Source organism: Dermacentor variabilis, chromosome 3, assembly GCF_050947875.1.
Source record: "Dermacentor variabilis isolate Ectoservices chromosome 3, ASM5094787v1, whole genome shotgun sequence".
Lineage (NCBI taxonomy): Eukaryota > Metazoa > Arthropoda > Arachnida > Ixodida > Ixodidae > Dermacentor > Dermacentor variabilis.
Window position 1 is genome coordinate 85,193,171 of NC_134570.1, and position 144,179 is coordinate 85,337,349.

A 144,179-nucleotide genomic window follows, 5' to 3' on the forward strand; every position below is an offset into this window, starting at 1 on the left:
AGCTGCAAACATGATGCTCAGTAGGGATGAAAATGTTGTCCTTTAGTTCAATGGATATATGGATGTGCCTACAAAAAAGGGCAACAAGGCTTGTTATGGCAAGCTTGCCCACATTTCAATACTAACACGAAAGTTCACTGCGGCCTGCATCTAAGCTTACTAAAAGGCATGAACTTATTTTCGTGTATAAGGTGCGCAATGGAGTTCATTTTTGACAGACCCGACTACTGCTGCAGTTTGAAATCTAGCATTTTAGATTCTTGAAGGCATGTAAAGTTGAAGTTAAACCGCAGTTATTAGTTTATTACACCAACCTATTGTTCTGTGTACGACAGACTGGTAACACGGAATTAAAGCAACATTTTATTTTGATATTTTATTTCTCTACTAAAAATATTCAAGCGATAAACACATTTTGATGTGCCATGCAATAGCAAAATGCACACATTACGCTTGTAACCCTCAGAGGAAGGCTGATTTAGCTGTTCATATGACATAACTCTGACACGCCAACTCATATTAGCAAATGCACAGGCATGTCCAAAACAATAAGCGCATGCAAAACGCCCCTGCAATTGTAATTCCACACAGCAGCCGTTATATTCGATGCCGATGCATAACTAGCTGCTCGACAATTCACCGAGTTCGTAGACATAAGCATCCTTTCAGTTTCGCACCGTGCACGAAAACCGCAACAGGAGACAAAACCAGACCTATAATCACACCATTTTAATACTTGAGCAAAAACAGTTCAGTCTGAGGGATAAACACTGTGAGAGCGATTTAGTGCGCGACGGCGACGAGCGACAAAACGGGCCGTCGCTTGAACAGATGGCTCGGCTCTGGAAATCTAGAAATCGTCGCTCGTCGCCCGGAAGTGCTATGAGCGACTAGCCAATAGCGCGAAGCCGGAACTGGATGTACGTACATCGCTCAAATACTACCGATTGTCGCGCGGAACGAGAAAATGATTCAATTTCTATACGTGCAAGGATAAGAACCTACTGCAAGACCTCCGGAAATATTTTATGCTACTTTTCATAGTAAAATACATTAACGTAAATTACTAAGTCACGGGTGATTGCAGCCCTCATGCCGGCAACACCGGGGAGGCGCCGCTCAAAATCGTCGCTTGCACGGAGTACGACTTGTAGGCGACGAGCGAACGCGACAGCCATCTCCATAGCGTCGCTTGTAGCTGCCGCGCGCAAGATCGCTTATATGAGGTTTATACTTTTTTCAGCATAAAACATGGATTCCTCATGCGTTTCCAGTAAGTTCAAGATAACGCGCCCAATTGACCTCTTGCAGCATGCGGGCGAATGCCTGCGGCAAAGTTTCTAACTAGCACTGGTGCTGCACGTAACTTCAGTGGTCGCAGAATCCCCCTGCGTGAGACACCGTCAAGCGCGCGGTTTATTTATAACAAAAGCATGCTGCCAGCAAAATGACGCCTTCTGTTATGTGATTCCTTAGTTCAACAGCGTTCTGTACACAGTAGACTGCCAAACTGAATAAATTCAAACACACAAAACGCACGCTAATCACGCTCCGCAAAGGCTGGGAATCACGGGCTGCTCAACAAACCATTTTAGGCGTCCTCTCGCCTGGCGTCTTATTGAACATACCATAGTTCCGGCAGCGTTTGCGATTTTCAAAGCTCTTACGGACAACGGCAAAGTGATAAAATCACATGCAGTTATCGCGACGACTGGTTTTTCGATTGACATCGAGAGACACAGCGCGTATGCCTAGTCCTTTGTCAATCGCGTCGGCTAAGCGCAGCGACGACTTCCTGGCGATAACATGACATATACGGAGAATGTGCACCTAAGTTAGAATTCACTTACCGTGGAGGATTTGCTGTTGTATCCTAGGCATGACGAACGACTGTCGTGTTTTCGTGGCGATGCGGGATGGCTGACACACGAACTCCCTTGGCTGGCCTTCGTGGCTGCTCACTGGGCGGATCACCTTTCTCCGGTGCTTTGTTGTTCCGCGATCTTGAGCGCGCGGGCGCGCGGGGGGGCGAGCAACTCCGAGTGAACAAGTAGAGCGCTCGCTACGCGTTCCTTTGAATTGCGGCGATGCAAAACGATGTGTTCTTTGCTCAGCGTACATGAATGATACATTACCATGTTCGGGGCCAGCCACCTACAGTTGAAGCAGAAGATTACGCTACGTTTTGTTCTCTATTGCCGCAAGAGTAGAACGGGCATTCTACTCTCTCTCTCTGAAGGGGAGAGTGAAAAGCACCTTTCACTCTCTCCTTGGTGGCAGAGTGAACAATGCATTTCACTCTCCTCGACATTTTGCGAGAGTAAAACGACGCTTTGAAGAGTGAACCGGCCGCTCCACTCCTGCGATACCCTTCCTAGTTGGACCATAGTGTGGACCATAACGGCCTGCGCCTTGTTTTTCAAGTGACTTCAAGGATGAAGACGGCTGTTGATTCAAAATGTAAGTAACATTACTTTATTGGGCTGTCATTAAACAATCTTGTCATCCCGACATCTACCTTCGGCATAGCACGAAGAAAAACAAGCCTGGCACATCGAGTTCGTTACATTCCTGAATCTACGGAAACTCAAGTTCCGTTCAGTACATAGTATGGCAAACCACCACAGTGCGTTTCCACACGACAGCGTGTTTCTCAATGTCGCGACTGTACGGGGTGTCCCACGTACCGCGGTCAGCCTGCGTAGGAACACAAGGCCCGAAAAAATCTGACATACCGCACGCAAAAAGGAACATAAAAACAAATTCATTGATTGCATCGTGGGTGGGGTGTACCACATTGCTCTCATGTGTAAAGGATCCTACATGGGTCAAACAGGCAGATGTATAAATGACAGGTTACGAGAACGCAATAACAAAGTAAATAACTTGGCCACCGACGGCTTTCTTGTCATCGATTGCCAGAGATGCAAGTGCAAATCTAAATTCAAAGAAACAGTCATCATGAGTAGAAGCACGTTTGAGATGACGCGCTAGATAATAGAAGCTAGACACATATCAACATTCGGCGACGCATGCGTGAGTAATCCTTCCATTTCATTATCCTCAAAGAGCTCAATTATCTTTGTTCGCTCTGAACATGTACATGTATGTAAATATGTGAGTCAAAAAACTGCTTACATGTGGTTCCCAGTTTATATTTTGCTGATTTACACCGAAATTTTACACGTGCTGTATAACGTTGCAAGGTATACATAGCGACGAGATCGGGAAATAAATCTGTTGTTGAAAGTTAGCGCTGTGTGTGTCAGATGTGCCTTTCTAGGCAAATCTGTAGATATGCTGTACCAACAAGCCCCTATAGCTACTCTCATCCACAGTAACTTCAGCGAAACATTAAAAATGTGGATTTCCCAGGTAGGTGGACAAAACGAATGTAATGTTGCTTGCCGTTGTTGGAGGTGCTCATATTATTTGTTTTGTTTCAGCATAATTAAACCTTTTTTCCTAATAAATAATAAACTTATGAATTATGCTATTTCGCTTAAAAGTCACAATGAGAATATTGTAGATCTAAATGAAAAACTCCCGATACAGCTTGCTGTTTTTGTGAGCGTGAAATGAGCCGGCGAATGCATTAAAATTGCCTCGAGCAGCCAGTCGCATGCCAATTTTGCGTGTATTTGCGTACATCTTTCACATCCGCAAAAACACTTTCTATATGCATGTATTGAGCAATAGAATGTTCTTTCCGCAGTTTTTCATGTTGCTCTACAATTTTTTCGTTGACACTTTTTATGTAATACTATTATGTGAGAAGATGTAAACATAGTTATGATTAATTTTCTAATTAGGCGGAATGAAAACAATATTCGGAGCGATGGCAAACCACATTACTTGGTTCCTCTCCAGCTACGTGGCATTTGCATATATTAATTTAGGCTTAAGTTACGTGGGGCACCCTGTATAGTCAGCGCGTGGATACAGCATAAGGACATAGGCATGCTAATAAAACAGAACATGATATTGTACCGTCTTATTACACATCTTAATTAAAATCAAATACCAATACAAGTTGCTGACATTACTGCAAAGTTCTTTTTAGCATGACTAATTATTTTCCTGACAATTTCTTCACTTGTGTGCTTCCGTGCTGCGGTTGATGTTATTGCTGATTTATTATTCGCGTATTTTATTCACTTTATATATATGGTTAGCAGCTGTATATTTACTCAGTCATTTAGGCGAATTTCTGAAGCCTTGATATTTAACCGCCCTTTCTCTGCAATCTTGTTTTCGCGAAAGCAACTTGTTGACATTTCAAAACAAGTGGAGACTTCGGCAGCTGGCTTTTGATGTTAAATGTAATAATCGAAGTCCTAACCAGTTCACGCACCTTATTACCACAGGGCCGCCATTTATGCTCGATGAGCCAAAGCTCTGGCGCTTGAATGATTGCACCTGTAAACAAAGGACGCTCAAGCCGAGCGATAGGGAATTCGCGAACCCCGACAATCACGTTGGCATTCCGTGTGCATCTTTAATGTCGCGACTGTTTGTCGCCAGTTGTTTAATGTCGCACGATCGAGGTAATAACACGATACGCGATATCAAAACGTATTAACCTTGCGGCCGCGAGAGCATTTATTTGCCAGTGGAGCAAGAAATTTTCACAGCTGTAAACTTTGTATATTTGTAGCCGTTTTAGCAAAAATAACTGCAATGATTAGCAAGATGACTACGGGAATGACAATGCGGTTAAAATGCACATTGCTAGCTAGCATAAATCTGACATAGTAAAAAAATGTTTTAACATGGTCGCCTTTGTCCAAACTTTGTTGGACTAAACAGAAAGGGAAACTGTTTGTTCCTTTTCGTACTCGACAAGAGAGAGAGAGGAAAGGGAAAAGGCAGGGAGATTAACCAGAGGGGAAGATCCGGTTTGCTACCTTACGCTGGGGAGAGAGGGGAGGGGAAGTAAAGTGATAACAAAGTAGAGATAAAGAAAGAAAAGAGCATAGACACACAATCAAAGTCGCTCACTGTCGCCGCATATTGTCACAGCACAGCACAGTATTACTTGCAGCATTATAAGCAACTGTTCAGGCCACAACGGCCTGTTCAATTATGTTGCCTTTAAAAGATGCAACAGTGCCCTCGTCACCCTCTGCTCCGATGGCTTGTAATGGCGACATTTTAAAATAAGTTCCTCTGTTAGATGTCCTCGGTCAAAGCGCGCTATCGCGAATGCGAGCGATCGTCTCTGTAAATTATAGCGAGGACAATCACAGAGAAGGTGTTGAAGAGCCTCCTCGTTACCACAGTCATCACACGAGGCGCTGTTGGCCCATCCGATTCGGACAGCAAAAGACTTGGTGAAGGCCACCCCTAGCCATATTCGACAAAGCAGGGTAGCTTCGCCACGACAGAGTCCAGCTGGAATGCAAAGGCGTAGGGAGGAGTCTAGGTTGTGCAGACGGTTCCTTTGAAAGCTCCCTGCGTTGCACAAGGAGAACTTGATATCACGACTGAGCATTCAGAGTTTACTATCGGCGTCTGGCCTTGATAATGACATCGGCTCCTCTTAGTCGCCTTGAAGAGCCGACAGAGCAGCATTATCGGCGTGTTCGTTCCCTACGACGCCGCAGTGACGTGGAAGCCACTGAAATGTCATGTGGTGTCCTTTCTCAGTGAAGGTATCGATTTCTTCTGTATTCTAAAATACCAGTTGTTCGTGTGGTCCACGACGCAGGGCTGACAGCAAAGGCTACTGTGCTGCCTTCGACTCACTGAATATTTATCATCTTCGAGCTTGTTCTTGGCTGACGAGACGAAGTGCAGCGCGAAGAGCTGCAAGTTCCGAAGTCATAGGTGTCGTTGGGTGACATGACTGATAGTGGTGGCTTTCGCTGGGGAAACAACGGCTCCAGAGGAACACTGGAGAGTTGCTGATCCATCAGTATAAATATGTGCGTTGTGTGTTACCTCTCGTGCAAGAGGAGCAGAGTTAGTTGTTTAAGAGCTGGTGATGGCAACTCAGATTTTTTTCCTGGTACGATGAGGTGTACTGGAGGTCAAGCCAAGCACCATGGAGGAATCGATGGCTTAGTTGCTGAGATTTCAAGATCTTGGTTGCGGATCTTGGATTTGTCTTACAAGATTTCAAGATCTTGGTTGCGGAGGTATATAGATATTATCAGAGTAGCAGCTTTTTGAAGTCTTGCGCGTATCTGAAGACGTGTCTCAGCTGATGTCCATATACATATGTCGTATGCGCACATTGATATCTTGATCGCTGCTGGCAGATGATCAACGAGACCTGTGACTGCGAGGTTGAATAGGGTAGCGCTTAATACACCACCTTGAGGAACACCTCGATAGGTGTAGTGTCGTGCGGTTTTACCATCGCCTGTACACACAAAGAACGATCTCATAAAAAGGTAATGACAAATCCATTGTAAAACTCGACTACCTTGGCCAACCATCTCAGGAGCATCGAGGACAGCCTCCTGAGATATGTTATCGTATGCCCCATTGACATCCAAGAACAAAGCTACAGATAATCTTTTGCGTTACGTTTGATGCTGGGCATACGTACCGAGATCAACAACGCTGACTATTGATGAGCGATCTCGACGAAAACCAGCCAGGCAATTTGGTAACATGTTGTTGTGTTTCAGGTACCACTCCAGGTGGTCAAGGATCACATTTCCCATTATCTTTCCCACACAGCTTGACAGCACTATTGGGTGGTATGAGGTGTGTTCAAGTGGAGACTTGCGTTGCTTCACGAGAGGGACCAAGCAGCTTGTCTTCCATTCTTCGGGAACCACGCAATCTTGCTAAGATAGGTTGTATAGATGTAAGTTCTCTCGGTGCACCATCACTAAGGTTGATCAAAGCGAGGTAAGATAGTTCATCTGGTCCTGGGGATGAAGAATGCCTCCCTAGAGCAAGAGCCGCTTCTAGTTCCTCCATTGTGAAAGGAAGATCCATGCGGCAGTCACGTGAAACAGGGATGCGGCTGATGGTTGGGGAGGCTGGTCCGGTTGCTTCACCAGCGTTACTTGCACAAAAGTCTTCAGCAACATGAGCAGCCAGTCGGCTCTGGAAGAACGCCATTGCTTTGAATGGGAAGGCTTGTTCAGGGAGCGAACGCAGACGACGTATGGTTTTCCAGATGTGGGAATGTGGCTTTCGGGGGTCTAGCGACTGGCAAAGCATTTTCCAAGGTTGAGATGCCAATCTATTCATGCGACGTAGTATTTTCTTTTGTAGTCTTCTGGCTGTGTGAGGTCTTCGATGCATATTGAACGGTGGTAACGGCGCTTCCCAATACGGTGGAGTGCACGAAGTCACTCCAGCTCTATATCGAATTCCGTGTGCTTCGACGAAACCCTGACCGTTCGCGTGGCCTTTTGCATTGCAGACATGATTCTTTCCTCTAATTCAGATAGAAAGCCCTTTCGACAAGCATCTTCCATGGTGGCAGTAAAATTAGTCCAGTCAATTAATCGAAAGGTGTTCCGTGGGAAGGACCTGGGCATCCCTATGACGACAAGGTACGTGGTAAAGCGATCACCCCCGTGTGTCTCGATATCTAAAAACCATTTAACAGATCTTTTGATAGAACTGTTGATGAAGGCTAGGTCAAGACACCTGCCATAATTCACGCCTCGTATGAACGTGGGGCTGCCGGGATTCAGTAGTGAAAGGCTGTGATTGCAGACAAAGTTTGCAAGTCTTTGCCGTCTTGCATTTGTCCGTGTGCTTCCCCATGCCTTATGGTGCGCAGTTAAATCTCCGATGATGAAATATGGAGCAGGGCACTCCGACAACATGTTCGTTAGTTTTATTGTGAAAGCAATAGTACGTCAGGTCTAACCACTCGTCGCGGTTAGAAAATAAACTGGTGCGTTAAGAAATGTGGCCCATGAGCACATGTAGTTCCGGGCAGAGAGCTTTATGATACGCGCGGCGACTTCAGAAAAAGTATGGTGCTGTACTTCGGAAAAAACACGTAGTTATTTCTAAAGCGGTACACGTGCAATACTCGCGGTATGGCAATGATGCGCTCAGTAATTGCCATACAGCAGTATGGCAATAATGGCAATAATATACGAAAGCCATTAACCCTACAGCTAGAGTAGAACTGGCAGAACTTTTCAAGTTAATCAACAAGCGTAAGACAGCTGACGTAAGGAAGTATAGTATGCATAAAATTGAACATTTTCTCAGGAACGGAGGAAGCCTAAAAGCAGTGAAGAAGAAACTACGAATTGGCAAGAATCAGATCTCTGCGTTAAGAGACAAAGCCGGCAATATCATTACTAATTTGGATGATATAGTTCAAGTGGCTGAGGAGTTCTATAGAGATTAACACAGTGGCAGTGGCACCCACGAAGATAATGGAAGAGAGAATAGACTAAAGGAATTCGAAATCTCACAAGTAACGCCGGCAGAAGTAAAGAAAGCCTTGGAAGATATGCAAAGGTGGCAGTCAGCTGGGGAGGATCAGGTAACAGCAGATTTGTTGACGGATGGTGGGCAGATTGTTCTAGAGAAACTGGCCACCCTGTATACGCATTGCCTCATGACTTCGAGCTTACCGGAATCTTGTAAAAACGCTAACATAATCCTAATCAATAAGACAGGGGACGCCAAAGACCTGAAAAATTATAGACCGATCAGCTTACTGTCAGTGGCCTACGAAGTATTTACTAAGGTAATCGCAAATAGAATCAGGAACACCTTAGACTTCTGGCAAAGAAAGGACCAGGCCGGATTCTGTAAAGGCTACTCAACTATAGACCATATTCACACTATCAATCAGGTGATAGAGAAATGTGCGGAAAATAACCAGCCCTTATATATAGCTTTCGCTGATTTCGAGAAAGCGTTTGAGTCAGTCGAAACCTCAGCAGTCATGGATGCATTACGGAATCAGGGTGTAGACGAACCGTATGTAAAAATACTGAAAGATATCTATAGCGGCTCCACAGCCACCGTTGTCCTCCATAAACAAAGCAACAAAATCCCAATAAAGAAAGGCGTATGCAGGGAGATACGATCTCTCCAATGCTATTCACAGCGTGTTTACAGGAGGTATTTAGAGACCTGGAGTGTGATGAATTGGGGATAAGAGTTAATGGAGAATACTTTAGTAACTTGAGATTCGCTGATGATATTGCCTTGCTTAGTAATTCAGGGCACCAACTGCAATGCATGCTCACTGACCTGGAGAGGCAAAGCAGAAGGGTGGGTCTAAAAATTACTCTGCAGAAAACTGAAGTAATGTTTAACAGTCTCGGAAGTGAACAGCAGTTTACGATAGGTTGCGAGGCACTCGAAGTGGTAAGGGAATAGATCTACTTGGGACAGGTAGTGACCGCGAATCCGGATCATGAGACTGAAATAATCAGGAGAATAAGGGTGGGCTGGTGTGTGTTTGGCCGGCATTCTCAGATCATGAACAGCAGGTTGCCATTATCCCTCACGAGAAAAGTGTATAGCAGATGTGTCTTACCAGTACTCACCTACGGGGCAGATGCCTGGAGGCTTACGAAAACGGTTCTACTTAAATTGAGGACGACGCAACGAACTATGGAAAGAAAGATATTTTAGCACAATGCGTTGGCGGGCTATTTGGGGCGAATCCATGGATACTTTGTTTAGCGCAAGAATGAAAGAATGAAAGAGTGGAAAGAAGAATGATAGGTGTAACGTTAAGGGATAATTAAAGAGCAGATTGGTTGAGGGAACAAACGTGAGTTACTGACATCTTAGTTGAAATCAAGAAAAAGAAATGGGCATAGGCAGGACATGTATGAGGCGGGAAGATAACCGATGGTCATAAAGGGTGACGGACTGGATACCAAGGAAAGGGAAGCGTATTAGGGGGTGGAAGAAAGTTAGGTGGGCGGATGAGATTGAGAAGTTTGCAGGGACAACTTGGCCACAATTGGTACACGACCGGGGTAGTTGGAGAAATATGGGAGAATGCGCTCTCTTCCAACCTCTGTAGCAGGCAATGTGCGCTCGAGCGTTGTCAGCTGTTCTGCATTGGGCTGAAAATACGTGTTTCCATGTGTTAATTGTGCAATGAGTCGTTACCCTAGAAAGTTCCTTGTTTCTTAGCCTCTATAAAAGCGCTTCCTTAACGAAAAATACAATAAAATAAGGATTGCATGAAGGAACACAGCATATCCATTATAAAGCTTTGGAGGCTCCAACATTGCTTATGCGAAGGAACCTAGCGTTTACATTCAATAGCTTTGAAGGCTCCAGTATTGCTTGCCTTCTATTTGTCATTCCACGTATTGCAGGAATCTGCACCATTTCCTCAAAATTCGATGCACAGCCAAAAGACATCACGCATACTCAAGGGCGAAATTCCAAGTATCAGAAGACGAGTGCAAGTCTTCGAAGAGAGCAGGTGAAGACCCCCAACACAAAGTGCTTAATTGCAGTTGTTTAATGACGGACATACTAGCTTACACATTCGAGATGAAGATGTTGGTGCATGCTCAATTATTTTTGCAGCCATTTTATTTCGGCACGCTAACATTAACATAATTTCGCTGCCCTAATTCACCTTCCTTCGCAGAAATTCAAGAAATACGGTCATATTTTTTTCCTTCTAAATCCCATTTTGAGCGAATTAATGGCTGTCGTGTATTTGCAGCTTTCGTTTCCTTATCTGGATAGTTGCAACACGTATTCTATGTGTTTTGATTGTGCAAAGTTATTGCCATCACGCCATTCATTTCCGACAATCCTCCATTATACCGGTGTCACACGACCACTTTCGAGCGCTAACAAGCCCAATCGGGATTGAAATTCGCGACCGATATTGCCGCCATCACGCAGCTTGCGCAAAACAATCAATCGTGAGTGAGAAAAATCGGATTGGGCTTGATCGCGTTTAAAAGTGCGCCGTGTGACACCCGTATTGTCATTTCGCTGTTTCTTCCCGTTTTCATGTATCTGCCTCTTACAATCTTGCTGGAATAAATTGTTGCCTACTATTTTCGTGTTCTTGACTGTGCAGCAAGTTATTCATATTTAAGGAACATGGCACATTTATTTACGATAAACCTTTTGGCTTGAGTTACTAGACGTGCAATATGCTAAGCAATAAAGTTCTAATTCAATAGTTGGCATAATTGTTGCGCTAAGTTACAGCTTGAAACAGCAAATATGAATTTAAAGGAAACTAACATGAGTAAAACACTTTTGCGCGCTCATCGTCACAACATATGAACAGCGGCACAAGCGCCTGCATGAAATCACGCGATTTAAGAGGAAGCTTTAGCTCGGGCCCAACTCCGACGCGGCCTATTCAAATACATGTAAAACGCAAAAACGTTTTTATGAGATAACTCCTGGACCGATTTTGATGAAATTTGTTGCATTTGAAAGAGAAAGTTAAATTCTAGTGACTGTTGGAAGCGGAATTTCAATTTAGGGCTTGAATTTTCCTAAAACGATTTTCAAATATTTGACCGTTTGAAAAAAATAGAAGCACGAAGTTTAAAAATTGATAGCTATGCATCAAGATCTGATATCGCGGTTCTGTAAACGGCATCGATTAGATCATCCAAAGCGGACAAATTCAATATGTCATTTTATATCTTACATGAATTTGTTACGTTGGTTACAATGGTTTTACAAAAGTTGTATTTCCCTATGAATAATTTTTTTTATATTCATGTGTAACATATCAATTTTCTCCGCTATGGATGTACTTTTAGAGGAAATTCACAGAATTGTATTATAATCTTTAGTGGTTGAGTTACAGAGTTGTAAACTTGATAGTTTCGTTTTTAGAAAATTTTTGATTTTCGCCAATTTTTAATAAAAGATTGACGACCTAACTCAAAAATTCGAAACCAACAGTCACTAGATTTTAAGTTTTTCTTTTAAATGCAACAAACCTCGTCAAATTTGGTGCAGTGGTTGCCGAGAAAAACGAATTCTCCTTTTACATGTATTTAGATAGGAGCACTCGAGCTAAAGCTTCCTCTTAAGCAAAAGTATGGGTCACAAAAAAAGATACAAGAAACGAAACTGAAATTGGAGCCTCAAAGATTCCGCAGCGTGCGCAACCATATTGGAGGCTGGTGCGTTTCGCCGATTCCGCTAGGTGCGCTGAGAGCAAAATTCGTCCGTAGGCGCCTATGGGAGTGTCCGCTCTTTACGTTTACTATGCTACTCTATGGATTCACTGGGCTTATATTTATTTATTTAGTTATTTATTTATTTATTTATACATACTGCAGCCCCTTTATGGGGCTATTGCAGGAGTGGGTTAGACAAAAATAAGTCAAACAAAAAACAAGTAAACAATAACATATTAAAAATTCACAAGTATAAGGCAGATGACAAAAATGAAACTCAATATAACAGCAACACTAAGAGTCAGTACAAAAACGAGAATGAGTCAATACACTAACAACAAAAAATACATAAAATCAGGTGTGGTTAACTTTTAACAGGAAATCGTTTAATGACAGTGGCCTAAAAGTTCCAGAATTCAATAGAACGTGGGAAAAAGCTGTATTTATATTTATTAGATCGAGCAAAGTAAGGCTTAATATTAAGGTTATCGTGACTCCTACATGAATGAGGTATGTCTGAAGGAATATATATGGGATGTGAAACACGATAAGAAAAATTGACGATGCCATGCAGAAACTTCAATGACTCAGTGTGACGGCGCAATGATAAAGGGGTTACGTTCAAAGAAGATAAGGCGCGAGAGGGTGAAAAATAGTGATCATAGCGACGATATATGAACCGAATAGATTTTCTTTGTATGCTCTCAATGGAGTTAATGTCGCACTGCTCATGAGGGTTCCAGACAGGAGAAGGATAATCTAGGATTGGGCGAATTAAAGTTTTATGCATTAGTAACTTAAGTTCCTTTGGAGAATTGTTAAAATTGCGCCTCAGATACCCGAGCTTCCGGAGTGCTCTAGTGCAAATGAAATCAATGTGTTTTGACCAGAACATGTTAGTGGTAAATATGACGCCAAGATACTTGTATTCTGAGACCCTGTGCAAGGATAAGTCGTTGAAAGTGTAATTGGTCAATGACGGAGAGGCACTATTAGAAAACGACAGTATCACAGTATTAGTAAAATTTATTTTCATTTGCCAAGTGTCGCACCAGGTACAGAAGCTTACAAATGAGGAATTTAGTGCAAGATAATCTTCTGGTGTGTTAAGCACGCGATACAACACACACTCGTCCTCATAAAGGCGTATGTGGGAAGTGACGTTTCGAGGTAAGTCATTATTGTATAGTAGAAATAGTAAAGGACCAGTAACCGACCCTTGGGGTACACCAGATGACGCGTCAACAGAATTAGTTGAATTATAACATACGAATTGTGACCGATGAGAAAGGAAACTGGCAATCCAATTAACCAAGTCAGAATTTTTCAAGATGATGTTAAGTTTTATTAAGAGATTAGAATACAGTACAGTATCGAAAGCTTTGGAAAAATCTATAAATATAGTGTGGACCTGGGGAGTGCCGATATCAAGGGCGCAGAGGATGTCGTGTGCGAATTCTACTAGTTGTGCTGAGGTGCTGAAACCTTTCCTAAAACCATGCTAAAAGTTAGAAAGCATGTTAGTAGATTCCAGAAATTCCACTATATGTTTGTGAATTATGTGCTCCAACATCTTACATTAATATGATGTTAATGAGATAGGTCGATAATTACATAAGACCTGCTTATTACCAGAATTTAATAATGGATGGACTTTGGCCAGCTTCCATGAGGATGGAACAATGCCGCTATTGAGGGACTTTTGAAAGATGATGGTTTGGTAGCGAGCAGACCACAATGAATAACGAACGAGAAATTTATTGGGTACACCATCAGGACCGGTTGATTATTTAGTGTCTAACTGTAGTATTAGGTTTAGTACACCATGCTCATTAATCATGATATCAGTAATCGGAGTTGTCAACTTAGGAGGGTCAAAGGATGGAACTTCGTGGGTATCTGATGAAAACACAGATTTAAAGTAGGCATTAGAAGCATCAGCTATTATTAACAGATCTTTAGTTGTTTCTCCATTGAAGATTATAGATTCCGATGTAGACTCTGTTGGCAAGACAGAGCGCCAAAATTTGCGAGGATTAGTTTTTAGATTTCCTAACTGGACATTGAAAAATCAATTTTTTGCCGATTTTGTAATTACTCGCAGTTCTTCCTTTGCCCTATGAAACCTGATGGCACTATCAGGGTCTGATAAACGCTTTATGCGCCTGAGGGGTCCAACGCGGCGTGATACGTGAAGGATAACACGTGTCATCGAGGGTACATTGAGGTTCTTTTTCTTTGTTTTTAGCGGAACAAAACGTTGCATGCAGTCACTGAAAAGAGTTTCAAATTTGCTGACTAGTTCGTTGGTGTCACCCATGTGACTAATCGTGTGAAATGCATCGAAAGAAGAAGCAAGAAAATCGGTGATAGCAATATCGTCAGCGCGAGCGAAATCAGGAAATGTGGTGAAAGCCGACAGCGGCGCGAAAACAGGACAGTTAATAGTAACTACCACAGGCTTGTGGTCCGAAATTCTATCACCAATATCACATTCAAAACCACACTGATAAATATTCGAACCGAGAAAGACCAAGTGAAGCAGTGAGTCACCTCTTGTTGCTTCGTTAACAATTTGCTTTAAATCGAAGAACATGGAAATGTTCAGCGATTCTTCAAAGATAGATGTATCCCGACCAGAAAACGTAAATGATGGCCAATGGATACCTGGTGCGTTGAAATCGCCCATCAAAATAAGATTAGACAGTTTGAATGTTTGTATATTCAAATAATCATTAAGGATGCGCAATACATCGACAGATGTACCTGGCGGTCGATAAAGAAAGCCGATTACAATGGACTGTTCATTAAGAAAAAATTTGCACCAGACAGATTCAATTTCTGCTGGCGCCTTCATAACGGAGAACTTAATGTCAGATCGAACGATAAGAGCGACCCCTCCGCCTTTGCTATCCTGTCGATGCGCTCGTATAGGCACATAGCCTGGGGGAGTGAATTCAGAATCATGGATGCCATTGTGCAGCCACTTTTCCGTAATGCCCACAATATGTGGGGAGTCAGCAATACACAAGAGACAAGAAGTCAGGAAATTTGGTTATAATGCTTCTAGCTTTAATATTCATAATCGAGAGCTTTTCATGACTGTGCTTAGGACGTCAAACAGAAGGCATAGTAGAATGTCGGGCTGTGCGTTTGAGGGACTGCCTGTGTCCTTTCTAGCAGGGCGTTACGCGTTGGTTGATCAGTCTTGCCATTGAAGTTGCCGACGAAGAGTCTATGTCTGAATCTAGTTGTTATACTGCTTCGGAACGGTTAAATTCTAAGGGGAAAGCAAAGCAGGCTAGGAAGAATGACAGAAAGATGTTGCAACATTGCTTTCGCAATTAAACCAGGTTTAACCAGAACTAAACAACAATCAATTTCTTTTTTTGGGATCAAAATTACTTGAAGGCGACATATAAACGCCTTCAATTGTAAAAATGAGTTTGGCCTTTTTAATTTTTAGGCAAACATTTCGAATGTTATCATGGGGCGGAATCGGCTTGCGGACACAGGTCAGTTCTCGACAAATAAAAACAATGACTTCGCTGCATGCATCAGTTGTCGCGGATATAACCGCTTCGTATCCCGATCATCTGACTGGTTTTGACACGTTAGGCTCACATATGACAATGATTGGGAAGAAATAAATTTATATTTCATCATCATCTTGAGCCTGGTTATGCCCACTGCAGGGCAAAGGCCTCTCCCATACTTCTGCAACAACCCCGGTCATGTACTAACTATGGCCATGTTGTCCCTGCAACCTTCTTAATCTCATCCGCCCACCTAACTTTCTGCCACCCCCTGCTACGCTTCCCTTCCCTTGGAATCAAGAGCAAGCTTCAACTCTTTTCTCATGAACAGCTCGACGACCAGAAACCGTGGCAACTACTTCACAGAATGTGTCATCTGAGAGGTCAGCAAGCATCAGAAGAGCGTCAACAGCCATTGCATCGAGAGTAGTTTCTTCCGAGAGTGACAGTCAACTCGATTGATACTCACTGGCCCGGACGACGTGGCTCTCAAGCATCTGGCTCAACTCGCTGTCCCCATCGCGACTGCTCCCCGCGATCACAAATGGCTATTGCTGTAGCAAAAGTGCCCGAACATGCACACTTGTTAGTTCGTTTGGAGGACAGAGCTGACTGACTCACTGCAGCCGTCGAAAACCTCACCCTGTCCTACAACAACAACAAACAGCACTCTGCACGACATTGTTTGTCGTCCCATACTCGAGGCCCGAAGCTCCGCATCCACTTACGCGAGACAGTTCAGAGCGTCCACTGGTACCACCACCGCTTCCTAGAGGAAACCGCTTGTGGCGCTCAACCACGCTTGTGGACGGGAAACGCACCAGCCAGTCCCTAGCAGTGGAGTGTGACACCTGCGTTCGCTCAAGCCGCCTGTTGATTATCGACCGCATCACTGACCCACGCCTCATCTTCGATACCGGAGCCAAACTTCCCATCCCACGAGCAACAGCAGCGCATTGTCGGATCGGCAAGTTCATTTATAGCCTAATTGCAGATCCTGTGGCCGTCAAAGGCGCGATGAAAAATGTTCTGCATTTGTCGCTTGAACACATTAGTTTATGTTTCTACTTCCATGTTTTTAAGCCCTGCACTATGTGCTTTCTTCACGTGTGTGCTATGTTTTTCTTTGTTTTTATCTTTATTTAGGCCACAACCTAAGTTTCTTTTATTGTTAAGCCATTTACCCACCCCCTCTGTAACGCCCAAAACGCCCTGAGAGTAAATAAAGAAATAAAAAATAGAAGAATATCAAATATATATACCTAGATAAATAAATCAACAACACTGCAATTCCATTTATGAAGTGCATTTGATGACGACAGACATCGAACTCAGGCTCACATTCCACTGGTTCTTCGTTGTGGCCGACGTCAGTTTTGCCGTCCTTGGAGCAGACGTTCTGAGCCACTTCAATCTCGACGTCAGCTTTCACAATCGCCGTCTCAAGGACATCACTTCCCTCGCTGCTCTCGGATTAAAGTGCGCCCCGTCCTCCTTCGGGATTTCCACTTTTAACAACCAGAGTCAAAGTAGCAAGAACTCTGGCTGAATTTCTTGCGATCACCAAACCTAAGAACACCCAACTGCCAATCAAGCACAACGTGACGCATGATATCGTCACCACCGACCACTTGTCGCCTCTAGACAATGGAGGCTCACTGGACAAAGGCACACAGTCGCCCACCTTGAGCGCGACCATTTGCTCCAGCTGAGCACTTTTCGACTTTCCTGCCGCAATAGGCCGTCCGCGCTGCACATGGTGCCAGACCAAGAACCTCGTGACTGGCGTCCTTGTGGTGATTCGGCTGCACTGAGTGATGCGACCACGGCTGACCAATATGCCCTCCCTCACATCTCTGATTTGAGCACTCGGCCTGCAGGATCGACCATCTTCCCTAAGCTGGTTCTGATGGTCACTTTTCACCAGATTCCAATAGAGTCAAGCCACATCTCAAAGAAAGTCATAACAACGCCCTTTGGCACCTTTGAATTTGCTCACATGCTGTATGGCCTGAAGAACGCCGTACAACTTTCCAGCGGTTCATGAATGAGGTGACCTGCAGAGTGATCTTTGTGTTCGTCTACTTAGGCAACATTTTTGTTGCCAGAAAAGTGTTGATGAGCACGGTCTCGTTTTGAAGCCGCAAAACAGCATCTTTATTGTCGAGCGACTGAATTTCCTTGGACACCACATCACTCCGCAAGGCTTCTTGCCTCTGGAATCACGGGTACAGGCCGTTAAGAATTTTCCACGCCTACATTTGTGGAAGTTGTGCCACTTTCTCAGGCTCATCGACTTCCATAGGTGCTTTCTCCCATCCTGTGAACACGTTCTACAGCCGCTAACTGACTTGGTGTGCCGGGCCTCCAAAAAAACAACCGAGTTTCACTGGTCAGCGGCGCACGAAAAAGCCTTCAAGGACGCCAAAATTCAGCTTCTCTCTTGAATCTTTCTAATGCACCCGCTTTGGAACTTCACGGCGCACCGAAGGTTAGTGTTTCAATGACGCCAGTTGGAGCAGTGCTGTAACAATAAGACGGCAAACATTGAAACCAACAGGTGTCTTTCGATATGCCTACAACTAGCGGCAGTGCGCTACAGCACCTTTGGACGAGCGATGCTGGCTATCTATTGCTCTTTCAAGCATTTCCGTTTCTACCTCGAAGGCTGCACTTTTCGCATTTTAACCGACCACAAGCCTCTGACATCTCTGTTCACGAACAACCACTGTTCATATTCGAAAAGGGAACTCTGCCAACTTTCTTTCATTTACAAATTTTCCACTGACACACGCCAATATCGGGGACCGAAAATTAAGCAGCCAACGAACTTTTCCGTACCGTCACCTTTTCCGCGTCCGTCGGCTTTGACGTATTTGTCGCTGCACAGCGGGAAGACCCAGAGCTAACTGAGATTTGACAGCATCTGTTTTCACTCGTGCTCGTAGATATCCCACTGCCATACGCAACGGCTATGGTGACATGCGACACATTTCAGAAAGCTCCAAGGCCCTTAGTCCCTATCCAGCTTCAGCGTACTGTGCTTGTCACCCTTCACAGCCTCAGCCACGCAGAAGTCCGCACGACGCAACGACTCATCACCGACCGCCTTGTGTGGCCAGGAATTAACGCTTGCATTCGATGCTGGGCGAAAATGTGCCGAACATGTCAAGTAGTCAAGCTGACTCGACACACGCGCAGAGCACCGCAGCCATTGCAACCACCAGAGAGTCGCTTCAACCATGTTCCCTTCGACTTAGCAGGACCACGGATACAAACAGCGCCTCACGTGCGTCGATCGCTACTCACGGTGGCTTGTGGCGACGGCGATTTTAGAGGTCTCCTCCGGAACCATCGCAGAGGCGTTTGTGGCCGCATCGATCTCATGCTACTGATGTGCACTGCGGATAGCGAATGACCGCGGCTGAAAATTCCAGAGCAACTTGTTCTGTGCACTGGCCAGGCTTCTGGGCATGCGGATCCAACACACCATGGCCTACCACCAAGGGGAGCAAAGGAATGGTGGCGCGTCTACACCGCAAACTGAAGGCATCTTTTGCGGCCGCGTTGGGCAGAACGAACTGGGTGGAAAAGCTCGCTACCGTTCTTCTAGCCCTACGTATCGCGGTAAAAGAGGACATTGGATTAAGTGCAGCGGAAACTGCATACGGCTCAACCATCCACAAACCAGGAGAATTCTTTGGTGAGCAACCAAGCCTTAAGTCGACACCATCACAACATATGAAGACGCTATATTCCTGGCTGGATCACCTGCAATTCAACGCACCATGCGTCAGGTGCAACCAAAGTTTATTTCCTTCCCACACATGAATGCAGCAACCCATATGTTCTTGTCGTGGGACACGCTGAAAGTGCCGTTGTCTCCTGCGTACGACAGGCCTTGCCGTGTGCCGTCACGGTCGCACAAAACTATGACCATTGATCTTCGCGACAAAAAGGATGCCGTTTCTCTCAACCCCGTGAAACCGGCTCACCTCAAAGACTAGTTTTTGCATTTGTTCAAGTATCTTCCCTTGCTCTGCGGACTAGTGGGGGAGCCCTTGTAGCGCTCGCCTATGCTGCAACCTTGACTTCCAGCCTGCAGTACGCAATGCACTCAGTGACAACCCTCCCCCCCCCCTCGCGCATGTTTTTGTATTTGTGCCCAGCGGCGCGCTTGGGCCGTAGGCTGCGAACATGAGTCCGCATGTTATCTCCCGAGCAACGCGGGAGATACGGAGATAAGACGGCTCCTCTATGTTATCTTTCTTTACCGCCTGATGCTTTCTTTTTGAAATAGAACAGTGTCGTCACAAACCTCACGTAGAGCAGACGTTTTCTTTTTGCTCCCACTGGGGTGAATAACCTGCAGCATTAACGTCGACAGTCACCAAGAGATGGACTTCGCCGAAATATTTGTGTGTGGAATCACTGCACTTACGGCCACCGACCTTTTCCAGGATAAATAAAACGCTGCTTGTCCCATTAGAGGTAAGGAGCCAGTAGCAAAACATACAAGAGAACTATTACATTAAAAACGCCACAGGGCGTTTGTAAAGGCTTCTTGTCCAAAAACCCTCTTCTAAAGACTTCATTAAAGGCACATTTATTGATATTAAGCATACAGCCATATATACTGAAGCTGTAAAGGCAGAGCTATAACGCAAAATATGTGGCTCACAATAGGGGACTGAAATAAGCACTATTGATGGTTACAGAAGATCTAGCATTACTTTGAAATCTTCTAATTGCATTAAAATATCTTTGCGAGAGATATATATAATCAAAGTATGATAGTGGTTAGTGGGTGTAAGCTTATTATGTAAGTTAAGCGGGTGTAGGTTGAAATATGAGCGATAAACTAATTAACAAAAACATATATGCCTAATGAGGTTATTTATTCAAATCGGCGCCTACATAGTATTCGAGGAAATAATGGCTGCCTTATCGGGAAATTTACATGAAGGAGTCGAAATTGTGCTGTCTGCCACAGGCAATTTTTGAAAACATTTCTGGCAGCTAAATAGAATGGTGCACTTTTGGAATCACTAATCTGGAGTTCGGCCACAGCGATGCTTTCTCCGTAGTCCAGGAATTTCTTATGGTGACCAGCCGAATGCTCTGTTGAAATTTTATCTTAACTCTGTGTATGCTTCTCAGTTATTGACTACTACTTTTTTTAATAGGATTCCTTGAATTTCAGCGCTTAATTTCGCCTCTCAGCAGCGCTTAATCCGTATGCCGCCATCTCTGCGCTGAATATGTGCGTCGCGTTCTTATCCTCATCATTTTGTAGTGTTTTTGTTGGTTTTTCTGTAGGTGTAATTCGCTCCCGTTGTATCAGAATGAACTAGCCCACCTGTAAGCCACTACATATTGTAAGCCACTATGTAAATTTGTTCGTTGTTACTAATTGGAATATTTCACGCGATTGTTCACCAATCACCCGTAGTGAGTATGAGCGACGCATTCTATGGGCCATTGAAGGAGTGATGCCCCACCCATCGGCCTCGTTATTTTTTTGCCAGTACTCCTCAGTGAGTACGAGCCGTGAGCGGGATGTTTAACGACAAGTTCTTCGAAATGAGTTCAGTCTGCACGCGGGGGTGAAATATTCGCGCCGTGCTTCACGCATAGCTACGTCTGCTGTGTAGACGTAGCTATGCGGCTATGAAAAGTATATAGGACGCGCGAAAGCATGAAGAATCTGCTGTTGTAACTACTGAAGTAAGCAGCGGCGACTTATTTCGAAGACACATTCAATTTATTCATTTATTTTCACCTTAAAGACCCGGAGGCATTACATAAGGGAGGGCTTTAATCCTTGTAACAATGTTAGAAGAAATGTACAGAACAGTAAAGGAACAACAATAAAAAAACATTTGGTTCGGAATTCAGATTTAACAAGCGAGCTTTCTTAAATTTCACAACTCCATATGTAGGAGCATCTAAACAGATACATCTTCACATTTCGGAGGCACGAGACATCGTATGCTATGAGTTAACATAAAGGCCATTTTACATGAGTGGCCACCTCTGTCCGTAGGTGCCAGTCAAATGGAGGAGTGCTGCAAGCTCCCGCGCCCATTTACATCGCAAGAACAGCCCCGTAACATAAGCCGCGCGGACTCGCTTGCACATCTCGCCTGCGATCCGGGGTCTCTTGCATGGCTGGCAGTTCCTTGTAAAATTCCAACGGCTTTTGTCAAGACTCGTCCCAAAGTCCGATGGCAGTACTATTTTTTACAGTAAATGTCCCCGTTGAATGTTCTCAATGAGCCACTTTCTCCATCTGAGGACATGAGCTGACATGAATGTGACCTCGCCCACGTAGTGGTGGACAATTGTGAAGAAGACACGCCTCCCTCCAGCAGAATCTCCAAGCCTCAGCTCGCAAAGTGCCCCACACTTCCTCGCCGTTCTTGTACCTTCCTTGAAGGAACGTACCGCCAGTATGCCTCTTATAAGTATCAAGGCTGATTTCGGTCTTCCATCTGCAGGTAGCATCTGACAGCTATTGCGTAGGTGGACAAGTTCATATCCCTGTGCACCATTTGAACATAGGTTAAGATAAAGTTCACTGTGCCAAATCGGTTCGCGCACCTATTCAGTCTAGCGAACAATTAGGCGAACCGTTACAATATATATTTTTTGTCAACCACTTCTGACAACAAATTTTAGGTTCAGCACAACCAGTGCATGGTAAACCAAAAACAAAAAGGTTTTTTTTTTTTCGGTTTCAGACTTTGCTTTGAAGCAGCAGCTTCTGACGGTTCTCACTCAGAAATGTTCCTCGGTTCGGTATCTGATTTTTCATTTCCTGCCTAATCAGTTGCGGCGGCGCCACATACTCTGTAGATTCCTTTTTGCTGCGGACAAGGCTTGGAACGAAAATGTCCTGAAATTTGTAGAAGCTCGCAGAAAACACGTATAATTGTTACTCACTGGCTTACTCTGCGTGGGCAGCGTCGCGAAACGTTAAGCTTGCAACATTCTTGTGCTGTCGGTGTAGCCCATCACCCACGTTTTTGCTCATTGATCGAAGAGCAGGAAAGTTAAGTTATTCTTATGCGTGAGAGATGCAGTCGGTGCAAATTTGAGTGTGATTCGTGTGGACGTGTGTAGATGACACGCGAGAAACTGAGTACGTCAGGAAGCGGCAATACTCTCGTTGTGACTATGTACAGAGCAGACCTCTCGGTTTCTAAGTTGACACGTTGAAATATTATCATTGTGGGCTAGCTATAAAATGTTCGTGTATCAATTAATTTTTGTCATCCTTGAGGAAGACGGTCTATCGTCAAGGGCCGGGAACACAGGCAATCTGTGTTAAGCAGCACTTCATTATCTTGGACACAGAGAATAATTACATTACATAATACGCCAGCAAGCATTTTCGCAGCCAAGTACTGTAAACGTATACCCTCTACTATGGTACATTTTGCAGCATAAGTTAAGTACAGTGCGTTAGTGATCAGACAGTTGGGTTTTGACAGCTCATTTCTCAGTAGAAGCGTAGGATCAGCGACGGTTTTCCTTTCATGAACTTTCGCTTGAAGGAACGTGCGGCAGTGCACCAAAAACGCCGTCTTGTTCTGCCATAGAACACGACTCTCCAAAAACCATCAGTGCAACACGGACCTTGGAGTGTTTCTATCGGGAGCAATGCTGTTGTATTGCTGAGTAAAGTTTTAAGCTCTTCATCTTGTGACAAGCGTGCGTTTGGTTTGAAGAATTTGGTTCCTTTACCACTTTATACACTATCACGATTTGATGGTCTAAAATAGGAGCCTTCATAAAGTTCAAAATATAGCGCTGTCGGATATTTGGTCGCTCTTCTGAGACGTAAACGTGAGCATGATATGGTAGCTCTTTCCTGGCCAAAGAACATGCCTGTTTGTGTCTTGTGCTGTTCCTCCAATGTTTCTTTAATGTATGTTATGGTATGAAAAACTTTATTTAGGTCCTGAGGCATCAGTCTGGAACTGATGCGGGCCGTTCCCACGTCGGTAGAGAGAGGCCGAGCCCCTCTGCCATCACATGGGCTCTCTGGACAGCCCTGAGTTGGTCCGCCAACACTTCACTGTGCAGCTACCGCTACCACCACTGTTCACCTCAAGAACCAGGACCGGCCACCGCCAAGCAGCGCCAAAGCACGTGTTCTAAATCGAGCAAACCCCCACACTTACTACAATACACTGAAACCCCGCAGTGAGGATTAATTTTATTCATGACGACCAGGTTAGGGTATGTTCGTGTCTGCAGAAGCCTCAATATAACCGCCTTTGGCCTATTTATTTTGGATGTGGCAAGGGGAATGCCCTGCGCCCTAGGTAATAGTGCTTGGTGATTTCGTTGTAGGTTAACAGTTGGTCCCTGTACTGAGGAGTGGGGAGATCCAGCTCCTTCAGGGAGTACACGGCACACTAATCCTCGTGCCTCCCCATGCGCCACCTCGTTGAGGTTACGCGGGGCTCCCTCCACAGTCCCCATGTGCGCCGGGAACCAAGTAAGTGTACGCGAAGTGATATCCCTAGCCTGCAGCAGTCTGTTAGCCGGTTCCACAAGTCCTCTCGAGAAGGTTTTGATCGCAGATCGCGAGTCACTAAACACCAAAACTATTCTTGAATCAATCAGTGCTAGAGCAATAGCCACCTGTTCGACAACCCCTGGATCGTTGGTATATACGGAAGCGGCTTTTCTAACGCTCCCTTTCCCATCTACCACCACCACCACCGAATAAGCATTTTACCATTAATCCATGCGGCGTTAAAAAACGCAGACTCCTCCTCCTGATCCTTTGCCTCTCGCAACAAAGCCCTAGCTCTCGCGACCCACCTCCCTACATTGTGCACAGGGTGCACATTCCGTGGAAACAGACGAACCATGATATTTGCCCTAAGGTTCATGTTCAACTCGTGTAGGAGCGCCCTATCGTGCGACACAACCACAGATTCTTCAAGTGACTCCAAAATATAGCTACCCGCTGGTGTACCTAGCAACCGCTCCCTCTGTTCAGCACGCTGAGCCTCGGCAATTTCATCTAGAGTATTATGGAAACTCAGTCCTAACAACATATCGTTTGGCCTAGTCATAGGTAGACCAAGCGCAGCCTTGACGGCTTTTCTGAATACTGCTTCCAATTTATTTTTCTCCCCCCTATTCCAGTTTAGCATAGCTGCCACATACGAGAAATGAGACAATAAATGCGTGACCAAAGCGAATCGCACCTTCTCCTAAACCCCTTTGCTTATTAGAGATCCTTCTTAAAAGTCTTATGGCCTCCTCGTCTTCTTGGTAATACGCTGAATGGTTCTTAGGTCCGATCCGTTCGCTTCGAGTACAAAATCCAGGATCCTACTAGCTTCAACTTTGGGTATCACCGACCCTTCCCTAGTATGAATTCTAATGCAAGGCTCAACTTCCGGTACCTAACCCTTCGGCCTACGACCTACTTAGATTTGAAGATCAACAACTCCCACTTTTTAGTGGAACACTTGAGCCCCATGAGACCCAGATGCTCCTCCGTAAGCGTTACCACATTCTGCTGCTTAGCCTCAAGCTCTCCATCACTACCACCGACACTCCATATAGTAATGTCATCCGCGTAGATAGAATAGCCAATATCCTGGACAGTGTACAGTGTATTAGCCAACTTTGACATCGCCAGATTGATTAACATAGGCGAGAGTACAGATCCCTACGGAGTACCCCAGCAACCCAATTTAAAGACTTCCGATTTTATTTCACCAAACCTGAGACATGTCCTTCTGTCCTTAAGGAAAGCCTTGACAAAATGAAAAAGCCGCTGCCCCATATTCAAGCACGATAGCACCCGTAGAATGAAAGAATGTCGGATTTTATCGAAAGCTTTTTCCACATAAAGTCCAATAAGTGCCTTAGTATCCCTTGTCCGCCGGTCAAGGAGTTGATGCTTAATCCTGATCATAACATGCTGAGTAGAGAGGCCGGGCCGAAATCCTATCATCGAGTGTTGAAAGACCCCATTGCTCTCAACATAGCGCGTTAGCCTATTTAGCCTATTTATGGTCAGCGACTTTCCCCAAACACGATGTCAGAGAAATGGGTTTGAGAGTCTCAAGCCCTATGGCTTTCTCCGGTTTTGGTATCAGAAAAGTAGTTGCAAGTTTCCACTCTTCCGGGAAAGAGCCTTCCTTCCATCGGCAATTTATCTCCCGCGTAAGGAACTCAATTGACTCGTCGTCTAAATTTCGTAACATTTTATCCGTAATACCATCCGGCCCCGATGTCGATCGACCATTAAGATTCTGCAGCGCCATCCTTATATCAATTTCAGTAAATCCCTCATCCATAGCTGCATTTTCGTCCCAACTATATTCCAAAATCACATCAGGTGTATCGTGCCAGGTCTTCAACAGAAGGTATCTCTCTGTGAAATTCTTCAGCAACTCCTGCTCCATGGAGTCCCGACATGCCTGATGGACCAGCTTACCTATCACAGACCTCTGGTTAGATTTAGTGTTTATCTCATCTAGTAAACGTCTGAGCAAACTTCAGGCGCCTCACCTCTTGATGCGACCATCAATAGAATTGCATACGTCATGTCATTGCTGCTTGCACAGTACCCGACAATGGTCTTCAATTTCCTGATTAGCCACTGCTATACGCTTTCTAAGCCTTGTATTCAATGTCTGACCCTTCCATCTCGCTAACGTCGACTGCTTCGCTTCCAACAAATGCGCCAGGCAACTATCCATGCGTTCCGTGTCAATATCGGAGTGTTTCTATCGGGAGCAACGGTGTCGTATTCCTAAGCAACGTTTCAAGCTCTTCGGCTCGTGGCAAGGGTTAGTGTGGTTTTAACAACTGGGTTGGCTTACCGCCTGATAAACGATCACGATTTGATGGTGTGAAATAAGAGCCTTCCATACAGTCGAAAATATTGTGCTGTCGAAAATTTGGTCGCTCTTATAAGACATAAATGTGACCATGATATAGTAGCTGTTTGCCTGACACACAGCATGCATATTTGTGTCTTGTGCAGTTTCTCCAATGTTTCTTCAATAAAGTTCAACATCATTTTGCATATTCGTGAAACTTTGCTAGCAGTGCGTCTACTTGCGCAGCACCAGCGGCTTCGACGCTGTGCGGACCGTTCGTTCATACGTAACAGTGTTTAATAAACCATCAACTTCCATGCTGCAGTCACACGTTACAGTAAACATATCTCCTTTTTCCCTCTTAAGAACAACAGCATGACCGCAATGAGCATCGTCACTCTCAAAGAGCGTTTTAACCGACGGCGATAACGTTTCTAGAGTCAACAATGGTATGTCAGGCAAGGGTGGTTGCATAAATGTGACCAGATTATGCCACTTTAGAGTAGGTTGCTCTAAAGTTAGTGGGCACTCCTGCTAAACATGTCCACGCCGGATCACTACCCCAACGCACAATGTGTGCACCATGCCACACGTTATACTTGCTTCTCTCCTTTTTTATAGTTTGCTTGGATGGAATCTAGACGGACGCAAGAAACAGGAAAATATGTAGCTCCCTCTAATAAGTTTACTTCTCATCAGCCCGTTCACTTGGCGGTTGTCAAAGACGTCTTTGCTGAATATGCCGAAACATGCAAAAATCAAGCTGAAGGTCGAGGGCTGTTATATAGAGAATAAATTGCGCGTATTTTGTAACACGACCACGTACTCAAACAGTTTTATAGCCGAGTGCGCACCCCACACTTCCCAACATCTATTTCCTTCAAAACTGTGGCGGCAATCAATGTGCGCAGACAGTTGTGGTACTTGCACGAAAACTCTAATATTTCTTCGTTTCCAGCATCAACCGCATCAACTGCATCTCTGTCTAATGAATTATACTAAGTAGATTTTAGGCATTCATTTTCAATAATGCCAGTTTTTCTATTGAAAGCTGATGCCAAATTAGATACTACTACCTCCTGCATTCCAAGTAAAGATAGTTTCAGTACAAGATTACAGGATACGCTTTCGCTTGAAGCAACATAAGGTGGGGCCCCGGAAGCGCCATCTCATTCATTTAAAGCAAGCTACTATGCTTGTGAAATTACAGTTCCCTGCTTCAATTCCACCACATGTTCTGGCACGCCTTTTGATGTATAGGTGAATTTTCTTTTGTAAACTACGAGTCAATGCACAGCACTAATGTATACATTCCTCGCGATCAGAGGCGCCATCTAAAAATTAATCCACTCTAAAAATATGCACCCCGAATTTCACAAGAAAAGGAGGACCGAACCGTTCAAAACGCTACATAAGGAATTCCATGCCTTCAAAGACATCGTGCATGTTGACGCAACAGAACACATACACAGCGGCTATATGTCACTCGCAGTGGCGGAATACTCAGTTGAAATGCGCGCTGGTGCTTCTATCCGAACCAGAAGCAGTGGAACACTGGAAGAGGCCGGGATCGTTCTGGCATATCATTACATTCTGAGCGATTCCAAAGCTCCGCGTGCTCGGTTGGCGAGTCCGCTGCTCGAGGACTCGCCAACCGAGCACGCGGACAGGTCATGATAGGATCAGAAAGGAATGGCATCGTCAGCTGCCACGAAATAAGTTAGCACTAAAGGTTAGCCAAAGCAGTGCACCTGGCAGCACACAAGTCGCTTAACAAGCGACAAGAAGTAGCTTGGAGGTGACTTCGAACAAACAGCCTTCCGTACCCCGTAGCGTATGACTTATAATACCCGGACCAATACTACATGTAATCACTGTAAGAAAAAATTGAGAGTGGCTTAGCTCGGCTATGCCAGGATATACGTAGCGAAAGCTAAGGCAAAGCATGGTTAGCCTTGGTTAATCTTGATTGCAAGTCCAGGTTAGTCAAGTTGTCTAACTATGATGCGGCATTTAGCCGGTCGTTCCGTGTGCTGTTCGTCTGTTTCCTGGGCGATTTGTTCCCTCTTCATCTCGTTCTGATGTCGATTCCAGGCCTCCTCCTGCTTATCAGAATTGTCGTCGTCCGTACTGCCGCTTCATCTGTGGTTGCGGCGCACGCGAGCTCTCCTTTTCAATCCTCCGACATGCTATCAGGCATGCGACGCTGCTGGCGGAGCGAGCGGAGGCGAATGCAACGACGAGGAACGCGTAGTGATGTCATGCGCTTCCTCGGATCACGGCCACGGGGAAATCGCAAGTTCGCGTCCAGTAAAGCTTTCGCTTTAAAAAGCGGATCTGTTCCACATTATGTGGTGGTGCCCACCGGAAAATCACATGAATCATGATTTAATACTGAGTAATGGGAGGTCGCTTGCTGAGCTCCCACTCTAACCTGCAGGCCAAAGTCATCAACAAAGCTGAAGCAGCCGCCTGGGCCCAGGGGCTCGTGGCTGCCTAATTGAAAGGTCACCCATCAGTACCTTCTTTTCCAATAAAGTCTTTACTCACTCACTCTGTGAAGGTTTCCTCGGATGCACAGGTATATTGAAGATTTGTTGTGATATTTATGAACACCACAGCCTCTATCAAAGTCCGAGGGCCTGGCTCAATATTTTTGATGATATAGAGAGGGGAAGAAGCGTCGCTTAAAATCGTGTTCTTGTTTTAAATTCAATTGATGTCGCTTTAGGCGCCTCCTCAGTGTACAGACTTCATCCGTCATCTCCACTCCTTTCGCATGATAAGTATTGGCTATTTAGTTTTTTAGTGTGCTAAATAAAGAAGAAAGCACATTGGTACATAAAACTTTAGCATTTAATGATCATAGCAGCACGTTATATTTTCACGGTCAAAATGTGAAATGATTTCGTATTAAAACCTTGTGCACCCGTGAGAAAAAGTATACGGACGAGGGATTGCGCGACAAAAGTCAATTTCTCCTCTGTTTGCGAACGCAACTTCAAATTAAAGACTGCAGTCTAAACTTGGCGTTATGAACTTTCTAGTGCACTTGTGAGTTTCCGTTTATGCGTGTTCATTACGATAAAATTCTGCTTTTTCAGCAACGTTGTGGTCCGTATACTTTTGCTCACGGGTTTACTTGGCCAATACGATGCACATTCACTTCAAGAGGGAATGCAGGATGGTGGACTAGATATTGTTGTGTAAGTCAGCAATCAGCGCAAGAAACCATAAACGCTCAAGAACGGAACGATATTCTGTGGAAGAAAGAACACTCGAAGGATTTAACTACATGCCTTTAATCGCATCCTCTGCCAGCGCCCAGGCAGGTATGCTTTTGTCCAATAGTCTATACTTGATATCACGGCATGTAACCTCGTATAGCAACAGGCTTTGCTGTACAATGTAAAACACCTTTCTTTTGAGGTCCAGGAGACTTTACACATTAGTTCGGACAGAGTACAATATTGTGAATAGATATGATCCATTACTGCGCACATGATACGTGTACGTACAAGATAAATGCCGATTAGGAGTAAAAAAAGGCTACTTAGAAATTATTTATAAGGCACGAGCAGCTTAGACGTTCCAATAACTTCCTGTCAATGTAAGTGCAAAATTTACCCGTGTTGTCTATGCTACTTCAATTAGAGCATTAGGTAGCTGTCGCATCTCGCTGCTAGGCATCAGGTTGCGGGATAAAATCCTGACCATGGCGGCTACATATTAACTGGAGCATAAGGAAAAGAACACTTGTGTACAATGCGTTGTGTGGGAGATCACGAGTCCCAGGTAGTCACAAATAAACTGGAGTCGCCCGCTACGGCGAGCCTCGTAATTATATTGTTGGTGGTCTTGAAATCTGTGGCGGTCTTGGAAATCCCTCGATACTTTCGAGAAAAACATTCTTACAAATTCTTCGCATACTTTCCTGACCGTGGTTGCAGTCTTGTCGAAAAAGCACGCGTATCACTTCGCGTAGTACGTGACAACCAGACAACGGTCACCCTAGAGCTTGTGCGTGCACGGCAGTTCCCACTAGGCCATCAACGTAGGAGTGAAAGGGAAAAATAATGGTCTACTTCAGCCCTGTCTTTCACACTCTAGATATCTCAGCATACCTGTCTCTCCACCCTTCTCTCGACAAACATCACCTTCACTCTCCTGGCATAGGTATCTCAGCATACCTGTCTCTTCGCCCTTCTTCTCTCGACAAACATCACCTTCACTCTCCTGACATAGGTGCGTCTGCATCTCATCGGGTGTCTTCGCATGAATAGCTCTTTTCGTCTGAGTTTGCTTTCATTTGGCAGTGGTAACTATGTAGTGCACAATGATCATTGCATAAGAATAAATTTGTAAGGTGTATTATGCATAAACATTGCTTGTAAATAAAAGTTGCATAGGTTACGATTAAAACAATTAGGATAATTGTACACATCGCATTTACTTTTAGTGCACCTATTTAACAGCTTCACGAAATCCTCGTTTCAAAGCAATTGTAAAGATGTCTGTTCAATCGGCATATTTTTTTTTTTTTGCTCCGAAGCAATTTCATTGTTCTATAACCAAATACTTCAAACATACTTCAAGAGCTTCACATTGATACGGACTGGGACCTCTTTTGCAGAATTAGGATTGAAAGAGGGCAAATCACAGAGACAATAACGACTGCTTGTTGCAATTGAAAAGGGACGTCGAGTGCGCCACCAAAACGGTCCGCACGGCCTCAAGACGGAGAGCTGCTCTCCTGGGCAGGTGGACAGGGTCACGGCTCGACCGTAGGCTCCGTAAGAGGACAGCTCAACTTAATCGCACCATTTAGGAACACTGCCGCGCGCTCGCTAAGCAACAGTGGGACGAGATTAGCAATTAGGTCGACGGGCAAGTGCGCACGGGCCGCCCAGAGGGCGCGTGGTGTGGCGGTCAGGCATGACCTTCCCGTCCGGAGGAGGAGCGGCCCGCGGTGGCTACTCCCTCGTAAGGGGGTTTCAGAATCGCTTCCTAGGACCTGTATAAACTTCATTGCCTGCCTGCATGCCAACATACCACCAGATGAATGGGCTGAGGATCAATCTAGATTCCATAGAAATTATTTGAGGCTTGCTTCTATTACTGCATTGTCACGTATGTATAAAACAGAAAGCTGACGAAGTGTCCTCATAGGAGTGCCCGAAAGGGTCGTTGAACTCAGCATTGCTTAAGTCGCCTTCAAAAAAATGTTCTTCCGACCCTATGGCTTGAACAGTAACAAAGTTACTCTCACTCTCTTCTTTTTTGTTTTTTGATTTGCGACAGCAGCTTTGAGCTCGAATCTTTGCTACCCTTGATCGAATCCTGCTACCCTTGGTCTGTGCGTCAATATTTAATGGCGACAAAGATGATGACGGCTCTCATGGTAAATCACCAAGCAATATTCTTTTATTGCGCCGTCATTAGACGGTGTTGTCATCCCGACATTGACATTTGGGTTAGGACGATGAAAAATGAAAGCTTTAAAGCACAAGGCCACGTCATTGCTTAATTTACGGTCACTCTACCTGGAAATATATTTATTCATATAGTCTAATTTATAACGCCTTGCCATTTAGGCACCATTTTTTAGTCTTAAATTCGCGAAAATGGCATACCAAAGTTTCAAAACGCGACGAGACTTCTGCATCTGGTGTTTGTCTTCAAATATACCGAGCGAGCTGCTCACCACTGCTCGTTCAAACTAATGGCTAGAAGGTCGGCATTTAAGCTTGGCCAGTCGAAGCTCTGACGCTTGAGTGACCACACTGGTGAATGAATAACATTCGGGTCTGGTGATAACTGGCAATATGGGCACTCTTTAAGCGACGTCGTCAGTTGTGTGCACCTCCTTAAAGTTATGAAAGCGAATTCTGTCGTGCGCGCCAGAAAAGTACCAACACGATGCGCGATGTCGACACGTCCGAACCTGGCGGCAGCAAGCACAGTCATTTGTTACTAAGGTTTGCATTTGCCATTATAGCCGTTCTGTTAGAACTTACTACAACCGTTAACATGTTAACTGTGGAAATGACCAGGTTCACATGAGCAAGTAATGCATGCCCGTCTTAAATTCACGTAACCGTAGCTATACCGCTGTGCTTAAAATACACATTGCCAGGTCTAATAAATCTGTTGTAGTAAGAAAAAATGTATTCACATGGTTCCGTCAGCACAAATTGCGTCACAACAGCGAGTGAAACACAGTGTTTATATTCATACTCAACAAAGTACATAGTCGATGTAGCTGACACGAAGCCCGAGTTATTAGGAGAAAAATGACGCATCCACCCAATCGTAGCAATTACTACAAAGGAAACTCATACCGGTTTCCTGGTTCCAATGAGAACCATTTTACGAATCAGTGGAAGTTGACAGGTGTGATAGCGCTGTATGAATTAGCACATTAATTAGAAAAAACCTTTTCATTGCGCAATTACCACTGAATGACTAACATGATTACAAAAATCAGCAAGACGACTGCAAAAACTGGGAGAATTGACGGAAAAACTGGGAGAACTGGGAGAATTGGAAGAGCAAAAAAGGATGGAGGTAGGGGTAATCAAAAGGAACGGAAAACAGAGTGAGTGCTAACTTCCAACTGACGATTTATTTCATGACACAAGACTACTTATACACTCGGCAAACCACATGGCATCAGGAGATAACAAAGAAACCAAGCAACAAAACCGATAGTAACCAAGTGGTAACATATTCAGACAGCCTGTGGCTGCAGTCGGAGATACACCAATTCATTGCTTGATACTGGTAATGAAGGTGAGCTTACACATACATGGCCCAGACCAAGGATAGCCTTTGCTTCGATGATTTCTCTTGCGAGCTGATTACGACTGCGACCAAGAATGGCGCATTCCTCTAAGACAGGTTCGCAACCACACGTTTTGCAGTGCTGCTCAAGAAACCCCCCACCTGTAATACAATTCTTGGCATTGTAACCATGTTCGCACAGCCTGTCATTTAGACATCGGCCAGTTTGACCAACGTAACGTTTTCCGCACTTGAGTGGAAAACAAACAACACAATGTGCGCAATTAACAAATTTATTTTTGTGGTTCTTGTCACAGGAAAGAGGAGCTACCTTATTGGGATTAGTGAGTTTGCAAATCCTCGTTAGCTTGTTAGGGGCAGAAAACAATACACGAACATTCGCTCGCTGGGCAATTTTCTTAAGGTTATGTGAGACGGTGTGAATATAAGGGATGACGCTAGTCCTACCCCGAGTAGTTACAGGATTATCTGCGTGCTGGTTGTCTTTTCTACACTCTCTTAGAATTCGTTCTGCTATTGACACTTGTAGGGACACGGGATAACAAGCCTGCGAAAGCCGTTCGCACTGAGAGGCAAAGCTAGACGAAACAGTATGGTGGCACGACTTTTTCAAAGCATTATTAAGGCAAAGGTTAGCAATGACTCTCTTGATCAACTTGGAATGGGCAGAATGAAACGGAAGAAGTGGTTTGTTAGCAGGAGGTTCATAGGACCAACACGTATGAATATCCGAACAAGCTAAGCGCGAATCCAAAAACCGGATCTCATGATCCTGTGGGAGCTCGTAGGTAACGTCAAAGGGCGCAACGCATTCTTGGACTATTGGCACTACCGAGGCAACCTCAGTCTCAAGGTCAGCCGGAGAACCCTGAACACAAAACGAAAAATCGTCCATGTAACGAAATATTCTAAATATTTTATTCTGACAAAGGTTGACTGACATGGCGACGTCTAGGCGAGCTAAATATAAATCACTGAGGAGCGGGGCAATGCACGAACCAATGCATACTCCGGTTTTCTGCAAATAGATGGTGTCATTCCATGTAATGAACGTATATGACATGGAACGTATATGACATCGTGTGGTCGCGAACCTGTCTTAGAGGAATGCGTCATTCTTGGTCGCAGTCGTAATCAGCTCACAACAGAAATCATCGAAGCAAAGGCTATCATTGGTCTGGGCCGTGCATGTGTAAGCTCACCTTCATTAGCATTATCAAGCAATGAATTGGTGTATCTCGGACTGCAACCACAGGCTGTCTGAATATGTTACCACTTGGTTACTATCGGTTTTGTTGCTTGGTTTCTTTGTTATCTCCTGATGTCATATGGTTTGCCGAGTGTATAAGTAGTCTTGTGTCACGAAATAAACCGTCAGTTGGAAGTTAGCGCTCACTCTGTTTTCCTTTCCTTTTGATTACCCCTACCTCCTTCCTTTTTTGCTCTTCCGAGCTGCGCTACAAGCCTAAAACACTCTAATTTAGGATTCAGCCACAGGGATGAGTGCTTTGCAGTTCTGGAATTTCTTATAGAGCCCAGCCGAATGCTTTGTGTCTTTTTGCATGGTTTTCAAGTAATAACTATTGCTTCTTTCTGCAAAGATTGCTTTCATTTCAGCGGGTAATTTCGACTCTCAACAGAATTTGTTCCATGAGCTGCCTTCTTAACAGCGCAGGTGTGTCACTTCGCATAGTTTTTCTTCGTTATTCAGTAGCAGTTATTTGTTGCCCATGAATCGGAACCAACTAGCCCCCCAGCAAGCCTTCATTTGCACTACGCCGACTTGCAAAATTTTCATTAATATTACTAGGACTAATTCATCCACTTCTCGACCAATCACCCATAGTGGGTATGAGTTGCTTCTATCGAAAAACAAAACAACGATGACTCCACCCATTACCCGTTCTTTTTGCCAGTACCTCAGAGTGTGTATGAACCGTGAGTTGGACGGATAACGGCAGGACTCCAGGAATGGTGTTTAATGTTTACGCGGAAGTTAAATATTCGCGCATGCCTCACGTAAAGCTACGTCTGCTGCTAGTGTTGCACCTACTAAGGCAACCGTCGGCGGCCTAATGCGAATATACAATGGATTCTGCATTCCAATCTAACATGCGTTTTGTTAAATTGCGCATCTCCATAAGCAAGAATATCTAAAAAGGTACATCTTCACATTTAGGTGGCATAAGGCATCGTATGCCATGAGAAGTTTCATAAAGATCCTTTTTGAATGTTCTTTGACGAATCATCGCCGTCCCATTTCATTCTAATGACTTCAGAGCTGAAAGCCTTTTATGATAATAGCTATTTCCGATTTTCCAAATGTCTGTTTTTGGTGAAGTTTGTACTCCCCCCCTCCCCTTCAAAGGGATGGTTACTGTAATAATTGTTCTCTGAAGTGATTGTTTTGTACATGAATACGCGGCTGTGGTTGTTCTGACTTCGCTATGCATGTCGCTTATGCACGTATTTTTATATTTCTAATTACCATAGTTTAATGAAAAGCGTCGGTAGCCATGGTTTAGAATATCGGGCTTCTGTACTAGAGGTCCTTTGTTCGAATCGGTACTTGGAACAATTTTCTTTTTACTTATTTCTTTAAATAATATATAATATACTAGTGTAATATCAAGATCATCACAGAGACGACGACGAAGATATCCGATATTTGGCTCCAATGTCTACATAACTGTTATCACAACAAAACGCGCACAAAAGCTTACTCAACAGGTCTTCCTGAATAAAATAAAATGCGCGGCAGGGTGAAGTGCTTTCCTTATATCCTTAAACATTCCCTGTGTTACAGTTACTGCATGAAGTTTATCAATCTACAATATGAGTGAATATAGAAATCTGTCTGATTAGGCACAAATCACGTCAACAGCTATGTTGAGCCCACTTGGAGCAATATTTTTCTTCAGAATCTCCTTTGTTTAGAGTATATGCTTTAGAAGTTTTTACAACGCACATCTAAGAGAAGTCGGTGCGCCGTCTAACAAGGGTTGTTTGTTTCGGGATTCGTGTATAGAGATAACATTAGCAGAGTTTTAAAATCTGTGAAGGAGAGCTGCCGAAATATTTGCGAAAGTAATCGTTATTTATTGGTTCATGGTAGGTATGTTGCGAGAATGCATTGTTCATACAGCAAGAATTACGCTTCCTTATGCGATATAAATTTCAGATGAAATTAAACACACCTGCAGTTCTTCGTGTAAATAAGAAAAAATGCTCGGTTCTCATAATAACAATAAGAAGAGGCCTTGCGATGATAGGAGTTCTTCGTGTGTTTACTGCGTATGTACTACTGACCAAATTTTCTTGGGTCGTTCTCATAAGTTGACGTAGCTGTAGCCCGTCTTTATGGGGTTAAAACATTTACGACAACGCAATAAAGAATACATCGTTTCTCATAGCTGTATGCAGCCCATACACAAAAAGCATTGTTTAGCCAAACTTTCGCCAAATTTCAAAAGTATGCAGATGTCACGCAGCTGGACAGAGCAAAGTTAGTGTTGTTTGCCGCGGCTAGGCGAACATGAACTTTCTTTATTCCACCAAATTGTAGAGTTAGCCTTAATTATTTATTCAACTCCTCAAATATAGTAGTTTGATTGAAAGTTTCAAACAGTAAATTGCAGTGTAACTTTAAAAAATTCGCGATACAGATTTTCGTTGTGGAATACGTGCTACATAAAAGTGTTTTTCTGAGCGTAAAAGCAATCTGAACCTACAAGCGAAGTGCCCCGAGCGGCCATTTTGTGTGTATTTGGCATTGTGCGTGTTTGTATAGCTACATGGTAAGTTCTTCATGTGGCCCTACAATTTTCTCACTGACACTTTTGATCTAGCTATAAAATTGAAAAGTTGTATGAATTATTAAGGATAATTATGTAATAACGTAGAAGTAAATATATAACTTGAGTACTTCTAAGCGACGGCAAACAAAATTACCTTGGTTCTATTCAGCGAAGTGATATTTCTATATTATTAAATTTAAGCTAAGATTACGTGAGACGCCCTGTGTAGCAACGAAATATATATAGTTTCAATGAAGTAGTAAAATGTTTGCAAATGTGAAAAGCATCAATCTACCATGAGAAAAAAACGACTCCACTTTCGCTGATGTAGTATATTAGTCCGCATTATTTTCGGACACTATTTCTTTAAAGGCATGTGGCTGAATGAGTTCGCCTAAAAGTACGCCATTAAGAACCTGCCTGCCCAATTATAATGACTGATAACTTTGAATTCAGACACTCCTAATAGTTTCAATAAAACGAGATGCTGTAGCTGATACTAGATGTAACGCAAAGGCGAAAAACAGCCGAAAGGTATGATCCATTCGCTGTATCAAACCGTTGCTTTAGCGGCGACAACTGAGCTCACAAGACGAAAAGAAAGAACTTTCCGATTCCGTCATTCTTATAATGTACTCTTGGATTCTTAGCAGTGCCTGGGCTGCTAAAAACAGTTGTGGCGACAAAAAAGAATTTATTATAGCTTACTGCAGCACGCAGCTAGTGTTATCAGCTTTGCTTCAGGGGTACAAAAGAAGGGAATATACGTGCAATGTGACATTGAAATAAACCAACAGAAGAATTACACGGAATTATAGACCCTTAAGTTCTATGCCATTGAATTTTTGCAACTAATTTCTAGGCGAGCATCACCTTTTTTTCTTGCTCTGTTGAAAATTTGATGCACTTGTTTTAAGTTTCAAGCTTCATGCGAGTACACTAACGTCAACTATTACAAATGACACTCATTGGCATCCTCGGACTAGTTGGAATTTTATGCATCATCTTCTACGATCTTGTTGTACAGAGGAAGGCGAAAACAATTACATTCTTTAAGGAACTCCGATGTTGAATAAAGTTCACCATCCAGCTGTTTGTAATGCTACCCTGCGTTCAGAGTATAAAAGAATGAAAATTATTTGCTGTCTAATGCTTCGCTGCTCGAAAGAATTCTACGGTCCAAAGCTCTCATGGCTGCAATCAAAGGCATTCCATTAGTTTTGCTGATTGTCGCTGCCCTGTTCATGTGAGTAGAGCGCAAAGTGCGTCTGTGTGGCCAAAGAAAGTGCTGTTGACTTATCCTAATTTCGAGAATTGAGGTCTTGTTCTTGCATTCCCGTCTCACTTCTTTACTTCCATGAATGTCGAACGGTACATAACAACATTTTACGCATTCAAGAATAACAACCAACCACGTTCTACTGTGAATCTGATGCTATTATCAAACTATTATAAATTCTTTGCTCCCCATCTTCCCACGTGAGTGGCTGTGGCTTTCATATCACCAGAAAAAGCAGGATTCTTCCGTAATTCAATATGTATACAAGCATATAAGTAAGTTGAATTCCAGGAATGGTAAAAAAAATGGAGTATAGTGTCAGACGAGAACACCAGTCATCGGACAATTGAGTACTACTGCATTTATTTATAATAGCTCATCTTCCATACAGCATTTTAAAATACTGTGTTACGCTCTCGCTAGACGTCGCCCAACAAAGCAAAGTAGCTTCAAGGAATATTACCACCTTTAGTACTTTATTTCTTGGAACGTCTTGTGAAGAGTGGACACATCGAATGGATATTTACTTATATATTTATTCTACAGAAGATAATACGACAACACCATGGTTACATGTATTTGCAGTAGTGTGAATAGTTAGTTTCCTCACCCCGCCCTAATAAGACATTGGTAATGATACCAATCAACAGCTATACATATTTACAATGGAGCCCTTCAGTGTATTCGCCATTGGCTGCGAGATCGTTCAGAGTCGCCGCCTGGCGGGCGCTCGCTGAGCCACAAATAGTGTGGATTGTGCCGGGCGTCGTCTCCTAGGCACTGCTTGTTTTCCATTGCGTCTATGGCGTGAATAGCGTTAAAGGCTGCTTCTTCCGTGGCTGTAGCACATTCATAAATGCTGGTCTACATTTTCTGACATTGTACAAAAGCACGTAGCATTGCGCTGTCATCTTAGCATTGGGCTATAGTACGACGGCCGTGTCGGAGCGTGGTATGTTTGATTATGGCACCCTGCAGTCACCACAATCACGTAGATTTTTTTATGGCTTCGTGTTTTGAGAACATCACTAAAAAAGCCTTTTTACGCCGCTTTCAATAAATGAAATGTTAACAGCAAGACGTGAGTCCAGCGCCTTAGTGACTCATCAGGGTGTGGCCATCACCCTGAAAAATCTGTGACACCACGAAACGTGAAATGAGTGGTGTGAACATAAGTCGGCAGTAGAAAACCAGTCGTTAGCGTGGGCTCATATTACATCGCATCAGGCACTTTATTTACGACAGCTGTATAACGATAATTGCGCTAATCGCATGACTCTCGATTACTGGTTGCGCGACCAGAAATGTTGCTTTCATATGTTTGAAGTTTGAAGTTTATTGAATACTTAGTGCAGATGCAAAAATATTGATATTTAGTACAGAAAAAGGTCCCATAGTGTAAACAATGTAGGGGGCCTTTTATAATGTTAAAAATACACTAATACTGAATATTTTGTGCTAATTCTGATGCCACTACGGTGAATTCATTAGGCTCACAATTAGGTCGCGCGCTTTTGCAATTTGATAAGCTGCTACAAAACGAAAGCTAAAATGTGACATTATACGAAGATCATGCATGACGCCGCAGTCTCTAGACAAAAGACTTCATAACACTGGGTAGAAAGGTGGTTAATATAGTTTCCTTTCGGTCTTGCACAAGTTAGTGGCCACTATTAGCTGAAATAAAACTACCCAATCATTTCAGTTGCTCAAATCATTACAACTTTGTCATATTGTATTCGTGCGATAAACCGTTAAAGGGCGACAAAAATAATGTAGTCGACCCGATGGTCCTCTAGTAGTGTGCTGTCACAATGGCCTAGCTTGCCTAATTGAACTCATTAACTTTTGGCATTTCACAGCGAATAAAAATAAGGAGCCGATATGAAGCTGTAGAGTGCACATTAACTTCCTGCTTTACCTTTGTTGTAGAGGAATAAAGACATTTTTACAGCAGTGGAAGATTCGCATGGAATGCCCAACTTTTCCAATTTGGGCTTTTGCAACCGACGATGAATATGCAGATGAGCAGCATGCTTACGTAACCTAATTGCATAGGCGTTGTCAATTTGTCGTCTTGGAAAACGAGCTCCACGCATTTCAATCGACCGAACCGAGAATTGTGCATAATGACGAGGGTTGATAAGAACAGCGTCCTAAGGTTATAGTAAGTGATACCCTTGTCGGCATTACATATAACTCAAGTCGTTTTGTTGCTGACATTCTCGATAAATGACATCGATTGCATATTATTTCGTTAGCATTCTTGGGGTACTTACCGCACTTAACTGCGTCTATTTGCCAGATATATATATATATATATATATATATATATATATATAGATATATAGATATTGTAAGCATTTATGCGGACTTCATCTTCATCTGTACAAAGTCATCATCAATCATCGGCTCGTGTTCGTTTTTGCGTCGGCGCCATTTTTCCTTCTTGGAATAAAGCGTCGTCTCAACCGTGGTATTTCAAGTGGTGGAGGCGCTTTAAGATCCCTTCGACCTCAATCCACTTCAAGATCTCTCCTGGAGCTACGTTCGGGACGCCGCTTACGCCAAGAGGCCGCCATGTCGCAAGACCAGACCGCAGCATCCACCATCTCGGTTCAAGTGCCAGCCACCCCCAATCCCAGCCCTGCCAACAACCGCTATCGCGACCCTGAAATCTTCTCTGGCTTGCCTGGTGAGGACGTTGAAGACTGGCTCGACAACTACGATCGTGTCAGTGAATACAACAACTGGAACGAGACGTCGAGGTTAAACAACGTGCCATTTTACGTCTCTCAAGTAGCCAAGACATGGTTTCTGAATCATGAGAGAGACTTCCGTGATTGGTCATCTTTCAGGGAGCAGCTACGGCGGATTTTCGGCACACCCACGGTTCGTTCGGAAGTTGCGAAAAAGAGGCTGTCTGAGCGCGTCCAGCATTATGGCGAATCGTATACCTTGTACAATGAGGGCATCCTCGCGCTTTGCCGCCGTGTCGACAGTGCCATGCCAGAACCTGATCGCGTGCGACACCTTCTTAAGGGTATCGGTTCTACTGCCTTCAACGCACTCGTCGCTCAAAACCCTTCGACGGTGTCGGGCGTTGTCTCCGTCTGTCAGCGCCTCGACGCCCTGCAGTCAATCCGCTTGCAACCGGACTTTTCCGACAACCCCCTGGCAAACAGTATTGAGCTCCGGTCTATCATTCGAGCCATAATTCGTGAGGAATTGCAAGCGCATGGCTCACCCCCTTGCAGCAGCGCTCACGTCCAACCTGCTTCTACTGACCTGCGCGGTATTATTAAGGAGGAATTGGCGTCCCGGCAGAACGCCCAGCATACCAACGCTTCTCCTTGCCCACAACCGGCTTCTTACGCCCAGATTGCTGCAATGCCGGCCGCGCCGTCTCCAATAACACCACCTGCGCCTGTTCACGATCACCTGGCACCTTTAGTCACCCGAGCTCCGAACCCACCTTACTACTCTGCCTGGCGTTCGTCGAGACCTATCTGCTACTACTGCGGCTTTCGAGGACATATCTCCCGGTTTTGCCGACGCCGCCAGCAAGACGAACGTCGGGGTTACGCGGCCTTTGAACGCGCTGAGCCACCTCCTCGCGTTTACCGCACTTCTGACGATAATCCTCCCGTTCGCCGATCTCCATCTCCGGCCGACTTCTCCAACACCGCACTCAACACACGTGCCTCGAGACGCCGCTCCCCATCGCCGCTCCGACGTTCTGTTTCGCCACTTCGACCTGTCTCCCAACTCCATGTCCAGCGACCGGAAAACTAACCAGTGCAGTTTTTGGAGGGAAAACTGCATCGCCGCGAAGTGCTCCAAGTCCTCCTGAACGTCCTTCGAACATGTTATTGGTGTCTGTGGAGGGTGTGCCTTTGTTAGCTCTGATTGACACGGGAGCTACTATATCTGTTATGCGCGCGGACCTGTGCTCTCGTCTGCGGAAAGTGAAGACGCCTTATATTGGATCATCCTTGATTGGGGCTAATGGAGCAATCATTCGACCATCAGCCCAATGTACAGCACGCGTCTTCATTGATGGTATCTGTCATCACATTAAGTTCCCGATTTTATTCCCGTGCGCTCATGAACTAATTTTAGGTTGGGACTTTCTCTCGTCAGCGTCCGCTTTAATCTCTTGCCGTCAACGTGTAGTCCATATGACCGAGACACTTCATTGCAGCGGAACTGCCGATGAGCCACGACTGCGTTTTCTTACTGCTGCCGATTCTGTACTGCCTCCCGGCCACGAGCAAGTCATAAGTCTCTCTTCTACGGACATCACCAATGGCGACGTGTTCATCACTCCTTACCGTCGCTGTCTTGCCCGTGGGATTGTCTTCGCTTCCTGCCTGGTGCGGTTCAAAGAAAGCTCTGCGTTAATCATCGCTTTAAATGCGACCACTGAGACAATCCTCCTACCTCTAGGCTCCGCAGTGACCTGTTATGTGGATACCCAACCCGTCTCCCTGCTTCCTCTTGCCGCCTCGCCAGCTCTTCCTCAACAAGACAAATCTGCTTCATCTGCCCTTACTTCCGTGATAAGCCCTGACCTTACTGCTGCTCAACATGAAGCGTTGCTAAAATTGCTCACGAAGCACCAGGCCTCCTTCGATATGGATACTTCGTCACTCGGACAGACTTCCGTTGCCTTCCATCGTATCGACACCGATGGCCAGACTATTGTACGCCGTCGTCCCTACCGAGCCTCTTTGGCCGAACGCAAAATCATCGAGGAGAACGTCGCCGATATGCTGAAAAGAAACGTCATACGTCCCTCCGCCAGTGCTTGGTCATCATCCGTCGTTTTGGTGCAGAAGAAGGATGGATCGGTACAATTTTGTGTTGACTACCGTGCGCTAAACAAGATCACCCGTAAGGATGTATATCCGATGCCCCGTATCGATGACGCCCTTGATTCGTTGCAAGGCGCGCAATATTTCTCCAGCCTTGATCTTCGCTCCGGATATTGGCAAATCCCAATGCACGAAGCGGACAAAGAAAAGACCGCCTTTTCTACTCCGGATGGTCTTTATGAGTTTAATGTAATGCCTTTCGGTCTATGCAATGCTCCCGCCACATTTGAAAGAATGATCGACACGGTTCTTCGCGGCCTCAAGTGGAAAACTTGTCTATGTTACCTCGACGACATCGTCGTGTTTTCCTCGACTTTCATTGACCATCTCCAACGCTTAGATGAAGTGCTCACATGCCTTTCTAATGCCGGACTTCAACTAAACACGAGGAAGTGCCGTTTCGCTAGCACAACGATTAAAGTCCTGGGTCATCTCGTTAGCAAAGACGGCATCCAGCCCGATCCGGATAAAATTTCCGCGGTGCTCAACTTTCCACGTCCACTTCGTGCAAAAGAACTGCGCAGCTTCATTGGGCTCGCCTGATACTTTCGACGTTTTATCCAAAACTTTGCCAGCATTGCCTCGCCCCTCCACAAGCTCCTTGTTAGTTCCAGTTCCTTCGATTGGAACGATCAGTGTGAAGCCGCGTTCCAAGAACTCAAGCGCGCACTAACATCCCCACCTGTTCTTTGTCATTTTGATGACAAGGCGCCCACATTAGTGCATACTGATGCCAGCGGTCACGGAATTGGTGCCGTACTGCTGCAGCGTGACCACGAATTTTGCGAAAAGGTTGTTGCATATGCAAGCCGCACTCTCACTTCCGCGGAAAAGAAGTACTCGATAACGGAACAAGAGTGTTTGGCTGTTGTCTGGTCCATTCAGAAATTTCGTCCATACCTCCACGGTCGACATTTCACGGCTGTGACCGACCACCATGCCCTAAGTTGGTTGTCGACGATCAAAAACTTGTCGGGGCGCCTTGGCCGCTGGATACTCCGATTACAAGCATATGATTTCAATGTCATATATAAGTCCGGACGGAAGCACCAAGATGCCGATGCTCTTTCACGATGCCCATTACCACCATCATCGGAGCACATCACATCACCTTGTCAAATTGACTGCACGGAGGACGCTTCTTCTATTACACCGATTTCTTCCTTGACTTCATCAAACCGCCTTTCAGTGCTTTCCACTCACCAGCGAGCCGATCCCTATTGCCATAGTATCATCAATCGCCTTCGCGGTGTTTCATCTCCACCCAATGCCAGGCTACGGAAGCAACTCAAACTGTTCAAGTTTGAAGACGACCTGCTCTACCGGTACATTTTTCACCCGGAAGGCCATCGATGGGTTCCCGTTCTACCGCGCTCTCTTCGAACTGCAGTTCTGCAGGCCTCACACGATGACCCTACGTCAGGCCACTTGGGTTACAACAAAACACACGAGCGCATACGCAGCCGATTCTATTGGCCAGGCCTTTCCACGAGCATAGCTAGATATGTTGCCTCGTGCACGCTTTGCCAACACCATAAGCGACCTACTACTGCTCCGGTCGGGACCCTACAACCACTTCCCTGTCCAGCACAACCCTTCTCTGTCGTCGGCATTGACCTTTTCGGGCCACTCCCACCTACTCCAGACGGCAACCGATGGATCCTCACTGCTGTTGACCATTTGACCCGGTACGCTGAAACAGCCTCAATACGCTCAGGAGCTGCCGCAGAAGTAGCGGCCTTCTTGCAGGCTGTCTACTTACGTCATGGGGCGCCTCACGTTCTTTTGAGCGACCGAGGCAAGACATTTCTTTCAAGCAATCTTAATCAAGTTCTGCAAGCTTCCAACACCGTGCACAAGACAACGTCTCTCTACCACCCTCAAACCAACGGCCTAACAGAGCGATTTCATCGCACGCTGTGTGACATGCTATCCATGTATATTCAACCTGATCATCGTAACTGGGATGCGATTCTCCCATTTGTAACATTTGCGTATAATACATCTGTTCAACGGACCACCGGATACTCTCCGTTTTTATTAGTATACGGCCGCCACCCAACCTCATCACTCGACGTTTCTTTCTTCTCTGGCCCCGTCAACGCTTCACCATTCATTTGTGACCAGTTTGTGCCTCGTCTTACCCAATGTCGTCGTCGCGCCCGTATGAACACTGAAGCCAGCCAAGACGATCGCAAACATCGGTACGATGCCTCTCATCGCGTCGTTTCCTACCGCCCTGGTGACGATGTGCTCCTATGGACCCCTGCGCGAACACCCGGTTTATGCGAGAAGCTTGAGTCTCGATATCTTGGCCCCAGAAAGTCATCGAGCAGACCTCGCCGGTGAACTATCGAGTTACACCTGTTGAGACCCCAACCGACCGACGCTGCCGCGGCACAGAGATCGTGCACGTTTCTCGCCTGAAACCCTTTCATCTCCGTGCCACTGTCTAATGTGCGGCCAGGCTGGCCGCTTCCGTCCATGGGGGAAATTAGTGTAAGCATTTATGCGGACTTCATCTGTACAAAGTCATCATCAATCATCGGCTCGTGTTCGTTTTTGCGTCGGCGCCATTTTTCCTTCTTGGAATAAAGCGTCGTCTCAACCGTGGTATTTCAATATATATATATATATATATATCTATATATATATATATATATATATATATATATATATATATATATGTAATGTTTCTGGCCTTTTTGTTAACGTGATACATTTTCTACCTCACCTAAGCGTACATTGCTTGTGGGTAGGCAGATCAGCAATGCCGTGCTTTGCAAATATACGTTACACAAAGGAAACAGAAATTACGATGATGTGCAACAAGACTTGCTTGCAGTTTGAATGAAGCAAAGATAAAGACGAGCATATGTACACGGAAAAATAACTTTTACAACGCTAGGCATCAACACCGGAGGAACATAAATACAAAATATCAAATAGAACTGGGAATACCATTATCAGTGAAAAATCACGGACTAGACAAAATACACAGAAAATATACCTTATGAAAACAGGAGGCATCAATTCTACAACATCTTCATTTCTTTGGTGCTATTACATTGCATGTATTCCTGCTGTAATTTATTAAGAAGATGTGACTCGTAGTAGTTTCTCATTCTTCCATAGTTGGCGTACACTCGTGGAATATAATATCTGTCTGCTTCCCTTAATAGACAGTTTCAGTTTAGCGTTTGCAACCGACCGTAAAAGCATTATGAACGTAAAGAAATAGCGTCGTCCTCACTGTGCATTTCTCGGAGCGTTATTGGGTTTTTTGCGGTTTACGTGCGCTATGATAAACCACGTTATTTGGTGAGTTTAACGTGCCTACGGTTTACGGACGCTAAGAAATAGCGTTGTTCAACATAGCGGCACCCATGGCGCCTGCTTCAGCGTGAATTCTCGTGATGGCTACGCTCTAACTCGCATTGATCGCCAGTGACTATTGTAACGACCTTTCACTTCCTGTAAACTCACCTGAAAGGTTAGTTATGAGTGCATGGCGCGTCCATTTTCTGAGATCATTCGGTAATTCTGGCACCCGTAGGCCTAACGAGGCGCCTCCACATAGCAGCAGCAGGGTGGTTGCTAATGGATTGTCTTGGCTTGGATACGTTTCACACGAGGCATCAGACAGCGCCCTGGTTTATAACGTTTACTTTACGTTTATATTTCCGTAAGCTAAGCTAAAAGACTTGAAAGGACACGCACGGTCACGCCCCGCAAAGGTGCTTACGTTTAAAGTACGTAAGGCGACAAACCCTAAACTAAAACTGTCTAGTGTTCTTTATTTGTTTACCTGTGTTCTGTATTCCTTGTAATACCGAGAGGTCACCACAGTGTAAACATATAGTTCACATTGTTGAAAGCAAAGATGCAAGTAGGAAAATAACAGGGCTTTATCGAGGTTTTGGCTGGGGTTTCGGCCTTCATCAAGAGTGCGGTTGCGGTCCCACAGAACTCAATTTGTACATTTTGATCCCTAAATAAAGAAAATAAGAAGAGAGAAAACAAAAACCTGAATGCGAACTTGTGCGTACACACAGTGGCAATAGAAAAAAAAATATATAAGAACAAGTAGGTAGCCTATGACCACAAGCAAGCGTAGATTTAGTGGCACCATGAATACCAACACATGCATTGAATTGTGTCAAACTCAACGAAAACATAAGTTTCATAGTTCATAGTTCATAACCATAGGTTTCATAGTGATCATAGGTTACGTACTTTATTTTTCCCACAAGTGGCAGCGCGGAGCAGAGGTACAAACCCTGCATTCTAATCTGGAGGGCGCAAGTTCGAATCTTTCTCTAGTCCACAACATTTTCCAGGCTTGGAGTGGCGCCGCAATATTTGCTCCGACAGTTGGTTTCGAACCTTGTTCCCTCAACACAGCAGCCCGATGCACTTCCCACGCGTCCCACACAGTGGTCCACGTAGGCGGGAAAACAGTTAGATACAAAGCACAAGGAAAGCATGTGGAGTACCCTCGGAATACTTGCGCAATAAATAAATCAATTAAATGACCGATAGTTGGGTTGAACCACGGTGCCTCAGCATCTCAGGCCCCTGATGCTCTTACCATAACGCAAAGATCTCTTGTATGCGTTTTGGGAATGCCTACGCGTTCCGATATCTTCGGATCAGCTGCGCGCAGTTGTCCCGCGATGATTACTTGCGCTCATGGAGGGTTCTGTGCAGAGGGGACCTTTCTCTGCTCCCGCTGACTATCGTGCCTTCTTGCGAAGTTGAAGCTCAAGCACATTCTGCCTTCTTTTTCCCGTTTTCTTGCAACTGGGAAGGCTGCCACTCTACTGCTCGGGAGAAGCGTAGTTCACCTGGTGCGATTTTAAGCCTGGCTTCTGACGAGCTTCAGACTGACGGCATCACAACTCAGATGAAAAGATGGCCGCCCACTGCTCACCGGTGCGCTCCGACCACCGTGAGTCACTCAACACCCAAGGGCATAGAACGCGACACAGCTTTGCGGAAGGCTCCGCCACTACGGTTTCCTTGTTCGCTATCATTACTTGTGTAAATGAGCTCCTGCCCCCTTCTTTGCTGAGCCCACCGTTGTCTTAGCTCACTGCGAACTGCACCTTTAGGGTCCAACCTCTGGCTTTAAGGCTGCTACGAAGGTGTCACCGAGCAACTACCGCTCCTCCTGTGCGGTGCCCGCCAGATAAGGGCTAGGACCCCAAGCACAAATTTTAGTCAGCACCCCTATGACGTCGATTGCGCCAACTCCAAGCAGGTATTTTAGATAATCGCGACGTGTTTTTGTTGCGTAAAATAGGTGGGTAAGAGAACATGAGCGCGCGCGAGTTACCTTTACGCCAAATTAGTAGGAATGAAACTTTTTTCAATTTATAACATTTGATTAACCGCCTTATGAAGATCTTGCTGCACACAGATTTCAAGATGCATATTTCATCTGCACAAACTTATTCCATGTGGCATCGAAGAAAGCACAAAAGTAACGAGATATTTTGCTGACAATACTTTGTGTCTTGAGCTGGTGTTCACAATTCCAACATCGATGCCATCAAATTAAAATAAATAACACCCAACGAGTTGAAAGTGAGGTCTGCAGCACCCATGGTTGCTTAGTGGCTGTGCTGTTGGGCTGCTAACCAGGACGTCGTGGGATCGAATGAGGGCTAAGGCAGGCGCAATTTGATGGGAACGAAATGCGGAAACACCCGTGTGCCTAGATTTAGGTGCCGGTTAAAAAAACACTTGTGGTGCAAATTATTCCGGAGTTGCCCAATACAGTGTACCTCTTAATCAAATCGTGCTTTCGGTTCGTTAAAACAGATAATTTAATTACTTAAATTGGTTAGCATCATTACATTCTGACAATGACAAATCCCGTGCACAGTGGCACAATATACGTGTTTATATTGTTCGAAAGCTCAGAGAAATAAAATCTCCATACGCACTTTTTTAACGTATTTGCATACGTTTCCTGGTCTTTCTTTTAAAGGCACAGCCGTTTCTTTTAAATGAGGCATACACTTTTTATTAGCAAATTATTATATGCAATGAAAGCGATTAAGCCAATAAGCCATATTTACGGACGTCTTGAAGGCTTAGCTGTATAGCAATTTGTACAAATTTCACAAGAATATGTGAAATGTAACAATAACATGGGACAATGCGCCAGACCACGCGAGCTTCGTGAGGCGTTGCATCGACGCGTACAGCGTAAGCTGAGCGGCGGGAAACCGAGCAGGGCTACCTCAAACGAAAGTTGAATTGCACTGTTCATTGATGGGCGTTGGAACACGGCGTGCTAATTTGAGCATTGGTGTGAGATCACAAAAGAAAAATACATCTAGGGTGGCAGAGCCGAAGTCCTTAAGATTAGAGCACGAAGCAGCTCCGCAGCAAGTGGAGCTACTTCAGACATCATGCCTTGACTTTTGAGGGCAAGTCCTACGACAATTAAAAACGTGAGGGTTGATCTTTGAAAACAATAAATTAGTTTTTGGAAAGTAACATTATTTTTATTTTCTATAAAATTAAAACTGATGTTTATGCGGCCACATAAAACTACTTCGACAAATATTCAACTTCATTGGGATGTGCACGGCAAAAAATGGCTGTTTTAACGCGCAAGTAGAAATAAAGAGCTTCTTAACTTCTTCAGCACTTTTCAGGGGCTAAAGCCCAGCGGCCGTTGACCGCCTTCACTGATTCCGGATATGTAATATGAAAACTTTCTCCGGTGACGTTGAAGTGTGCCCCACGGCGGCGAGACGAGTAATAGTCAACGCGTGCGTCATCCTAGTAAAATTGATGTCCGATGGTAAATGCATTTGTGCAAGGGTAATGAGAAATCTTGAGATATGCTAATATATTTGTGGCCATTCAGGTGGAAATTTTCTAAGTTATTAATGCGCCTTGGTCGATAAAATAGAAAGTTCATATGAATAGCGTCCGCGTCAATAATTGAATGAATGAATTCTGATGTCACATTGAGTAGAAATCACATTTTCGTTAAGAGGCACACCGTAGTGCGCGATTCCGGATTAACGTTTACCACCAGGGCATCTTCAACGTGCGCGCAATGCACGAGACACGGGCGTTATTTTATTGTTTGCTTTCACCCTAATCAAAATGTGGCCACCCTGACCGAGCTTGTCGTCTGTGCCATTTTATACTTACACTATGGTATGTATAATACATTCCTATTAGTCACAAATCATTTTTAGTCCCTAGTGTTTCTCTCAATATATGTTAATATAGTTTTTCCGATACGCGCAAATCAAACCAACATATTTTCCGCCACGTTGGTCTACTAATTTGCTCGCAACAGTTCGCTAAAGTTCTGAGCAATAGTTGTGCCATACATGCTAGTTTTTAATGGGAAACACCGACTACTCTTCAAGATTAACGTACGTGAGCGATGACTCCATTCGACGACCTGCTTGCTGTCCTCATTCGATGTTTTGAATTCCACAGCCCTAGGTTGGTTTAAGCAACAAAATACGAGTATTCATATACGCATCTATTATTGGGACCGCAATTATATGGACCCTCTAATCCAATTTTCAGCATCGTTGTCGGCATTGTCTTGAAGTTCCGCATATATTTCATGTTTATAAATAATTTATTTCAACGAAGGACGATAAGAAGACTTTGACTCACATTGACGGCACAATTACACTACGGCGACAACATACTTTTATTTATTTATTTAAAATATATTACGGGCTCAATTAAGGGCATTGGACAAGGGAGGACACAAAGTTAGTGTTTTTGAACAGGAGCAAACAATATAAATCTTAATACAGGCCGTCACATGATAAGTAAAGTTCAAAAAAAGTTTGTCTAGGCTGAACTTTACACAGCGTAAACACAGTAATATACTCAAACACACAAAAAATACAGAAAAGGAAAGAAAGCCGGTCAATAACATCCTTACACAATGTTTCTACAGGAAGCTTTGCAATTCTTCGCGAAAGGCGTCGCGATTTGTTAAGCACGTAATGTTATCAGGAATACTGTTTCATACGGTTATGACACGTGGCAGTACTGATGCGTTAAATGACACTGTATTGCCGAATATGCGCATGAAATTGCGGCTATTGCTAAAGCCACGTGACGTGCGCGCTGTTACTTCAAGTGGCAACACTTGAGGTTGATTACCATGAACGTATCTATGGAAAAGGCAGAGAAGCCTTATCGTGCGACGAGTTTCAAGTGGCTGGAGCGATATATCTGCTTATCTGATGATGATCTACAATATCTGAATATCTGATGATGGTGTAGAAATTGTATAATATACGACATGACTCAGTGTTTGTCACGATCCTACTATCCCCTTCTCATATCTTGTTAGGAGGTCCCCCCGACAGTTGTTGCTTTGGCACCTGCGAATGTGTACTTACACCCATTGTGTATTTGATTTCGTCAAAAATAAATATTGATTGATTGATTAATCTTAGTTACGCTGCAAGTTCTGTCATAGTTACTTGTGATGAAGCGCGATGCCCTGTTTTCAATGGATTCTAGCGTATCAACTAAATAATTTTGATGTGGTGACCATACTGATAACGCAAATTCCAACTGTGGGCGAACAGAAGTCTGATACGCAAATTTACAAACTGTAGCAGGGGATTTACGCAAGTTCCGTCGGAGATAACCCAGACATGCTTAAGCTCTTGGGCAGATAGCTCTTATGTGTGTACTTCAGGAAAGACGAGCTGCAAGTTCCATCCCAAAGTACTTGTAGGACGATGTCGGAGGTGCGGCGGTGTTATTTAGGTTCTTAGAAAGGCGAGTTTGAGTGTTTTCGCAAGAAGGACATCACTTTATATCTGTCTGAGTTCAGAGTCATCTACCATGTACTGCACCAGAAACTGACAAGTTTAAGGTCATTCTGCAATAATAAATGGTCATGAGATTTCTTTTATCGTACTGTATAAAATAAAATCGTCTGCGAAAAGCCTTATCTGCTACGATATGTTTTGTGGAAGGCCATCAATGAAAATTAAGAAGATGACCAAGGACGCTGCCCTGCGGTACGCCATAAATAACGTCAAAAATGCGCGCTGAGTGGTTTTTAACAACAGTGAACTGTTGCCGCATGGAGAGAAAGTTTCGGAGCCAAGATAAATTTAATTAATCGAGTCGGAGTGCGGACATATTTTAGATGAGGCAACAACGAGCAACACGATCAAATGCTTTCGAAAAATTTAAGAATACACAGTCAGTCTATTGTTTGTTATTCATGCTGGAATGTAATTCTGTTGTAAATTTGAGCAACTGATCTTCAAAAAATAAGCCTTATCTGAATCAATGCTAGTTCAAAAAAGAGTCGTTTGATTCTAAATGGCGATAGATATGCGATGCTATGATATGTTCCAGTTGTTTACAGCAGATGCATCTCAATGAGATGGGAAGGTAATTTCGTGGAGAGTACTTGTTATCCCCCTTGAACACATGGATAATCTTTGCAGTTTTCCAGTTCAGGGGTAGTTGGCCAGATAATAAGGATTTCCTAAAACTATGACACAGAATTTGACTTGAAATTGTAACGGTATTTTTTTAGTATTTTTCTGTTGAAGTTGTCTATACCGGAAGATGTGGATAATTCCAGATTGTTTTTAAAGACGAAATGCCATCTGCTGCAATATCTGTTGGTTCCTTAAAAGGATATTCAAAGTCGGGAACTATGAGAACCATGTAACAGTCCTCCTGTGAAAAATAGGTGTGAAAAAATTGTTAAACGCTACTGGACAATCAGCGTCAGACAAAGGACTTTCACCATCATCATGTAGCGCAATATTGCGGACAGTGTTACCTGGTGATATGACTTGCCGGAATTTGCTCCGGTTGATTAGAAGAGATGGCCCGTCACGTGAGAAATATTTGCCTTTGGCAGCGCACAGCTCTTTGTAGTAAAATTTCGGAAAATCTCTGTATGCTGCCCAAGATGAGGCTTGATTGTCCCTTCTGGCCACCCGATAGAGACGTTTCTTCTTCTTTCTTAGTGTTCGAAGGTGCTTAGTAAACCAAGAAATAGATCTGTCGTTTGCTATAACGATTATTGGCACGTAATTTTCTAACAGTGCTGTTAATTTCTGCTTTAAAAGTTCCCAGCTGTCGTTTACCAAACTGAAATAAAAAATGGCAGAAATTCGTCACTAAGAAAGATAGCTAATTCAGCACTAATATTTTTATAATAGGCCCTATTGTAATCTGTAATACTTCTAGTCTGAACCCGATAGAAAGCTTGTGGAATATTAACGTCTAACTGAAGAACTTTGTGATTGCTCAAGCAATCAATGTAAGCAATAGGCCCCGCGGCATCAGGTGCGGTAGTTAATGCTAAATCTAGGATGTTGGGACCACGGGTGTGTTGATCGACTGTCTGCTCTAGATTATAATCTAGTGTTAAGCTAATAAGCTCAGCAGAGGAGCGGCATGATGATCACAGGTTTGGCCAATCAATAAGTGGAAAATTAATTTCGTCCAGCATGTAAACAACAGCGGCGGAACATTGTTGAGTAGCACATGTAATGCTTTCACGCAGTACAAAGAGAAACGAGTGGTCAGCGTCGGGCCACCGATAACATGCACCCACTAGGACACGGGCAGAGGATGTTGCGCATGTGACCCAAACAATTTCAGCAGGGGAATTTGTGTCTACAAGAAAGGGTTCAATACAACATTTTCTAGCAATCAGGACACCACCACCCCTCTTCCCACTACCGTCATGCCTGCAACTGTTATATTGGTTACTGTTGGGAAGAAATTTTTCATTGGTGATGTCGGTGCGCAACCAAGTCTCAGTTAAAGCTACAATATTGGTATCGCCATCTTTTAAATAGGCACTCAATGCATCGCGCTTGTTTAGTAGGCTGCGAATGTTCGCGTAAGATAACGACAGTGGTAACGTTAAGGAAGATTGCGATTTCTTAGCTATAGCAGCAAATGTTGCCTTTTCAGCTACGAGATTGATGGAACAACTGTGTCGGTAGCGCGGTTATAAATATAAATGGTGTCATTAACACGAACCTTCTCTATTGAAAGTTTGGAAGGCTGTTTTGTTGTTTTGGCAAATTCAATTAACTGTTTCCTAACTTGCCTCGTGGATAACCACGAGGCAAGTTCTATACGTGGATAGCCACGTATAGAATACTCAGTACATTTTAGCTTACGAGCAAGTGCGAGGATATTCTGCTTTTCTTTAAAAAGGGCTAAGCGTGCTAAGCTGGGCCGACGTTTCAAGGAAGAAAAGCGTCCCAATCTATACATGCGCTCAAACTGTGTGTTCACCATGGTAAGGCCAAAGTGTTCAGAGCGAAACTTCATTATTTTTTGTTCAGATGCAGCCCAGTTCTCACTTTGCTCATCATCAATACCGAGAAACAGTAAATTACATCGTCGCATTCTGTTTTCTGTATCATCACATCTTGAAGTAAGCGAGTAAAGTTGATCACATAAGCTGCGTAACTCGTTATTTGGCTCCGAGATTTGAACACTATCGAGAAAGGCAACCGTGTTTTCGAGTGCATCTATTCTGCCGGCTAAGCAATTTACTCTCGCATCTGTGGCTTCTTGCCGTTCCTTGACACCTTTCAGCTCACTTAGCATAGGTGGCTGTCCCACTTCAGGTCTACGCACAGTCTCAAGAACAGAAGCAAGTGTTTGCGCGATGGCATTAGTGCCAAAGACCGGGTTTTGTTCAACGTCCTCAGAAAGTAGAATAATCCAGCTACCTATGGAAGAACATACGTTCGACAAGAGCGGTGGCACCAGGCACAATTTATCTGAAAGCACTTCGGGGCACGACACCGCAATGGGGCAGTAGTTATCAGTCTTAATACTTGGGGCACCAAGGCGGTAACTAACCTGTAAGGACAGCAGCGGTAAGTGCCATATTTCTGCGTATAAGGTGTCGTGCCCAGAGCGAGCTGTGACCGGACGCTGTACCTTTTTAACGGGCGATGAGGATAGCGCGCGCGGCGAGCCTTTCCTCCTCTCTGACTTGTGCTATCCGGCACGGCGCTGCTTGAAAGTATTGCTGTCGCATGCTGCGGAAATATTTCATGCTTTAGATCGTACTTTATAAAATTTACGTAATGTTCGTTCGTATAAGGACGTCAGGGAAGCCTTTCGGTGTATCGGTAACTACAGTAGGCGGAAATATCTCTTGGGGCGCAAAAACGTGACGCGCATAATCAGCCGCTGTGTACGCGCATTATCAGTCGCGGTGTGTGTATTTCTTCTCAACTATTTTGGCTTATATCGGTTTCAATTCACCAATGAATACCGGAGTCTCTGTATTACCAGCATTAAATGTTCAATCAGCTCACTGCCAGATTACTTGTTGTAGGGAGTAAAACAAAACATGTGAGCGCATGCTCGTGCACGGCCAACCTAAGGCAACCAAGAAACATCTAAGCGGCAGGCGCTATGAAATATTTGTGATACACTGGCATCGTTCTCACGCATCTCAAGTCTAGTAGGCTCGAAATTACTATATGTCTACGCTAGCTTTCCTGCATGGGGCCGATGGCGCTGCTCAACACAGCGATCACTGCGGTTGGTGAACCAGCATGATACATACATAAGCTGTGTGCTTCGACGGCTTCGACATTGCCTTTTTAGCCTGTGTACAGCCATAATATATGAGAGGCATCGCATAAAAGGAATGCGGTGGCTATTTTTGAAGAGAAAATTTCCGTAATTCGTGTGAGTGCATCATAGACAGCGGAACGAACACAACCGAAAAAAAATCTGTGATCATCCTCTTTCTCGAAAAAGCAAGAGAAAACGGGCTAACGGCGCAAAACGACCTCGCATAGTCACGCCGCACAAAGTGTATTATATTAACCGCGGATATATATATATATATATATATATATATATATATATATATATATACCCGCTGATGCCATATGCTTGGACCATTCGCTTCATCAAACAAAGATATCTCTAATCCAGCACCTACCTGCTTAGGACGCTCGCGCAGTTCGTAAACGGTCGCTTTGAAGCTTAATTCAGACTGTAAGGTGTGCTACTATTACTAGCGAAAACTATTTCACTCATGGGTGGAAACCTCATCCATCGAGCAGAGTAGTCACGCAATGCAACCTGCAGCGAACAGTTTGAACACTTGCCAAAGTATAACAGCACAGTTCTTATCGTAGCAGAACGATACCCACGCTGTTACGATTGTCACGTATGTTTCATTTCTCCTAAGCCGCAGCTTATAAGTAGATAATAATACGGCAAAAAGGTCCCATTAAGGGACAAAACATTCAGAAATACACAATTAATCTTCGAGGCTGATTGTAGGCTCAAATATATGCGCGCGCACATCGCGCTGGGTGCTCCGTCCGCCTCAATGCCATCAGAAAGTCCGGCCATAACGACTTAACCCACTTCAGTACGTCTTACAGAACCGTTTAGTGCGTAGAAGACGCACGTCAGGCTAAATAGACCGCGCGAGCGCAATAAAAGGCACCAGAAACTATCACCGAACGTATACCTACCATGCAAATCGGAGCACTCGCACAAGCCAGCATGCCGACTGCCCATAAATGGCGCCACTGCGGAGAAATATGGTGGCGCCCATGAAAAAACGGTGTATATGCCCTGTCGAGCGCTGCGATGATAGCGGTGCAAGATCCAGGTTGCCAGCCCATTCAGTGGAAGCGCTCCGAGTCTAGCGGGTTGAATAGGGATTTAGGCGGCGATGAGAGTAGAGCACTTGAAGGTGGGAACCAGCATCCAGTGGGCGAAGAACGGATGCCACATAAAATGGTAGCATGTAAATACAGCAGCGGTAAGCATAGAGCTACATTTTAAAAAAAAAATCCGGGGACACCCAAGCACTCTATATCCCTTTTGAATGCGAAAGAAATAATGTCCAATTCAACGGCGCTGAATTGTCCCGCGAGTTTACCGCGGCGAGTAATGTACAATAGAGGTTCGTGCTTGAAAGAGCGAAATTGCAACCTCAGTTAAGGTTCGTGTGGCCAGCGCCAGCAAACAGCAAAGCCTGCGGTGGCCACCGCCGCATGACACCGACGCGGCCATGCCCTCTCCTCTCACGTTTATTCCCATCAAATTTCAAATCGGTGCTGCTGAGCAGATGATGCAATTTATCTAGTTGTGGGTGTGTGCATACATATTGCGAAAAAACGGCGAGCTGTTGTACATTACGAGTCAAGTGGTTTTACGAGCTATTCTTTTTTTAAACCTAAATATAGCACGTGGTAGTGACCTTATCAGAAAAAAAAAAGATACCGCGGTGGCAGGCTTTCCATTTTATTTATGCAATGTGTAAAAACCACGAATTGAGGAACTTTTTTCGTCCAGAGCCATTGGTTCCGCTTGAAAGAATTGTTAAAGTGTTAATCGCTCATGTGAACCAGCTGCGAACAGCAGTAAGCTCAACTCACCCAGAAATTGTTTCTTTAGGGTGGGCACAGTGACCTGAACGACGGCGTTACCTGCTGCATGTTTTCACACAGTTTCGTATCTGCCTTTGCTGATTTATATATCCCTAATCTGGTGAAAAATAGACGAAGCTCCAGAATTGTCCTGATTACAAGCATGTTTTTCATTGTCTAAAGGCATCGGGATCCCTTTTTCTTTTTGTCGTTCTTTAGCATTGACCCCCATGCGATAAGGGAATGATCGCGGATCCCTCAAATTTCTTTCTTTGAAAGTATTGCTATAATATATAGCGTTTGTTATACACTTTGTACATGGCTATTCGGTGACCAGCCTGGGAAATAATAGCTTTTCCCAGATAAAGGAATATAACCCTTGTTTATTACTTTTTAAATTGTAACCTAAAGGACACCAACATCGAAGCTAGCACCTTCACCTCTCAGCCCCGTCTCCAACATGTTTTCCACTGATACATTAGAAGGTGCCAGGCTGAAAACTATCATGTTTTTTTTCTTCGCTTCCAGCAATAATTTGAAAACTGAAAAAATAAGTGTGAAAACTTAGTAGAAGTTATAAATAGCTACCTTTATTTCTGGGAATCGCTGTTAGAAAAGAGTCGCCGTTCTAGGAGTGCTGCAAGCAAATTACTAAAACCGGCAGCACCTAGAATAACTTCACGTGCACAGAGATAATATGATTTATGATGGAGAAATTACCGCTGGGTATGCCTGTTTCCGAAAAACGCGAAGTGTCAACACTAATCACAGCATGTTAGTCACGAAACAAGCACATTTTTCTAATCAGCTCATACTGAGACATTCTTAAACAACACTTGATTATGAGTCTCAGTAGAGTGTCTGAGTGCCTTTTTTTTACTAAGACCAAAAGGTCATACCCCTGGGCTACTGAAAGGTTCAGTGAAGTCCTTCGCCATCATCTTGCGCTTTCTGTATGATGGCCCTTTCTGTTGCAGGCACACCTATGACCGTCTATGAGTGAGGATGGCGTCAACGGTGTTGGTGCAATGCGTGACAACAGATGTCTGGCCAAGAGGACGGTTGCCCAAATGAGAAATATCCCCATAACACGAGAGCAGGTTACAAATAGCTCTTTTTTCAGGCGCAATCATCTTACAAACATCGTCCACAGGCTGCGAGGACGAAAGAGTAGTGGACAAAGGTCCGTTGTGCTGAGAAAGAATTCAGAGCACAAAGAAGGGATGTCAAATTATCCCAAAAAACTTATATGCGCTATGGCGATGCCATGTGCAAACACATGCGTCAAAAATGTAAAACTGAGCATGGGCACGTGAGCGCTGTTTTCGAGGTTGTGCAGTATGGTGCGCGGTATGCCAATATAGCGCGACAAAACAATGTCAGTAAGCGGAGACAGGGCATACTCGCCATCAAGCACGGGAGATTTGTAGCAGCCTGTGGAGCCAGCGTTGCAAACAAAGTAAAACATAAGATGTGTGAAGCAAAAGCTCTGGCGTTGGTAGAAAACAGCAGATCGAGCAGCACAGCACCTACGGAGCAGTCAACGTTGGCAGAGTATTTCGAAAGAAAGTCGAGGCCGCCAATGAGGTTGTGTGGAGAATGCTCAAGGACGATAAATAAAACACTGGCATAATGGTGCTCAATTCTCACACGTGCTGTGCACATTCCAAAACAGGTGAGGTACTACCATCAGCGGCTGGAACAGTGCATGGTACGGTGAACGTCAGAACCGTTTTGACCCTTCTGCGGAGAGCAGCGCCCGTAGCTGAAAGGCGCGTTCTTGTATTAACTAGCGATGTTGCAGAAACACCACCAACTGCAACGCCCAGTATGTTTCTACATGTACGCAGGATCAACAGAAGATTTGAAGGCCGGGTCGGAATTGCAACTTCTCCTCCGGGAGCAGCACCACCTACTTCTCGAAGTTGGGCGACCGATTGCAGATGGGGACGAAGAGCCGTGAATAAGAGGCGAACGGGCCCGACGACCTTGCGGAGACGGGGAGCGGGAGGATCTTAGTGGACCACTGTTGCTCCTGTTCCTACGACCTACACTGTTCCTAGTCGGCGTGTAGGGCCAAAAATTGCAATTGTCTGGCACTTGGCGGTAATGACTCGAAGACGACCATTCAGGAAGCGGCGACCAGCCACTGCAGCAATGACCGGCGATGCGTCCAATCGTAGAAGAATAAAAACATATAGGTATATCATCAACTGTGCTCGAGTCAGCTGGGTTACGATGAAGTGCAGGAAAGCATTGCGTCTGGGAGTGAGCGGCTGGAAAAATCTGGTAGGTGTTCATATGGTGGACCAAGCAGAGAAAAGACACAGAAGCAGAGACTTGATGTTTCCTCGTGAACCACCTCTTGTATAAGCGAGATAGGGAGCATGCTTTCCCGACAGTCGGAACAAAATGCAGCCGGTGCGATGATATCAAGCTCTTACGAATAGCGAACAATGCGCGTTATATCTTCCGGTCTCTTCGGCTGAACGAACCGCGGCGCGCCTTCGCAGGAATACTTGACGGTGGTGTTGGGCAATCTGTCGACAGTTTGATCGACGCGGCGGCCCTCCGCTTGTTCGAAGGGCCCAAATTTCTTTATAATTGCATCCACCATGGCACAATTCTTGCATATCAGGAGATTGAAGGTGTCGTATGGAAAACATATTGGTACGTGACCCATCTTGTCAGCCTCGGTGATGTTTTTATCAGCCTTGCGGCAGATAGCTCATCGTGGCTGTACACAATATAGGATTCTGCTGACGTCTGAGCGCGGTACATAAGTTCATTTTTTGGTGTGCACTTACGACCGACAGGTCTGCCAAACAGGTTTGGCATTCTTCATTTGCAGGCATGACAGCTCGTTAGGTTAGGTGCGTGTCTTTTGTGCCATTACTTCGCACTTCCACTTAGATAAAATATAAGGCTGGAAAACATCAATCTTGCATCCCACCTGTTCTTCTCGCACACTGGCTCGTACACCACAGGCACATCCTCGATGTCCCAGCTGTCCTTGTCACGAAATTTCCCCCGGTTCCGCCAATTATTTACTATGAATCTTGGCACGGACTGCTCATGCGTTGCCGGTTGTGTCGGTTTACCTGCCACTGTGGCGGCAGGTAGTAGACGCCCGCTGCAAAGTTCCCTGATTCTACCCCGCACCTCCGCCTAAATGCTGCAGAAAGCACATCCACAAGTGTACAGTAATGAACATTTAGGAGCAATATATGGGGCGTTCAGGAAACGGCCAGAGTCTTCATCTTCCTCCAGTTCGTGTCACCTTCTTCGTTCACTTCGTCGTAACCTCACTTTCCGTGCTGATAAAAGTCCGTATCCCGTGAAACAAAAGCAACCATTGAAAAGTTGAGAGTCCCTTTAGCATTCGCTAAAGAGACTTCGTACATAATGAGCGCTTACACTCCAGATTCACTCACGTACTGGGCATTCTCATTCGAATACGTTATTACTTCCTATTACTTGTTTTCTCAGACGAAAAGTCGTGGTTTCGAGAGTCTAGAATTATATCTTAATGAACTGTGCAATAATTATCATGGCCTTAATGAGCAGAAAGCTTCGACCCTTCTGTGGCGGCATCATCAGTTTTGGTCCCATAGAATTTGGGAACCACCAAAGGTACTGGGTTTAACTCTCCCCAATACTCGTAGGTCCGATTGCCTCGATTGCCTTTGCCTTAATTGACACCAAAGGTCGTGGCTTCGGCTCGCACGAATGATTGTGGGCTCGACCACCTATAATGGCACCATCAATTTTGGTGCCATTGTATTTTGATCCCACACAAGGGTCGAGGGTTAGAGTCCCAGCTAAGGGCGTGGGTTCGAGTGCCTTTTTTCACGCTATCTTGTTTAGTTGCGCCTTAACAACTTCACCTTATTTACACTAGGCGTTGTGGGTTAGGCTATCAATGGTTGCACCATAAAATTTGATCCCACAAAAGGTCGAAGGTTCAACTCCCACCCTCAGTCATGTGTTCGACTCCCACCAAAGTCGTGCGTTCGACTCCCATTAAAGTCATACGTTCGAGTCTCACTAATGGTCGTGGGTGGTAACGTCAATTTTTGTGACGCAACACCCGACAGCAAATTTTTGTGAACGCAGGACAACAGATTTTTTCATCCATGAGACACTTGAGGCTTATGTCTTAATATTACAGATTATGCCTAGAAGCAGGGATACCAATTATCTTAGTGTAAATCAATGAATACATACTTCAAATCCACAACAAGCTTTTACTGCGATTAGCTAGTAATCGTTGCGAACTTCAACCAGTTTGCGATGTGCGCTGATCTCTTTCGCGTACCGCATGAACAATGTTGTCAACAAGCTAGGGCCACTAGGCATGGGCTGGCTGCCGCCTGGCCTAACAGACAGAACGGGCTGCATGGTATATAACAGAGTAGAAGATTTGCTTCTGCCTGCTGTCGGGAGAAGTAGACGACTTGGGTCACTAGGTATGGTTTCACTGCGTACGTGCCCGAACTGACACCTTCGGCACAGTGTGTGGTATACTGGTAGGAGCCGTTTTTGGGCAAATCTATTAGAAAAGATGTACCAATGTGGTAGAACGGGTACGTATCCTTAAGTTTATGCAAACCACAGTGCGAAATTAGCAACAGTCAACGCTACATCGAGTGCAGCGGCTTAATGGAAAGTCAACGCAAAGTTGCAGCCCGCATGGTAGGTTTAGTCGGACCTGCCACGGAGGTTCATCTGAGAGGTAAAGATTGCGACGAGTTGAACTGCGTGCTGATGTCATTCGGCACTGTGTTCGATAGGGAAATTTCCGTTTCGCGTCTCTCCTGGTGAGTTCATAGCCTTTAGTGATTCATGAATGGCCTGAAGAAGTAGAAATCCTAATAATAATCATAATACGCTATAAAACATAAGCCAGTAATTATACACCCTCGATAAGAACGATTGCTTATTAACATCACCAGTCTTCTCCGAATGACACGTGTGTTTGCAATATTTGGTTAGTTGATAGGAACTTGGCCTGATATATCAGCCCATATTTGATGCCACACTTTCGCTTTTGTTTATGCTCTTTTCTGATGACCTTCTGACTCTACATTACGATATGTATATTTCGGAGGGCCGAGCCCCTCAAGACAACAAGAAAATAGCTGAAATGTTGATTAAAATTAAAGACGTGCTTAAGGAACAGGCAAAAATTGATTTAAGAAAAGTATGCCGCTGAAGGTACTCATGCTAAACAGGAGCGCTAATAGGTGGTATAGTGCTCAACTGCGGATTATTTTCGGTCACCTGGTCTTTTCATTGCCCACCTAAATCTATTTCCACGAGAGTTTCTTTCGATTCTACCACATTGTAAACGCGCTAACCACAGCTCCAATTAGAATTCTGTGATCCCGTATTCAGCAGCCGAAGATTGTGAGGGCAGAAGGTGAATAAGACATCACGACAGGAAGGCGAAAAATTGTCGCTTCCTTCATGGCTCCGATTCTTCAAAATATTGTATTCGAATGTGAGATAAGATTAAGCATTACGTGTGTGCTGAGTCAGTACAGCAGGCGCTGGCGGAACAAATCCGCTTTGTCACTGCCCGTGTTATTTATAATCTATTCGCGTATATTGATGTCACCCTGAATAAATAGTATGCTCGTAAAATATACACCTTTAAGTTCTCAAAACACAATATAGTTTCCTCTGAAACAGTGTATCGAGTCTAGCCACTCCCATAAATCTACTACTGAGAAATAACGCTGACAACTAAATATCCAACATCTTGTCTTAAAGTCGGTGATGTTATTAGGATAGGGGGGGGGGGGGCATGACAAGAGAGGTAGCGCTAAAAAATGTAGCCAGAGAAGCAGCGATTGCTCCATAACAACCGGCGTTGACAGAGAATAAGTTCGTTTGGCGTGGGTAGAACATCATGTCGCACGAACGTAGGCCGCCCTTGTAGTATAAACAAGGGCGCTATAACGTAATCCTATTCCAAACTTTTCTATTCCACCTCTGCAGTGAGCTCTCCGCGATTGGTCAAGAACGTTTTGGACCACCCACACTTCCACTGTCTGTCACGTGACGTCACGAAAACCGCAATAGCTCCCCAGCTGATATGACGTGAAACACTGATTATGTTTGATTGGAAAAAAACAAAACAAAAATAGTTGTTTATTATTTGACGCCTTTTCGCGCGTCACCCACTTCACCTGCCTTTCACGCGGCGACAAAAAGCTGTAAGAACTCACCACGTCAAAGTGATGTGCGCGGAATAAATATGAAATAATCTGCCGAAGAAAACTGAATTTTTTCGGGATAGCCGCAGGCTCCCCATTCAGAAAGGAATAAAAGATTGCTGCAACCGATCGTTCATGCACTGGCTACTCGCACCTGCCGAAGAGCATGGGTTTATTTGCATGGAATAAAGCATTTTGTCTGGCCGTGTAATGTTTCCAAGCACTTTCCGACCGTTTACGAATCCGTTCTGCTAACTGTTCTTTACTGATGAATCGTTTTGGTGGCATCCGTAACCTTCCGTTGCATACCGGCGCGATTTTCGACCAGCCACCGCAAGCTAAGTACCGAAAAGCGGACCAATCAGAGACACCGGCACCTTCCTCGTCGTCCCGTTATCGACTTTCAGTACACTAGCTCGGCCCCATCGAATGTCTCTCCATTTGAGCGTGCTCTTCGCCTCTTGTCTGCCAATCAGATAACACAAACCGCTCTGTGTAGGCAATGGTATTCGCTATTAAATTAAAGTGACCTCCCATGAACGAGGAGATCGTTTGATTGTGCTGTTCAGACATCCTCGCAGGTCACCGCCCGGTGCTTGCGTCGACGCTCACGCAAATTTGGCGTCAGGATATTGGAATAAACCATATTGGAATACGTTTACGTTATAGGGCCCCAACTGTCTATATTGCGTCACATAGCCGCAATGAAATGCAACGAAAGATTAATTCTCATTGCATGCCGATTAAGCCAGCCAACAAGCAACCAAATTTCAGCCACAGGTAAGAGCGCGCGGTGAAGCATTATAGTGTGAACTGCTTGCGGATATTAAAAAAAATGTATACATTAAGTTATGTAGCCTGCTGGATGTATTATCTTGTGATGACGACGTATGATGAATACGCTCACTTTTTTCAGGGAAGACATTCCAGGCTCGGCCGCCTGTTGTTTGGATGGGTAAGCTTCTTTCCATTCTAGTAATATTCTTCTGGCGGAAACGCAGAGTAAGCTTTATCGGAATCTAAATTTATAGAGTGGTCGCATCTCCCCACTATAACCGTACAGTGTTTTCCCTGACACAATACCCGCTTTCAACACTATCCACAATTTTGTTTGCTCTTCCACAGCACGTGACGATCAGGAATATCCACTTACAGTGAGCGTGTCAATATCATTTCTATGTTTAGTTCCGTGTAGAGCCGCTGAAAAGTTTTGGTTGCCGTATATTTGCTGCGGATGTTGCTTATATCCCTGGGACATTCTTTTTTTGCTTTTCATGCGAAGTTCTCTCACAGGACAGGCGGCTGTCCCTCGAAAAAAATAAGGTGCGCTCAACATCATCCCCTTTAGCTCGACGGCATGCAGTGGACAGTGAGCGCGCGCGGTGTGACGAGCAGCACCAGCGGTACGGGCAGTGAGTGGGTACTGGCGTCGTGGTATAGATAGAACATAGATTTGCCAAATTTTCGTCGTTGTGCCGTCAGACGTTCTTGTAGTGTTACTTGAAATTTTGAAATTTTACGGCAATCGCTGCTTGCTAAATAGAGTGCTGGTCACTGGAGAAATGCTGAGCGATTGGAAATTTCTAAAATATAACGTAACATATCATTGGAGACGAACATTTCTAAATAAAAAAAAACATTTATGCAGGAGGCATAAAACTTAAGCTAAATCATGTTTTACCAATTATTTCAATGCTGGCTGTATGAACATAATTTCGGCCACTCTAAATGTTAGCGCTAGACATCGCTCTAGCGATTATTCTGACATAGTGTGCGACTGGAGGGCACCGTCACGGGGACTGCGCGTGTCTTGTCACCTCTCCACTCATTATCCCCTTTGTGCCTAGTGAATGACGTTATACACTTTAGCTGAGCTTCATCTCAGCTTAGAAGCAAAGCCCAAATGTTATTTTTATGTTTCGTTTCAGAATGGTACGTTAAATTAGGGCATGAAGGTCTAGCTTAACCTAACATAGTAGGCGGCCTGCCATGTCGTGGGCTTGTATTAGCGTGGCTAAGGCAGTCCATGTTTTTCTTGGTTCATGCTAGTTCCCGCCTTTAAATGTATTCAGTCGTACACAAACGCCTCACAGGCGCCAATAGGTTTACTTTAGACAGAATTGTACACGTCATCGAAAGAAAATGTAGCCAAATTGAAAAAAATCATACAAATCTGTATAAGAAATAATAAATCACAGTCGCTACATAAAGCCGTCAGAATGTATATGACCGAATAATTTATATATTGTGATAAATTCCTCTTACGTCACTTTTCTCACAGCCTTTAATAGCATTGCACCGACACATGAAAAAGAACAAGCTGGCTTGGTTCTCTCAGTGCGTTCTCTACAGCACTTCGCATATTGTTTATCGTTATTAAAAATGGCTTTTGATAATTTTTGGGATCATTATCTTTCGGTATAGATAGCACTCCCGATAGAGCAGATGATATGCTGCAAAAGTTGTCTGTACCCGATTTCATGGCGTAAGTATCGGCAGCGGCCATCGCCATCGAGCTCTAGCTTTGCCGGTTCAGGGTGGCGTCCAACGACAGGTGCAGCGTTAAAAAAATACCGTGCGTCTGAATGTTGCGGTGTTACGATGCCTATCTCGGAGGCTACTGACTGACTAGACCGCGGGCGATTTTCTGTAGTTGTAATCCATTTAAGGGGATCTATGTTGCATTGTCTGTTACAGCTTCTCTGAGAAATAATGTAACCGGTTACATGTGTTTCGTTACTTAATAGTAACTGAATCACAACGAGCATTACCAACCAAAACAGCACGCGAAAGCTTATTGAAGTACCAAAACATTTCATTTATAAGTGGTTATTTATGTGTAATTCTGAATATACTTATTCTATTTTGGAGAGTCAGCATTAATAGCGCAGGTGCATACCGTGATATACAATTTAGATAGGACACGTTCCCTGCACTCGTTGGTGTCATGCGAGTAATCACATTCCTTGTCGAATTTTTACCCTCTATAAAAGAAGAAGTACAGAAGCCGCGAGATATGCGCACGACGCGTTTCCCGCATAGATTAATAGTTCTCTAAGCACGTTGTGCAGCAACGACCACTGCAATAAACGCACGTTACGAAGATGTGTCACCATGCTTCTTAATTTGTTACCGCCCGTCTTCCGTACAAGATACATTTGTGAAGAAGCAAAAGTGATGCGTGCAAATTTAGGAAGGGCGCGGCAGCACATATAAGAAATGCATATGTATGCTTAAGCCGCATTGCAATAACGTTATTTTTAAAGAAAGTTATTCTAATCGCCTGCAGCACTTGAATACGTCACACAGTCAGAAACAGAGGCAGCCATGCGCAGCGCCTAAGACCAGATTTGAACACCAAATGGCAACCTGCAATAATTAGCGGCGAATTGCTACTGAAATATATTGGTTATCACCACCCCAAAAGAGGCCTTATTGCGATGAATTTCGCGTCAGAGTTTCTCAGTATGTTTTCTACTTGTAGGTCAATGATCCCCATGACGAAATAGTCGGCTCCTGAGCCTACAATAGAGGCGCTTAGTAGCCGACGAGAAGCACGTGAATTGGTGGTTCTTTTTCTTGCGTCGTAGTTAGTGTGCGGCGTCACGGGTCACGGCTGCATCGCGTTGTCCTAGTGGTGATACGTCAGGTTGACGCCTCCTTGGTGTGGCACTGTGCTATCACTACGTCATCTAGGTAGTCTTTACAGTGTCTTCGACGGCTGATCTCCTCCATTACGAAGAACAGAAAGTGCAGCTTCATCGGTTGCTGCTTTTGGTATTTCGGATATGGGCCAATTGACCGGTCACGGATTGATTTAATGTATGGTAGGAGCTGCGGGGACGGGTAGCGTACTGGTGACGGTGAGGGAGAAGGCGTCGAAGTCTCCGCTGCATTTAAGTGAGGTAGTCGGCCTTGTCACGTGGTCCTTCGCCTTGTTGTGGATGTGGAGTGCTGACGCCGATCATTCGTAGTCCAATGGCGCTGTATGGACAAGGTGGTACTCATGCGACATTTCTCCGTAGTTACAACAGAGCAGGCGGTGGTTCACAGGGCTTCACCAGTATGGCTTCCATCCTAAGGATCCCAAATACCTTCTTAAAGGATTACACACCACAGACACAGAGCTATCCATACACCTTTATATATATATATACATACATATATATATATATATATATATATATATATATCTTCACCAGACTATATTAAGGCTGCTGCAGTATTATTAAGGCCCCACCCTGTGATCCCCAATTACCCCTTTCCTGTGCCAACGAATTCCAACTAGAATCCGCGAATTTCATAATTTAATCGCACCACCTAGTCATCTGCCATCCTATACTGCGCTTCCTTTCTCTCGGTATCAATTATGGAACCCTAATGATCCAATGGTTATTTAACCTGCGCATTACATGACCTGCCCAGAGCCATTTTTTAAATGTCAGTTATAATATCGGCTATACCCGTTTGCTCTGTGATGCACACTGCTCTCTTTCTGTCTCTCAATGTTATGTCTATCATTATTCGTTCCATCGCTCTTTGTGCGGTTGTTCACTTGTTCTCAGGCTCCTTTGTTAGTCTCCAAGTCAACTAATAACTCTCCAAACGCATTGGTTATACAGCTTCCTTCTCGATCATAATGGTAAGCTTCCAGTCAGGAGCTGACAATGTTTGCCGTATGCGGTCAAACCCATTTTTATTCTTTTATGAATTTCCTTCTCATGATCAGGGTTCCCTTTGAATATTTGACCTTTGTAAACGTACGCCATCACAGACTCTGGAGGCTCACTGGTGGTCCTGAACACTTCTTGCCTTACCCGGTTATTCATCATTATCTTTGTGCTTCTGCATTTAAAGTGCCCTACAACCTTGTAATTGATATGTTTGCGATTCAAGCAATAATTAAAAAAGTTCCCTAATTCAAATCAAATAACTAATTAATACTTTGTCATGAAAACAATACTGGCCGTAAGTATATACGGTTGCCGCTACTATGCAGTCGGTATGATTTCTCTAGAGCTCTTGGTGTTTTTTTTTTAAATCTTGGTCCAAGATAACTGGGACACCCTGTATATATATGGACCCGCCTACGCGAAGTCCATACCACTGGGTTTCACTATGAAGACGCTATACATGAGATAATGTTCTACACAGTAATGACTACGAGAAACACAATGCATAGTGGCGATAATGCCGGCGAAGTTGTTGATACGGTAAGTGTTAGTAAATTGAACATGAAAGACAGTTGACATGCATTCAGTACTCAGGACTAATAGCCAGATCACGCGTAACAAAAACGAGATACACTTCTTAACTACACTATACACAGACACGTTCCGGCCGTAAGTAATCAAGTAATACAAGCAGGGGTGGCAGCAGAGTACCCAACTTGCATACAGTACAGAAATGAATGGTTACTTTACAACACATTACAGCGCAAACTACTCGAGAAGACTAAAAGAAACGTTGAGATAATAAAGCGCCGTTCGATAGTACAGCCAGAATAAAGGTAACACGCACTGCGCAGTAACCACCGTAGTGAGCAGGATGAATGTTGAGGGCTTTTATTGGCAGCTATGTGGTAGAATGCTCTTTTGTGCCGAGTCGTAGATATTAGTGACATATTCTTTCAAAAGGAGGAAGAGAGGAAGAAGAAGATGGCGGGACGCTGACTGCTGCCTGTTGTTGATGGTCAGCCATCTTAACTACTCTGACTCATTATTTATGTCTATATATAAATATATATATATATATATATATATATATATATATATTGTAAAAAGAATCTTCTATTGACCCAACACTCCCTTATCATATTGGTGAGAGGCGCGGGTTCCACGGCTGGAAACGGAGCTCCACAGTGGACGTCGCATCACCGTCCGCAACATGACTCACGGCGAGCACTCGGGATCAAAGTCGTTGCCGCCTCCAACGTCACCATCGCATGCTACGTCACTGTCATCTTCGGTTGTCGTTGTACAACCGAACGATCCTGGAACTTTCTGCGGGACCAATGGGGCCGACATGGAAGAGTCGGTGGCCATGCACGAACACGTGAGTGAAATCAATGGGACCCTACGTTTAAGCTAGCTAACCTGTTCTACCTAAGAGACACGGCAACGGTGTGGTACGAAAACCACGAAGAGGAGCTAACCAGCTTGAACCAATGCAAAGAGAAATTGACAGATTTGGTTGAGAAACCAGCGGGCCGTAAAATTGCCGCAAAGCAGGAACTTTCACCCCGTACCCAATACCCCACGGCGTCTTAGGCCTCGTACATCCAGGACGTGCTGGCGCTTTATCGTAATGCTGATCACGACATGACAGAAGCTGAGAAGGTCGGGCACGTTCTTAAGGGCATTGCTGGTGGCTCGTTTGATCTGCTCATTTCTAAAAGCTGCTCTACAGTTGATGCAATCATCAAAGAGTGCCGACAGTTCGAGCTGGCCAAAAGCCGACGCGTCTTCCGACAATTCGCCAACCTTCCCAATAATGCCGCAACGTTTACGTGTGGAAATCAACCCGCAAAGCAGCATGCGTCCCCATCAGAGTACGTGTTGTGAATCGTTAGACGGGAACTGGGTGCAATGGAGCCGCAGCTTTCTGTTCGCGTAGCCCTAATGCTAAGACATCTTCAGTTCCCCTCGTACAAGCCATCGTTCTCCAGGAATTTGAAACATTGGTTTACATTCTGTGTGTACTGTCGCCAATCCCAGAGCTAACGAACGCCCTTCTACAGTTTTCGCTCCACCCCGACGCTTCTCTCCACGTTATCACAACCCGACTGAATGGAGAACCACGGGCTACCAGCCGATATGTTTCACCTGTCGCCACATTTGTCATGTCTCCCGATATTGTCGCAACACGTGGCCCTCAACACCTCGCACGCCGACCAACCTGAGCCTTTGACGGAAATGCCCGCAATGTTTCGCCCACCGCCGAGTATAACAGCGCCGACAACGCTGCGCGGACACCAGTCTCGTTCACCGGAAACACGGCGCCCATCTTGCCGTTCACTGCAGCCATGTCGTCTTTCGTCCCGTGTGGCTTTTGGCCGCACCCTTTCGGAAAACTAGGAAATGCAGCCTTCGGAGATGGTGCTGCGTCACCGACAACTGCAATAATCGTCCGTCTGTGCCCACAAGGAGAAGTGTAATTGAAGTTAATATAGACGGCGTTCTTGTCCAAGCTCTCGTCGACACTGGAACTTACGTGTCTGTTATGAGTGCTAGCCTGCGTAGACATTTAGAAAATGGCCTCAGCCCAGCAGCTTGCTGCCCGAGTGCTTCGTGTGGCCGACGGCGTCGTGCTGGTTGTACTCGAAATGTGTACTGCGTTAGCCGACCGCCCCACTTCTGTTCTCTTTGCTGTGATCGACAACTGCCCTCACGACGTTATTCTTGGCTTGGACTTTTATCAATTCATTCTGCTCTCATCGACTGCACGACCGGCGTACTTCAGTTAGAACTTCCTCAACTCGCCGATGCTCCGAGCACCACCCCACCGCACTTGTTCTCGCTTCAAGATGTGCGTCTGTCACCCGAGGCAGTTGCTTACGTCAGTTTGACCGCCCAGCCACAGGTTCCTGACGGTGAACATGTGCTTCGCCCCATCATTGACGTGCTTTTGAACCGGAAACTTGGTGGTCCGCATACTCTGGTAACAGTTACTAATAACGACGTCGTTCTACCGCTTCTTAGTTTCAGCCTGTGCCCTCAAGTGATTCCGGCCGGCATGTTCTTGGCCAGTGTTCCTAGTGATTCCGAATTTGAAATTGAGGGTCTAATTGCTGAGAATGGTTTATTAGGGCCAATCGCAGCTCACGGCTATCGTTCCTTAACAGATGACTTCGCGGAAATGATTGCACCTGACCTCACCTCTGCACAGGCCACAGACATACGTCTGCTGCTTGAATCGTACAGTGACATCTGATTTCGGCGAATGGCTTTTAGGCCAAACATCAGTTATTCAGCACCGTGTAAACACTGAAGATGCGAATCCTATTCGTCGGCGTCTCTATCGTGTATCGCATGCTGAACGTCGAGAAATCCAATCAGAAGTGGACAAAATGCTCCGCAACGGGATTATCGAGCCATCGCCCAGGCCTTGGGATTCACCTGTCCTCGTTGTTAAAATGAGAAATGGTGCTTGGCGTTTTTGCGTCGATTATCGGCACTTAAGCACGATCACGCGGAAATACGCCTATCAACTACAGCACATCGATTACGCCTTGAACTGCTTGCACGGAGCTAAATACTTCTCGTCCATCGATCTTCGATCCGGCTACTGGCAGATTTCAGTTGATGAACTGGACCGCGAGAAGACGGCCTCCACCACGCGTGATGGTTTGTATCAGTTCAAAGACAGGCCTTTTCGCCTATGCAATGCTCCTCGATACTTGAACGTATGATGGACTCTCTTCTGCGATGCTACAAATGGACCATCTGTCTCTGTTACCTTGACGACGTTATTCTTTTTTCTCCCACGTTCGGCAGCCACTTATCCGACTCGCTGTCATTCTTGCGGTCCTCAGAAAAGCCACCCTGCAAGTTATCTTCACGAAGTGTCATTTCAGGCGCCGACAGATTACCGTGTTGGGACACCTCGTTGACGCATCCACTGTACAACCACACAGGGAAAAACGTTCGCACCGTAGGCTGTTTCCCTGTGCCACGTTCTGCTTCTGACGTGCGCTGCTTCGATGGTCGGTTTTTTTACTTTCACCATCTTGCCAAAAACTTCGCTGACGTTGCTCGCCCTTTCACAGATCTTCTAAAAAAGAACACGCCATTTTCACGAGGTTCGGAGGAGACTTACGCGTTCGACGCTCTCGTAGCATCCCTCAGCACCCCTCCCTTAATTGCCCACTTTGATCCATCTGCACCGACCGAAGTCCACGATGACGCAAGCCGCAATGGTATCAGGCTGTTCTCGCCCAACAACAGAATGGTACTGAGTACGTGATAGTTAACGCCAGCTGCCTGCTGTCACCTACTGAGGGAAATTACTTCATCACCGACCGGGAGTGCTTGGCTTTAGTTTGGGCTGTCGCCAAGTTCCGGCCATATTTGTACGGCCGCACGTTTTCGGTCGTTACAGACCACCACGCACTCTGCTGGCTGTCTCCTTCCCTCTGGGACCCCACACGACGTCTTGGTCTCTGGGTTTTGCGCCTCCAGGAATTTCAGTGTGTTGTCAACTATAACACGGGACGTCTGCGCAAGGACGCTGACTGCCTCTGTCACCACCCCGTGGATCCCCCTGATCCTTCTGCGCATCATCCAGTGACCTGCGCGATGGCTATTACTGACATGGCCGATATGCGAGCTGAACAACAACGCGACGAATCCTTAAGGTTCATCATCGCCGGAGTGCAATCTGGCAGCACTCACGCCACGTCCCGCGTGCTCGTTCTGCACGGCAGCATCCGCTACCGCCTCAATATCCACCCTGACGGCCCTGAGGTGCTCGTTGTCCTTCCTCGTCATCTGCGATCCGTCGCTCTCGAACAACTTCACGATGCACCGACGGCGGGACACCTTGGTATCTAGCGTACATAGGACCGCGTACGATGCTGGTTCTTCTGGCCGGGTCTCTACCGCTCAGTGCATCGTTATGTCGCAACTTGCAATTCGTCTCAGTGCTGGATGAAACCTCCCCTGCCACCTGTCGGACGACTCCATCGAATCGAATTTCCCCCTTAACCATTCTTTCGCGTAGGCCTTACCTGACTGGTCCTTTTCCGACCACGACTAGAGGGAATAAGTGGATCGTCGTCGCTGCTGATTACGCGACACGTTACGCGATAACAATGGCGTTGCCGACTAGTTGCGTTACAGAGGTCGCCGGTTTTCTTCTCCATGACGTCATTCTCCACTATGGTGCAGCTGGACAGTTACTTACAGACCGCGGCCGCTCGTTCTTGCCTAGAGTTGTCGACGAGCCCTCCGCTGTTTTGCCAGTGAGCACAAGCTGTCCGCCTACCACCCACAAACGAACGGCCTTCCCGACGTCTACACCGAACAATTACTGACATGCTGCCGATGTATGTCTCCAAGGATCACCGCAGCTGGGACGCCGCACTAGCCTACGTGACGTTCGCGTGGAACTCGTCCCGACATGACACCACATGATATTCACCCTTTTATCTTTTGTATGGTCATGACCTCGTATTGCCATTTGACACCATGCTCCCTTCTGTGCCACGTTTTGCAACGTAGTACGCTCGTGAAGTCATCGATCGCGCCTTACATGACACGTCAAGTCGTCCGATTTCGTTTATTAGCCTCGCAAAATGTACAAAAAATCGTTATGACCGGTGCCATTGCGATGTTAAATTCGCGCCAGGAGATTGCGTGCTCCTTTGGTAACCATGTCTCAGTGTTGGCCTCTCGCAGAAGCTTGCCTCTGCCTACACAGGGCCTTATGAAATCTTACGTCAAGTTAACGACGTAAATTACGAGATTGTGCAGCTACAGCTGATGCATCCTGAAGTCTGACACCTGTTGACGCCGTCCGCTTTTCGGGGTTGAAGCCATAATTCGCTCGCAATTCTCCGCCTACCAGGCGACGTGACGGCGCTTCACCACCTGGGGGTCTTGTTACGGAAGGATGAAGGAAGAGAGCAAGAAGAAGATCCCGGGGCAGTGGCTGCTGCGTGTTGTTGTTGGCCAGCCATCTTAACTACTACGACTCATTTTGTATATTTATTGTAAATACAACCTTCTATGCTCCTAACATCGCCGTAACAATATCATTTACGTAACTACGCAAAAAAGGAGGGATATAAAAAAAATAGCGTCTAATGGGTACACGCAAAGTCACGGTTAATGTCAAGGATAATTAGTAGGCACGCTAGTTAGTGTGCTGCTGCTTTTGTTAAAGCCAGATGACATGGTGTTAAACTTGTAGATTAGGTTAGAATCGCGGACTTCGCGATCGTGATGGGAATGAAAGCTTGGTTCAAGAAAAGTCGCTCTGAGTTTTTCAAAAGAATGCCCTGGTAAGCGAATATGTCTTCATAATGGTAGTTTGGGAAGCGTATTAGCTTGTCATGTTGGGTAATACAGCGCATTGGAAACGTGGTTTCTGTTTGTCAATATACTGTTTTCGGCATACGGTGCACTGAAGCATGTATAAGACGTAGGAAATATCGCAATTAAACTATCTGCGATTTTTTTTTTGGTAGAGTCTGAAAACGTACAAAACACTATATGGGTAGTTTGCACGTCACAGCCAGACGTTTCACTGTGCTCTTTAATTTTGAGGATGGTAACATACTGCGGAGCTTCTTGCACCGCCAGTATTCTAAGCGAGGCGGTTTCGGAAAGATATTCAAAGCATATTCACTTTGGTCAATGTTATTATAGTGGTGTTTTAATATAGAAAAAAAACTTTTGGCTCTGATGCCGAGAATGTTAGCACTAGGTTGATATTGGTACGTCTTTCTTTTAACCGGTTTGCGCTAAGAATATCGGTTCTATTTAATTGATGTGCTCGGCATATGCAATCGTCAATTAAATTTAATGGATGCTGCCTTTTGACGACAGCACTTGCAGTTCGCAGTTAAGTTCGCAGTTAGACATAAAATTTTTGCGTTCGAAACAAAATTGCTCGAAATGGTAAGCCTGAATTTAGGGGATACCAGTTTTACAATGTCGCACATGGCTGCTCTGAAAATGTAGAAGCGGTAAATAATCTTCAGGAGCAAGTAAAATCTTCCAGCCACAGTACTGAGCGGTGCAAGTAACGAAATGGTTTTTTCACCTAACTGTTTATCTTTTAGGAGCTCGATAAGTGTATGCTTCTAAATTGCTTTAAAGTTATGGGCAGGATGGTTCGGAAGTGCTTTCTAGAAACCCCATCCGAAAGTTACTTTGTACCTTCCTCTATATAATCCTGCCCATTAAGGAAAACAATTGCTGTTTCCTTGTCTGGAGGTTTATTAAAGGGACACTAAAGCGAAACAATAAATCATTTTAGACTAATGAAGCATTGTTTAAGAAACCTGCAGGCAGTTATTTCAAAAGAATGATTTTATTATTACATGAGAAAATGAAGGTCCAAATACCAGTATTTGAATTTCGCGCCGAAACCCCAGCGTCGCTACGTCAGCGTGGCGTCAGGGATTCCAAAATATGTTTTCGAATTTGGGCCGCGTTGGCTGAATAATGGTTACAGAAACTTGTCATGTTTGTTATTTGGTTCCTTTAGAACATGATGTAGTCAATCTGTACCGCTATATATAATTAGTAGGCCCTAGAAGATGCAATCAAAATCCAAGACGTCACAGCCTACAGGTGCGGGAACTTAAGTAGGTGTCGCCACCCGTATATCGTTCTTGGGCTTTTTCTGGCTTACCAAGCGTCTTATGGTTGTAAGAGTGGCGTTTTTCAGTGTTGTAGAACAGTAATTTACTTATGCAGAAGAAATGATTTTTGACTTTAGTGTCCCCTCAATAATGTCATAGCTATTGCCTAATTGTTCTAGGGCTGTGTTTTCTTCCTTTTTTCGTAACATTCCGTCGGTAAGGAACACGGGCCTTGTAAACCTCGACGATATTATGTTGTGCAGCACACGTTTCCGTACCAAGATATTTATCGCGTTCCGGTGATGGTGTCCATTGCATGTGTGGGGGCCTAGGTAGTCAACCCTCGCTAGGATTTTCACGGTCATGAAGTCACTCTTTAGCGTGCCCCTGTGTCAAGGGTATTAAAGTCCTTTAAGTAAGGGGACATCTACCCGAAAGGCGTTCAAGCTCAGTAACACACAACAAAGGAGTATCTCCCTCCCGGTGACGTTCCTATGCCGGAAAGGATATCGTGAATCTACTTTTCGAACGGAAAGGACGTTACTGTCGCAACACAGCGTGCACAACTTGTCAATCGACGGAAAATTGTCACAAAACTACGGTGTCCCGTAAGTATTTTTTTACCTTCCGAAAATGTTTTATCTTTAGTGGTAATGCGATTTTCTAGCGGTGAGGATTTACTCTAGCCATACTCTCAAGCGGTCCGATCACGTCGCTAAGGCCGCCATGTCGAATTCCGGCCGTTTCATTTGCTGCATCGTCTTTGGTGTGTTAGCATGTTGAAATGATCCTTAGTTGCGCACGTAGGCCCGCCTTCCGCGGTTGGCGGCTCGAGGAGACATTGCAGAACCAATGAACATGAATCTGTTCATGATGAGTCCACGTTTGATGGTTACCGCTTTAGCCTTGCTGGCGGTTTTCTCAGCTTCAAAAGATCTGAGATTGACCTCAACCCTTGCTTCATCGCTCGCACTTTGCTGAGCCATGATGCAACTGCGTAGTTCTTTCACGCGATAACAATTGTGCGAATAACACATTGAATAAAACGGCTTACGCTTGCGCGCACCAAGGAAGGGACAACAAAAACGTGAAAAAGGACGACAGAAACGTGGGGCCAGCACCAGAATAAACAGCAAGCACAGCAAAACACCGACTATACGTAGTTGCTGAACCAAATAAAATTAGTGTTAAGAACTAAAAACAAGCATAAAATAAACGAATATACACATTATAAGCCATCAAGAACGAAAAAAAAAAATGTTTTTGAGTTCTACAGTAGGCGCGCAGACGAAAATCACATTATGGCTCATAACTAGAATCACAAGCAAAAGGGGGGGACTCAAGGAGGACAACCTACTCAGGGTCTTCCAAGCTTTCTTCATCAGTCACATTACTTACACGGCACCGTACCTCAAATGGAGCAAAATTGAAAAGAACAAACTCGACACGCTCATCAGGTCCGGCATCAAAAGAATACTCGGTATTCCACAATCCGCTAGCACAGTAAAACTACTTCAACTCGGAATTCACAATACCACAGACGAATTAATTGAAGCGCAGTTTATTGCACAGATCTCCAGGCTTTCGTCAACTAAGCCGGGAATCAAAATTCTCGATGAAGCTGGTCAACTCCCTATACAGGCACCGCTCGACAGGCACCCTTTGTCTAAATTAGCCCGTGAAGGTATAGGGGTTGAGCCCGCGCCGAGGGACATCCACCCAATATATAACGAAGGTCGCAGAAGAGCGCGGGCTAGAACCATCCTTCGACGAATCGATCCTTACGGGGCAGATGCATTCTTCGTAGACGCCGCCAAATATGGCAGCGAAGACAGGTTTGCTATCACGGTCGTTGACGCGCGCGGACCACTCATCAGCGCCGCATCAATTTACGCTGAACGCGCGAATGAGGCGGAGGAAACCGCGATAGCCTTGGCTCTTCAAGCCGCAAAAGGCCCGGCGACCATTTTCTCCGACTCGCGCACGGCGGTCAGGGCTTTTTCGTCCGCTCTAGTTTGTAAACACGCAGCCGACATCGTCAACAGATCCTTTCGTATTACTACGCGAGAAGACATTGGAGGTCATACATTAGCGTGGTTCTCGGCGCACATGAGCGATGTAACTAACCAAGCGGGTTGCAACCCTAACGAGCGGGCCAACTGCCTGGCGCGTGAATTCACGAACCGTGCCCGAGCCAACGGTCCGGGTCTCCCGCAGGATTGCCCCTTCAAAGATAATCTTACGACCTTTCATGAAATTACATCACATTACAGACACAGCAGGAGAAAATTCCCTCCGCCCAGCCCGAAACTGAACAGGGCTCAGGCTGTTACTTTCAGACTTTGATAGACGAGATCCTACCTCACCCCGAGAGCGCTTAGTTGGATAGACCCGAACTTGCCGCAATCGTGCTCCAAATGCGGTTACGCGTGCTGCTCCTTCGACCACATGCTCTGGCTGTGCCCTTACAACGCGGGCTCCGACTTTCATAACAAGTCCAAGTGGGACGCCTTGCTGAAGAGCTCAGATTTCACAAACCAACTACAGGCCATCCAGAGGGCCCGCGACGTCGCGGAGAGTCACCACCTCCCTGTCCCGTCGTGGACGGAGCCACTAACTTGATCGGGGAGCCTTCGGTCCCCCCAATCGAGTTCCTCAGGACACTCTAATAAAGTTCTTGTCACTGTCACGGTCTACAGTAGGGAAATATAGTCTAAATACGTAACTTTACCAAAATGTTTTCTCTCTTGCTGCTTTAAGAAGCAGCGCTATTTTTCTTGCAGCGTTCATCTGAGGAACCACCTAAGGAAGCTGGTGCGGTGCCGTGCGTCATCGGCGCAACTCCTTTCAGCAAAGGGTCCTTCAGAGTAACAAAATGGGTTTACTGCAAAGGGGTTTGCTTTCGCCCGTGTGTCAAGGGTGTTAGGCGAATGTTTTGAAGAATGTTGTGTAAGTCTTTAAAAAGCTGAAATGCACGGAACTAACCTAAGGCTGGACAAAAACACCCTTCGATAAGGCATCCATATAAGCCCCGGAAGAGTGCCTGCGAAAAGGTTTACAACATGGTTGCTCGGTGCAGTCGGCTTACTTATACGTGAGGGCTCTACGGGCACATTATTAGAATTAGAAATATATTAAGAGGGGGCTACACCATCACAAATAAACTTATTGCGATTGAGCGCGCCTAAGTTGTTCTTATTACTATGTTTGTAGCCTGCCAAGCTTTCTGATTCAAGCGTCCCCAACTGCGTATTGAGGTGCCTTTCTCGTCTTGAAGATGTAGTATACATGATTTATAGTCATCAACACGTACACTGAGTAACTCCAACGTGGCGGTATTTTGTACATGTTGCCACTTTGGTTTATTTAAAGCAGAACGTTCGGATGTGGCCGGTTTGAGTCTTAGCTATAAGCCTTCTCGGACTACTGAAGAGCTCAAGTACGAGCACAATTTGCTGACGCGCAATTCAAAACGGATGCTTTTATCAGCAGTCTTTCTAAGCTTTAGGAACGTTCGGAAAAGAATATGTGGAACGGAGTTACCGAGGTCTGGTAGTTACTTCACGGCAACGTCTCGAGTGGAGTTCTTGCGGGTAGAGTAGCGACGGCCACAGACGGAGTTCTTTATGTACATTCTACACGAAGGCTGCGGTGGTATTAGAAGGGAAAGCCGTGGATGGGTGCCTGGTGTAGATTGACAGTACGCCGTTCTAGGAGAAGTCTCGGTGGGACCATGAGAGGAGTTGCCCGACTCCGAATTGACGCCACAGTGACACGTCGTTGTCGGGGCAATCCAGACCCATTCGCTTAGCAAGGCATTCTTTAAGAAATGCTCAGGGCCACTGTGCTTCAGTCAGGATGTCATTCTTATCCCGGTCACGAAGTCCGTGAATCTTACGCAATCTATATCTTTAACACTGTCAGCAATTTACCGAAAGCACCGGCACACTTAGTAGTGTGCCTATTAAGCATCACTGACATTAGCCGTGACCCCCTCTGTTCGCCCTTAGCCGATTTCTTTTTTAAAACCCTCTTTTGTGCGTAGAGTCATGTCACTAATGTCCATAGTATCTGCACGACAGCGTATTGCACCATACAGATGCCAATAAAAGTCATCATCCTGCTCACTATGACGGTTACTGCACAGTGCGCATCACCTTCATACTGGCTCTACTGTCGGGCGGCGCTTTATTACCTCCACGTTTTTTAGTCATCTGCAGTGGTTTGCATTGTAGTGTGTAGTGAAGTAACGATTCATTTCTGCACTGTGTGCAACCTGGGTATTGTGCTCAAACCCTGCTTATATTGCTTGATTAGTTCCGGCTGAAACATGTCTATATATAGTGTAGTTGACAAGTGTATATGTATTTTTCATGTGCGATCTGGACCTATGTCTCGACTACTGAATGTATGTCAGCTGTTTGTAATGTTCAATTTGCTATCACATACCGTATGAGTAATTTCGCCGGTGTTATCACCATTTTGACATCGTGTTTCTCGTTTTCTTTAGTGTTAATAAAGCTATCTCATGTGTAGCGTGTTTATAAAGAAATACAATGGCACGTATTTGTTATTTGACAAAAGCTGGTTCCACCAGCCGATGCGTTGTTAACTACAGTGTGCAAATACAGCGTATATCGTACTCCCTATTCATATATATATATATATATATATATATATATATATATATATTGTTACGTGTAGAAAGATACGGACGGAAGAAGCTATTTACAAGCTATTTACACTGGACAGGAGCCAGAGCACCAGGCCGACGTTTTCTCGCGCCACGAGCACAGACCCACTTCGTCGTCATTATCGCGGCGGCTCGTCTCTCGGCTATCTACCGATAATATCGTAATCCTACCCCCCAGCGGCAAAACCGCCTTCACGGTTCATTTAAATATCCAAGGCACGTGGAGAGTTGTAGGGCTTGAGTCGGGTGACATGGACTAAGTCACTGGTTGCCACACCGGAGGACGCAGTCGGCGTGGCTAGAACAATTTCATAGGTGACATCGGTCACTTGGCGGAGTACGCGATATGGGCCGGTATAACAGGAAAGCAGTTTCTCACAAAGGCCAACTTTACGCGATGGAGACCAAAGCCACACGACGGTGCCGGGCATAAAATGGACATCACGCTGACGCAGGTCGTAGCGTCGCTTCTGTTTCTCTTGAGAGACTTGTACACCAACGCGCGCCAGTTGAAGAGCATGGTCAGCACGGGCGATTGCATCACGGGCATAAGCGCTAGTTGAAGCTGTGGTGGACGGAAGTACGGTGTCTAATAGTAGCCTCGGTTCGCGCCCATAGAAGAAGTAAAACGGGGAAAAGCTGGCAGTTTCGAGACGGGAAGAGTTGTATGCAAAGGTAATGTAGGGTAGAGCCAGGCCCCAGTCACGGCGGTCGTCTGACAACGTATTTAGATAGCATGTCTGTAAGGGTGCGGTTCGAACGCTCAGTGAGGCCATTCGTTTGAGGGTGGTAGGCGGTAGTAAATTTATGCTGAATGGAGTAGGCCCGAATGATGTCAATGACTTTCGCCAAAAACGCACGGCCACGGTCTGTTAGCAATTGACGCGGAGCACCATGCATCAAAATGATATCATGTAGAAGGAAGTCCGCAACGTCAGCTGCGCAACTGGTCGGAAGAGCATGGGTTACGGCGCAGCGGGTCGCGTAGTCAGCCGCGACTGCAACCCACTTGTTTCCTGATGTAGATTCCAGAAATGGGCCAAGAGGTCTAAGCCAACACGACGGAAGGGCTCGCCAGGGATGTCGAGCGACTGCAGGTAACCAGCGGGGGGCTGGGAAGGCTTCTTGCGTCGTTAGCAAAGTTCACAAGCGCCCTCGTACCGTCGTACGGAACGGGCAAGGCTCGGCCAGAAAAAAACGGCGATGTACAGGTTCCACATAGGTTCCACATACGCCGACGTGTCCTGCCGTTGGTGCGTCGTGGAGCTCTTCTAGAACGGTTGAGCAGAGCTGTATAGGTATGACAAGAAGGAACTAAGAGCCGTCCGGATGAAGGTTACGACGGTACAGGGTACTGTCGCGGAGGACGAAGAAACGAAGAGTGACGTCGGCCGGAGAGTGTTCAAAGCGGTCGATGAGTCCTCTGATGTTGGTGTCACGACGATGCTCGTCGGCGAAATGAAGCAGCTGCGACACAGAGAATACACAAGCAGCACTGGTAATATCGGAGGAGTCAGGGTCGTCAACAGGGTAACGTGACCAAGCCTGCCTGTAGGATCATTTAGGGATGAGAGCCAGCAGAGAGTATGATGTTCAGTGACTACGCAAAAAGGGCGACCGTAGCGGCAAGGACGGAACATCGGAACCGTCCAGACAACAGCAAGGCATTCTCGTTCCGTAATGGAATAGTTGCGCTCCGATGGTGTGAGGAGGCGGCTTGCATAAGCAATAACGCGATCCTGGCCACGCTGACGCTGGGCTAAGACAGCATCTACGCCATGACCGCTAGCATCTGTACGCAATTCTGTAGGGGCATCAGGGTCGAAGTGGGCGAGAATGGGTGGTGAGGAGAAAAGAGTGATGAGACGAGAGAAAGTGGCGGCTTCTGCAGTACCACACGAGAACTGTACGCCTTTCTTCAAAAGATTAGTGAGGGGTCTAGCAATTGGCACAAAATCTTGAACAAAACGACGAAAGTACGAGCATAGCCCGATAAAACTTCGAACGTCTGCGGCTGTCTTCGGAACCGGAAAGTCTCGGACAGCGCGAGTTTTGTCGGGATCAGGCTGTACTCCTGAAGCGTCAACGAGGTGGCCCAGAACAGTAATTTGGCGGTGGTCGAAACGACATTTCGACGAGGTAAGTTGCAGCTTCACCATTCGAAATATATCAAGTATAGCTGTTCGACGCTCAAGGTGAGTGTCGAAAGTGGGCGAGAAGACGATGACGTCGTAGATGTAGCAGAGACATGTGGACCATTTGAAACCACGGAGAAAGGATTCCATCATATGCTCAAAGGTGGCAGGGGCGTTGCATAATCCAAACGGCATTACTTTAAATCGGTATAGGCCATCAGGTGTGATGAACGCGGTTTTTTCTTTGTCCATATCGTCAACAGCAATCTGCCAGTATCTATAACGAACATCGATAGAAGAGAAATAGGTGGAACAGTGGAAGCAGTCAAGGGCGTCGTCTATATGTGGAAGCGGGTAGACGTCCTTCTTAGTAATGTTGTTCAGATGGCGGTAGTCTACACAGAAGCGCCACGTGCCATCCTTCTTCTTAACCAACACTACAGGTGACGCCCATGGACTCGAAGAAGGCTCAATGATGTTTTTGTCTAGCATTTTGTTGACTTCACTTTGAATTACTCGGCGATCCTACGCAGAAACTCGATACGGTCGTCGGTAAATAGGAGTAGCATCGCCAGAAAGAATCCGATGCTTGACCACGAGCATCTGGCCTAGAGGGCGATCGGCGAAGTTGAAAATATCTCTGTAGTACGATAATACTTGGTAAAGGTCTTCAGCCTGCACAAAAGACAGGTCCGTCGCAACCATTTTCTGTATCTTGGGATCGGCGGCCGAGGCTGACATGATGGGCCTGCTAAGCTTGCAAGAAGCATCGGTTCATAACGCTGACACGTGAAGGTCGCCGGGACAATCAACGTTGGCAAGGCAAATACCTTGCGGTAGAATTTGCTTTGCCAATCCAAAGGTCAAGATAGGTATGCGAGTGCGGTTCGCAGTAATAGTAAGTATACTGTGAGGCACGGTAACGTCATATTGTAGTGGACTGTCGGGCAGAGGAGTGACGAGGTACTCGCCATCAGGGCCTGGTGGGGAAGACAAGTGTCCAATATCGGCTATTGATTTTGGCGGCAGGCTAATAAAGCCGGTGGGGCGTAGGCGGCACTGGGGTGCGTCAGAAGGTTCTGAGAGAATCGGCAACTCAAGGCGAAGGGTACTGGCAGAGCAGTCAATAAGGGCAGAATGCGCGGAGAGAAAGTCGAGGCCGAGAATTAGGTCGTGGGTGCAATGAACAATCACGGTGAAGAGGACAGGAGTGTGGCGGCCGGCAATGCTGACTCGTGCCGTACACATGCCGATAATAGGCGCCGTACCGCCATCCGCAACGCGGACGACGCGTGCCGACGCTGTGGTAAGGAGCTTTTTGAGTCGTCGTCGCAAGGCAGCACTCATAATAGAAAGATGTGCACCTGTATCGATCAGTGCAGTGACAGGGTAGCCGTCAACTTCAACGTCAAGAAGGTTTTTGTTCGTTGGTAAAGTGAGCAGAGGATTTGAGGGCAGGGTCGACAACGCAGCTTCACCTCCAGAAGCTGCAGTGCCTAGTTTTCCGGCTGGGTCCAGGAGGCGATAGGCCGCGAAGAGAAGCGGCGGGGCTGGGGCGAACGACACTGATGGCGTCGAGGTGAGGACGAGCGGCTGTAGCGAAGGTTCGGAGCAGGGGCATTAGCAACACTGGGTTCATGGCGGTTGGCATAGGGAACAGAAAGTGCAATAGTGTGGGAATAACAAAGTGCGGGAATCCGACATCTTCTCGCGCCACGGGCACCGACCCACTTCGCCGTCTTTCTCGCGGCGGCTCGTCTCTCGGGTATGTACCGATAATATCGTAATAAAATATTATAAAAAACAGAAACACAAGCTCAGCATAGTCAACGGTTTATTCTCAATTAGTCGCCTTTCCGTGTGTCGGCTTTTTCAGGCCTTGCATCCGCTTCATCTTCGTCGATAGCTTCATCAGAACCGCAAGGCTCAGTTCTTTCCCCGGTACTTTTTAATATTCTCATGAGCACACTACCTTGTCATCCAGAAATAACCACTTATGTTTATGCAGACGATATTGCGTTTTTTGCATCTGCCAACGACATCCACACGCTATACCAACGACTGCAAACTTACCTTTATGATCTGGAGAGGTGGTTAGATGCTAGTCACTTCACACTCAATGCCAGCAAATGTGCTGTTCTCGTATTTCCGATACGTGACATAGTGCACATTTCATTGTCTTACCACCTTCAAGACATACCACAGGTGGAATCTGTTAAATACCTCGGAATTATTTATAACGCCTCTCTCAACTGGCGCTCACATATAGATCATGTGACTGGGAAAGGTACCCGTGCAATTGGCATATTGCGTAGGCTGAGCAGTCGTCGAATAGGAATGCGAAGAGATACACTCCTAATGATATATCGTATGTACGTTCGCCCTGTATTAGAATTTGGTTGCGTGCTCTTCTCTGGAGCTCCGGCCTACATGTCCCGTCCTCTAATCCTCTTAGAAAGAGAGGCATTACGTCTGTGTTTAGGTCTTCCTAAATTTGTTGCAAATTCTATTCTTTATCTAGAATCCCGTGTCCCGCCACTTTCGTGCAGGTTCCGGCTTTTGACGGTGCAGACGTTCTTAAGGATTTACGAATCACCACTGCGTCATCCCCAGATAATCTTTATTTCACAACCTGCGTTGTTTTTCGGTGTCATCTGGCCGCGACTACATAATCCGCAAATTATATTCGTGCAAAAATTACTTGAGTGTTTGGGCGTGCGCATATGCGATGTTCTTCCTATTACCGACAGAGCTGTTGCCACGGATATTCAATTTGATGATATCTTTCCTAATAATGCAAAATTACTTCCACACCGTATTCTAGACGGTATATTACAAGATCACCTGAAAAACCTTCAAACAAACGTTGTAATTGCTACAGATGCTTCACAATGTGAAGAAAAGTCAGGTGTAGGAATATTTTCCCCGATTCTCGATTGGACATTTTCTCTTCGGCTGCCAGATTTCATACCGATTTTTTTAGCCGAATTCATGGCCGTGGTGCTGGCATTACGCAAATTAGGACCATCAATTACGTCAGCCGTGATAGTCACTGATTCTTTATCATTGTGCTCCTCCCTTACTGCTTCTAATGATTCTCGCGTAATGAGGACATTTCAATCATTGGTACCTGGTTACTTGAGAAGCGTGCGTTTGATTTGGGTGCCTGGCCATAAAGGACTAATCATTAATGAAATTGCAGACTCTCTAGCCAAGGCATCAATAAGTGGCCCGATTCTTCCTTGCTGCCCTTTGACTGCTTATGTTACTGCAGCTAGATTTCGCAGGAGTATCATTATACAGTCAGTATCAGGCTCCACAATTACTAACTCTGTGGATTACGGACATCTGCTGCACCCTTGGAACAGAGATTTTTGCCGAACACGGAAAATTGAAGTGTCCATAACAAAGCTGCGCTGCCGTATACCTGCATTGAACTTCTACCTCCACAGGTCTGGTCTGGTCCCCTCACCATTATGCTCCTTCTGCGGCGAGGCGGAGACAATCGACCATTTCTTGTTGTCTTGCAGACGTTTTTCTATTATAAGAAAACGACTACTCGAAATCCCGCTTCGCTCTATTGGTCTAACTTTATCAGTGCCAGTGATCCTATCTTTTGGAGCCTCCATTGTTGGGTTCAGCAACAGAAATGTTTGCTTGGCGATCCAAAATTACCTAATTGAAACCAAGCGATTTCCATGTTAGATTGATCGTTCTCCCTCCCAACCATAGCTTTCTTTTATTTCTTATCTTTTATTAACTATTATTGTTAATATTATTGTTATCTTATACCCGGTTTTCATCTGATTATTTCCTTTTTCTCCAAACACAAATCGTTCACTTTTAAACTCACACGCCCAAATTGTTAACTCCCTTGTTATCATTATTATTTAGGCACCTAATTAAACCGCCCGATTCTTGGCCAATCCCCCACTGTGGGTATGTGCCACGGCCACTCAGGACAACAACAACAACAACAACCACTACGTAGCTGTTGCTATGTATTCAGCTAGTTCTATGAGGTAGCGGAGCATTGTGTGTCTATAATTTCTTAATTCATGTAAAGTTCGACGCTGTTTCCACCATTCAATCGATGTTAGTTGCGCAAAAAGCATTTCTTGCTCACGTGGCTTTTGTTTATTGAGACCATCGGAAGTGAATTCCATTATTATATGGGACAGCAAGAACAAACATAATATTCGAAAGTAGCATTATGCATGTTGCTAACTTGAACGCGTGTTTCACTACTGCTGTCTCGCATAATGAAATGGCCAGCACAACTTGGCTTCAGTGGCCCGTGAACAAAGAAAAATAATAATAACGAAGGGAATGTTATTCACCTTCGTAATAAATATGATGGCGAATCGTGATGAGCTAGGCCAAGAAATTCTATCTTGTCCGGTAAACCAAACGGGGTCATAATTTCACTGGCGCTTTACGTTATTTCGGTGAAGGGTACAGTTGGACTCAATGTCTGGCGCTTCGTCCGTGTGGTAGCTTTTTCATGAAAGGAGCCAGTATATTAGACAGAATTATCGCATGACACTTTATACTCTACACACTGCAAGCTCCTATGACATATATTCATGCATTGCGTCACGAAATATCTTGATCATAACAATATCCAATTTGAAAACGAGAATTGAATTTTCTATCCTACGACTAAGCTTCCAGGGGTACAATATGAGTTTCAGTAGCTACGACAGAAATTTCTGAAGTTATGACAGAAGTCCTGACATCGACAACCAAGAAATTTGGCTTCGCAACAGGAACACTCAGTCGCGACAGCAAGTGTTCTGAAGTCGCTACTGAAAGTTTCTGTCAAGACCACGATTCTCACATGGGAGCGAAATTAGCCCTGAAGTCTCAACAGAAGCGCATTCCATCGCGACGCCCGGTGTTCCTGTTGTGTCCTTGGTTAACGGAGGCAAAGAATACCCGTCTTAATAGGTTGAGAACGGAGAGTCGACTGGCTTTATTCAACAGCAAAAAGTAGCTTTACCAAGGGGCAGTGGTGACGGCCCAGTCGGGCAGCCACCTCGGCTCCATGAAAGACCAGGGGACAATGACCCCCACGGCGAGCTAAGGCGAAGTGACAGACGGTCGCTACTTTATTTTTAAATTTTTCTGTCACCTTCGCCTCGAGAGTCTGCACTGTCAGGAGGACTGACTGTTGGGATAGTTAGTGTTGCAATATAATCACGATAATTTAGCGCATATTAATAGACGTACGCTAGAGAACAAAGTGGGCAAGGACGGGTGCTACTTTGTTTGTTTGTGTCCATGAATTTATTGGCGCTAATTTACCATAATAATTGTGTAGACTGTACATTGATCTTGCGGCGCGTGGCAATGAAAGGCACATTCTCTGAATCTGGCAATGCTGACTCTACTGATACCAGAATTGGCCTGGACGTGACCAATGACTTTCATTTGTCGTAATTGTACAGGGACGGCTCTGCACCTAAATAGCCCAACGGTTTCTTCGAAATTGGCCGCTGATGGAACTTATATATCAGCGGTGACAGCTGCGTATACATTTTGTTTTGTCAGATGTGAAACATACGCTTTGCATACGATTTGCTTACGCTTTTGCGTAGCAGCCAACAAGTTTTGAACTGCTATACAAAGCTGCGTCAAAATCTGGGTCGTTCGGATTCCACTATTCTCGCATCGGTGCCACCGCGCGATATCAGTACACTGTATACGTGAGTACTTACCCGCAAAGGCTCTTTCAGTTGTATTGTACTTAATACACAACTTATGTGCGTGCTCAGAAGTGTAGAAAAGCTAGCTGTCAAACTAGCAGTGACAACCCTGACTGCCTGCCTGGACGCCGTTGTATACATATTGAATTTCTTAATTCAAATAGAGGCCGTAAAGCAAAATGATTGTTGCAGCGCTTCATGGAGTTCTTGTCGATATTAACACATTTGCTCCTCTACGAAGATGCCAGGCCACGTTGCGGAGTGAAAGCGCACATTCACTATAAACGTAAAAATATAGTGGCAGTGATAGCGCGTGCACGCCAGATAGCCACATCATCGTTGTCATCGGCCAGACACCGACCAATCAGTCGCTGACCGTGACAATATCGACTAATGTTGTATACTTCCCTTGCCACATCGCCTCGTAGTCTTCTACAGTTTGCGTTCTACTTCCAGACAACTTGTTCTAGTCTTTGTAACAAAGTTTTCTCACAATTCGTAACCTGATCTTGTATAATATGCTGCTGCCACAAAACTTTGCATTTACGCTACAACTAAACCGAGAGAACCTATGTAGGTGTAATTACACCATTGAAGAGTATAACCATAGGTTATCGAGAGGTAGGATGAACAATTTTATTGTACACGTAGCCTGTAGTTCTACAGCAATTTTCTTGTCGGTTTATTAAAGCTTAGCTTCGCTGATATTGCAGCATTTTGAATGGATGACCATACCTTCTTTCCTTTTTTCATTTCCTTGGCCTTGCGAAGTATATGCGAAATTCACTTTGACATTTATATAGGCGATTTTCGGTGAGCTTACTATCCCAGACCATTCAAAACCAGTGAGACATTATTTTTTTTTTTTCAGCAAAAAGGAGATTCCTAAGTGTGGAGAACCGGTAAGATATTTCTATATCCTTCTGTGTGGCGCACCTTTTTTTTCTTATAAAGTAAAATGCTGCCGAAATTTTGTTGAATTGAAAAGCCTTGATTTCTGGTTGTATGAGATGTTCGCTTGAGATTGTTAGGTTCGCAAAGGAATGAAAGCGAACTTGTAGCTCCTCCTTAATATCTCCGCATGCTGTTTCTGGCATGTGAAAGATAGTGATGAAGATCAGGTATGACCGTTACATTTTTATGCTTATGCATTTTAAGCTGTGTTAATGTCAAGCTAAAGACGTATGTTGAGTCTCTAAAACGTCCAAGAACAGAGGTTTTGTAGGCTACTAGTTTGAGATAAATGCAGGACACTATGTCAGACTCCACCGGTACAATCTCCATTGATGCACTCCATTGCACTCCATCTCCAATCTCCATCCGCACTCCATTGATGCCGTAACGCCTTATTAAATATGTGTACCTATAATATCCAATAATTCAAAACGAAGCAGTGCTCGCATTTCATCTCAATATAATGACGAAACTGCTCTTTTTTTCGATTGTTAGAAAAAAACGGTTCACTCAGGTTACCCTTGACAATGGCACAGATTGTCGAAAAGTTTAGTCCTAGATCGTCTGCATGTCACTCGTTCTCTCATGTTTTGGAAATGTAAGGGACGGCGCGGTTCTGTCACCTTGCGCGCATGCCTCAGCACTTGACAAGAGCGGCGAGCCACGGCTCACGCCACCACTTGCGCATTTCGTGTCCTCCTCTACTCCACCACTAGCTGCGATATTGCGAATGATGATGGGAGTTAGCATACAGCCTTTCGTTCTAGAAAGGAGATATACCTGCCCCGCGGTGGTTTCAGCAAATGTACGGCACCCATGGCAGCGGGTAACAACTGTACTGGCGCCCTGAACGTGCACGCTACGATGCAGGCAATGTCAGGGGTTGACAAGGTCTTCGGGCGATCAAAGGTCCTGTGCGTGACGGATTCCCACTGCTTGCATCCGGCGAAGATGTCGCAGACCGAGTAGGAGAACCTCAGATTTGCCGAGGGCGTGCAGGAAACTGATAGTCCTAAACCTTTCCGGAATACACACGGGGTCTCTTTCGCCAAATTCGTTGTGCCATGAGCACGCAACAGGTAGCTGCACCGTGCAACCACCGACGCACTTCCAAGCCGCCGCGAAGAAACCGAACTCACACGTCATGTGCGCAGTAAACGATATGTCAAATCATCCCTGGAGCAGCATCTTGTAAAGCCATCTTGGAGTGATGCGGCCATGGTATAACGCCAGTGTAAATTTGCAAGAAAAAGTAGCAGTTTCGCCTAAAAGGCTAAGCACCCATTACGATAGCAAATTAGTAGATGGCTATACAAATTAAGGATAGTAATATTGTCGGCCGTATAAACTTGGAAACATTCGCTAACTAAATTTATAAGCATGATGCCAACGTGTAAAAGCAAACATGAACACAACACATTTGATGAGCCTGGACACTCGCTGCCAAAACACAGCTGTGTGCAAGCGCGGCAGCAGTAGCGAGGGAAGTGACCATTGAGCGGTCTATCGCTTCAACGAAAGAGTGGCGTGAACACAGCACACTAAAAGATATGAACCATTTCCAAATCCCTTTCAAACACGGTGCACGTGGCCGTGCGCGGCCGTATACAAAGGATGCACTTGTTAGCGGAGTCGAAGTCGCCCCCCTCCCTTCCGCGCTGCATCACCGCTTTCCTCTATATTTGGCGCCAAGATTGAGCTGCGATCATCGATTCCCCTTGCGCACGGTCAAGAAATGTGCAAAGTTGCTGCCTAAGCAGAATGCAGCCCCTACCTTCTTCCCTTCCTTAACTCCCAAGGACTTTCGCGCGACGATTGAGCCGCGATCATAGGCTTCCCTCGCATAATATCCCTCACACATACAACATGTCGCGAATGGCGACGGTTTTATCGCCCTTCTACTTTATACGGATGGATGGAAGGATGGATGTTATGAGCGTCCCCTTTGGAACAGGGCTGTGGGTTACGCCACTAAGCTCTTGCTATTATACTGCCTAATGGCATACCTAGGTTATAAAATAAAAAAACACCTACGAACACCCGTAACCAAATTTTCTGAGCCCCTATTGCGAACTTTGCTTTTGTACGTCTCCGAATTTTGTCCTTTCCCTACTTCCACCTATCTTCCAATCGCCTCTTACTAATATATATTGTGGACATGTTCATTTTTCCGCTGCTCTCGCCAAACTCAAGGGCTTCAAGGAGGCCAGTGGTGCCTAAATTGGCCGCAGGAAAGACATCTTCACATTCTAATAAAACATGCTCCATCGTTACCCTAGCTTCTTCTTCCTTCTTATATCTCGCTTCATAGGTGTGTGTTCTAAGGCGTCCCGATCTCGCTTCGAAAAGTAATGAGCTTCCCTTTCAGTTATCATCAATTGTTTCTCTCCTGATTTCGTTTTTTCCTCTTAAGTAGTTACTTATGGCAGGTTTCGTTTTCATTACCCCCACCGATAAGATCATTGCAGCCTCTCTGACTTTCCTCTCGACGTTCTTTGCAGCTGTGTTGCCCACCCCACAGGCCGCATAGTTGCTGGTAAGCTTCCTAGTTCTTTGCCTCCACTGCGAATCAATGTTTTTCATCTACAGATAGCTCAATACTCTCCCAGCGCATTTACTTTCTTCCACATTTCCCAGTCGTTCTTCATAATCAATATTACTGAGAGCGTCCCTCATTTCAAAAATAATCCAGCCCATATCACCCTGCACAGCTTCGTTTGTAGTCTTCCCATGAGCGCTCAATGCGAGGCGTCTCACTGACATTTGGCTCCCATCGAGTCCTGAGTTTACCCCTGATTTAAAGCAGACAACTGCATTTCCAAAAGTAAGTCCTGGAACCCTTACACCATTCCAAATGCCCCGGAGCAGCTCGTACATATTGTATCCCCATGGCGCTCTGTGTTTCATTATCGCTACATTTCTCTTCCCCTCCACTATTATTGTTCTTTCCTGTGTTTCTATATTTCTATTGCCTTCGTTTATCCATATACCAAGTTATTTATGTTATCTTACCCGAGGTATTTCCTGGCCCTGTATTGCCACTCTCTGTTTAGTGTTCCGTTGATTACCACAACATCTGATTTTCTAACGCTAAATGTCAAACCTAAATTGTTGCCTTCCTGTCCACAGCTATTAGCCAGACGTTGCAAATCACTTTGCTTGTTGGCTAGTAACACAATATCGTCCACATAAAATAAACCTGGAAGCTGCTGCTCTTCTACTGTACCCGCCTGTTTGTATCAGAGATTAAACCCGATATTTCTTCCTTCTAGCGTCCTCTCTGTCTTCCTCATGAACATCATAAACAGCAATGGGGATAAAGGGCACACCTCCCTCACTCCCTTGTTGATACGAACATTCTCCTCGCTCCTCATCCCTTCCCATTCAGCAAAAAAGCCTTTCCCTTCCTGAATATCCCACAAAATGTGGCGGTCTATTTTGGCATAGGCTCCTATTTTGGCATTGCTCAACCTGTATATTACCGATGTAATTGTCAACGGTCGATACGAGTGAATTCTATCTTTCTCCGCCTTACCTTTATAAATTAAATTCATTCTAATTTGTCGTCAACTGTGTGGTATTCGTCTATCTTTTAAAGTTTTTTGCATGGCTTTCATCATACCTTCCTTACTTTTCTTGGTTTGTCGTCTACCCCTGTGGCTGTGCGCTGAGCAATTTTCTCCTCGGCTTTCTTCCAATTGAAATTTGTCAGCACCAGCTCCTTTCGCAGCCGAGTCTCGTTCATGCTCTTTTTTTTCTTCAAATACAACCTCGTCATTGCCTTGGAAAGATTCAGCTGTGTTTTTTGGATGTAATTTATTGGCGCTTCCCCTTCCACTTTGTTTCCATCTTCGTCTAGCGTATCTTATATTGTTGCTGACTGCTTGTCTAATAATCTAATGTGGTTCCAAAATATTCTAGGTGCGCACTTCTTTTTCTACGGTATTTCTGACAACCAACGTTCACTTTCACCGTTTTTCTTAGTATATGAACCATTGACTTTTTCTTCTGGTATATTTCCCATTTACTGGCTACTTCATCCGGCGGCAGCTGTGCCTTCTTTGCCTGCCTGTGCTCTCGGAATGCATTCTGTCGTTCGGCGATCACTTCTCATATCTCCCTGTTCCACCAGAATTTCGGTTTCTTTTTTTCCTTTCCAACGAACAAGTTATTACACTTTCGGTATTTCTGTCATTATTACACTTAGAAGCTCACTATATTCCCACTCTTGGCCATTTGCCAACTTCTTCCTCGAATCTAGTGTCTACATTTGTTACTTGTTCAGCATTCAAATTTGCACAGGTCAGTTTGAATTCCTTGCTCTCTTTCCTAACTACATATCCCATTTTCAAAATGATGTGTTTATGGTCCCTCCCTATGCAGCTATACCCTTCCTCATCAATGACCATTTCTCTCAACTTATCCTGAATTCCTTTTGTTATCAGACAGTTATCAATAGTGGATTGCTGGTTTCTCACTTCCCACGTGATCTGCCCTTCACAATTAGGCCTTGTATTCACGATAACTAGGTTGTGTTACTCACAAAGGTCTAGCATTGACTTCTCGTTGTTGTTGATATAGCCATCTAAATGCTGTATGCGGGCATTCCTTTCACCTAATAGGGTAATTTTGGCATCAGTCCCGAAACCCTTAATACCAGCACTTATGCATTCCACTAACCGTTTATTCTTCTCTGTGTAATTTTTTCCGGTCCACAAATACTTAACGCCCAGCCAAGTAATTTTCACACTCATTGCACCTGATAACCAAAGATACTCTTGACATTTTGAATTTGCTCTTTTCCATTTGGGTCCCTGATGGATGAGCATTCCGACTCCCCCCTCCCTCTCTTTCCGATTTCCTTCTGCTGCACCCTTCCCGAGTGTGAGTGACTGAGTGAAAAACTTTATCAGCTCTAGGTTCGCTGGTCTTCTGCGGTCTTCAGATGGCTTCGTCCATCTTCTAGCACAACGGTCGGTTGACCTTAGTCCAGGGCTCCGCTGGATGCTGCTGCCAGTTGTGCTCGCCGAATCAGACCTTCTTGGTCGACCTGGCGATAGCTGGAGAGCACTCCCTCCCATTGCTCCGCACTCGGGTTTGGTATAACGGGTACCACGTCTATCTTCTGGCATGCCCACGTTATGTGATACAGCGTGGGTGTTTCGTGGCACCAGGGGCATTTGTCATTGTATTGTGTGGGATAAATTTTGCTGAGTACGTTTAGGTTCGGGTACGAGCCCGTTTGTGGCGGCCTCCACGCGACAGAGTCCTCTCTGCTGAGGGAGTTGTGCGGTGGTGGGTACCGCTTTCTGCAGCCCTTGTAATTTAGTATCACCGAATAGTCTTGGGGTACAGGTTCGGTCTCCTCGAGGTCGCCTACGTTGGATGCTCGGTAATAAGTGTACCCTCGAGCTATCCTGTCCGCTTCTTGGTTCCCTAGCACTCCCGTGTGTCCCAGCATCCATACTATCGTATGCCTAATTGGTTCTTCTTTTGTTTGTCGTTCTGTTATGTGGTCTCCAGAGCGGAGTATGTGGAGCACTCCGTGCCCTATTCTGTCGCGTAGGTAATTGCGGCACGCCGTTTGTGAGTCTGTAAGGATTGTTAAAGACCGTTTAAACCGATATCCCTCCGCTGCCGCTAGAGCGACGGCCGCTTCTTCAGCCTCGACTATCGTACAGCCTTGTAGTGATGAGCTGGCGATCTCGCGTAGGTTCGAATCAATCACCGTTGCTACCGCGTTGCGGTTGCTCTGCACCGCTGCTCTGGCGTATGTGGCTGTGTCCACATATACCGTCGTTTCTTGGGGTGCTAGTGTCTTTTGTAGGTATTCAGCCCTCGCTTCTCTGCGTGCTTTGTGTAGGTTGGGATCCATGTTCCGGGGTATTGGTGCTATATTTCGTGTGTTGCGATACTCGTCCGGAATTGTTTCGGTCATCTGTCTCTCTTGAAGTTGATCGGCGCAGCCTAGTTTCCTAAGGAGCTCCCTGCCAGATGGGGTCTGCTGTAGTCTGCGCTGTTGGGAGACTAGTTGCGCTTCTTTCGATTTTTCGAAGGTGTTGTGTAGTCCTAAGGCTAGGAGCTTTTCGGTTGAGGTGTTGTGGGGAAGATGGAGTGCGGTTTTGAAGGCTTTGCGTAGAATCGCGTCCGCCTGTTGTATCTCACTCTTGACGGGATTATAGTGTGGGAGGCTGCATGCCACTCGGCTGACAACCAGGCTTCTGACCAGCTTGAGTGTGTCCTCCTCTCGCTTGCCGTGGCGTCTGTGAGAGATGCGCGTTATCATGCGGGCTACTTGTAGGGTGGATGCCTTGAGTAGGGCGAGGGTGTGCGTGTAGCGTTGGTTTGACTGTATCCACATCCCAAGGATTCTGATGAGTGTCTTTTCCGGTATCAGCTTCCCCTCGAGGCAGACGTTGAGCTTTAACTCGTCGCTGGTGGGGACTGTGCGGTTTTGCTTTCCTCTCGAAACTCTCAGGAGCTCGGACTTCTCAGTGGAGCAGGCTAGCCCTCTTGCTTTGACGTAGTCCTCTACGCAGGTGGCTGCCTCTTGTAACTTCACTTCTTTCTCTCTGAGCGAGCCTGTGTTAAGCCAGATGGTGACGTCGTTGGCATACATGACATGGTTGATGCCGTCGATTTCGTTTAACGGTTTTGCCAAGCCAATCATAGCTATGTTAAACAGCGAGGGGGAGATGATCGACCCTTGAGGCGTCCCTTTGTTTGTAGTAAGGAACTTCTCTGATCGGAGGTCTCCGAGGCCAATCGTCGCCGTTCTGTTTGAAAGGAAGGCTTTCACGTAGCCGTAGACTCTCCTGCCGCAGTCCAGGTCGTTCATGCCCGTGAGGATAGCCTCGTGGCTTACATTGTCAAAAGCCCCCTTGATATCCAGTGCCATTATTACATTCTCCCCGATCCTGGGGACGTTCCCGAGTACTTCTTTGATTTGAAACAGTAGGTCTTGGGTCGATAATTTTGCTCTGAAGCCAAACATGTTCATCATCATCATCATCATCATCATCATCAGCCTGGTTACGCCCACTGCAGGGCAAAGGCCTCTCCCACACTTCTCCAACAACCCCGGTCATGTACTAATCGTGGCCATTCCATGCCTGCAAACTTCCTAATCTCATCCGCCCACCTAACATTCTGCCACCCCCTGCTACGCTTCCCTTCCCTTGGGATCCAGTCCGTAACCCTTAATGACCATCGGTTATCTTCCCTCCTCATTACATGTCCTGCCCATGCCCATTTGTTTTTCTTGATTTCAACTAAGATGTCATTAACTCGCATTTGTTCCCTCACCCAATCTGCTCTTTTCTTATCCCTTAACGTTACACCTATCATTCCTCTTTCCATGGCTCGTTGCGTCGTCCTCAATTTGAGTAGAACCCTTTTCGTAAGCCTCCAGGTTTCTGTCTCGTAGGTGAGTACTGGTAAGACACAGGTATTATATACTTTTTTCTTGAGGGATAATGGCAACCTGCTGTTCATGATCTGAGAATGCCTGCCAAACGCACCCCAGCCCATTCTTATACTTCTGATTATTTCCGTCTCATGATCCGGATCCGCCGTCACTACCTGCCCTAAGTAGATGTATTCCCTTACGACTTCCAGTACCTCGCTGCCTATTGTAAATTGATGTTCTCTTCCGAGACTGTTAAGCATTACTTTAGTTTTCTGCAGATTAATTTTTAGACCCACTCTTCTGCTTTGCCTCTCCAGGTCAGCGAGCATGCATTGCAATTGGTCCCCTGAGTTACTAAGCAAGGGAATATCATCAGCGAATCGCAAGTTACTGAGGTATTCTCTATTAACTTTTATCCCCAATTCTTCCCAATCCAGGTCTCTGAATACCTCCTGTAAACACGCTGTGAGTAGCATTGGAGATATCGTATCTCCCTGCCTGACGCCTTTCTTTATTGGGATTTTGTTGCTTGCTTTATGGAGGACTACGGTGGCTGTGGAGCCGCTATAGATATCTTGCAATATTTTTAAATTCGACTCGTCTACACCCTGATTCCGTAATGCCTCTATGACTGCTGAGGTTTCGACAGAATCAAACGCTTTCTCGTAATCAATGAAAGCGATATATAAGGGTTGGTTATATTCCGCACATTTCTCTATCACCTGATTGATAGTGTGAATATGATCTATTGTTGAGTAGCCTTTACGGAATCCTGCCTGGTCCTTTGCTTGACAGAAGTCTAAGGTGTTCCTGATTCTATTTGCGATTACCTTAATAAATAGTTTGTAGGCAACGGACAGTGAACTGATCGGTCCATAATTTTTCAAGTCTTTGGCGTCCCCTTTCTTATGGATTAGGATTATGTTAGCGTTCTTCCAAGATTCCGGTACGCTCGAGGTCATGAGGCACTGCGTATGCAGGGTGGCCAGTTTCTCTAGAACAATCTGTCCACCATCCTTCAACAAATCTGTTGTTACATGATCCTCGCCAGCTGCCTTCCCCCTTTGCATATCTCCCAAGGCTTTCTTTAGTTCTTCCGGCGTTACCTTTGGGATTTTGAATTCCTCTGGACTAATTTCTCTTCCATTATCGTCGAGGTACTGGTACTGTACAAATCTCTATAGAAATCCTCAGCCACTTGAACTATCTCATCCATATTAGTAATGATATTGCCGGCTTTGTCTCTTAAAGTATACATCTGATTCTTGCCAATTCCAAACATGTTGTGGGGATACAGTTCGTTGTCCTCCATGCACTGTCTCAGCATCATCACTCGTTCGTTGTGACATCACTGTGACATCGCTGCCGCTGGTGTCCACTGAATAGCTTTGAGCTGCCGGCATTGCTCAAACCTCAACCTCGCAGAAACTCTGACCAAACCTTGCGCAGGTGCTCAACCATACTCGTAGTTGACGATGTGAGTCTTCGTAATGAGCCACCGCGGGACCCAGCTGCTTCTCAAGCCGCTGTAAGTCCCATTGTCTTGCTGAAGTTCCACGCGCTGGCGGTATTCATCTGCCTACGATGGCGGTAGGACTCGCAGCAAAGTGTTGTCGCCTGCGCTTGAAGCTGTCGCGCCGTTCGACACGATGGCGCCAAAATTCATGCCGGAGAAAGATGAGTGTTCTCGTCACCAAATGGTAATGCAGCTCGCATCATGCATATCATGAAGCTAGTGGGGTTGGAGCCGCTTGCTACTGTACAACGGATGAAGCGACCTCCTTCGCGCCTATGATCCATACTATAGCCCAGCCAGCCAATCACAATCGGGGGCCAGAGCGGAAGACGACGCAGCCCACCAGCTCTACCCAGCAGACCTCAGTACTGACTAGCAGCGTCTAGTGACGAGTGGCGCCTCCGTTCGCGCGTTCCTTGTCCTCTCTTCTAGCACTAGCCACGATGTGACTGATCATGGCGGCGCGCCGGCCAGTAGTTTCTCTATCGCGTAATGCTATGACGGTCCATACAGGAAGTGCAAAGTTCATTCTAACGACAACACAACAAACTGCAAGGCCAGCACTCGCATGCTGTTTGCGTACTGATGTCAGCCATGGAGAATGATTACGTATGCAGTGCCACACTGTGTTGCTCTTGGAGGGCGATTAAATTGCCCTAGATGAAAAAATTAAATTAAGGAGTTTTACGTGCCAAAACCCCTTTCTCTTTATGAGGCACGCCGTAGTGGAGGACTCCGGGAATTTCGACCAACTGGGGTTCTTTAACGTGCACCTAAATCTAACTACACGGGTGTTTTCGCATTTCGCCCCCATCAAAATGCGGCGGCCGTGGCCGCGATTTGACCCCGCGAAATCGTGCTCAACAGCCTGGTTACATAGCGACGGAGCAACCACGGTGGGTGCCCTAGATGATTTGAGTGCCTTCAACTATGAATTATTTCGATGAGTAATTTATTTCTTGACATGAAGAAAGCGCAGGTAGTTTTCTACAAGTGTATTTTGAAGCCCACTTTGACATCATATTAGCCGTGAGTATTTCTTGAAGTATTTCTTGAAGTTCCCACTTCCTCTTTCATTACAATCGCAAAAGTTTTGTGCCGTTGTTTGGGACTCCGTGGAGCAGCACAGTATCTGGCCTAGGAAGGGGTGCGCACTTGGAAACTCTTGTACAGCGTGCCAGCCACCAATTTCTGGCCTTAACCGTAAGGCTGGTCTCTTACGAAAAGTATTGCAGTGGCCGGCTGCACTTAGAACAATCAAAACTAGTGACAAAAACAGGTGAAACTTTGAAACGTCGGTTCGAAGTTGTCTTGCATGGTGATGCCAACGAGGATGCTGAATATTGGCTCGAGCAGTTTGAGCACGTAGCGAAGATCCAAGAGTAGAATGCCACCGAGAAACAAACAAACGTGTAGTTATCTCTTCAAGGGAGAGCCCCACCGTTCGTCGGCTACCTCTATGAACGCTTTATAGCTGGGGAGGTCCGCAGATAGATAATAAAATTTGCGGGAGCAGCGTAACGCGAGACCATGCTAAGCGTCCTCTACAATTGTCGCATCAATAGCCGAACAACAACACCACAGGAAACCTGCACAAAACTTCGCAAAACCAACATTTGACCCAGTACTTAATTTAGGCCCATATGCTACTACTGTAGAGAAGCCTTTCATTGCATTCAAGAGGTAATCAGCGTCGAATTTCTGCCATCCTAACTCATACAACACGCTGTGCTGTATTCTTAAAACCTAAGCATGGCTGGACAGCTCAAAAATAGCGAAAGCCAATGCCAATTTTTCCAGAACTTCAAGGATGGATGGATGGATGCAAAACTTTAATGAGGTCCTGAGGTACGCGACTCAGCGCGCTGCGGGCCGCTCCCACGTTGGGACAGTCAGGCCTTGCCCGACCGCCGCATCGTGGTCCCTCTGGACAGCCCATAGTTGCGCCCCGGCATCGGGGCTCTTGATAGCGGAGAGCCACTTGACCACATTGATTTGTTCCGTGCCTCGTAACGAGGGGCAACGCCAGAGCATATGGTCTAGGCTAGCGATGTCATTGCAGTGCCTGCAAGAACTAGTGGCATAGGTGTCGGGATAAATTTTGTGGAATAAAGCCGGGTTGGGATATGGACATACTTTTGTGAGAAAAGTTGCGAGGTTTTGATTGGAGGAGGTCAGTCTATGTTTGGCGTCTTGCAATCCCAAGTTCTTTAGGAAAGACAGACGACGGCTCTTGTCCAGCTAAAAAACAACGCCTCCTCACACATACAGGTACTTCCGAAAAATTCACAAACCTCAGAAACATATGCTGGTTTATTTGTCGCTAGGTTGTGTAATGATGAAAGGCCAAGGCTATTTATTTATTAGCTAATGGAGTTTCAACCAATCATTCGTCGCTCATTGCGGGAACAAATATACGGAATTCGAAGAAGCGGACATTTCATGCAGAAAAATAACTGAAAGAATAACTGAATAAATAGCGATACCTCTGAACCAACAGTTCAAATCAATTTTTAAGAATTCAGTCTCTTCTGCATTGAAAAACGAAAATTAATAAAGACCACTTTATTGCACCGCACGCTTAGGAAACCAATGCTCAAGCTGCTTTGCTACCGATAATTCTCTTCAAATTTATGTGCCTTGAAATATAACAGGATACCATTCGTAAATTACAATCCCGCCCTAAATAAGTAACTTACTTGAGTGTATAATTGCCAATTTTTGGCAACTAATCAACTATGCATTTAGGTTCCCGTGCGAATAACATCCATCTCCTAGAATGTTATAGCTCAACGAGAACAACACTTACACTAGCTACAATCATTTTTTTATAAATTCTCATAACTCTAAAAAAACACCTATATGTTTAAGCAGTGAGATATGCGAAGCCGAAAAGAACGTTGTGCAGGTAAGAAAATCACATCGGCTGTTCGGCCGGTAATACATTTTGTATGTTTCCCACAAGATGGGATGGGTCTCACCACAATTAAAAAGGGTGGCAGTCGCGAAATGACTATTGCTCAGCATTATCCATTCATGATTTGTTATTGGCAAGTGTTCCTTACAATTTATGATGTCTTTGTCTCTTTCAGTGTTACAAACCTCCAGGTAAACGGTCAAATTGTTCCGCTGGATGCCAGTGTAGCGGTCCAAATCCGGCGTGGCGCCTCGATTCTGGACCGGGAACATGCATCCCTAGGCCATAGTTTTAAGCGGCTGGAAAGCAATGTGTTGACGTTTCGAGCAGTGTCTTAAACTTGACTCAAGTTTTTTTTTATTTTTGCAACAGGCTACGCGCCAATAAAAACTCCACAAAACTTTATTCGCTCCACTCAATGAGAGGAATAAAACAGTTTGTGTGGTAAAAAGTCATTATTTTAAGGGTAGTAAAGATTTTGATGCAGCTTCCTTGTGCCCTGCTTTTCTTGTGGAAGTTTCTGGGGGAGGAGGAAGGAGGCGGGAAAGGAATCAGCACTGTTCTTTGTCCTGTTTCATACGCTGAACAAGTCGTCTTGTAATTACCCATATTGCCCGCAAGATAAGGTTTCTTACATTCAATACCAACAAAGATATGTTTTCCGATAAATTATTTTGCTGTCTACCGCTGAAGTTACGACTACATAAAACGAGAGCACTATAAGTAAACGAAACACCTCGCAAACAGCATGATCCAATCTTGTCTATTGTTAAACTCATCGAGATTTCCAATGTCGCAGTACTTTATTAGCCCTCTGTTGATGGACTGAACACTCGCACAAATAACGCATGGCTGTTTTTAATGATGGACAGGCTGCCATTGGAATCTGTACCTGGCAACATTTAAAGCTAGAACGTTATCTAGTGAGGCGCGTCTAGCAGCGCTATTGGAGGAATTAGAGGGCAGTAAATGAGATATATTAGGGCTCAGTGAAATTAGGAGGACAAAGAAGCATATACAGTGCTAAAAAGCGGCCACGTTCTGTGCTACCGGGGCTTAGCGGAGAAATGAGAACTAGGAGTGGGATTCATGATTAATAAGACTACAGCTGGTAAAATACAGAAATTCTATAGCATTAGCGAGAGGGTGGCGGGTCTTGTTGAGAAACTTAATGAGAGGTACAAATTGAAGGTCGTACAAATCTACGCCCCTACATCCAGTCATGATGACCAGGAAGTCGAAAGCTTCTATGAAGGCGTGGAGTCGGCGATGGGTAAAGTCAAAACAAAATACACTATAGTGATACGCGACTTCAATACCAAGGCAGGCAAGAAGCAGGCTGGAGACAAGTCAGTGGGGAAATATGGCATAGGTTCTAGGAATAGCAGGGGAGAGTTATTAGTAGACTTTGTAGAACAGAATATTATGAGGATAATGAATACCTTCCTCCGCAAGCTGGATAGCCGAAAGTAGATGTGGAGGATCCCGAATGGCGAGACTAGAAATAAAATAGACTTTATACTCTGCGCTATCCCTGGCATTATACAAGATGTGGACGTGCTCTGCAAGGTACGCTGCAGTGACCATAGGATGGTAAGAACTCGAATTAGCCTATACCTGAGGAGGGAATGGAAGAAACTGGTACATAAGAAGCTGATCAATTAGTTAGCGGTAAGAGCGAAAAAAGAGGAATCCCAGATCAAGCTACAGAACAGGTGTTCGGCTTTAACTGAGGAAGAGGACCTCAGTGTTGAAGCAATGAACGACAATCTTATGGCCATCATTAAGGAGTCTGCAGTAGAAGTAAGTGGTAACTCCTTTAGACAGGATACCAGTAAGCTATCGCAGAAGACGAAAGATCTGGTCAAGAAACGTCAACGTATGAAAGCCTCTAGCCCTACAGCTATAGTAGAACTGGCAGAACTTTTGAAGTTTATCTAGAAGCGTAAAACAGCTGACACAAGGAAGTTTTATATGGATAGAATTGAACATACGCTCAGGAACGGAGGAAGCCTAAAAGCAGTGAAGAACAAACGAGGAATGTACAAGAATCAGGTGTATGCGTTAAGAGGCAAAGCTGGTAATATCCTTACTAATATGGATGAGATGATTCAAGTGGCTGAGGAGCTCTATAGAGATTTATACAGTACCAGTGGCACCTATGACGATAATAGAAGAGAGAATATGCTAGAGGAATTTGAAATCCCACAAGTAACGCCGGAACAAGTAAAGAATGCCTTGGGAGCTATGCAAACGGGGACGGCAGCCTGGGAGGATCAGGTAACAGCAGATTTGTTGAAGGATGGTGGGCAGATTATTGTAGAAAAACTGGCCACCCTGCATACGCAATGCCTCATGACCTCGAGCGTACCGGAATCTTGGATGAACGCTAACATAATCCTAATCCGTAAGAAAGGGGACGCCAAAGACTTTAAAATTTATGGACCGATCAGCTTACTGTCCATTGCCTACAAACTATTTGCTAAGGTAATCGCAAATAGAATCAGGAACACCTTAGACATCTGTCATGCAAAGGTCCAGGCAGGATTCCGTAATGGCTATTTAACAATTGATCATGTTACAGTACAGTAAAATTCAATATAATATACCGTTATTTCCATAAATATACAATTTATGGGGGATTCAAGGAAAAGGTGGCTCGCAGCAACTTGACAAGCTTTAAACATGGTGTGAGGGCAGCAGCAGAAGGCACAGGCACTGATTCAGGACCGACAAAAACAGTACAAAAGCAAAAAAATGACAGGTTGGCTTAGACATTATGCCAGCAAACGAGAATGCAATGTAAAAAACTAAATATTATAAACCATAAAAAACTACATAAGCCACAGTGTACACTAGAGCAACAAAAGAAGTGATAGAATCATTAAGCAAGTAAGCATTAAAAGGAAAGAATAAGACAAGATTGATCCGTGACAGAGGCTAATATCAAACGCATATGTGTAACGACAGTCTATTTCAGAAGCACTCACAAACAACAAATTATTTCCTGTTCAAAAATCACTGCAACGCTCATTAAATGCGATATAGGACAAGAAGTGACATCTATGTTATTACATTAAAGCGTGTCTAAAAGGCGTGGTAAGCGATGGTGCAACATTTGAACAGCATAGATAGTGCGAGGATGCGGCACATACCATTATTCAGGTGACCGTGTACTATATTCTGTTGTTTCTAATTAATTACGCTAACGACGTGATGTTTGACTGGATTTGTTTTACTTCTTTACGATAGGCCAGTAACAGCCTGAATTCTAACAGAGAATGCAGTGTGAGTAATTTCTACTTTTTGAATAAAGGTGCAGTGTGAGCGGCTACTGGAGCATTACAGATACTGCGAATTACCTTTTTTCGAAGCAAGAATAACCGGTTTTTTTTAAGCAGACGTCGTAGTCCACACGAGACAGCAGTAGTGTAAGTGACTCAGGCAGAGAGCGGTTTACAAAATAAGTTTGACCTTGCGTGGCAGCCGTCTTAAACTGAAGAGCGTCCCAGTGACTTGCGCAAGTTTGCCTCCAAGGAAGTCGATGTGATCCGTCCATAACACATGGCTGTCAAAAAAAAGAACGCCTAGCGGCTTTGCAGCCTGAACAAGCTCAATTCTTGAAGAACATATTATAATGTCGGTCTCTAAGTTCACACCTTTATGTTTTGGTTGAAATAAAATAGCTTTTGTTTTGTCAGTGTTAATTTTAAGCCATTATCCTGTGACAATCTCTGTATTTTTTCAAGAACAGAGTTTGTGGTTGAAACCAGCCTTACAATGTTAGTCGAAGAAAAAAGCCCCGTAGTATCATCTGCATAGAATATGTATTTAGGTTCACTATCTATAAGAACCAGGTCATTTACGTATATATTGAAAAGAAGGGGGCCCAATATGCCCCCCTGGGGAACACCAACTGTTACTTGCTTGAACTGGGAGCAGATGCCATTTTTTCGAGGAGTTAAGTCCGCTGATTTAAATAAGATTTCACTATATCCAAAGCAATACCACGAATACCTTAATACTCTAGCTTATTTAGCAATAGTGCATGGTTAACAGAGTAAAACGCCTTAGTGAAGTCTATAAGAACCCCGAGCGTGAGCTGATTGTTTTCAAAATTTCGCAATATTAGTTCCTTTTGTGCTCGTAACGTGAGCTGGGCTGACCGTCCCTTTCGGAAAGCGTATTGACAGTCAGTGAACAGGTTATATTCTTCAAGAAAATCTGAAATAGGCCGAAATAATATTTTTTCAAGTCCTTTTGAAGAAACTGGAAGTATAGAAATGGGTCTGTAATTAGATATCACAATTTTATCGCCCCTTTTAAACAGTGCAAGTTCTTCAGCACACTATCAATCAGGTGATAGAAAAATGTCCGGAATATAACCAACCCTTATATATAGTTTTCATTGATTACGAGAAAGCGTCCGATTCTGTCGAAACGTCACCAGTAATGGAGGCATTACGGAATCAGGGTGTAGACGAGCCGTATGTAAAAATACTGAAATATATCCATAGCGGCTCCACAGCCACCATAGTCCTCCATAAACCCAGCAATGAATTGCCACTAAAGAAAAGCGTCAGGCAGGGAGATACGATCTCTCCAATGCTATTCAAAGCTTGTTTACAGGAGGTATTCAGAGACCTGGATTGGGAAAAACTGGGGATAAGAGTTAATGGAGAATAGCTTAGTAAATTGCAATTCGTTGATTATATTGCCTTGCTTAGCATCTCAGGCGACGTTCTTTGCTCTTCTTCCCACTTTGCAGATGTCGGCAGCTGTTGTTGTGGCAAATATAAAGTTTGGCTCATTGTATATGTGTAACTGCACAAGTGGTTGAAGGTGAAACACCAATAAAAGACTCAGCTTAGAAGAGGAAAGGTTGGAACTACGGCCTCTATATTCTTAGGGAAATCAACACGTAATGATGTGCGACATTCCTCGGCCGAATGCGCAAAAAGCGGCAAGAAAAGCTAATACTGTAAACATCGTCAAGAAAATGAATTACGTCATAATCTACCACTTAAGAATCACAATTTCTTAGCATTGACACCTAAAGACGTTGCCTCTACGCACGTGTTTCCCTCTTTAAATATATCAAATGCTCCGTACTTGTATGAAGTACGGAGAAGAGTATTAGCTGTTGACAACGAACTCACCTGAATTACAAAATGTTGTAGTGATCCTAATCGCTTGCATGTAAAGACGTTTGACTGTAACAGGAATTTCTCCCGAAGAGATCGCTAACATTCGGGCATGCAGTGACCGGATGCCTGCGCGGGTTTCATGCCTATCTAGCAGGCCAAGCAAAACGTTCTTTTCTCTTCCTCCCACTTCGCAGTTGTCGGCAGCTGTTGTTGTGGCAATTGTAAAGTTTTGTAGTTTTAAGGCGATAGACCTAAGTGGCTCGTTGTAATGGCTCATATCAGAAAAGAGCGACCTCTACTCGAGTGGTTCAACAAAATTTGACGAGTGGTACAAAAAATATCAGCAGCAATGGCTCATACGTGAAGAAAAAAAAACAATCTGCATTGTCTCATACCCCTGTAATCAAGCAAACACGGAATGGCTGTAGATTATTGTAGATACGAAAGAATAAAAGAACGAAGCAACGAAAAAAAGGGTACATCAGCATTAGGAATGGCTCATACCACCGTAAACAAGCAAAGGTGCAATGACTGAATGTGAAAGAACAAACGATCAAAAGAAAGGAACAGCGAAAGGAACGAAAAAGAGCAAAGGAAAGAAGGAACGAAATAATCGTTAGATGGTGCATCAGGTGCTCGCATGTGTCGTTGAGGAAATTAACGTACAGCGCAATATGCTTACTTCAGAGGGCAGCTCGTACGTCTAATGGCAACAATTTCACAAAAATATTCAGAAACCTACGTTCTATAAATGTATATAAACATTGCGCTAATCGAGTAACGGTAACAATGTAGCAAAATATAAACTCAAGAGTTACATTTTTTCAGAATCTATAAAATTCTAGGCTAGTGTTGCATTTCGCAAGTTTACTGGTATTACGGTTTCGGTTTAAATGGCTTTCCGATGCATGTAGCCACTAGCGCCACACTGTAAAGACGGAGAAAATGAACAAGGCGAAATCAATTGCAAGCACGATCCAGAGTCTACGGTCTTACTGCAGTTGATATAGTTGGTCTCTGCTCATCGGTCCTAACCGTTGACGTCCATCTCTCGGAACTGCTCGGCTACAGGCGTAACAAGTGGCGACGAGGGAAAGCTTACTCGTTTCTGATTCAACGTTCTTCAAGTGCGTCCTCCTTCGACGCCCACTTTTACACATGTGAGTTCGTCATTCATGTAGGGAATTTGGCGCAACAGAACTTTTTTATGCCCGTGTGCGTCAACCTCGAAGCATTCGACGGAGTAGGCGGAAATGTGTGGCCCTGCTGCCTTGAACGCCTTAAAGCTTTGTTTATCGCAATGATGTCGCAGCAGAAAAAAAGTTTGTCTTCCTTAGCTTTTGTGGCCAGAAGAGGTGCACTCTCTTGCGAGAGCTTCTTAGTCCCGCCTAGCTGCAAGACAAAATCTTCCAAGAAATTCATTCCTTTCAGGGTGACCATTACTAATCACATCATCTGCTGTTTTTAGCGTTCTAGGTTCAACACTCGCCTTCGCGTGGAGGGCTAGTCGGTCAGTACCTTTGTGGTGTCACTCAAAAGTCTTTCGAAAATTGCTACTTTGAGACAGTATCGAAATTGTGGCAGCATCGTGCGCGGCATCTCTGGCACAGCCATGAGACGATGCTGCTCGAGATAGCAGACCTTGCGTACAAAGGCGCAGTGAAAACTGTAGTTGCCACTGAAGCTGCGAAGAAAGATGCCTGCAACATAGCTAGTTCCAGCAGAAATTCGCTTCCTACGTATAAGGTTGGGGCATCAAAGGGACCTGTCGCATGCTACCGCTGCAAGGAGGAATACCTCACGACCCAGTGCAAGCACTGCAGTGCTCCCTGCAACCGCTGCCGGAAGCAGGGACGCATTGCTCTGGTGTGCAACTCGAAGAAAAAACACGCTTCATCGGGGAAGAGCAAGCCTACAAATGTACACGGTTCCTCGCGTCTACTTCACAAACCTTGAAGTCGAACACCGAGTCAACGCTGTTGACCACACTGCATCTACCGATGTCTTTGACATGCGTCTTGTCGACACTGTCGCACCTTCGCCGACTTCCATCGTGACAGCTAGCACTTGCGACAAGCCGCCCCGTACGGAGCTGGACGCGGTTGCGAGTTTTTCTGTCATACCTAAAAATAAACGTCTTCAGGAACTGCTACTGTCAGTGGCTGCCATGCCATTGGATGTGCTCCTACGGAGCTACTCCGACGAGCTCACAGAAGTTCAAGGTAAAGATGTCGCCGTATACTTGCGTGACAGAAAAGCTATCCTACCCTTGCTCTTGACTGGGCAATGTTCGCCAACACTGCAAAGTCGAAATTGCATTTGAGAACTGAGCATTAATGCTGCTGTCCGAGAAGCAGATGATCATTTTGCTTATGATGTTACAGATATTATTCAAGCATTTCCTGATGTGTTTGAACAGAGCCATGGAATTTTGAATGGCCGAAGAGCCACAATTCATGTCCGGAAAGATGCGGTAAAGAAGTTTTTGAAGCTATGCCCCCCACCCTTTGCCCTGAAGGTTGGAGTGTCACAAGAGCTTCAGGGCATACAGATCAAGGGGATTCACGAACCAGGTTCGTCTTCAGGTTGGGCTTCGCCTATTGTTGCAGTGGATAAGAATAGTTGCCGCGTCAGAATTTGTGGAGATTTCATGATTACAGGTAATGCATAGGCCACGTTGGAAAAGTACCCAATTCCGAGACTTGAGGAACTTTGGGCCATGCTGTCAGGGAGCGGAAAGTTTACCAAACTGGATTTGAGGGATGGCTACCAACAAATACTTCTTGATGAAAACTCTAGGAAGTATGCTACTATTTCCCCACACATTGGGCTATTTCAGTATGCACGTCTTCTTTTACCAGCCTTGTTGAAAAAAGAAGTGCAGAACCTTCATTAAGGACTGCCGCATCTTGCCGCATGTTGCATGATTCGGAGCGCCTTCGCAACCTCAGTGCTGTACTCCCGACTCCGTAATTTTCAACTCAAGTTGAAGATAGACAAGTGTCACTTTTTCTGCCGCAGGTAGAGTACTTAGGGCACATTATAAGCAAAGAAGGCTAATCTCCAAGCTTGAGCACGGTATCTGCGATCTTTCACGCACTTGCACCCCATGACGTCAATGAACTCTGAAGCTTTTGAGGGCTTGTGAATTTCGACAGGCTTTGTCTTCTCAACATTTATGGACGTCTCCGCCCTCTAAATTTGCTTATCATGAACAATAGAATTTGGTTTGTTGAAACGAACAAGAAGTTGCATTCGCTACAGTGAAGCAGTTGGTAATATCAGCTCCCGTCCTTGTGCATTCCGGTGTGGAGAAATCATTGTTTCTCAATTCTGATGTATATTTCTATGGGATCGATGCAGTTTTGCCATATGGAGTAGTTGGTAGTCGAGAACTGGCCATTGCTTTCGCCTCCAGAAGGGTGTCTGGTGCAGAGCAAAACTACAGCCAAACTGAGAAAGATGCACTAGCCTTTGCATTTGGCATTGGAAAGTTCCACTAGTACCCATAGCGCATTCCTTTCACAGCTTACATGGATCATAAAGCACTGCTGGAATTGTTGAATGCTGATAAGCCTGTTCCTGTACAAGCTTAACCACAACTAGACAGATGGGCGCCGAAGCTTGCTGCTTACAAGTAGTAGCTCATGTATAAGCCGGGACAAGATTTAGGTCAGGCTGATGCCCTCAGTAGGTTACCACTGGCAACAAACAGCGTTGATCTGGCTGCACTTGTTGAAACCTTCATACTTGAACAAGCATACACTGAACTGTTGTCACCAGCTGTTGTAGCACAGATTACAAGAAATTATCTACTCCTGAGTCACGTCGTTCTTGATCTCCTGCGAGGCAAAGGGCTTCCAGTCGTACCAGAGGGCAAGCCATTCCCAGCAAGGAGCAGTGGACTCAGCATCCATGAAGGTTGCTTGCTATGGGATTCCAGAGTTGTTACCCCAAAGCTCTTCTTCATGCTGGGAATAATTGCATTTAGAAAATTAGTTGGTCGCCAGAAACCATGTTTTGTGGCTGGGAATTCATGGTACATCGCTAAGACTTTAAACGATTGTGCCACATGCCAAGTTTACCAGCGTAACTCCCAGCACATTTATGACACACGCCAGTCATTTCCACATGTCAAGGCTTCACGTTGATCTTGGGGATCCGTTCTTGGGACATACATTTCTCGTCATTCTTGACATCTATTGAAAATGGGTCGAAATCTGCCCAGAGGCATAAACATCAGCGGATGCTGTCACCACAGCATTGCAGACAGCAACATGGAGGGCCGGATGTCATCGCGTCCAATAATGCACCCCCCTTTGCAAGTGAGGAACACTCGCAATACCTGACATGGAATAGGACACGTCACTTGCTTCTATCGTCCCACCATTCAGATTCAGGTAGAGCGTAATGTACAGAGTGCCACCATCAAATCAATAAGGGCGGTTGTATATCCTTCTAAACCCAAATTTAAAGGTTCTTATTTCATCATAGAACCACAACCCATGAAGTCACTTGTGGAGCACCGTGTGAAATGCTCATGGGAAGAATGACCAAGACAACTTCAGATCTTGTTTGCCCAAGTTCGCACCTTTTAGTTTTGTTCACAGAGGCTGCATGCCGACAGAGGGTGTCATTCCTCTCTGCCGAATGTGAGAGACAGCGTACTTGCAAAGAACTTCCATCAAGACCCACCGTGGGTATCTGTACGTATCGTGAGCACTACAGGTCAGTCAGCAGCAACCGTCTGTGTCAGTGATGCCACTGCCTGGCATACCCACGGCGACAACCTGCGTCCTCAACGTGAAGGAGTCGCCGCACCAACTCCGCGACCATTGGAGCTTGAAACTCCTACAAAACGAGACATCAACAGGCATCGAACAACTGTGTGCAATACACATTCGGCTGTTTCTGCAAGCTCAGACCCACCCGTGAATGCGACTAGTGGCACGGAAGGGACTTCTGTGAAATGTCCCAGCTCACAGTATTCAGCACGCCTCAGCTGCGAACAAGCACCAGAAGACGCATGCCAGTATATTGCTGCTCGCCATAAGGTTATTTAATGACCTAAGGGGGGAGGACTCTTACGTTTTCGTTTTGCATGACTGTCCATTGCATGGCGTAACTTGCATCACCCTGTAAAGGAGGAGAAAATAAGCAACACGGGATCAGTTGCAAGAGCGATCCCGAATATACGGTCTTGCTTCAGTACATGTCTCCTGTTTCTGTTGAGCCGGTGTAACCGTTGGCGGCGACCGCAGAGTCGATACGACTCTCTAAATTGCTGGGCGTCGCTTGTAACAACAAGGTTACGCAGACTGCAGGTATGGGATATTTTAATTTCAAGTAAACGTTCATTTTTTCCTACATGAGGTAGCAGCTGTATTGTGGCTATGCAATAGATCAGTTTCCTCGAGACCACAATGTTCGATAGCGTTTATCTGGCTTCTCTAAAGGTGAGTGCTCCAACAAATCATATCAAACAATACCAAAGCAAACATGCTAGCTTTCACAACAGTTCGCCGAAAGTAAAAGCAACATTTATCCATAAAAGCGTCGCCTACTTCTGCGCCAAATCCATCAGATCACACGGTCTCTTCTATGCCATGTGGCACCGAAAGTGTAAGATCATTAAGAGGTTGGCATCACGCATATACACTAGCACTAGATTCCGACTGCTTGGCTATCACGAACTCACCTATACTACAGCGTGGATTCTTAGAATGCATGTATCCTTGTCAATATTAAAAACAGAGCACGCTAATTCAATTCATGCATGGTTTATTTCTGAAAAACAGCACTAGAGTAGTCAAGCACTGAATTATGTAACCACATGAGTACTGTGTGTGGCTTTACTCAGTTGTCGTCTGCATTGTGCCTTTTTAGTTGTCGTTTTTTCTTTATGAACGTTAACTTATTGGTCCAACGTTCCCTGCTTTTGCGTGCACAGTTAACTCTTCAAATTGCCATATCTATGTATACTTCGAAGAGATATGGTTTACAAAGATTAGCTACAGGCCCCATGGTCCAGGTGTTAGAATTTCGGTTTTTACTTTCGGTGGTAGCTTGCAAATCACATGGCGCGATTTCTACTTGAGTCCTCGGAAAAACAATACCATGCCCATCGTATCGTATGGTAGGTCAATCCATGCAAATAGACATGATTAAGACATAACTCTTGTTTCGCAGGTTTGAAGCACATTACATGTGTACGAGCCTCATTTCCTTACTGCAAGAGCATTTTTTCTGTGCTTAGAGCGGCGTGGTGAATCGCAGACGCAGCTTTGAAGAGGTATCAATGACGGTTGTGTGATAGTGGTGCCTTCCATTGCAGGATTCATAATGCTGCGAAGTAACATGAACTGTGCCACAACCCATACAGTTCCTCACCCAACTTGTTGTAGAACATTGAAATATAGAGCTTTATTCAGCAATTATTACAAGCGGACCAAGGTGTAACAGTGTTTGTGTGTCATAGGTTTTGCTATGGGATAACAGTTGGAAGCGCAAATGACACCCACCGTCCTAAAGAGTTTGATGGTAAAGGGAGTTCGTCACTAATTAGTGCTGTTGGTGTCGACAAAGGATGCGAAAGAAACACTCGTAGCCAACTTTTTTAATTTAGCTTTCACACAAACGATGGGCAAAGAAGAGGGAACTACAAAATATATCACACATCAAGCTCCACGTGACAGAGAAACACTACGCTCAAATCAGAGAGGGACAGATACGAAAAGCAGTACCACGCGAACGTTCGCGGGGTCCACAGTTGAAGAAGCTGTAAACGCCATCTCACTGTTTTTCCATGTCGCGACCGCTTGCGCGTCGTGGTTTGGTATGGAAGTCGAGACGAGCCGGGTCGGAGTTGGCACGGTTGCTGCAGCTCGATCTGTCGCTGGCACACGGCTGTACTATGGCATGGGGCACCTGCCTATGTTCAGGACTCCACTGCGATGTCCGAGCGTTACTCGTGAGGACCGCGACCAAGGGGCGATCCACGTGGACAGAAACTCGGTAAGCTTTGAAGAAGAATGGCCCTAGGCAACTTCGCCCTTGCTGGAGTCCCTCAGGAGGCCTCGTCCTTGGTCCCTGAATAGACCTCCACATCTGTACCGCGTCGGCAAACCCTGGGCCGAAGGCTGCACCAGGAACGACTCAGGATCTCTTACCGAGCAGCGCACTCGTCCAGTGGCCACCGCGCTCCGCTACTCGGGCTCCTCCACAAGTTCACCAGTTAGGCCTTATTTTATTTATTTATTTTTCCTCCGTCAGAAGAGGAAGAAGCCAATGGTGAGCGGACGCACCCCACATCGGCTCCGCGTTTCTCAATTGATTCTTTGCGAAAAATCACCTAATTCATCGGAAAAACCACCATGGATCGACGCAGCAAGTCACCGCGGTCACCCTGACACCTAATTCAAGTGGGAGGACCGTTTTTTGACCAAATTACGCCTGCAAGACAGCCGTTGGCGGCTTCGCCGCATCTCTGGTGACGTCGCTTCCCACGCGCTTAGCGCGCAGGAATTTTAGCAAGATGGAAGTATAAGTCGAAGCAGAAGACGTCACGCAGCAAGACTACGGCGATATCCCAGTCTGGCGTCCAGTTATACGACGTAAAGCCAACAAATCAACGCCACAGCGGCAACACGTGCCACCCCAGTCGACAGGAGTTGGCAAAAAACAGATAAAGCGGCGTATACGACACATCAACAAGGCGAGCAGAATACCGTGTCTACCCAAGGAGGATTACAAGATAATATGAAGACCAAGAGGGGTTTTTCAGCCTCCGACTATACGAGCACCCACATTGTCCAAACATCGTCAAGGCGGCCAGCCAACCCGAAGACGCACAAGAGCAAGACACGATATGTGTCAACTATCAACAGAACATAATAGTGATCAGAACTGCCAATGAAGAACACGCCGGCAAGTACAAGAATATCCTTTGCATCAGGACGAATACACAGGAATATGAAGCCAGCGCTTACGATACGGCCCGGGACAATATATCCAAAAGGAGTGATCCGAGGCATAGGACTGGAACAAAGTGGACATGACGTCGTGAGAAAAGCAATATCTCCAAGAAATCCTGCAGCATTCTCCGCCAAGAAATTGGGCAACACAACAAACGTGATTGCTCTGTTCGACAGATACAAGGTCCTAAGCTACGTGAGATATGGTGCTGCCTAGTTGCGGTGAATGCTATACAAAAAGCTACTGGACATGTGCTACCAATGTGGACGATTAGGACACAGAGGGGATGTGTGGCCTAACCCGGCGACAAGGTTTCCCGAAGATGCGTATTGGCGCACCCTCCCGGAAACCGTGAATGCAAGGCAAAGTGTCAGCAATGCTACATGGATCACCCTAGAGCAGATCGAGAATCCAAGGCAAGATAAAAGATCCCTTTCCTGGTGAAGAAACGTCGCTGGGAAACAATTAACCAAAAAAGAGACAAAGAAGGAGAAAACAGCACGACGCAAGATGAGCCACGTGGCCTAGGCCTCCTGAAGAATCGGCCGGAACCCCCTTCGAAACCTTCGAATGAAGGGCGTAGCAGATCCAAGTCTATGAGCAGAAGCAGGTTGAGGTCCGCAACAAGGTCGAGCAGATTAAGGTCCAGGAGCAGAGCCATGTCCAAGGCCAAGAAACCCCTGAGTTCTGGCGGCACCACGCCAGCGGTGAGCTGGACAAGCGCGGTCAAAGGGAAGCGCGCGGAGGCGGAGGCTGTAGCTAATCATAAGTTAGAGGAGGATGTGGCACAGGTGAAGCAAGTCGCTGCACCAATGAAACAACAAATGGCAGTATTAAGTGAGGTGAATAAGAGATTAAGAGACGATGTTCATAAACAGCAAGTTGAAAAACGAATACAGAGCGAAAGTGAAACACAATTGAGAGCGAGAATGTGAACATGGCGATACTCCACAACTGAAGCGCAAAATCGCAGATATTATTGAGAACAACGGGACCAAACCCTAGAAAACTAAACCCACAAGCACAAGAAAGGAATGCCTTGAAGAATTTGAACCAAGACTTGAGAAAAAGGAAGAGCGCATGAGCCGGATGGAAGAATCAATTAAGGCGGACATGGTCAGCATAGTCGCGCTACTATAACCCGTAGAGCAACATGTTGAGAATATAAACGACAGGGTAACACGATTAGAAGAAAGAATGGACGCGGTAGCCCCTCGAAAAGAAATAGAAACTGTCCGGGCAACTCCCAAGTCTTCCTTACTGCTCAGGCCGTCGATAACAGACCCGACGGCCTCTAATATCACAGCGTAATCATGGCCAGACAAAGAAAAAGCAGATATACAATATGGCAATGAAATTGCAGAAGTTACCGAAATAAAAAATCGAATCTGTTTGAACACCTAAAAACACAAGACATGCCGGACCTAATAATTCTGCAAGAAACGAATGGTCTTGCCGGACTGTCAGTGTACTAATACATAGACCAAAGCCCTTACCACCCGAGTCGGAAGGGACCGTAGGGTGGCACAACATGATACACTAGTCACAGACAAAGAGAACATACTTAAGAAAATTACACCATCAAGGAACACAAATCATAGTATATTCATTCTAAACGTATACCGCAGTCCAAAATTCAAGAGGCACAGACACTTAACACGGGTCAAACGCACGTTTGACATAGCAAGTGACCGGAAGGTGATAATAGGTGGAGACTTTAACGCCGCCCACACCACGCGGGGGTACAAGTACGTCCACAACAAAGGCCAAAATCTATGGCTTGACTACCAGCAGGAAGTTCTAACCCTTGTCACGTACCCAGCAACGCGCACAAGGCAAGAAAACAGCGTCTGTGACGACTCCACACCAGACCTCACCTTCGCTAAGAATATACAATCCATAAGATGGTTAATTACACAAGAAGACCTCGGGAGCGACCACTCCATAATCGAAATCCAGCTCAATGGAGGCCCCGACAAACGCACTGGTAATCAACTCAAATTAGTTGATTGGGTAATATTAAGAAAAATAGGGGAATAATGAACATAGAAACAATTACAGACCTTGACCAGTGGACAGCCAACCTAAAGGAAGGCATCTCCTAATAAAGGAAGGTGATACCACAAGAGGCTCAGCTAGAAGCGATAGACAGCAGGCTCTCGCACATGTGGGAGGCCGAACAAGGGCTGCATAAACGACGAAAAACGCAGAAAAATAAGAGATTAAGGAGGAGATAGCCTTACTAAACAAAGAAATAGAACAATATGCACAACAGCTCCAAAAAGGACAATGGGAGGAACTATGCACCGGAGATGGATCAGCAACTTAGCAAGAGCAAGACGTGGAGGTTGCTCAAAAATCGTTTTATCCCAGAGGAAAAAAACTTTGCACAGGCAAAACATGCACAAGATCCTATACGCGTATAAAGAAACAGCAAGAATTTTTGACCGAGGTAGAACTCAAATACATATCACAGGGATCGACGTGTATTCATCCCGAATACGAGGGGGACCTTGATGAAGAGTTTAGCGAAGCAGGTATAACAGCAGTCCTGCACAAACTCAACACCAAATCAGCACCGGGCCCAGACACCGGTAGAAACAAGACACTCAGAAACCAGGACGATGCGTCCCTTGGCAAACTAACAGAATATATCAACGAGTGCTGGGAACAAGGAAAGACACCGAAGCAGTGGAAGACGGCACAAGTCATCCTAATACCAAAGCCTGGCAAAGAACTAGAACTCAGGAATCTAAGACCGATATCTTTAACTTCCTGCGTGGGCAAACTAATGGAGCATACCTTCCTCGCAAGGCGCACGAACTACATAGAAGACAATGGCGTACTCCCAAACACGATGATACGATTCCGAAGAAACATGTCTACACAAGACGCCAGGCTACAGCTGAAGCAACTAGTAATAGACGAAGCTGAGAGATCGACTGGAGCCATCCTCGGGCTAGATCTAAAGTAAGCATTCGATAATGGTGGAACCCCAAACCATACTGCACCAAATTAGCAATCTTGGCTTGGGCGAACGGACGTACAACTATATACGATACTTCTTAACGGATAGGGAAGCAAACATCACGGTAGGAGATCTGAGGTCCGAGAAAGTGCCTATTGGCAATGCAGGCACACTGCAGAGATCGGTTATATCGCCTGCGCTCTTTAACCTGGCTCTGATTGGTCTTCCTAGTAAATAACAAAGAATCGAAGGACTTAACCACACAATCTATGCAGACGACATCTCGCTATGAATAAACGATGGCAGTGATGGATCGATTGAACAGAGACTACAAGAAGCTGTTAAAACAGTCGAGAAATACCTAGAAGGCACTGGTCCAACATGCTCGGCTGAGAAATCTGAGCTGTTGTTGTACAGGCCAACTCTAAAGGGGAGACTTCCCAAGAACTACAACAGACAAAGCTATAAAGAAATCCCACTCATGACCCAAGATGGTCAACCCGTAACCAAAGTCGAGAAGGAAAGGTGTTGGGAATGATCATAGAAGCCAAGGGCACCAACTGAGAAACTATTCGCAACATTGAAGCCAAAGTTTCTCAGACGACGCGATTGATCAAGAGAATCACCAACAGGCACGAAGGAATGAAAGAAGCAAGCGTCATGAGACTCATCCAGGCGTTCGTGATATGTCGGATCACGTATGTGACGGCATACCACAGATGGGGCGCCACAGAAAAAAAGAAGCTAGACAGCGTGATTAGGAAGGTATATAAACAAGCGATCGCACTCATGCTAAGCATGAGCTCGACGAAACTCTTAGAGCTGGGACTCCACAACACGCTAGAGGAGCTAATAGAAGCGCAACGTATAGCGCTACACGAACGTATCTAGAAGACGACGGCTACAGGCACTTCCTAGATAAAGTAGGGATCCGCTACCAAACACAACATGGAGACAAACGAGACATACCCAAGGAAATAAGGATCAAACTCACGGTACTCCATTTACCAAAGAATACGCATCCTGTGCATCACGAGGGCAGAAGAAAAAGCCGGGCAAATACCATGGCGAAGAACTACAAAGGAACAAGGATGCGTTCTTTGTAGGCGCTGCACGTTACACACACAAACGCAACTTTGTCGCAGCAGTACTTAACCACAACAGACAATGCGACACAAGCTTGACTATAAGCACGACACGCATCGAAACGGCGGAGGAAGCGGCTATAGCGTTAGCCATAGCACAAATCAACGCATACTATAGAATCAGCGATTCCCAGACGGCAGTACGCAACTTCGCGAACGGCCGGATCTCAGCTGGGGCGCCAAACATACTCAGAAAAGGTAAACCAACAAGGCAAGACAAATGCGTACAAATCCTATGGATACTAGCTCATACCAGCGACTCAACGGGAGAGGACAACACTAATGCGGCGGCACACAACTTAGCTCGAGTATTTACTTTCCGAGCAATGACGAACGTAGACCCTTCGACAGGGCCCTCCGAAATATGGGAATGGGAAGACAGAATGACCCGGTTCAATGATATCACCAACAATTACAAAAGCAAATATGCACTTATCCACAATGCCATCCAGAACTCACTAGATCGCAAGCTGTCCGGTGGCGACAATTACAAACCAAATTATAGAAGAGCCCGATACTAATGCACGCTATTTATCCAGACATATACACAACAGATAGAGTCAAAGTGTGTGGCATGAGAGCCACGCTAGAGCACGTGCTATGGGCATACCAGGAACTAATACAGGACAATGCGAGTGCAGCCTCCATCGACAGCCTCCACGCGCGTTGACAAGCCGCGCGGCTCAGCTAGAACCTGGAAGACCAACTCTGGGTGGTCCAGCAGGCCACGGAAGCCGCCGAGAGGCAAGAACTCTTGGCCGTAACCTCGGCAGGTGCCCCAGCCGACTAACTCGCCGTACGCGAATCGTTCTGATTCGAAATAAAAATTCATCACTCCTTCACTCCACCTCCCATCTCGTTTCTGCTATTGTTCTTCTGAGTGGTTGTGTCACATATCCAAAATAGGAGATTTGCGCTGAATTGGGTGTAGAAGTAGGAAACAGCCAAAAATATAGCGAATAAGGAAACGAAGTAAAGTGTTCTGGGCGGAGAAAAGGGCATTAGGAGAAAGCCGTGACTAAAAACATAAGTAATATATATAGAAAAAATATTTAAATGATAAAATAACTAAATAAAATGAAGCTGTGGTGAGGAGCGGCCGAATCAGTTTAACATTGTAATCGATTAGTTTCAAACAGGAAATTTTGGATTGCCAATCAAACATTTCTGTGGCAGAACACATGTTAGCTGCAATCAGCTCGTCTTCTTTGCTTCGGTTTCCATTTTCTTTAACCTCCGATATACACTGAGTCCAAAAATCACGGCGCATAAGCCAAGAAATTATTATAAAAATGACTATTGTGTCCATCTGCCAGAAACCTCTAACACGAAAAAGGAAATAAATATTGATACATTCCTTTCTGTAAGCTGCAAAGAGCTGTAAGCCTCAATTATCGTTGCTTGAAATTACCGCCACGTAATATTAACCGCTGAAACATGGCCTAATTTTGGAGGCGTTAAAGAAGCAAGTGGTGCTGGTAGAATGTAAACGGCAGTGTTAAGTCCACGGCAGGTACAGTATCCTAACTGGATTCTTATGTGCTTTGTCTTTCAGTTTATGATTTTATTGTTCAAGTGCGCTACCACTGCAAAATGTAGCTCCGCGCATGAAATACGTGCATTCCACTGGTCTGAGCTCCTTGGACTAGCCCTGCAGCGTTGCCGTGGAGCAATATATTGTCTTCTACGTGGAAATATATATCGTGGAAATGCCTGGAGATGTATGGGCTGTAACCAGAGCAATTGCTTGCAATTCTTCTCTGCGTTGGAGAATTTTGTTTCCTTAACTCTGATGACGTGCGACGACTCAGGATAGATTATAACCTCAGCATAACTTTAATGACCGCCAGAGAATCGCTAGTGATGTATTGAGCATTCGTGGAGACCAACGCTCTTGCAATGGCTACTTCCGCTGCTCTCGCTGAATGTTTGGCGTTAACTGACACGCTTGTAGGTGTGGTCTGCGCCTACTGCCACGCAGCTTTTTCTGGGCGGGTATATGTTGCTCTCTCGTGTTACCCGAAGCATTGATTCATTTGTTTTGTTGTACTCGTGAGTCTGCTCTCATTGTAACCTGCACGCATCTGCTCCGGTATGTTCAGTACTAGGAGTTTGTCACTAATTTTTCTCGTTAACGTCCTCTTTTCCCCGTATAGATTGTGGTGAATAATTTATAACTTGCGTAGTATATTTTGTCCCGTTTTACTTTTGGGTAGTCGTTCCGAATGAGGCGTTTGTTTTGGTATTATAAGTTCGTCCAGTGTCTTAAGGAGTCCTAACTTTAGAAAGAGATGCGTGCTCGTACTGAGGGGAATCCCTAGTGGTCCTTTCTATGCCTTTTTATCAGGCTAATAATTTTGGTATTTTCAGCTACAAACTAGCTGTGGGAGGCTGCTATGCATGTAATCTGACTGATCACGAGTGATTGTATCAGCTCTATGATACTTTCGTCCTTCATACGCCGGTGCTAGTTAGTAATTTCTTTGGTTAATCTCGTGGTGTTTGTTACCATTCTGTATAACTTCCGTAAGTTGTCCGTGTTTATATCTTGGTTCCCGATTACTAGAGCCAGCAGCTTGAGCTATTCATACTATTCATTGGTGTGTATTGGCTGTGTGGTTGAGCTGGTGTGCAGCTTGATTTCATCATGAGCCACGTTACTGCCGTATCCTTTAGGGCGGCTGCCCCTAAGTGGGGGCCGGCACAAGAGAAGTTCGGATTTCTCTGCAGAGCATGTGAGGCCTGTTCATATGAGTTTTTCCTCTACTGTGTTTATTGGAAAATATGAGTATTGATAAGTGCCAGCTCTAGCAAAATAATGTGTCAGAGAATTAGTATGATGGTGCCCTGTGGATCTCGTCAGTAACGATGATACATACGGTGATGGATCTATCGCAAGTTCGTGGTTAACAAGCAGTGAAAATAATTCAATTCTGTACTGTTTTTGACGCACTTTAAGAAGTGGAATGTAATTGGCATTCATAATTTCTCACGGAGAGTAAGATCGGAAGATTTTGTTGTAAATAAAGTGCAATTCCTTTACGGCATATTTTCGAGGCACCTATAGTTTAGTTCAGCATACGGGTCGCATATAATATAGGGTATACTAATTTGGATATTATAATGGCACAATAACATAGTAGTTTAAGATTGCTTGGGGTGGTTTGAAGATTATGTTTTAGGAATCACAGCTTCTGGAAGGCAGATGAGCAAATATGATTACCATGTGTATTCCAGCATAAGTTAGTTCTTGATATAACACCAAAGTATTTGTAATTATCAAGGTTTATCGGTAACAATGAACAAAATCTATCAGCAAAGACAGAGATGGTTTTTTGCGTGTAATAGGAAGCAATACACTTCAGTAAGTGTTCACAAAGTTCCCGCATTTTTTGCAGCACTGGATTACCTGATTCAGGACGTCATTTAGCTCAATTTGATTACCAAAACGGAAAATTTATTTCCGAAAAATCCGGTAATCTGCGAACAGCGAAATTTTCATTCCTGGAGATATTACATTTACCATATATTTATTGTAAGCCAAGAAGAGCAGGGGGCCAAGGACACTACTTTGAGGCACTCCTGACGTGACTGGCAGACAGGCAGAAAGTTGCCGTCAGATGTCAGGTATGCTGAGATCCAGTTGGTAAAGTTGTCAGGGTAGCCAGCAAATCTAAGGATTAATATTACGTTATCATGCGAGACCTTGTGAAGAACTTTATTATATCAAAAATACTACATCTGTTTGACAGCTACAATCAAGCGAAAAAGCGAATTACTGAATCCTTGAATACTCTTCACGAAAGGCATGATCGCACTCTATAATTGTAGCATTATTTTCTAACTATAGGTGTATACAATTAGCAATACTAGCGCTGCGGTGATGTTGGGCGTGTAGACAGACGGCATTTACAATATATATATATATATATATATATATATATATATATATATATATATATATATATATAGTACTACATATATAATGCAGTGAAGATGGCTGACCAACATCAGCAGCCCCAAGTACTGACATCTTCGTCTTCCAATCCCTCCACTTACCGTAGCAGGACCTCCGGGTGCTCAAGCGCCGACTCTGCGCGTCTTAGGCGAAGAATTGCGAGCGAAGTATGACTCCAGCCGCAAAACGTGCACGATGTAAACAGGCGGAGGACTTGAGGATGCATCAAACTGTAACGGCGACATCTCGTAATTGATGTTGTTAACTTGGCGTAGGACTTGTAAGGTTTTGCGTAGAGAGAGAAGTTTCTGGGAGAGGCAAACCCTACGACTTGGGGCCAAAGGAGCAGCCAAGCAGCTGGGTTGAACTTAACATTATAATAGGACCGGTCATAACGCTCTTTTTGTATACGCTTCGGGGCTAATAAACGAGATCGCCCCACTTCACGTGCCATGTGAGCGCGATTGATCGACTTCACGTGCGTACTCAGTTGCGACACGTGGCAAAGAGGGGAGGATGGTGTCAAACAGCAATGCGGGATTAAGACCACACGAAAGATAAAAGCGTGAATTTCTTGCGTTGTCATATCAAGACGAGTTATACGCGAATTTCACGTAGGCCAGCGTGGCGTCCCAGTTGCGGTGATCGTTGCGGTGACATCGGCAGCATCTCTCTGATTGATCCGTTGAGACGTTCTTTAAGACCGTTCGTTTGTGGGTGGGAGGCGGGGGACAGCTTGTTCTCAGTGGCACGAGGACGAAGGAGGTCATTGACAACAAGAGACAAGAACGAGCGGCCGCCGTCTGTAAGTAACTGTCGAGGTGCACCATGCTGAAGAATGACGTCGTGAAGGAGAAAATCGGCGACGTCGGTTGCGCAACTAGTCGGCAACGCCTTTGTTACCGCGTAGCGTGTCGTGTAATCAGTAGCGACAGCGATCCGCTTGTTCCCTCTAGTCGTCGACGGAAAAGTGCAAAGCAGGTCAAGGCCTACGCGAAAGAACGGTTCAGAAGGAACTTCAATAAAATGGCGTTATCCGACAGGTGCCGAGGGAGGTATGTTCCGGCGCTGACACAATTCGCAAACTGCGATATAACGACGCACAATATGGTAGAGACCCGGCCAGAAGAACCGGCGTCGTTCGGGGTTGTATGTACGCAGAACTGCAAGGTGACCCGCCGTCGGTGCATCGTGAAGTGTTCGAGAACAACGGATTGCAAATGATGAGGAAGCACGAGGAGCAACTCAGGGCTGTCAAGGTTGGTATTGCGGCAGTAGAGGATGTGGTCTTGCAGCACGAACATGCAGCACGTGACGTCGGTGCCGCCAGATTGCACTCCGGCGATGATGGGCTGTAAGGATTTGCCGCGTTATTGTTCAGCGCATATGTCGGTCATGTCAGTAAAAGTCATCACGCAAGTCACCGGATCAGCGCAGCAGAACCAGGAGAATAAAGGGGCTCACGAGAGAGGCAGTCAGCGTCCTTGTGCAGGCATTGAGGCTTGTAGATAACAATAAATGAAAAAACTGGAGCCGCAAAGCCCAGCGACCAAGCCGTCCTCTCGGGTCACGGAGGGAAAACAACCAGCACAGAGCGGGGTGGTCTGTAACGACAGAAAACGTGCGGCCGTACGAATATGGCTCGAACTTGGCGGCAGCCCAAACTGAAGCCGATCACTCGCATTCGGTGATGGAGTAACTTCTCTCGGTAGGGAAGACAGCAGGTGGCTGGCGTATGCTACACGCACTCGGTACCATGCGGCTGGTGAACGAGGACAGCGCCCAGGCCATGGCCGCTTGCGTCAATGTAGACTTCGGTTGGTACAGATGGATCAAACTGGGCAAGTATGGAAAGGGTGGTGAGAAATCCGATGAGAGCGGCGAACCCCTGAGCCTGCTCGCGGCCGCAGTTAGGATTCCGTGACCTTCTTTATAAGGTCTGTCAAAGGCCGAGCAACGTCGGCGAAGTTTTTCGTCGGTCTGTGCAAGAACGCAGACCGACGAAGGAGCAAACGTCAGAAGCAGAACGTGGTACAGGGAAAATGCGAAAGCGTGAAGTTTTTGCGAATCTGGCTGTACAGCGGATGCTTCAGGGAGATGTCCCAAAACGGTAATCTGAGGGTGCCCGAAATGACATTTAGTGAAGTTCAGTTGGAGAGTGGTTGATGGTACCGTTCCTATTGAGACATCAAGCTATTCGGCAGGTTCAACAGTGGCAAGGTAAAGGTCATGCGAGAAAGTACAAATGATTGATGTACCTGTAGTGCTGTCAGCTGGTCACAGCCGTGTCCACCAGCAGCCAAGGTGGCCACATATCTGAGTAGGCTCTGCAATTTGCGCTGCAGAGAGGTAACGGCAAGGTGCCAATACAGGCGATCATTGATAATTACGCCCAGATAGAGATGTTGCTGTACCCAATCTATCTGTGTATCTCCGATGTATAGCCGGCTCACGGTTGAACGAGCGCATTGTTTAGGATGATACGCAATGGTGGCTAACTTAGGGAGTGAAATCTGCAGGCCAACTTCATCCTTGTACTCTGATATGACATCCAGAGCTCTCTCCAAGATTCCACAATGACGTCGACGGTCGTGCGAATGACCACTGATCCACAATGCGATGTCAGCAGCATAGATTGCTAAGCCTATTGGAAAGTCACATTCTTGAGGCAATCGGCTTGGAAGTCCAGCAAGTACGCTGTTGAAGAGAAGCGGCGATAAGACGCTGCCTTGCGGGACACCACGCTGACCAGTGCGAGGCTCACTTGTTGCTCCCCCAACGCGGAGTTTCATTTTTCGCTCCGATAGAAAATGGCTCACAAAACGAAGCAAACGACCTGAAATTGCTGCAGTGATAAGTGCGAAAACAATTTCCTTATGTGGTACCGAATAAAATATTTACTGTAGTTCAGGAATACTATATATGCAGAGTGGTAGTTTTCTCGAGCAGGTTGAAGTGATGATACAAGGTCTGTAATGCTGTGGTCGGCTGAAAGATGGCGACGAAAGCCGCTCATGACATCAGGAAAGCAATTCAGTTTATGTAACCTGCTGTCTAAACGCAACCGTACCATTCGTTCTATCACCTTCATAACATTACATGTTAGTGATATTGGCGTGTACTACTTGATTGGTTTTGCAAGATATCGGGCTTTAAAATTCCGTTCGTTGGGAATCAGACTGTTTCGCCGAACACCATTAAATTCTTTCAAGATACGCGGATGAAAAGCCTCATCGATGTATCGTATAGCTTGGTACCTGACAGCGCCTTCGCCTGGGGCCGTCCGGTGCTTTGAAGGGCTAAGCGCAGAGCTTAGCTCCTCGATAGGGAAATCTGCCTCATCCATCTCGCAAGCACGGCCACAGCAAGAGGTTGTGGCACCCGTTTGTGTTGTCTCTCGACCTAATAGATACGAAACAGTCGGCAAATGCTTCCGCGAGACTTTTCGGCGACCGACTGGTTGTTATACACCAAGCAGCAGTTGAATTCGTACTGGTCTCGAAAATTCGAACAGCCTTTAGTATACGACATAAGCTTCCGAAACCGCTTGCCGTATGCGGCGAACTACAGAGTACGGCCCAGCTCTTTCGACGAAGTTGTTTTGTGTGCGGCTATACAATTGCATCTAGGCGGTTATATATCATACAATCAGAGCTCCGTTTAGAGCGGACGGCCCTCCTGAAATCGCGGCGTCGACAGGGGAGTAGCCTGGAGAGCTTAAGATCAAGATTTGATTTATCTATACGGTGCCGTCGTCGTCCTTGAGCCGTCATTGAGGGTTTGTAGATCATGTGTAACAATATATTGATTGATCTTCACGCCGCCATGACAATCCTGTGGACAGGAACACCTGTGAGGTCGGTGAGCATGAAAAGTCTCTGCACAGCACGAATGATGGACCGCAACGAGAGACTAAGTACTCTAGTAACGTGGTGTATGAAGACTGCGTTTGTGGATAATGTATGCTTGCCGCAATCGTCGTTGTATTTCTGACACTTACAGAAACAGCCACACATTCAAAATCGTCGTCGCAGATGTCACCTATGTCAATAACTGCGAAATGTCGGTCAGATCGTGCGTATAACGACACATTTAAAGCGTTTCGTGGATGTGTGACATCCGTGCTATAGAAAGTACCACATGCCGGTAATGTGCATCAAGTGTTGCTGGGGACGCCTACTAAGTCTGGAAGTCTGAATTCTTACACTGGTTTCTTGAAGCGCTATAACTTCTGGTGGGCTGTTCATTGCGAGGAGCCGAAGGACTAGATTAGCATGCCGGGATCGTAGGGACCTGACATTACACTGCAGCACAGACATACGAGGCTTTCGACGAGCGTTCGTGTTGTTTCTAGTGAAGGCCTTCGAGAACAGGAACGAGAAGTTTCTCTGCGGCTAATGCTGCTGTTGTCTGACGAATGGCAATAAGAGACCTAATGATGTTGACAAGCATCTTGAGAAGATTGATAAGTTCGGAATCGTCGTTGACTGAGACCCTTTTGGGCACGTCACTTACAGTGCTTTCTGCTGTAGACGGGGGCTTGGCAGAAGCTGGTTTGGACGCTTTTAGAGGTGTCATCTCGGTACGGACAGGTTATGATACTTTCTATGGAATCGCCAGACGTGTTGTCTATGACAGGCAGAAGTTCCGCCTCCCTCCTTCCCTGCGACGTGCGGTGTCTGCACTATGCTTCAAACATGCGGGCACAGATTCAGTTCCAATACAGGCGATATTCAGTACACATTCAGACCCTGATAATTTAACGCAGTTGCGTTTAGTGCATGCAAAGCTGATTAGGTCAGTTAACTTAGCTGACGTGCTGTTCCTGTTTTAATACCTTCATTTTAATTGTGAGCGCGTCATAATTCTACTGTATCACGGTGTACATGTATAGAATGCTGTGAACAAGTCTTTTGCTGCCAAACTAAATGTGGTATACCTATGATTTCAGTTTTTTCAGTTTGTCAAGAAATTGGAGCTCTTCGGCATTCGTTTCGATAGTCAATGGTAATTACTTTTCGAATACTCGTATACAATTTTACTATTTGAACACCACCGCGAATTTCCGCTAGTTTGGGCGGGATCAATATAGATCACAATAAAAACAAATGCGGAAAAGATGAAGCACCGGGATGGATGCTTCGAGGTGCTGTACAGCGTGCCGCACACGCTTGCGAGTACGCCTGCTTTAGCTGTGCCACTTTAAACTTCACTAAAAAAATTTTTATGAACACTGACCTCTGTTTTCCATGTACACAGAGCTTTTTACAACTCTTGCGCATGCGGAGAAGTTTATATCATGGTGCAGCATGTCACCATGTGCAAAACCGATTTTTGAACATATTCGCAGCTGCGAACACTTAAGCGAACCGTTATAAATTTTCATTTATCTAAACAGGAACACGGCTAGAACAAAACCAGTGCGCGCTGTATCCAAAGGCAACCGGTGTTTTTTTATTTAAATTCCCTCCTTTGAAGCAGCCGTTTCTCATGATTCTCACTCAGTAATGTCCGTCGGTGCAGGATGTATCTCATTGCTTATATTCGGGAAATGACACGCTGGTGAGCTCATTCGCTATTGATTTGTTCTTGCTGCACGCATGACATGGAAACTCTATTTCGTACAAGCTTCTATAAAAGATTTATTATTGCTAGGCATTCGCTTAATTTATTTGTGGAGCCTCAAGAAACGCTAAGCGTCTGATTTTTGTGTGCGGTTGATGTAGTCCGCCTCGCACGTTTTGGAGCATTCATTAAAAAGCACGCCAGATCACTTCTTTTCTACATGTGATACACAGAATGGGGCACATGTTTGAGTCTCAGTTCGGGCGAATGTGTGTAGATAACATGCGAGGAGCGAGCCATGCCAGGAAACCGCGCTACTCTCATTGTCACTCTATAATGCGCGGCACTTCTTTAGTTCAGTTGTTGAAGTCTTTTATTTGGACGCTAACCATAGAATATTGGTCAACGGGTGAATGTCTGTCATCCTTGTGAATAACGGCGCATTGCCAAAGGCCAGGACCACAGGCAGTCCCTGTGTAGCAGCGATTCAAGAACTTGGTCACACAAATTGCTTCCATTTTTAAATGCATCAATAACTATTTTTTCAGCCAACTACTGCAAGCGTATGCCGTCCACTGTTGCACATTTTGCAGCATAAATGAAGTCCAGTGTGTTAGCGACCACCCAGTTGTGTTTCCGGCAGCTGATTGCACAGTAGCACGGAAGAAGGGGCAGTGGTTTTCCTGTTGTTGGAAGCTCGGTTTAGCGGAGGCAAGGAATACACGTTTTGACAGGGTGAGAACGCAGAGTCGACTGGCTTTATTCAAAAGTAAAAGCAGGTATGCCGAGCGCCAACATTGGCGCATCATTCAGGCACCCGCTTCCGTTCCATGAAAGAGCATGGGGCATTGACCCCATGACGTGGAAAAGTTTATTTCTGCAGTAAAGAGCAAACACCCTTACGGCGCCGACAACAAAGTGATGGATGTCCTCTACAAGGGCTCCCCCTTATAATGCCATGTGCTTACAGGTGAATGGCGAAAGGAATCAGCTCTTAACGCTCAAGATATATCTGCTTTCACGCTGTCGCACGGCACTGTCTCTTCTTCCGCGAGCGCCAACCTTCAAGGGTTTCTCTGAATGCGAAATCACACAAAAGACAACTTCATAGGAAGTAGTCAATGGTGGCTTGATAGAAACGCGTCGCGGGAAAAAGCGCGTGGTTGTGTCCATCATCGGGAAACTGAATACAGGCTGCCCGCGGGCGATACGTGGGGGTGTAGGTAAAAGTTGGTCAAGTCAGGAATGCATCCTCACTAAGTACTGTGCGGCCACTGACGGAGTGCCTTCCTGGGTGCCGAAAATCTAGCACTCGGAAAACCTGCTTTGGAACCAGATGGTGAGGCGAAGACCAATTGCTGGAGGAAGGACGAATGACGCCGAGCTGAAGCATGTGTTTCAACTGACGGCGAGCCTCCGTGGCCAGATGGCGGGAGGTGGTCCGCTGGAGGTTATATGATGCTTCACCTTTTGTTTCACAGGCAGCGCATCGTTTCGGATCTTCGCGAGTTTCGTATACAGAGCAAATATTTTGTCGTATGCTGAAAGCGGTCGGAACGTACGGGTGCCAGATGACATGAGGTTGGAGTGAAAGCCAGTACATCGAGGGATGTGACGTTATCCTTCAGGCGCCGATTGCGAAGTGTCACATCTAGGTTGAAATGGCCGAGGAAGTTTGCTCCCAGTATGGTAAAGCGGATGTCGGCGATCAGAAGCGCCCATATATGCAAGCGCCAGTGTTCGTTTTCCAGCGTTATTGACCGGAGCGCATATGACGCGATGATAGTGTTGTTGACAGCGTGGACCATGGGTGTGGACTTCCGCGTTCGCAATCTGGGGCCGCCTCGGGAATGATAGGCAGCCTGGCTCCGGTGTCGATGAGGAGGCGCGTGCCGGTGATGCGGTCGACTACGAAGAATAAGTGGCTTCATCGAACGCCGATGTTGAAGCCACCGTTTGCAATTCGCCGGGGCCAGTATAACTGCCTTGACGGGTCTCTAGTCACGCTGCGAGACCGCGAAGGCAAATGGTGGCATCGAAATTGGTCGCCAGTGTTGCCACTCACTCAGCTTCTCCAGTGCTTGGTAATGCGGTTGACTGCTTCCTCCAGGCGCGAGAGTTGGTCTCCTATCTGAGACCCTCCCAGTGGCATAGCTACACTATTAAACAAATATACGCCCTTTGTGCTGTTTATTTACCCCACATTTACCACGATGACCAGCCCATATCCCCCTGTACAGCCTCGTTTGTGGTTTTCCGGCGGGCACCTAGTGCTAATCTTCCAACAGCTCCTTGATTTACTTCTAGTCTCGACTGAACTTCTGCCCTTAAGCACAGGGCCCCATTCCCGCACGTAAGCCCCGGCACCGTTATTCCTTTCCAAATACCTCTCAGTACGTCATACCTGTTGTACTCCCACAATGCCCTATGCTTCGTTATCGTGGCATCTCTTCGCCCTTTTACTATGAGAGACTGTTCGTGCTTATCTGTGTACATCTGGCCTTTGTTTATCCATACCCCGAGATATTTGTATTCGGCCATTCAGGGTATGTCATGGCCTTCTATTGTAAGCTCCAGATTAGTTTTATCTTTCAAAAACATCCAACCTGACCTTGCTGCGCCAAACCTGAAACCTAGACTGCCTCCTTCGACTCCACAATGATTAACCAGAGTTTGGAAATCTTCCTGGTGTATCTTCTAACAGTACGATATCGTTCGCATAAATTAAACCTGGCAGTCGTTGCTCAACAACCTTTCCGCTTGATCTGTACGACAGATTATACCTCAGATTGCTTCCTTGTAGACCACTTTCAACACTTATCATATAAAGCATGAACAGCAGCAGTGATGGTGGACAAGCTTGCCTTAATCATTTGTGTACCTCGAGAGTTGTCGTACTCTCAATTCCTTTCCATGTTGTTTAAACATTATTTTCTCGATATATTTTCTGTAGGAAATCAATTACCTCATAACCGATACCTTCACAATTTATTATGTTCCATAGGAGTTCCTTGTTCACGTTGTCTTATGCACCGCTTATGTTCAGGAAGGCTAAATACACAGGTATATTTTCCGCCTAAGCTATTTATATGCACTGGGCAAGCACGACCAGGCTATTAGCTAAGCGCCTACGACTTCTGAACCCGTTCTTAAGTTCTCTGAGTATTTTATTACTTTCTACCCATGACTGCATTTCTATTTTCACCGCTTGCATCGCCAGCCTTATATAACTGCTGTTACCGTAATTGGTCGGAATGGTTTTATGTTTGTATTAACGCCTTCCCTTTAAAGATTAAATTAATTTTACTGTGTCTCCAGCTGTGCGGAATTTATATTTGTTATAACTGCATCCAACGCTTTTATCAGCGTTTGCTTGCTTCTTGCGCCAAGTTCATTAATTTGGTTGGAATTTCGTCTATCCCTGCAGACGTTCATTTTGGAAAATTTACTTACGCCTTACTGCAGTTAAGATTGGGCAGTTCTAAGCTGTTTTCAATTGTGCTATCCTGTGTTGCTCCCTAATTTGGGGCGATTACCCTATCGCCTTTCCTACATGACTCAACTATGACTGAACCAATGTAATTCACGGCGTCATGTCCCTCTAAACATTTTCCCTCGGCATCGTGAATCCGTTCCTACTTTCTGTGATTCGTTTTACCCAGCCAGCATATATGGTTCCAGAATTTTCTTGACCCCCCTTTAGCTGCAACGCGAACTTCAGCCAGCCAGCGATCAGAGGGCTGCTTTATTTAACCTGGACGAGGATCTGCACTATTTGTTTCTTTTGTCGATACCATTTCTATTTTGACCCACTTCCTCTTCAGGTAACTGCGCCCTCTTTGATTTTCCGTGTTCCCGCGATGCCAACCGTCATTGGTCGATGGCCTCCCTAATTTTCTTATTCCACCAACTTCGTGGCTTCCTCTTCTCTCTCCAGCAGTTTACTCATTTTACTTCATTTTTGTACTAATGAGTAGTTCTAATTGATTATAATCTCACTTTTCCATGAGATCTTTCTCCATTGCTTCCTCTTTGCCGGCCGCTATTTGCACTATGTGTTCGGCATTTAATTTTGCGTACTCTTTTTGACTTCCCTGCGTTTCTCTATTGAGCAGGGTTCCCAGCGGTAGACTAATACGCTTATGACCACTTTCAAGGCTGCACTTCCCCTCTTCATCTATTTCCATTATTGCGAGCTTCCTATACATCCCCTGCGAACTTAAGCAGCAGTCTATTGTCGTTTGCCTGTTACGGGATTCCCACGTGATTTGTCACTCACACTTAGTTTCTCTGTTTACTATAAATAGGTTGTGTCGCTCACAGAATTCTAGCATCAACTTCCCGTTACAATCTGCGTATCCATCCAGATACTCGATGTGGCCATTCATGTCACCCAGTAGAATAATATCGGCACCTTCTCCAAACTACGTTATATCCTCATTGAGACACTTCACTAGATCCTTGTTCGCTTGCCTGCATTTGTTCGCTGTCCCTAAATAAACTACTCCTAGCCATGCCTTTTTACCGGCAATTGTACCTGATACCGCGACATGTTCTTCGCAAGTTGACTTTATTATTTGCCAATTTGTTCATCGATGTATCAGCATACCTACTCCTCCGCCATTCCACTCCGTTGTTGTTGTGTCGCTCTCTTCTCAGACGTAGCCCTCAATAAACGGTGGATCTTCTAGATCCCTGAGGTGTGTTTCGCATAGCACGTATACATATACTTCTTCGTCCTTTTACTGCTGTTCTATTTCTAACCACTTCGCTCTCTTTCTACAGCCTTGCATGTTTATCAACCTGATCCTGGTGTTAAATTTCTTTTTGTAGTTTTCTTTCTAGACCTCCTAGTTGCCATTTTAAAGGCGTCAGCCCCTATTGTTGCACTTTCTCCATTGTTTCTACCTACCCCTACGCCCTGAGCCGCAGTGGACTCCTGAAAAAGCTACTGCCCGGCCTGCCAGGCACCAGCTGATGTCGGCTCCTAGCCTGCCAACAAACTGGATGCCATCTCGTCTAAAGCCGCCGCCGAAGTTTGCTCTATGTACTTCTCGGATTATGTCCCCTTTCTCCTAGCTTAGCTTTCTTATCTCCCGAATAACAGCCACCACGTCTTTGGTAATTTGTCCATTCCATCCTTACACCTCCGGCACTGTGCATACCACGATCTGGACTTGCTGTGCTATTGTCCTTAAATCTTCAACTCCCTCCGCTAATCTTTCCACTACATTTCCGGCTTCACCATCCAGGACATCATTTAGCCCCGCCGCTACCACTACCAAATTTCGCTCTGTAACATTCTTAGAAAGTTCGCTTTGTCTCTCTCAGTACTGCGTCCATTGTCCTGCCTGGGAACGCCCAACTGCTACACGCTTGTCACCCTTCCCACGCTCCATTATAGTTCTTTTGAACCTACTCTCATTTGAGTCACCATCGATAAGCACTAGGGTATTCCCTTCCTTCCTCCTAACTTCCAGATTATGCTGCCTCTTATCATTGACTGTGACCTGCTTCTTTGGGGTTAGCTTGTGCACCTCCTCTTCATCACCCCCTGAATTCCCATTTGCCACGTGTGCGCTATTCTTGTCTGAACCTACCCTACCTTCTTACCTGTCGCTGTCCATGCCGGTACAGACCCCATCCACGTGGCTGACGCTGGAAAGTCCGCAAATGTGACTTCGCATGGCAGTCAGACAGACAGACAGACAACGAACTTTATTTAATCCTGAGGAGCTACTGTCAGGACCTCCTAACGGGAGGTCATTGTAGCCGCTGGCCGCGCCCACGCAAAGGATAGAACGCCGTGACGCTCCGCTCTTTCCTGGGCCCTCTGGATAGGCTGGGCTTGCTTTCGGAGTACCGTGCTTCTGATGGCCTCCTCCCATTCGGCCTCGCTGGAGAGGAAGTCGTTAGGCAACGCGGGACATCGCCAGAGCATGTGAGCCATTGAGCAAAAGGTTTCAGTGCAGTCGGGACAACTAGGGTCCACATCCGAGTACATCCTACTGAGGAATCCCCGCGACGGGAAAGATCCCGTCTGCAGCATTCTAAGTGTAGCTGACTGACCTCTACTGAGCTTCGGGTGAGGCAGAGGATAAATTCTCCCACCAAGTTGGTAATGTTTAGTAATTTCATTAAATGTGAGGAGTGGATCGTTCTGCTGAGTCCCTTCCTGCCCCTCCGGAGCCTCCAGACCGTCGCGGCGCGTGAGTTCTCGCGCACGGTCGTGGGCAAGCTCGTTGAGGTTTGGGAATCCCTCGAGAACGTTCGTCCGCATATGTGCGGGGAACCACGTGATATAATGAAAACCGGGGCAAGCCCTTTTTTCTAAAGTAGAGGCCGCTTCTCGTGCGAGGTTACCCGACTCGAAAGCTCTGATTGCATCTCTCGAGTCGGTGTAAATGTAGGAACGCTCTGGGTCACACAAGGCCAGCTCAACCGCAATTTGCTCTGCTATACTCGCCGTGGCCGCTCTGACCGAGGCCGAGGACCGAAGCACCCCCCGCCCGTCTACAACCGATAACGCGAACACTCTCCTGTTCCCGTACTGCGCCGCATCGACAAAGACCGCGGTGTCTCTGTCATCTCTAACTTTCTTCAATATGGCTCGTGCACGGGCTTTATGTCTACCCTCGTTATGCTGCGGATGTACGTTCCGCGGGAAGGGCCTCATTAGGTAGGTCGCCCTCGTTTCTCGTGTCAATGTTATACGCCGGTCCTCCAATATCCAGGGAGCCATGCCAACCTCGTTGAGAATTCGCCTGTCAGCTTGGGTCAACGATAGCCTAACCACCTGGGCAGTGACCTGTGCCTCTATGATCTCGTCTATGCTATTGTGCATAGCGAGTTGATCTAGCCTGTCGGAGCTCGTGGCAATAGGCAAGCCTAGCACTTTCTTGATGCTCTTGCGCATGAGTGTATTTAATTTGGTCTTTTCCGTTTTTGTCCACACTAGAGCTGACGCCACATAGTTAAAATGGCTCATGAGGAACGCGTTGTACATCCGAATGAGGTTGTCTTCGCCTAACCCCTTCTTTCGGTTGGACACCCTAGCAATTAGCCGCAACATATTCTCCGTCTTGGCTGTAACGTGGGTAATTCTTCTGGCATTACAGCCCCTCGCGTCTATAAGCAGGCCTAGGATCTTAACTGAGTCGACTCTAGGAATTTTCTGCCCATTATTCGCGTATAATGCCACGGGTAGCTGGTTGAGGGGCGTCAGACCTCGAACCCCTTGCCTAGCGAGTCTGTAAAGCAACAGCTCCGATTTACTCGTAGACAACTTGAGACCCGTGTCCGCGAGGTAAGCCTCCGTCTCATCCAAGGCCGCTTGTAGAGCTTGCTCCATTTCAGCTAGGGAGCCCCTTGGGCACCAGATCGTGATGTCAGCTGCGTAAAGTGCGTGACTTATGCCCTGGAGGCCGCCCAGCCTATCTGATAGACCCTTCATGACTACATTGAAGAGCATTGGCGAGATGACTGATCCCTGAGGGGTACCCAGAGCTCCTAATCCGTACACGCTCGACCGAATCTGCCCCACCTGAATAGTAGCAGTTCTATTCATGAGAAACGTCTCGGGTGCCGCTATCAAAGATTTGCTTCCTTAGCATTAGCATAACCTCCTGCGTCGATAGGCCGGACCGAAAACCAACCATATTGTGTGGAAGAGGTTTCTGCGCTCTATGTACCCGGAAACCCTGTTCAAGATCGCGAGCTCCGCTACCTTGCCTATGCACGAGGTTAGTGATATTGGCCTCATGTTGTCCAAATGAAGGGGCTTTCCTGGTTTAGGGATGAGTGTTACTATAGCCGACCTCCATCCGTCAGGCACCTGTCCTGTCTCCCATACCCTGTTGACCTCTTTAGTAAGTAGTTCCACTGCTTTATCGTCCAGGTTTCGTAATAGCCTGTTAGAAACTTTGTCCGGACCCGGAGCCGATCTGCTGTTTAAACTGTAGATCACCACCCTGATCTCTGATTCTGTGAAAGGCGCGTCCAGTTCCTCTACCCTCGCGCACTCGATCTGCGGATAATCATCTTCCTGCGTCGGCCCTATAGGAAGGTGCCTATCCGCGATCGCATTCAAAAGTGACTCTTCTGTACCTGCCTCCTGTTTGTGCCGGTGTATGACTTTACTAAGTGTCTGCCTTTGATTATGCTTTGTCTGCGCGTCACCCAGGAGGTGTTTGAGGAGGTTCCACTTCTCTCCTGAGCGCATGGACCCGTCTACTGCCGCGCAGACCTCGTCCCATTGTAGCCTATTGAGCTCCGCACAATATCTCTCAATCTCTCTATTAAGCTCCGTAACCTTTTTCCTCAGCCTACGATTTAACCTTTGTGTTTTCCACCGCATCACAATTGATGATTGCGCCTCCAACAGATGCGCTAGGTGCGGATCCATTCTTAGGACCTCCGCTTCTGCTTGTACTACCTTAGTAGCCCTCTCGACGTCCTCCGTTAGCGATTCAATAGCCTCGTCAAACGAGGAAAATGTGCTCGTTCGCTCCTTCCTAAGTTTCCTAAACTCCTCCCAGTCCGTGACTCGAAATACCCTGGCCGGTCGGGCTTCCACCGTTAATGTTACCGCTACTATGAAGTGGTCACTGCCCAGCTTCTCCTGCTTATTGGCCCACGTTACGTTACCTACGTTCCTTACACAGGCCAAATCAGGCATAGTATCTCGCGCAACTGACGTGCCCAGCCTAGTGGGGAACCCCGGGTCAGTAACTACCGAAAACGCAAGATCATCCAGAATCCTCGCCAGGTTCTCTCCTTTTACAGTCCGTCTGACGTAACCCCATGTATTATGAGGGGCGTTAAAGTCTCCAGAAACTATCAGAGAAGATTGTTTGGCTATCGAAGTCGCCTTCCTAAGCAGGGAGTTAAACGTCTGTCTCTGGTCCGACGGCGGGCTATAGACATTAAGCACAAAGACGCTCTGCTTGAGAAGCCCGTGTGGTATAACCTCCACGAAAAGGGCCTCCATCTTACCCCGTCCAGATTGGATTGGATGTTCAATAAAGGCTAGATTTTTTTGATCATCGTAGCTAGTCCTCTGCCTCCCTCGTTCCTGACCGACACAGTGTTGAAGCCAGAGAGGGTAGGATCGTCGCATAGTGTCTCCTGTAATAGCAAAATCTGCAGTTTTTTCCACCTCATTCGCCAAAAGTTGCCGTAGCTCAGCCTTGCGCCTTTGAAAACTAGCGCAGTTCCGCTGACATATTACCAGCTCTTTGTGATCGCCCGCCATCATGCTACAACAACATACCTTGCTCCATAGCCGGAGCAACCTCGGAGTGATTCACTGCCTTGCTTTGCGCTCGGACCTTGGCTTTGGCCTTAATCGCCGCCTTTTTTTCTAGTACCGTCACTCTTTGGACCAAAACCTTTACGCTTTCCTGATTTTCTCTACTTATCCTAAGTAGTTCCTCCAGCATCTTTCTTTGCTGGACCTCTCCCTCAGACGTTTCCGAGTCGCTCTCGTCGTTAGGAAGGGGGGCCTTACGCTTTGCTTTAGTGAGCCCTACGCGGCGTATATGTTCGACTACCTGTGGCGTCTAGCTGCTCGCCTCTATTTCAATGGACTTTGGATTTGCCTTGGCGGCTTTGAGTCGGCGTACCTCCTCTCTAAGCTCCTTAACTTCCTTAAGTAATGCGTCCACATGCGACCTACTACCATGCTCTGGCGAAGCCGACCGTGTTACCTCCGTGGATCTCTGTAGTTCCTTCTTCTTCTTCGCTTTGATACGATCCGCCCAGGTAGGCTCCTCCTGGATCCGCACGCTGCACACCGAGCGCCCTCTTGATCTGGGGCGCTCCCTGATTGCACCGCGCTTCTGCGTAGCTGGCGTGCGAGAGCGGCTTCTTGCGGTGCTGCGCTCCTGCACAGCTGGCGTACGCGAGTGGCTCCTGCCGCCCGTCGTGATGACGTCGGTTCCGAGCTTCAGCTGCTCGGCGCGTCGATGCCGCTGTCGCCGTCTTCTTCTGACAATATATGGAACTTGAAATTTGTCCCTGCACTCTTTGGTCGCAGTGAGGCGCGGGCCACCGCACAACGTGCATTGCGGATCGCACTGGTGATCTTCCGCCGGCGATCGTTTGCCGCAGGTGCGACACCACTTGCTTCCCGGATTGGGACACACGTCAGCCCGGTGTCCCAGTCCTCCGCAACCGTAGCAGACTTCCGTGTGGCGTCGGTACAGCGTGCAGCGAAACATGCTCGCGCCGCATGCCACGTAGTTGGGCACTCTCATTCCCTCGAAAAGTACCACCACCGCTGTAGTGTTCTTGATCCGCCTGGCCTCCAAAGCGCCCGGATTCCGATTATTTACAATCCTAGCTCTGAGTTGAGCCTCGCTGACTCCTCTACACGTATTCTCGGGTAGGGCCAGGTACGCCGCCACCCCAAACGTGCCTTCACCGAGCCTGATTTGCTGCACTCGAGCGTACGCGTCCGCGTTTTTCTGGTGAGGAGTACCCACGACAGGAATTTTCTGAACTCCATTGGGACACATCGTGTCCTCTTCGATTGCGGCCGGAGCCAAGAATGCTGCCATGACCAAGGCTTGCTCAAAGCGTATTTTACTGACCTTGTTGACATTCAGGCCGTCGCGTGGTCTGACAATAATGCGAAAAGTGTCCCTCGGCATTCGAAGTAGCCTCGAAGCAGCGGTGATGCGTCGTATCGCGTAGCGTGGTGCGGCGGTGCGGCCGGCGCCCCTCCGTCTGCCACTTGTATTTCCACCGCCTTGACCCGAAGAATATTCTTCCCTGCGCCTGCCGGGCCGGCGGCCGTACGCCACCTTCCAGCCCGCGTCGCATGCCTCTTCTTGAGTAATCTCTTCTCCTTCCACAACGTCCATCCTGGATTCAAAGTCCCACATGCGCGGGAGTAGGCCTAAACCTACCCTCGCCGTGTTTCAAACACTCGCAGAACGGCAAAATGTCCTCCCACCGACGAAAATCCGGTATCGGCAGAGTCCTCTTGACGTGCCACGTCTATTAAGGCATAACTCGCCCGGTTTCGCAGGGAGACCCACACGAAAGTATTGATGAAAGCTGGAGCCGATGTCAAAGCGTCCGCAGTATTCGACTTCTTCTTCCTTCTCCTCGCATGGCAGTGTCAGCCATTTTTTCGTCCATAAATTCACTAACCTGCACTTGGAGTTTGCGCTTGTCTGCCCTCTGTATCTTTAGCTTCTTTTCTAGAGTATCCATACGTAACGCTAGGCTGGTGTTCGCTTCGTCAGCCCTTTCCAGGTGTGCACTTAATCCGCAGCATTTGCACCTAAAATCCGCGCCTTCGGCCTCCTCTACAGATTCGAGCCGCGTTTCTTTCCAATTCACCGACGTCTCACACTCCTTGCATTTAACCTTCAGTTGCTTGACCATGTTGGCAGCACTCTATTATCGCTAGCACAAAAGCTAGAAAAAGAAATCCACTTGCAACCACGTGCTCAAATAAACTTCTGCCCACCGCAAATAGCCGATCACCTAGAAAAGAATTACTAACTACCTGTCTAAACTAGTTAACTCACAAATGAGCCCTGCGCATCTTTAGCTGCCGGCCAGAAAAGACACGGCCGTTAGGTCACTGATGTGCTCTTTCGCGAGCACTTCGCCTAACTAGCCTTGACCTAAAAACTAGTCTAAATCTAAATTCTCAAAATGTTAAAGGAAATTAGTAATCTATTTGTCGTAGTCACGGCGCTGTCGCAGTCGTCCGTCAGTCCGGTCCCGGTCACCCCGCGCAATCCGTAGAGCACCGAAGCAAGCGTCAGCACCGTACAGTACTGCGTCGGGCCACGGATAGCGCCCCCTCATTTTTTTAGAGGATACTATTCTTCAAAATTGGTCTGTGCAACACGAGCCTTCGAGTGTTTCTATTGTGAGCAATGGTGTGGCGATGGTGAACGCTTTTTGACTCGTCTTATTGCAAAGGTGAATCTGGCTTTAACAATTGTGTCAGCTGACCATCCTATAAACGATGAAGACTTGATACATTATAGCAGCCTTCCAGAAAGTCGAAAATATAGTGCTCTCTGACGACACTCGTATTTCGCCGCTTTTATGACAGATAAACGTGGACATGATATAGTAGCTGCTTGCCTGCCGTATAGGATGCATGTTTCACTGGTGCTGTTTCCCCAATGTTCCGTTAAAAATGCAACATCAATTTAAATATTCGTGGCGCTATGCAAGGAGTGCCTCTACCTGCACAGCACCGGCCGCTTTCAAGGTGCGTCAATCGTTCGCTGATATTTAACATTAAATCTAACAGTTGTATACTATCATCTTCGATGCAGCAGTCAGAAAGTACTGTGAACACATTGTTTTTTCTTTCCTGTCCGTGAGCAACAGCATGACCGTGGTGAGAATTGTCACTCCCAAAAAGCATTTTAAGCGACAATCATCACATCTGTCCAGCCAACGATCATATGTCGGGCAAGGGTGGCGGCATAAATGTGATCTGATTGTGCAGGCATAGAGTTTGTTGCCCTAGAATTTCTGAGGAACTTTAAGTTGTTCAAGAGAATACCGTTAAGGATCAGTAAACCGGTACCCTAGATATTGCAACATGCCACACTTCTTGTTTCGTTCTCACTTTTTGTATAGCTTGATATCAATGGAATCTGGAATGATGTAAGACACAAGAGAAGCTTCGGACATTCCATCAAGGTTTCTTCTACTCCGCCCTTTCGCCTTGCCGGAGTGAATGATGTAATCATAGAATATGCGTAATACATGCAAATATGTTGCACTTATCTGGTTGGGGAAAACTAAGGTGAAGTTCGCAGGGCGTTGTTATATAATGAATACAATGTGTGTATGCCTGAACATCCCAACGTATTCAAAGACCATGCGTGGCCCCTAAATTTCTCTTCGCGAGTTCTGCACTACCCAACATCTACTTTTTTCAAAACTGTGGTGTGAAGCCAATGTGGGCAGACAGTTGTCGTCCTTACACAAAAGTCTACTATTTGAGCCCTTGCTCCATCAAAATATAATATCTCTCTCTGATGAATTATATTAAGGTGATTAAGGCGTGCATTTCTTTATTGCAGCATTCTTGTTATTTAAAAGTGATGCAAAAAGTTATAATACGACCCTTTTTTTCTTCCAAATGCAAATAGTTTAACTGCAAGATTACACGCAGTTTGCTAGCTTCTGAAATTGCAGTTTCCTTTTAAAAATGTCGCCGCCCGCTCTCGCGCCCTTTGTAGTGTACCGCTTAAAATTTTTTTATATAAGTTCGCTCAGATGCAGTGGGGTACTGAACATTATTTTTCTTATACTTATACACATTATAGACTCCATGAAAGTTCACGAACAAGGTTGCATGTTTTCCTAGGATGAGTTAGAGAAGATAAGAAGCATTGCTTACAATTGCGTTCACATATTGAGTAGACTCTATATGCTGCTTTCAGCATCTGGTGATTGCGTCGAATTCATCCCTCATGTTCACTGGTTCTTCCTGCGATAAGTATTGTCTATTTAGATTTCTTGCATGCTAATTAGAAAAACATACACTGAGGCATAGAACTTCATGATTCGTCGTACCAGCGCGGTATATATTCATGACCAAGCTGTAAAACGACAGCGTATAATAGCTTCTACCTAGTTAATACGATACACATTCATCCCAACAGAGAATTCACGATGGTGGACGAGATCTTCTTGCGTAAGTCATTGATGGACGCAAGAAACCATCAACGCCGAAGAACGGAAAGTCGTTGTGTGCCAGACAGAACGTCCTTAGCGAACGCGCGCTGGTATGCTTTTGTCCAGAAGTCTATACCTGATCTTTGTATACGAAGGCTCACAACTTGTACAGCAGCACATTTTGTTGTACAATGTAAAACACCTTGTTTGAGGTTCAGAAATCTTAAAACATTAGTCCGCGAAGCTCAATATTGTGAATACATATACTCCATTACTCTCACACGATCGGTATATGAACAAAGGCATGCCGATTAGGCGTAAAAAATGCTCAAATGCAGTAGACAAATGCAGTAGTTACAGCTCGTGTGCACCGCTGGGGAATTTTTTTTGCAAACTGCAGCTTTCGTATGTTGCACAGACCAAGGCGAAAAATAGGCCGCTTACTCCGCCACTTCATCCTCAGTCCAACGGTTCCGCCGAACGTGTGGTTAAAACAGTAAAGCAGTCGTTGTTGAAGCAATTGCTGGAAGACCAGAGGAATAAAAGTTCCAGGTCCCTGCTTCACAGAATCGATAATTTTCTTTTTGCTTGTGGAACGACGCCGCATACATTCAACGGCCAAACACCAGCTGAACTCTTCGTGAGGAGGAACTTCGAACAAACTGTAAAGCAGTGTGAAATTTGTCAAAGTACATTATCTGTGGTGTCACTAGCGCCGCTTTCATCTTGGAAGTGGTGCACAAGCAGTTGGAAGAGGAGACATATAGACTTTGCTGAAAAACAAAAAAAAGAGATGTCCCTTTTAGCTCTAAATTCCTATTTCAATTGGTGGGAAATAAGAGTCATGACATCAACGACCGCGCAAAGCACGATCTAAACAGTGCGCTCGTTGCCGCAAGTCATGGCCTACCTACAGACGTAGTCACTGATAACGGGCGGCACTTTCGTGCAAAAGAGTTTGAGGACTTTCTATTGCAAACAGGGTTAAGCACATGCTTACTCCGCCACATCATCCTCAGTCCAACGGTTCGGCCGAACGTGCGGTTCAAACAGTAAAGCGGTCGCTGTTGAAGCAATTGCTGGAAGACCAGAGGAATAAAAGTTCCAGGTCCCTGCAGCACAGAATCGATAATTATCTGTTCGCTTATAGAACAACGCCGCATACATTCAACGGCCAAACACCAGCTGAGCTCTTCGTGAGGAGGAACTTGCACACAAGGTTGTCATTATTAAAGCCAGATCTGCAGGATGCATTACATGCCAAATCTAAGGGGAATATACGCATTGCAAACAAGAGGAGATCACCCAAAGTATTTTCTGTTGTGAATAGAGCGTTTGTGCGTTCAGTACGTTGGGAACAGGCGAAATGGCGTCCAGGCAAGATTGTGTATCTGAAATCGGCAATGACATACCTTGTGGTTGTGGATGGACAGACGCGGTTTGTGCACGCGGACAGTTTGCGACATTCGTATGTAAAGCCTGGTGTGTTGTGAAAGAAAATGAGGTACCTTTGCCACACGCAAGTGAACTGCTTGAAAGTGAACGTTTCCTTGCACCCGCCTGAAACCGGCCACTGTTGGATCGGAGTGATGGTGGAGCCCAAAGTACATCAATGTCAGAACAGAGCGATGCCGGTTCACCTGCGATAACCAGGCACTGGGCTCGTGATAAGCGGAAGCCGGATCATCTGACGTATGACAAACTCTGATCTTGTTGGAGGGGAAGTCCTGTATCTGCACAACGTTAATCAAGCGTGTTGTCTCTTATCACGGTGCGCCGCGTATCTGATGCAGGCAGTCACTGTTCACATGTGCTGTTGTATCGCTAGCCAATGGCATGCTTCGGTTGCATCCATGCTCCCTTTATAAGGCGATGCCACTGAATCGTTGTTGTCTGTTATGTTCGTGTTGCTGTCTGAATAAATGTTTGACTTCATGACGTCTCTGACCAACAACATAGATGTCCCTACGGAAGTGCTCTTGTTTATTGTTGTGCTAAACAGCGAGTCAAGCTGGTGTCAAGCGGTTACATTCTAAGGCGCACGTACCCGGTGGCCCAAGTCGTATATACCCATTGGCACATACCAAGGGGAGACATAACCGGTGCACCCACTGCATTTACACAGCAACTCCAGTTGCACATAGCAGGTGGCACATATCCATGTTGGCTTCAAAGTGGTTCATTGAACAGTCTCAATGCTTCTTTAATAAAACTTTCTTCACTCTACTAGATACTGTCGA

At 45.7% G+C, this 144,179-nt stretch overlaps 1 protein-coding gene across 1 annotated transcript; it reads left to right on the plus strand.

Annotated features, from left to right (window-relative positions):
- The first annotated feature begins 38,235 nt into the window (after positions 1–38,235).
- LOC142574028 (uncharacterized) lies at positions 38,236–101,999 on the plus strand. Its single transcript, XM_075683213.1, has 5 exons — positions 38,236–38,322; positions 64,793–64,831; positions 89,594–89,624; positions 92,178–92,212; positions 101,693–101,999. The coding sequence occupies exons 1-5, from the start codon at positions 38,267–38,269 to the stop codon at positions 101,853–101,855; spliced, it is 324 nt and encodes a 107-aa protein (XP_075539328.1). The 5' UTR covers positions 38,236–38,266; the 3' UTR covers positions 101,856–101,999.
- Positions 102,000–144,179: the final 42,180 nt, after the last annotated feature.

Coding starts and splice junctions, on each gene's coding strand:
- LOC142574028 (XM_075683213.1), top strand. CDS start 38,267: ATGGCTGCAATCAAAGGCATTCCATTAGTTTTGCTGATTGTCGCTGCC. Junction 64,832..89,593: donor GCCGCCTGTTGTTTGGATGG/GTAAGCTTCTTT, acceptor TTTTTTTTTCAG/CAAAAAGGAGATTCCTAAGT. Junction 92,213..101,692: donor CACAGGCCGCATAGTTGCTG/GTAAGCTTCCTA, acceptor TGTCTCTTTCAG/TGTTACAAACCTCCAGGTAA.